The 144,179-nt window shown below is 38.1% G+C and overlaps 4 protein-coding genes, 1 long non-coding RNA gene, 1 other non-coding gene and 2 pseudogenes across 8 annotated transcripts; 3 read left to right on the top strand and 5 right to left on the bottom strand.

Moving 5' to 3' along the window:
* The first annotated feature begins 40,367 nt into the window (after positions 1-40,367).
* Positions 40,368-44,286, top strand: LOC121761130. Of its 3 annotated transcripts, XM_042156728.1 has the most exons (7): positions 40,368-40,522; positions 40,587-40,645; positions 40,752-40,942; positions 42,863-42,933; positions 43,696-43,795; positions 43,860-44,016; positions 44,091-44,286. In XM_042156728.1, exons 1-6 carry the CDS (start codon positions 40,441-40,443, stop codon positions 43,981-43,983), a joined length of 627 nt encoding a protein of 208 aa, XP_042012662.1. In that variant the 5' UTR covers positions 40,368-40,440; the 3' UTR covers positions 43,984-44,016; positions 44,091-44,286. The 3 variants fall into 3 exon arrangements, with proteins under 3 accessions (XP_042012662.1, XP_042012663.1, XP_042012661.1); XM_042156729.1 differs by having other exon boundaries at positions 43,726-43,795; positions 43,860-44,286; XM_042156727.1 differs by having other exon boundaries at positions 43,860-44,286.
* Positions 44,287-79,029: 34,743 nt separating this feature from the next.
* Positions 79,030-81,535, bottom strand: LOC121760094 (geraniol dehydrogenase 1-like). Its single transcript, XM_042155703.1, has 4 exons — positions 81,375-81,535; positions 81,050-81,163; positions 79,594-80,261; positions 79,030-79,443 (listed from the first exon to the last, which is right to left on the bottom strand). The coding sequence occupies exons 1-4, from the start codon at positions 81,533-81,535 to the stop codon at positions 79,241-79,243; spliced, it is 1,146 nt and encodes a 381-aa protein (XP_042011637.1). The 3' UTR covers positions 79,030-79,240.
* A 21,837-nt stretch (positions 81,536-103,372) lies between these two features.
* Positions 103,373-106,154, bottom strand: LOC121760558 (annotated as a pseudogene).
* Positions 106,155-107,940: 1,786 nt separating this feature from the next.
* On the bottom strand, positions 107,941-110,331 carry LOC121760557 (annotated as a pseudogene).
* A 118-nt stretch (positions 110,332-110,449) lies between these two features.
* On the top strand, positions 110,450-111,203 carry LOC121762485. The gene is made up of 3 exons (XM_042158369.1): positions 110,450-110,531; positions 110,616-110,702; positions 110,803-111,203. Exons 1-3 carry the CDS (start codon positions 110,472-110,474, stop codon positions 111,103-111,105), a joined length of 450 nt encoding a protein of 149 aa, XP_042014303.1. The 5' UTR covers positions 110,450-110,471; the 3' UTR covers positions 111,106-111,203.
* A 2,561-nt stretch (positions 111,204-113,764) lies between these two features.
* LOC121762486 lies at positions 113,765-116,167 on the bottom strand. The gene is made up of 4 exons (XR_006042226.1): positions 115,960-116,167; positions 115,181-115,866; positions 114,985-115,071; positions 113,765-113,952 (listed from the first exon to the last, which is right to left on the bottom strand). It is a non-coding gene; the product is annotated as an uncharacterized LOC121762486 (long non-coding RNA).
* A 5,591-nt stretch (positions 116,168-121,758) lies between these two features.
* On the top strand, positions 121,759-129,103 carry LOC121760556. Its single transcript, XM_042156203.1, has 15 exons — positions 121,759-122,906; positions 123,012-123,099; positions 123,198-123,306; positions 123,416-123,491; positions 123,654-123,740; positions 123,857-123,919; positions 124,104-124,586; positions 125,449-125,649; positions 125,811-125,885; positions 125,970-126,146; positions 126,207-126,257; positions 126,547-126,615; positions 126,687-126,752; positions 126,977-127,023; positions 128,247-129,103. The coding sequence occupies exons 1-15, from the start codon at positions 122,793-122,795 to the stop codon at positions 128,359-128,361; spliced, it is 1,821 nt and encodes a 606-aa protein (XP_042012137.1). The 5' UTR covers positions 121,759-122,792; the 3' UTR covers positions 128,362-129,103.
* Positions 127,977-128,106, bottom strand: LOC121763101. Its single transcript, XR_006042349.1, has one exon. It is a non-coding gene; the product is annotated as a U6atac minor spliceosomal RNA (small nuclear RNA).
* Positions 129,104-144,179: the final 15,076 nt, after the last annotated feature.

Genomic DNA, 144,179 nt, shown 5'->3' with positions numbered 1-144,179 from the left:
ATTATGCACTTCATACTGACCAGTAACCAAGGCCTAGAATACGACTTATCAAATCATAATAAAGAAGATTTGCTGCAAGAAGAGGACAAAGTGATATAGCAGCTCCATTAAATTCCCATGAGTACACCCTCACAACCAACAAAAGTGTCCCTGCAAGAGGATCAAGAGTTGCAGATTTGCAGCTATCAAATCACCTATAAAAACGCCTCCATACACCACAACACTTTCTTATCTCCATATTTGAAAATCCTCCAACAATTAAAGTAGAGAGCCGAGAGAGAAAGAGAGTATAAGAACTTGTTTCAAATCCCTACAAGTCACGAGAGTCAAGGAGCTGCCAAATCCCTCATTCAATACTCTTCCCAAACGTCCCTACCACCAAGTTTAGTTTCCAACAAGGTATACCCCTTTTCAGTCGATGAATTACTTTCATAAGCATAGCATATCAGTACATAACATATGCTGCCAAATTCAACTCCCTCACGTAACTCAATCAACAATTGAAACTCCGAATGGTATGAACAATAACACCAATTGAACATCACAAATTGAATACCCGCTGTAATCAATATTAAGTGCGAAAGAACATAATTTGATAAAAGAGAACTTAACTATTCGGGTTGGTTTCGGAGCTGTTCGGAGTTACTTCGGGTTGAAACGGAGTATTTTAGGGGCTTCCCGAACACGTTCGGGGTAGTACAACAATCAAGAGGTGACGGCGACGAACTGCTGCTGCGCGCTGCGTTTGTGCACAGCAGCGACAACCAGGCGGGGGTTATTAGAAATGGGTCACTCACCCCTTAAAAGGCCTTATAAGGGGAGGGTTGTCCACACTTATATAGATTAGATTGGATCTTTACCAAGTCGATGTGAGACAGAATTTAGAGAATTTAACACGCCCCCTCACGTGTGGGCCGGAAAGGACATCGGTCTTCCATCACGTGGGTAGGCAATGCAAGAGATAAGAGAACCATCATCGATGTGGGCCAGAAAGGACATCAGTCTTCCACTCGTGAGGTAGATAATAGATAAAGAGAAAACCATCATCGACTTGGGCCCGCTCTGATACCATATTATAAATGGGCCACTCACCCCTTAAAAGACCTTATAAGGGGGAGAGTTGTCCACACTTATATAGATTAGATTGGATCTTCACCAAATCGATGTGAGACAGAATTTAGAGAATTTAACAGGGGTGACTCCACAGTGGCGGTGGCAATCGGCGGCAGCGGCCGAGCGGCGACTGTCTTTCCCCTCGATGCATCGGCGGTTCCCGCGGAGGAGACGACGGTGATGGTGTTCAGGGATGGTGGCGAAACAGCGAAATGTCGCCGGCATGAGTGAATTAGATGGAGGCCGACGGAAATTTGTTTCTGGAATTGAAGATCTATGGAAATTTGGGGGAATTTATGTGAAGGAGAGCGAGGGAGGAGGAGGTGCCGAGATGGAAAAGGGGAGTATTTTGTTGACTCTTTTTTCTTAGACTTTTAGTTGGGCTTCATTATTTGAATTGGTTTGGGCTCTAAAAATTTAATTGGAGATATAAGGTGGAGAATTTGGGCCTTTTAATTAAATCTTTGGGCTCATAATTAATTTAACTGTGGAATTGCTTAATTAATTTTCGGAATACTTCCAAGGCCGAGATGAATATAATTATGACGGGTTGAAGGAAATGGGGATAGGATTTTGTGCTTAAGTATTAAATGTGGATGCTTCTTTTTTATTTAATGGGACCTATCACTACTCACTTTGGGCCATGAATTATAATTAGATTGGGCCCTCTCTTTTTTTTTTTAAAGTTGAATTTGGGCCACTACATTTAAGTTAATTTGGGCCGTGAATTTTAATTAATTTGAGGCCATGAAATTTATTTCCTTTGGGTCATGAAAAAAAAAATGTAAGCATTTTAATGCCTTGACCAATAAATAATTAAATTGGACTCTTGCCATTCTTTTTTCAATTAAGTATTTTAATCCAAGAGGATTAATTTATCTTGCACCATTGACAAGACAAAATGTGGAGGGGGCTACTAATTAAAATACTAGTATGACAAAAACATCGAATTTAATTTTAGGCCCTCCTAATGTTTTGCCAATTAAATGATGGGTAACCGCTATTTAATTTTGCGGCATTTAAAAATAAAATTTACGGAATTTAACTAATGCTCGAATAATTCGAAAAATTCCCAAAATAAATTAAATCGCTTGATTTAATGAATATTTAAGGATTTTATGGAGTTACAAAAAGAGAAAATAAAAATGATCACACGCTTAGGAATGCATGCACGCTAAATAAATAGTTTCTTAAGTCTAACTTAAGTACTTTATTTCCTCTAAAGGGATGTCGTTGCACGTCAAGTAAGACGAAATCGAGGAACCTTCTATTAAGGAATTGAGTGAACGAGGTGGGTTTTCTTTCGAAACGTGATTTTATGTCAAAATGTGAATATATTTTTAATATGTTGCCATGCCATGTTTTTTTTTATGACTACCTATCTGCTTGGCTATGCCAAACATGTTAAATCGAATTCGGGTCCCAGTATGGCCGCAAACCATACTCGGACTAGCGTACACATATGGGGGCTGTGTGCTAGCTTTCAAGTTGGCCGGTCCAGTGACCGTCGTGGAATGTGGCCACATTCCCAGTTCACATAAGTTCAGATATAATAATATGTTTATGTGATTGTGCAATCAAATCTACGAAATGAAATGAATTTAGTGACTCGGGCCTTATTTCAAATAAAAACCCGGCGTTTACTCAACTATGACTGACAATTAAATAGAACTGTTTTGGCACTAAGTCCACTGGGTATATCAAATACTCAGCCATGCATGTTTATTTTTCTAACGTGCATGTTGAACGTGATCGAGGTGATGAAGGTGCTGGGAAGAACTCGTTAATAGGTAGTTAGGTAGCTAAAATAGTATGTCTCCATACATGTTATTTTGTCTTGAAACCTTCCGCTACATTTAAATGTTGTTCTAGGAAAACTATGTAATTTGACTTCAACACTCTGATTTTGACTTGGTTGTACCCATCCGCCTTCAAGACTATTTCCTCGAGTTAAGTATTACTTTTATGATGAGTTTATGATTGATGAGTTTAATTTAGTTGCGAAATAGCTACGCTCACTAGCACTAGGGAGTTGTGGTCGTGACAAAAGCCAAGTATATGGCCGTTTCGGAGGCTGCAAAAGAGGCTGTATGGTTCAAGAACTTCCTTATGGACTTAGGTGTGGTTACGAATCTGCCCAAGAGCATCACCATTTATTGTGACAATTCTGGTGCTGTGGCAAACTCGAAAGAACCACGGGCTCACAAAGCGAGCAAACACATAGAGACGAAGTATCATATCATTAGAGATATAGTGCAGAGAGGAGACATACAAGTGGTCAAGATTGCGTCAGAGAACAACCCGGAATATCCTTTTACAAAGGCATTGGCGGTGAAACCGTTCGAACGCCATGTTGAAGGGATGAGAGTTCGACTCATTCAAGACCTCAACTCGCTTTCAGTATAAGTGGGAGAATTAGACGCGTGCACATTTATTTTGTATACTCGAAAGCTGTTTTGAGTATAAGTGCGAGATTGTTAGAGTTTGTATACTAGAAATCACCTTTCGAGTGATTGAATACTGTAAAACTCTATATTTTATTTTCCAAAGAATGTAACAGATTATATTTTTCATAATATTGTTATGTTTTACATTTAATGGATGTTTATTGCATATTTAAATGTATAAGCAACGTGACAAAGTCTGAGTCTTTGGTTTAGTATACCGGTTGTGGGCGTCGTCCACTTTAAGGTAACACGGTCAGTTCCGAACAAAGAAAAAATAAGAATTTCACAACCTAGATAGGCCTAAACTACCTATCGTGAAAGGTTGCAATGTCAGTCCGCATATTTCTAAGCCTTACAGAAATAAGATGACATTGGTGTAGTATAGCACTGAATTGGGTCTAACAGAAAGACGAGTCTTTATGTTATCTACTGAAAGACGAGGTCTTGATAATTAATTTCTTAATCAATATACGTTAGCATTGAGCACACGATATTTATTATGCGCTACTTTGACTTACCAATAGGTGCGGGTTTTTCGCAACCCAAGAATCCTGGTATATTAGGTCCTATCTACTTCACTGTATCAGGAGGAACATGGTTGTTTGAGCTTGCGCACGCCGAGAGTAAGATTTGGGGTGAAGAAAGGCTGGGGACATTTCAAAAATGATAATCGGCTAGTTCCGGGAGATGGATGCACTTTTCAGCCTGTGGATGTGGATGAAGTCCACTTCTATGTCCATTTTGAACACTGGCATAACATACATTTTCAATCTATAGAGGCTTGATTTTTAAAATATGGATCTTCATGGTGGACACAATTTATATCCGAGAGCATTGGCGGACACAGGCAGGGGTGATGAAGTCCACTTCTTTTTTTCCTATTGTTAAATACTTTGAAATTTGAAAAATACAGCTCTTGCTAAATTATATCCATTGAAGACGAAATTCATTAAGATTGATTCATGGAAGGGACTAAAATGAATTTCTGCATTGCAAATCGGCCTTTCAAAAGTAGATGCGTAGTAAATAGTACTCCCAAGTTTAATTTTAAATAGTGATAGTTTCAACTTTTAGGAATTTAGACTTTTTAATATTGATGTGTTCGGGTTGAAATAAATTGAAGTTGTCTTAAGTAATATTTGTCTTTTATCATATTTTGCACAGTATTAAAAAATATTTCATCCATCCATGATTCATTATTTTAATTACCTTACTTTTTTTTAACTTTGCTTGGGGTTTGAAGAATTGTACTATAAAAAACATCCATGATTCATTATTTTAATTACCTTACTTTTTTTTAACTTTGCCTGGGGTTTGAAGAATTGTACTATAAAAATAGATGAAAAAAAGTTAATAGAATTTTAGTCATACTTTATATATTTGTAATTTTTTAAAAATATAATAACGAGAATTAGTATAATATGAAATCCAATTACTAAAAGTAATAAAAGTGTAAATAAGATAATTATTATCAGACCTTACCATTAATGACGGATCCGGAATATATTGATTGTGGGGTTGGATGAATTAGTAATAAACCTTATAGTAACTTTTATCTACTGAGTGACAACCTTTCCGCTCAACACTTCAGATCTGTAAGGCAGACTTTTGTCCCTACTCTACATTGAAGATGTAAAATCGTTAAAGAAACAAGATTGTCGTCAGTATATTAATAATTTATAATGCAAGAATTAATACTTTAAGTTAAAGAGAGCATAAATTAGATAATTAGTGATAATTTTTCGTAAAATTGGTGAATGTACAGTTTGACCATTTGTGCTAAAATATGGTCTCCACTTGTAGTAACAGTGTACAATTCAATAATTAATGTTACCTGCAAATGATTTACAACAAAATTATATTAAAACACAACACATAAGGCTATATATAGCTTCTAGCTATCAATGATTCACAAAGTAAAATTACAAAAGAAATACAAATCAAATTCATAAAAAAGTTGACATGCACGGCATATCTAAAATTAAGTATTTGACGGAAATGGAGAAGAGAGGAGATCAAGCCATCAATCTCTCTCGGTCTCTCTCTCACAGTAACACACACCTGTTTGTAAATACACAAACGCAGACACCATATATGATTTCTCATTCACAAACACAGACACCATATATGATTTCTTGAGATACATTTGAATAAATTCATTACTACAAAGAGAGGGACTGTAGTTTTTGGGGCGGAGGGTCGTACGTGGGGTCGACCGCTGATCGAAAGCCCGAATTCAACAGAGATTTCTGGTATTCGTGGACCCACGGTGGGGCGCCCGACCCCGCAAGACCCCACCTCCGTTAGTCATTGCCTACCATAATTTTTTTCTGTGTCCGCTACTGCTCATGATTGATATAAGTGTTGATCGGTATCCGTTGTAACAAAATAGAATGAATTGTATGAATGAGACGTGATCAAGGAAAAAAAATAAACATAAATTAGTAGTCACTTTGAACCTATGTGGTAGGAGCTGATAAAAGGAAGAAATTTTCCTCTTTCTTTAATATGATTTACATCCTGATTTACACCCCTTTAAATAGGTTCAACAATAGCTAAACATGGTAAGGATCCTTTTCTAATTATTCTCCTAATCACACGGTAATTCCTTAATTACATGATTCTAATTGATTTCTTTCCAACACTCCCCCTCAAGTTAAGTAATGGGATCACCCATTCTTAACTTGCCCAATACTTCGCGGAAGCTTCTTGAATCCACAGCCTTAGTCAGAATATCGGCCAGTTGGTCTTCAGATCTCACAAACGGGAGCTCTACTATCTTGGCTTCTATGTTGTCTTTGATGAAGTGCCTATCCACCTCGACATGCTTTGTCCGATCGTGCTGAACAAGGTTTTCAGATATGCTGATTGCCGCTTTGTTATCACATAATAGCTTACACGACTTTTGTGACTTTAGGCTTAGCTCTGTCATTAGCTTCGTCAGCCATAAAATCTCAGTCAGACCACTCTTGATTCCTCGAAACTCAGCTTTTGCACTAGACAGGGCAACCACCTTTTGTTTCTTGCTCCGCCATGTAACAAGATTACCTCCAACAAAGGTGGAGTACCCTGCGGTTGACTTTCTGTCATTTGGGTTTCCTGCCCAGTCTGCATCTGTGAAACCATGGATCTCCAAGTGTCCATGATTTTTGAACATCACTCCATGTCCTGGCGTCCCCTTTAGGTATCTTACAATCCTAAGAGCCGCCTCCCAGTGAGCTGCTTGGGGTGCGTGCATGAACTGACTGACCACTTCAACAACATATGCAATGTTGGGTCTGGTGTGGGACAAGTAGATTAATTTCCCAACTAGACGCTGGTACCTTGTACGATGAGTAGACTCAGCTCCTTCAATTATATGCAAACCGTGATTCTGTATCAGCTGGTTTGCAGTCTAACATCCCGGTTTCTGCCAGCAGGTCAAGTGAATATTTCCGTTGGCTGATGAAGATTCCCTTCTTCGACCTTAGTACTTCAATTCCCAGAAAGTATTTAAGTAAGCCAAGGTCCTTCATTTGGAATTCTGCAAAGAGATTCTACTTCAACTGCTTGATCTCATCCTCATCATCACCTATGAGGATCATATCATCTACATAAATGATCAGGCACGTAATTTTCTCTTCTCTCCTTTTTAGGAACAGAGTGTGGTTTGAGCTGCTTTGCTTGTATCCATACTTCTTCATTACCTCAGTGAACCTCCCAAACTATGCCCTAGGGGATGGTTTCAGCCCATACAGTGTCTTCTTGAGTTTGCAAACCTTTCCTCCTTCAAACTCGCCAGAGAAACTAGGTGGTGCCTCTATGTATATTGGTTTGGACAGCTCCCCATGTAAAAAGGCATTTGTCACATCAAATTGGTGTAGTGGCCATTCCATGTTCGCCGCTATGGAGAATAGTACTCGAATAGTACTCATCCTTACCACTGGGGAGAAAGTCTCAGCATAGCCAACTCCATATGTCTGAGTATATCCCTTAGCTACCAATCTTGCCTTATACCGTTCGATCGATCCATCTGGTCTTCTCTTGATAATAAAGACCCATCTGCATCCTACAGTCTTGACCCCATCTGGTTTCAAGCACACTTCCCAAGTCTTGTTTTTGATCAGGGCCCTCATCTCCACCAACATTGCCTCCCTCCAGTGGGCAACTTTCATAGCTTCTTCTGCCGTTCTAGGGAGCTCTTCTTCCTCATAAAGAGCAGCTTCAAATGCCCTGGCCATTTCACTCAAGTTTGCTTTAGCCAGATTTGTCATAGGGTACCGACGCCTCGAATGGGTTCTTTCTTGACTGTATCATTTAGGAGGCACCCCATGTGGTAAGATATACCGCCCGTTGTCACCATCAATTGCTGCATTTTCTCCTTCTTCTGCATCAGGCTGGTTAGAGCCAATAACTGTATTCTCTGAGCTAGTTTCGGGAATTACCTCAGATATCACTGGAGGAGGATCTGGTTCAGGCAATGGCGACTGAGGAGGATCTGCTCGGCAATGACACTAGCTTGCTCTGTTGGCTCCACTTCAGAGTTGCCTAATTGTGGCACATCCCAATGAAGGGGTCGAACACTCTCCCCCTGGCTTGGAACACTCTCCCCCTGATCCCGAATTTGGGTGTGATAGAAATACTCACTTTCTAAGAAGTTACAGTTCATGGTTGTAATGATCTTCCTAGAAGTTGGATCATAACACCTATATCCTTTCTGATTTAATCCATAACCCATAAAAACGTATTTAATGGCACATGCAGAGAATTTACTTCTTTCATGCTTGGGAACATGGACATACACAAAACAACCAAAGATTTTGAGAGGGATAGTCAGAGGCTCAGGAATATTTGTTGAGGCTGAAAGAATTTGCAGATGAGTCTTCATACCTAAGATCTTTGTAGGTAGACGATTGATTAAATAGACTGCAGTGGCTACAGCTTCAGTCCAAAGAAATTTTGGAACATTTGAGTCAAAAAACAAAGCTCGAGTCATTTCCAAAATTAGTCTATTTTTCGTTCTGCTATTCCATTTTGTTCGGGAGTATAAGGACAAGTCGTTTGATGAAGAAGTCCTCTGCTCCTAAAAAAAGATGCCATCTCCTTATTAACAAATTCCCTACCATTATCAGACCTAAGAATTTTAATAGAGGTTTGAAATTGAGTTTGAATCATAGTAAAAAATACGGTAAATTTTTCGAAAACCTCAAATTTATTTTTCAAAAAATATACCCATGTTAATCTAGTGCAATCATCCACAAAGATTAAAAAATACTTTAAACCATGATCACCAGAAATTGGCGCTGGGCCCCACACATCAGCATGTACTAAGGAAAAAATATCCTTAACCCGAGTATCACTAGATTTAAAGGATTGTCAATGGCTTTTGGCCAAAACACACGATTCACAAGGAATATTCTTAAACTTAGAAAACTTAGGAAACAGAATTTTGAAATAACCCGAAGATGGATGCCCCATTCTACGGTGCCGCAACCAAGCTTCTCTCTCAGCAGATCTGTGAGCAAGCATCGCGGTGCCACCTTGTTGAGTAATCTCATCCACATAGTAGAGGCCTTGACGCTCAGTGCCACGCCCAATTATCCTCCTCGTCCTGATATCCTGTAATACACAAAAATTTGGGTGCATCAATGGAGTACAGTTTAGCTCTTTAGTAACATAGCTAATCGACATGAGTTTATGAGACAATTTGGGCACATAAAGACAATTGGAGAGTTTTAAGGTGAGAGAAATTTCAATGGTCCCACTTGTTAGGTTTAGTATACTGAAAAGCATGTTTCGAGCAAGTTCGCGCGAATAGAATCTTGCTTGTATACCGAAAAACTCTACAATCTACTTTTGACACGATTCAGTATTATTCGAGCATTTCGCACGAATAGAATCAGTATATTATTACATTGTGTTTGCTTGTGCGTTTATAAGATGTTTTATAAACATTTAAATGCATAAGAAGTAAACAAAGCCTAAGCCTTTTGCTTAGTAGACTGGTTGTGGGCCGCGTCCACTTTAAGGTAACTACAGTCGGTTCTATGCAATGCTTAGCAAAAGAAAAAGAAGAATTTCACAACCTAGATAGGCTTTGGCTACCTATCTCGAAAGGTTGCAATGTCAGTCCGATTATTTCTAAGCCTTATTGAAATAAGATGACGTTGGTGTGGTATAGCACTGAATGGATCTAACAGCAAGACGTGTCTTTATGCTATCTACTGAAAGACGAGGTCTTGTTAATTCATTTCTTAATCAATGTACGTTAGCATTGAGCATACGATATTGAGTATCTACTACTTTGACTTACCAAAGGTGCGGGTTTTTCGTCACCCAACGATCCAGGTATATTGGGTAGTGGTGATCATTATCTAGCGGTGCTAGGATTGCTATTATGTTAAATCGTGCGCGAGGTGAGTCTTGTTTGATAATTTCCTCAAGAGGAGCTTGAACAAGGTTTTATTATTCGGAAACTGGCCAATTAGAGTTTTATTACTCTATGAATAATAAATAAGTGTTTCTTGCTAAGTCCACTCTTGGAATTAATAAGATGTTAATTAATTAAGTCCATAGCAGACTTTAATTAATTAATGGACATTTATATCTTAAGCGCGGGAAATAAATAATAAATAAAATAGAAACCCGGATTACTTGTAATTTCGGATTTGGATTGGGAGTTCAATATTACTTCTGTAGTGGCTGCTCGTAATATTCCAATATAAACTTGTATTAAATTGCGGGTTCAATTTAATTAGTAAAAATTAATTGGGAGAGCTCATATCCAAAACCTTCCATAGATCCCTGACTGGGGCCCAATATGAAATTAATATAAATAGGAGAATAAAGGAGACAGAAAAGATAATTAATTTCACAAGAAAATTTCGTCCCTTCTCTCTACTGAAGGAGAGGGAAATTCTCTCTGCTCCTCCTCCATGGGAATGTTCTGTCTTCTTTATTCGAGTCCTAGTGTTTCGATAAGATCAGTCCACCCTGATTTCGGAATACAGTTCGGGACACCAGTCAGAAGATCCGTGGTCTAGTATTGAAGATCATCGTGGAGAAGGCGCAAGCAATCGACGATTCTTTGGAGAATCAAATCGGTAACTCTAAACCGTAGAATTCATGTTTTACGATTTATATTCTATGAGAATGAATTATTTACGTTCTAGCATGTAGTTCTGTGTTAACATGTGAATAGATTAATCTCATAATCGGTCAAATAGATCTTATGTCAGATTTATTTGTTTGTACAAGTCTTCCGCTGTGCAAGGGGCTCCAAAACCTCAATAATTGGTATCAGAGCCAGTTTTTTGCTCTGATTATGTGGATTAATTTCATGTTATGTGAATTGCTTGAATGCATGTTTTTCTTCGTTGCGTGGTTGTTAATTTTCGATTAAATTATCATAACGTAAGAACGAAGAAGTTTGAAGTCCTATTGCTGCTTGATTTCGTGACAATTGTTTTGGGTGAATTGATTCTCCTAATGCATGTAATCTTTGCAATAATATATGTTGTGATTACGACAATTGTTTTGGGTGAATTGATTCTCCTAATGCATGTAATCTTTGCAATAATATATGTTGTGATTACGTAGCTTTATTATATGATTGTATGGGTTATTACTCAAGAATCAATTAATGCATGTTACCTGTCATGGATTGAATTGCGACGATCACCCAAATCGAATTTAATTTGTTTGTGCTGTAAATTTTATGTCTCACATATACATATGTGACATGTGATAGAATCATAAATAGAATTAGATTTTTAATATAATACATTAACTTGGTATAAGACACATTTTTCCCTAATCAATTAGCTATCAATTGAATATATTGATTTAAATGGGACGTCTCCTAGTTGGTCATTAATTGTTGACTAATATTATATGTTTCCTAGTAGTATATTGCTATTAAGGAAATTGAGATATTTATATGTCTTGATTAGCATTAATTTAGTCAAGAATATATATGGTTTTGATTGTCATTAATTTGGCATTAATTATGTTATTGACTAACAAAATCAAATCAAATATTATGATCAATTATTTAATTTGATTTTGGTATTACTTGGTCAAAAAGAAATGTCCTAATTAAATAGCCACTTTGATGGAAAGGGCTTTAAGTTTTTAGCATTAGGATTTGTCCTCTCTCTGCCTATAAATACAAGTGTGGGATCCCATCAAATCACACACATTACAGAGAATACATAAAAGAGGGAAAGAGGGAGAAACAAATCCTTGGAGTTGCGCCACTACACCAAAGTCCGAGGAAGTTCTCTCCGTCTTCCCCAATCGCTTCCGCTATGGATCATAAAGGTAAGTTTCAGATCCATTATGTTTATGGTTAATACGTGAAATACATGATGTTCAAAGATCTTGCTTTATTCAAATTCAATTATGTATTCTTGAATATATTATGATAAATAATTTCCAACATGTGGTATTAGAGCATGGTTGAGAACTCATGTATTTTCGTATTATTGAAAAAACCATAATTGTTGAATTTTAATTTTAATAAATTATTGAGTAATTGAGAATTATGTATTCTCGTATGTTTGGTTTCGGTAAATCTCTTTCGGCATTTTAATGGATTGTGATTTCAAATAATGGTAATTCAATTGTGTTTTATGTATTTGTGATTGAATATATGCATATGACTAATTGAACAACTATATTTTGATTGGTTGTCTTTATGAATTCCGCATGAATCGAGACAGTAGGATGGAATTGGTAATTTAGTTTATTTAATTTTGTTCGCATAATATGTATGTGAATTGTACTGGTTAATTACTGTATCAATTAAAGATTGCTTATTTTGTAGTATGATTATATGTGAAAAATATGTATGGTGAATTGATACGATGATGAAGATTATTATTATTATTATTTAGTTAGTTAGTTAATTATAGATTTGCATATATTTTCCATATCTTTTGTCTTGCTCATTAAGTTAGTATCCACTATTATAAATAGTGGACATTGTTATTCAAATTATTCATTCAAGAAATATCAATTATCCTTCTATTTTATTTTCTCTTACTTTCTTTCCTTTCAAACGTGCAAAACGCACAAAACCCTAATTTTGACGCCGGATTGATCGACTGGCAAAAGCTCCCGCGACGTTCGACGCAAAATCTACGAGTTAAGGAACTTCATCCTTAACAATTGGTGCTTTCATTGAGAGCTCTTCCTCCGAATCGCTGTCTACATGTCGTACGGCTACACCGGATATCAACTCCGGCAGGCGGATTACCACCCATGGCAGTCCGTACCTCAACCCCTGCTCCATCCGATCAGAGCGTTAGATCAACAACCATCATATCCATATCCACAGGATGTGAGACTCCACCCACAACACCATCCCTACCAAGCCCGTCAACCCACTTCCTGGGACCCGCCATGGCTGCGCCAGGAAACTGCGTGTCAGCAACCATCGTCCTATGAGACAGATTGGTACTCGCCACCACCACCCTCTTGTTGGGACCCGCCAAGGTTGTGCACGCAGCAGGGATACTCTCAGCCTTATCAACCGCCTCAGCAGCCACACCACACCGCGCTCAGACAACCCACTAGTTGGGATCCACCTGCCTACTGGGAGACAACGGGACAACGCCCCTTCCACGAGGTCTCGGCATACGATCATCCGCTGCCCCCCAACCATAACTCAGGATGGAATCAACCCGCGCCGCAGCCACCTTGTCCAGCCACCACCACGGCACATCTGACTCTCGCACAACTTAAACAATTGTTGGAAGCTTGCTACAGGATGGAGTCTCACCTTGTTGCAGCCGACCGACGCATCGACAACATGCTTCCTCCCGAGCTGCCTGAACCTGCGCAGCCCTACGGCTCTCAAACTTTTGGGTTTGGGGACCTCGTTAAGCACCTTCCTCCATCAGGAAATAGCAAGGCTTCATCGGGGCCGTCAGATTTAGTCCCCTACGACTCATTGGCTCCACCGCAGCAGTCGAGTACAACACCACCACCCTTTGTGCTGCTTCCCGATACCGCCCTCGAGCCGCCGTATGCTCTGTCCAAGACTTCAGTTGGGAATGTTTTAGAGTGCAATAAGAAAGAGATTGTGATTCTTGACTACGATAGAGTCGAGGAAGGATTTGATGATTCTTCGGAGAAGATTCTACATTCTTTTTCTCGTTTTGGTGGGGTTGAAAAGGTTGAGAAGATAGAGAAGTCCAGTCCAGATTCCGCACGTAAAGAGAAACCGGTTCACGGTTGCATCGAGATTCAGTGCGCGCGACAATGGAATGCTTCTCGATTCAAGATTCCCCAAGTCCATATTGGTTTGGGTAGTTCCATTGTGGACAACGCATCGCTGAAATTATTGAATGATTCATCTCATGTCAAGGTTGTAGCAAGTATGAATCATCGATCAACATCGCTCGACGTCGATGCCCGGTTGATTCCTCCGCAAAATGACACTCTATGCTTGAGCATTCATGGACGCATTCACAAGATTTTAGAACTGAATTATCATGTCCATAAGGGTCATCCCTTTGTGATTTTTGATGGAGATGATGCAGGGAGACGCCCAACTATTCGGTGTATGTTTGATCCAGGAGGATTCCTCGACACTCATCGTTGCTTCATGGTTCCCACCTTGAGGACAAGGTGGATTTCAACCGTGGGGGAGTTGATACGATGATGAAGATTATTATTATTATTATTTAGTTAGTTAGTTAATTATAGATTTGCATATATTTTCCATATCTTTTGTCTTGCTCATTAAGTTAGTATCCACTATTATAAATAGTGGACATTGTTATTCATATTATTCATTCAAGAAATATCAATTATCCTTCTATTTTATTTTCTCTTACTTTCTTTCCTTTCAAACGTGCAAAACGCACAAAATCATAATTTTGACGCCGGATTGATCGACGGGCAAAAGCTCCCGCGACGTTCGACGCAAAATCTACGAGTTAAGGAACTTCATCCTTAACATGAATTCACGTGTGTTTGTATATAACATATTTACTGCTGTCGTTCTTCTGCTCAAGGAATTGATGAATTTACTGTGTATATACTATAAATTGAGTTTGTATATATGGATTGGCGAATTGAGATTTCAATTTAATGTTTCGTGATTATGAATCTATTGAGACGGTGGAATGAATGATTACATAATTCAATTTATGTTTTAATATATACAATCTTGATTATATTATGTTTATTTTGCAATCATCAAAAGTGAGGCAAAATAAGTAGAGTCTATTATCAAATTCATATGAAAATATGTTTAAGCAATTGATCATTATACGTTTTTTATTATATTATGTTTATTTTGCAATCACCAAAGTGAGGTAAAATAATAAGAGTTTATAATCAAATTAAGTGAAATCTGCTTAAACAATTAGTCACTATACATTCTTGATTATATTATGTTTATTTTGCAATCACCAAAGTGAGTAAAATAAGAAGAGTTTATAATCAAGTTAATATGAAAATCTATGTATGCAATTAATCATCATGCTTGTTGTGGATATTCATTATCTAAATAGTTTGTTTGTCATAAAAGGTCTAGATTCCCAAAGGAAATAGTCTTTGCGACATAATGAACACTAATGGAGTTAATAATTTATATTGGTGTCGATTATCCAAAGGTAACGCCAATTTATTATTACTCAATTGTTGAACTAAGATGTGGATATTAAAATCATGATTTTTATTATTGTATGAAGACTACCCAAAGGAGTTTTCATAATTGCCTCATGATATGGGTTTTCAAATTAATGTTCGTGTTACTATTCAAAGCTTTTATATGTGAGCATTCATCTCTTATTTGCTCCTATAATGTAAAAACATATTTTTTCTTTTCTACTAGTATGTTTGCCTCAAACGTTCCCCAACTTAACGGAACTAACTTCTTTGAATAAAAAGAGAAACTTAAGTTCACTCTTGAAGTAATGGACTTGGACCTAACACTGTTGAATGATAAGCTAATTATTTTATGATCAAAGTAGTTGGCAGATTACCCATAATTAGGGCTGGCAATTTTTGACACGACACGATAACACGACACGAACCGGCACGAAAATAATGGGTTTGGGTCAGAGCTTATTGGGTTCGTGTCCTTCTCGGGTCGACCCGTTAAGGACACGAAAATTTCGTGTCGTGTTCGTGTCGGGTTCGTGTTATCCGTTAACAATACGTGTTCGTGTCGTGTTCGTGTCGTGTTCGTGTTATCCGTTAACAAATAATATTTTAATATTATTAATTCTTATTATTTTCATTTTTAATAGGTTTAACCGTTATCAGGTCGTGTTGTTATCGAGTCGTTATCGTGTCATCTCGTGTACGAGTCGTTATCGTGTCGTGTTGACCCAAATTGGTTCGTGTCGTTAATGGGTTCGTGTCGTGTTCGTGTCGTGTTCGTGTCTGAGGGTTTCGTGTCGTGTTCGTGTTCGTGTTTGAGGTTTTCTTAACGGGTCGTGTTCGTGTTTGTTGTTATCGTGTCCGTGTCGTTATCGTGTCGACACGATAACGACCCGACACGCACGATTTGCCACCCCTACCCATAATGCTAGGGTAAAATCTAACAGGACTAAGTTTACAGTTCATTAGAATGTTCGTTGCAGATAAAGTCTCTCAACGACTGACATTGCAAAAGAATGTTTGCAGAATGTTGAGAATTGCTTCACAACTGCATATAAGTCTATTGCAGGAAAACTTATGAAGGATCTCATGAGCATGCAATATAATGGTTCTCGAACTATGTACGAGCATGTGATGGACATAAATGACATCTCTTCTAAGCTGAAATTAGAATTATGGGTGAATGATGATTTCCTTGTCCAATTCATCATAACTTCCTTACCTCCTCAATATGGACCATTCCAAATTGGTTCACTATAAAAGATAAGTGGACTCTTAAAGAATTGGGAAACGTATTGGTCTAGGAGGAGCATAAGATGAAGAAGTATGTAATGGGTGCATCTCATGCTCACATTGCAACCGAAGGAGCATCTAAAGGATAATATTCATTCGAATTTATCATTCTTATGGCATAAAGGAACGGGATCATATTTCTAGTGAAAAAATTAAGAGGCTTATAAAGGATAATATTCATTCGAATTTAGACTTTACAAGCATTACCGCTTGTGTGGATTGTATTAAAGGTAAACAAACCAAACACAATAAGAAAAATGCCACAAGAAGCACTGAGCTCCTTGAAATCATACATACAGATATTTGTGGACCTTTTGATGTCCCAACTTTTGGTGGAGAAAAGTATTTTATCACCTTTATTGACGATTATTCGCGTTATGGATATATTTATTTATTGCATGAAAAATCTCAAGCAGCAGAAACACTTGAACATTTTGTGACTGAGGTTGAAAGGCAATTAAATAGAAAGGTGAAAATTGTTCGATCTGATAGAGGTGGTGAATTTTATGGTCGTACCACTGAAATGGGTCAATTACCTGTACCGTTTGACAAATACTTAGAAAGCATTTGTGCTCAATACACAATGCCTGGTACGCCTCAGCAGAATGGTGTTGCTGAAAGACGTAACCGAACCCTCATGGAAATGGTTAGAAGTATGTTAAGCAATTCTACCTTACCCATAACGTTGTAAATTTTTGCTCTTAGAACCGCTATTTATGTATTAAACTAAGTTTATAGTAAGGTTGTACCAAATACTTCCTTATGAACTTTGGACAGGTAGAAAACCCAATTTGCAGCACCTTTATGTTTAAGGTTGTTCAGCGGAAACTAGAGTATACTTCTCGCAAGAAAAGAAATTAGATTTTAGACAGTTATTGTTTATTTTATGGGTTACCAGAAAAATCCAAAGGGTATAGGTTTTATTGTCTTAATAATAGCTTGAGAATTGTAGAAACTGAAATACATGATTCTTTGAGAATGGTGAGATCAGTGGGAGTTTTAACACTCATAATGCGGTCATTAGTGAAATAAGGGTAGATTTTCCTCTTCCCTCATTTCCTTAAGGATTAAGTATGCCAAATATTGTTGAACAGCCTAACAATATTTGAATGACCAACCACTTAATGATGATGCCTAAGTCATTGAACATAGGTATGGAAAAAGCATCTCCAGAAGTGCCATTAATGCTTTCTTAATGAGAACGAAGGTGGCCATTTCAAATGACTATGTGGCATATCTCGAAGAATCCGAATGTGATATATGAATACGTAATGATCCAGTTTCATATTCACTAGCCATTAAGTGTAATAATTCTAATAAATGGATCGATGCATGATAGAAGAGTTAAAGTCTATGGATTATAATAAAGTCTGAGACCTTGTCGAATTACCTAATAGACAAAAGTGTATTGGGTGTAAATGGGTCATCAAGACCAAATTCGACATAAATGGTTTAGTCTAACAATTTAAAGTCAGACTTGTTGCCAAAGGTTATACTCAGAAAGATAGCATTGATTATAAAAAAGACTTTCTCTAATGTATCAAAGAATGACTCACTTAGAATCATTTTGACACTTGTAGCCCATTTCGACTTGGAACTACATAAAATGGATGTGAAAACTGCTTTTCTAATTGACGATATGTAAGAAGAAGTCTATATGAAACAACCTGAAGACTTCATTAAGATATGGAATGAAAATTTAGTCTGCAAACTTACGACATCAATTTATGTACTGAAATAGGCTTCTCGACAATGGAATTTTAAATTCCATGACACTATTACTGCTTTTGGTTTTAAAGAAAACATCGTTGATCGGTGCATATACCTCAAGGTTAGTGGGAGCAAGTTCATATCTTTGGTTCTGTATGTTGATGATATATTGCTTGCTAGTAGTGACATTGGATTACTACATGACACTAAAATTATCTCTCTAGAAATTCTAACTAAAAGATATGTGTGAGACATCCTACGTCATAGGATAGAAATATCTTGTGATCAATCACGTGGACTTTTGGATTGTCTCATAAAAGCCACATAGATCGAATCATTTAGAGAGGTATGGGATGAGTGCATGTTCTCCAAGTGTTGTTCCAGTTCATAAAGGTGACAGATTCAGTTTGAATCAATGTCCAAAAACTGAATTAGAACATAAAGAGATGAAAAATATTTTTTATGCATCTATCGTGGGAAGTTTGATGTATGCTCAAGTCTGTACTACCAGACATTAGCTTTGCGCTCAAAATGCTAGGTTGTTACCAAAGTAACCCTGACATTGAACATTGGAGAGCTGCAAAGATGATAATGAGATACTTAAAGAGGCAAAAGATTATATGCTTACATTTAGGAAATCTGATCAATTAGAAGTGATTGGATATTCCGATTCAGATTATGTTTGATGTGTTGACTTTAGAAAATCAACTTTTGGTTACATTTTTCTTATGGCTAGAGGAGTCATATCATGAAAAAGTGTAAAGAAAAGTTCTAATTCAACATCTACCATTAAGACTGAATTTATGGCTTGCTTTGAAGCATTAATGATTGCAAAATTTTATTTCAGGCCTTGGTATTGTCCCCTCAATATCCATATACTTGAAATTGTATAGTGATAATAGTGCAATCGTATCTTTCTGTAAGTATGACAAGTATTCAAGGAGCTAAACACATGGAATTAAAGTTTCTTGTCGTGAAAGATGAAGTTTGGGAACAAATAATATCTATATAATATATAAGCACATAGCTTATGGTTGCTGATCCATTGACTAAGGCGTTACCGCCTACGACATTTATGGAATAAGTTAACATAATGAGTCTTGGGTATGGAAACGTCTAATCTTTATGTTTCCATGTTGGTTCAGGCACTTAAGTTATAGATATTTTGTATTCAATAAAGTTGTTTCTACTTTTCCTGCATATACTTATTATTTGATGTGCATATGTACGTTTTTAGTATTAATGCAGGAGGTCTTGAAATAAGACAATTACGGACGCGGTGTCACTTATAGATTATATTAGAGTGGATATAGGTGATGTGGTACATGGAAGGAACTATATCGATTGAATGCTATACGCCCGCCATGACCCGCCTTAGTAGTCTCTCTAATATAATACTTATGCTTACCAATGATGAAAGTATTTTTGTAAAGTCCAATATTATGCGCGCCTTATGTTTATTATGTCTATTTTACTGTGGCTCTGTCCAGTGTGACAAGTGTGAGAATCGAAAACTTTGTGTCCCACATGTTCGCCAAGTGGGAGAATGTAAGTTTTATGTCTCGCATATGTGACATGTGATAGAATCCTAAATAGAATTGAATTTTTAATATAATACATTAACTTGGTATAAGACACATTTTTCCCTAATCAATTAGCTATCAATTGAATATATTGATTTAAATGGGACGTCTCCTAGTTAGTCATTAATTGTTGACTAATATTATATGTTTCCTAGTAGTATATTGCTATTAAGGAAATTGAGATGTTTATATGTCTTGATTAGCATTAATTTAGTCAAGAATATATATGGTTTTGATTGTCATGAATTTGGCATTAATTATGTTATTGACTAACAAAATCAAATCAAATATTATGATCAATTATTTAATTTGATTTTGGTATTACTTGGTCAAAAAGAAACGTCCTAATTAAATAGTCACTTTGATGGAAAGGGCTTTAAGTTTTTAGCATTAGGGTTTGTCCTCTCTCTGCCTATAAATACAAGTGTGAGATCCCATCAAATCACACACATTACAGAGAACACATAAACGAGGGAAAGAGAGAGAAACAAATCCTTGGAGTTGCGCCACTACACCAAAGTCCGAGGAAGTTCTCTCCATCTTCCCCAATCGCTTCCGCTATGGATCATAAAGGTAAGTTTCAGATCCATTATGTTTATGGTTAATACGTGAAATACATGATGTTCAAAGATCTTGCTTTATTCATATTCAATTATGTATTCTTGAATATATTATGATAAATAATTTCCAACATGTGCGTGGTTCAAATCGCACATTGCGGCTGTTCGTCATCGCCGTCGGCCCAGGCACGGTACAATCGTCCGCAAGGAATCTTCGTTGCAGTCCGGTGGCCAAGGACGGCGGTTTGCCTTGAGCAGCGCCTGTGGTTGCCGGAGGCGCAGCAGCACCGTGCAGATAACGAGAGAGTTGGCGACGGACAGCAGATCCGGCAGCAACTGCTTCGTCTTCGGACAGCAGCGCCGGACAGCAGCTGTGTCGTCAACGGACAGCAACAGCAACTAGACAGCAGGTTTCCGGCGGCGACAGCTTTTCGAGTGGGTGCTTTTCTTGGGCAGTTTCCGGGCTCGAAGGAAGCTGTTGTCACAGCCGCTGTGAAGGCGACGTCGCGACAGCGACGACGCAGCAACAGCAGCGGCGCCGGAGAGGATGCAGCTGCAGCGCCGGTGAGGCACAGGATGCCGGAAACGTGGCAGCGGCGGTGGGCTCAGTGGGAGTGCATCGGTGCTGAATTAGGGTAATTTCCCTATGCGCGACGCTCGTGCGGGTGAAACCCGCGCGACGTCGCATCGTCTCGTTCCGTGACTTCGCTTTCCAAATTTGATTAGGGTTTCCAAATCCTTGGATTCAATTTTGGAAATAATTTAAGATAAACATGGAAATAAGTTTTGAATATATCTTGAGGATTTTATATATTATATAAGATTTGATTTGGTATCAAATCATGGATTAATTAGATTCTTTCCTTATTTAATGGATTTATATGGATTTTATTCGTAGATGAATCCTAGTCATATTTGGAAAATAATAATCTAATTTTTTTTATCTATATCCTATGGATTTATATGGATTTATTCCTAGAAAAATCCTAAATGGATTTAGATAATGATAATATTATTTTATTCTTATCCTATGAGTTTATATGAATTTATTCATAGATAAATTCTAGATGGATTTGGATAGTAATAATATAATATTTTATTCTTATCTTATAGATTTATATGGATTTGTTCCTAGATAAATCTTAGATAGATTTGAATAATTATAATATAATATTATCTTAATCTATGGATTTATGTGGATTTACTACAAGATAAAATACTAGATGAATAATGATAAATATTTATATTAATTTATTTTATCCTATGGATTTGAATAGATTAAATTCTATTAAGACTAATCCTAGATGGATTAAAATAAACATTAATCCAAGTTATCCTTATCTTTTGGATTTATATCCTAGATAGATTAGGATAAAGATAATATATAAGAAAATTCTTATTTAATTGGATTTAGATAAATTAATTTATCGAAGAAATCCAAAGTAATGTTTGATATATTCTAGATGTCTATTCTAAATAGAATAAGATTTGTACAAATCTTGGTTGATTGGATTTTATTTATCGCATGGATTATGATGGAATCGTTTCTATCTAGTAATATCCTAGAACGATTTAAGTAATGATAATCCTATATCAACGTTATCTTGAATTGAAGGATTTGATTTTATCGAAATAAAATCTAGAATGATCCTAAATGGATTTAGATAGTTATCACTATCTGGATAAATCCTAAATGAATAAGGATAATAATTATCCAATATAAAACATAATTATTTAATTGATTCTCCCTTGACTAGATTAAATAATTGTCGTTAATTATCCAGTGTGTTTAAATGCCATGCATTAAATGGATTTATCTGTTTATTTGGTGTTTATCTTTATAAATGGATTATCTGTCTTGTCTGCTTATGTGATAAATATGCAAAAACCATATAAAATATCTAAGCGATAATTGCAACAAGTGCGTTGTATATGGTCTCCATCAATTGGTCTGCAATTTATGAAGCTTTTTTCTAATATTATCGCCACCTGCTCTGTGGGGATAATAATCCTAAGAAATAGCGAGTTCATGAGGGCGGACTTCTAAAAAATAAATAGTATGAGTGGTTTCCAATACTATCGCCACCTGCTCTGTGGGGACAATAATCCTAAGAAACTGCGAGATTCAAAAGTTCACACAGGATTTATGAGATAGCTTGATCTTGTTAGCAGCACATGAGCATTGTTATGGGAGTGTGTTGTAGAAATGAGACTCTGTAATGCTAAATTTGGTGGTCTTGCTTAGGCAACATTAGGCGGCCATGCCATTTTGTGGTCTCTGGACTATTCGTCGGTGTTGTGACCAGTAAAATTGTAAGATTTTAATGCGTATTGACTTCCTCTGGAGGGTACAAAATTTTAATTTTACAGTTGCAAGATACATAATTGTTTTGTGGTTATTTGCGATTATGTATTGAGCATAAGTATGTGATAATAAGTTTCTTCGCCAAATCTTCATTATGGCATTCAATATCTTGTCTGCGATCCTTAAAGAAATAAACTCGAATGCCAAAATTCTTTAGACTGGAAACGTAAATGGATAAGATTCTGATCGCTAAAACTTGGAGTTTATACTCACTGATTCATGTCCTCTATTTCCTCGACATAATTCCACGAAGATTGTTCGAGGATGCATTTTGCATGTACTTGACAAGTTCTTTGAGGAATAAGGTCAAGCTATTTTCTTTTAAGTAGCACGACAAGTCTTGGTTAGTGATGATGAAAGAAGGATATCAATGGAATCTGTCAAGATGATTCGATTGCAATATCGTAGAGGGACAGAATGTTTTGAGGAATCTTTTGATAACTCAAATAGTTTTCTGACTCAAGTCATCGCCTAAAGTAATAAGAAATGACTAGAAGAAGGTTTAACTGAAAAGTAGAAAACCGTCAGAACATTAGTCGTTATATTACTGTTAGAGGAAAGTAACATGATAGATGACGAATTCATCAAGGCTGTAGTTTTCCTATGTCCTAGTTCATTTGAACAAAAAACTAGATATGGAAATGGAAGAGCCTTAATTGTCATCAAAGTTTGTTTAAAAGCGAGTGAAAATGCTTTGTAAGTTGGATTGACCTCTTTTAGAGAAGGACAATGACTTACATGACAATGCAATTTCTAAGTAAGAGATCTTGATCCAGTTAGGCTTTTGTTGCAGTGGGAGCTATTTTTGCTCAATCATTGTTTTATGGTTGATGTTTAAGGCATCATAGTATTGAAACAATATAAATGCAACAAGGTTGAGTATGAAACGACACATCAACTTCTTAAACAATGAATGATAAGGTATTTATGGCTCTTAGTCTTAAGGCCAAGAAAATACTTAGCTATTGTTCAAATTGATCCAGACTATCAAGATTTTAACAATTTGTTTGTTAAATAGCTTGAAAGTCGAAAATGTTTGTTTGATGCACTACGAGTTAGAATCATTTGGTTCAGAGTATTTATAGAAGTGCGACATAGAAAGACTAGCAAGTCTTGATGGTTTTCACCATAGGAGATGAGCAAAGTGTTATCATCAGTGGTGGGAGTCTAATCTCCATTGACGAATCCAAGCATTCTTCTAAAGAATGGGATAGTTATTCAAGAAGGAATCGAAGTCTTTCTAAGACATGTTTGATTAAGTGATGAGTTGTACTCATTAAAATCTTATCATTGATGGGATAAGCGTTCGATACAACGAGATACACCTTAAAGAAACTACCACCATCAGTACCTTCTACAAAACACGAGTTGTGGACGAGAGCGACTCTAGTCTAGCACATCTCAAGGTGTAATGTTGTTCCAATGCATGTTGGAAAGGTATCCAAGTAAATTGGAGTTGAGTACTGTGGTATGTTTTAAGGTTGTCCCAAATGATATAAGGTTATAAGTTCTGTAATCTTCAAAAATAGATTTCTTGTATGAAGACCAAGAGATGAACTAATAGCCTAACAACGTGATAACTCTCAAGATATAAAGAGAGATATCGGATTTTCCACATTACCAAGGAGTCATACCATTAGAAACTTTTGCACTAATAAAATCAACTTCAACACCTAAGATTGTAAGAACCATATCGTAGTGAGAGCGTTCCTAAGGAACATAACAAGTTCATGGGTCTAAGAGTGTCATAAGACTCAGTCTTAGATTAACTTGAACACTATCCCTTTAACTACAATGTAGAATTGGTTCATTTGGATATTCATCATTGAAAAGGTGATAGATTCCAAACTACAATCTTTGACAGACAACAAGTTTTACAAGACTTGCAATACTACCTACAGGCTGTGTCAGTCAGTGGGAGCTAGTATAATTGCACGTGTAAATGTGGATCTCAAATGGCTAGACAATGACAATGGATTATTCCCAAAGAGAACAATCTTCTTGCTTTCGTTGTGCCAGGTTTAATTCGATCATACTGTCTATCAGAACTTACATAATTAGAATGTATGTATCATGATTGTCAAGACAACTTTCTATTAATAGAAGTCTTGAGGAAATCATCTACATGAAACATCCTAATGGGTATGTAATAGAGGGCAAGAAACACATGATTAGAAGCTTATGAAGACCTTTGTGGTCTTAGGCATGCATCTAAATCAGAGTACATGTGTTTTGTCAAGATTGTCAAATGTTTGGAATTTGACATGTGCCCTTAAGCGTGTTGTAAGAACAAGGAAGTTGAAAGTGCATTGAATATGATATTATTGGTACTCTACGATAAAAGTTGCAAACAACTAAGATTGACATCTGGCGTAGGAAACTGGTTGTCTACCCAGTTTAAGATAAAGGATTTAAGAGAAACTAATTACATTTTAAGCATCTATGTCTTTAAAATTGCTAGAAAGAATGTTGAGATTCTCTTAGAAATCATATATCTATACATAGCTTGGAACATTTTAGCGTTAAAATTTCCATGCAAATGTTTTTATCTTTCAAGATGGAATTGCCTTGTCTCTAGTCAAGTGTCGTTAGACGCTTAGTGAGAACAAGAATTATGAGACTAGTTTTGGAGATAGATGTCTCATGTATGCTATGATGTGTACTAAGTTTGATATTAGTTATGCTTTTGCATAGCAAGTATATATCATATTAACCATGGCGAAGGACTTTGATTGAGGTAATGGATATACCATAGTAATTGAGAAAGACTAATCGCTATATTCTAGTTTACCAGTCATTCATGTAATGTCCTTGGGGTTACACTGACTAAGTCTTATGACTAATCAGTGATCGAGTAAGTCATCCTCATTATATGTGTTTACATTAGGAGTATACTCCTAGTAGCTTTGATCGTAAGTTTGAGTATGCCTATGAGTGTTTTTACTCTAGCAAAGGCTAACTCAAGGGACACACGAGATCATAAACTAAGAATTCACATAGAGAGATGAAATTAATTAAAGATCAAGTACGCAGCAAAGACATAGTAGTGGAAAAGATATTATCAGAGAACAACCAAGCAGATTTTTCACAGAAAATGCCTTTGTGGCAACATGTTTCAAACATGATGTGAAATGAATGGTAGTTCGATATATCTAGCTCCAAGACCTGCTTTGTGTATAAGTGGGAGAGTTTTTGGCAGTGGGTATACTCGAAAGCATGTTTTGAGTATAAGTGGGAGATTGTTAGGTTTAGTATACTGAAAAGCATGTTTCGAGCAAGTTCGCGCGAATAGAATCTTGCTTGTATATCGAAAAACTCTACAATCCACTTTTGACCCGATTCAGTATTATTCGAGCATTTCGCACGAATAGAATCAGTATATTATTACATTGTGTTTGCTTTTGCGTTTATAAGATGTTTTATAAACATTTAAATGCATAAGAAGTAAACAAAGCCTAATCCTTTTGCTTAGTAGACTGGTTGTGGGCCGCGTCCACTTTAAGGTAACTACAGTCCGTTCCATGCAATGCTTTGCAAAAGAAAAAAGAAGAATTTCACAACCTAGATAGGCTTTGGCTACCTATCGCGAAAGGTTGCAATGTCAGTCCGATTATTTCTAAGCCTTATTGAAATAAGATGACGTTGGTGTGGTATAGCACTGAATGGATCTAACAGCAAGACGTGTCTTTATGCTATCTACTGAAAGACGAGGTCTTGTTAATTAATTTCTTAATCAATGTACGTTAGCATTGAGCATACGATATTGAGTATCTACTACTTTGACTTACCAAAGGTGCGGGTTTTTCGTCACCCAACGATCCAGGTATATTGGGTAATGGTGATCATTATCTAGCGGTGCTAGGATTGCTATTACGTTAAATCGTGCGCGAGGTGAGTCTCATTTTATAATGTCCTCAAGAGGAGCTTGAACAAGGTTTTATTATTCGGAAACTGGCCAATTAGAGTTTTATTACTCTATGAATAATAAATAAGTGTTTCTTGCTAAGTCCACTCTTGGAATTAATAAGATGTTAATTAATTAAGTCCATAGAAGACTTTAATTAATTAATGGACATTTATATCTTAAGCGCGGGAAATAAATAATAAATAAAATAGAAACCCGGATTACTTGTAATTTCGGATTTGGATGGGGAGTTCAATATTACTTCTGTAGTGGCTGCTCGTAATATTCCAATATAAGCTTGTATTAAATTGTGGGTTCAATTTAATTAGTAAAATACTAATTGGGGGAGCCCATATCCAAAACCTTCCATAGATCCCTGACTGGGCCCAGTATGAACTTAATATAAATAGGAGAATAAAGGAGACAGAAAAGACAATTAATTTCACAAGAAAATTTCGTCCCTTCTCTCTACTGAAGGAGACGAAAATTCTCTCTGCTCCTCCTCCGTGGGAATGTTCTTTCTTCTTTATTCGAGTCCTAGTGTTTCGATAAGATCAGCTCACCCTGATTTCGGAATACAGTTCGGGACACCAGTCAGAAGATCCGAGGTCTAGTATTGAAGATCATCGTGGAGAAGGCGCAAGCAGTCGATGATTCTTTGGAGAATCAAATCGGTAACTCTAAACCGTAGAATTCATGTTTTAGGATTTATATTCTATGAGCATGAATTATTTGCGTTCTAGCGTGCAGTTCTGTGTTAACATGTGAATAGATTAATCTCATAATCGGTCAAATAGATCCTATGTCTGATTTATTTGTTTGTACAAGTCTTCCGCTGTGCAAGGGGCTCCAAAACCCCAACACCACTCCCACTAACAACAGTCAATTCCCCATCAGCAGTTTGTATCAAACTCTTTGTGGCCTCAGTAAATGCAGAAAAATCATGTTTATCATAAGATATTGTATCTGTGGCTCCACAATCAAATATTCATCCATTCTCCTTAGAATAAGTTTTACTTTGGGCCATGCATGCTATAGGGATTTTTTATAAAGGTGCAAACCGATTTGGGCTTAAAAAGTATTTTTCAGGCAATATAGGGGTAGTTTTTCTGATTTTTTGAGTCTGGGGACCTATTTACACAAGATTTATAATACAGGGACTGGGCTTATAAATATTCATAGAAGGGGGTCTTTTATATAACACTTCCAAACTTGAGGGGGCATGCAATAAAATTGATTTGTTAAATTTGGGGTTAGGGTTGTCACTCCCTAATCAACCGTTACCTCCGACAGAACTCCCCCTCCGTTCGGAAAATGCGGCCTCTCCGATTCGCTGATCCGGTACGCCTCGCCTGCCGCCGCCACCGCCCTGCTGTTGGGTGGCATCGCCAGTTCTCCCTCGGGCGTTGGCAGCTTCTCGGTTGCCCGCCGTTTCCTGGAACAATGCACCTCATTCTCCGACTTCGACTGTGAGTCGTGCTCTCGCCTTTTGGCTTTCATCCCACCATTCTGGGAACCCGACGAGGAGAAAACAATTTTCCTTGGTGTGTCTCGGTCGTTGACAGTGGGAGCACCACATTTTGGATTTGTCAGGTTCGAACCCTTCTCGGCGGTTTGGTGGTGGCGCGCGGTGGTTGGTTTGGTGTTGTGGTGTGTAGAAATTGTAAAACCAAACTTATATCAAATCAATTCTCAATAGAGAAGATAGAAATTCTCAATATAGAGAAGATAGAAAAGATAGAAAGATATTTTTATTGATTGAAAATATATGAAAGTTACAGAGAAAGAAAGCTAGCTAGTTATTTATACTAAGGCTCAATGAGCTAAGTTCTAGCTACGGTGCATGTAGGTGCATGAGGGTGATCACACGTGATAAACTCTCGTTTAACTAACTATCAACTAATTAACTAACTGCCAGCTCACAACTGAAAACCTTCTTCTTATTTCTTCGGATCATCTTCACTTCATTATCTTCATGCAACGGCTCTTTTCTTCTCTTCACTTTCAACACCCCCCTTCAATATGGACAATACAAACTCTTAAAGTTCATCTTGACCAATACTCCTTGAAATGCAGCAACTCCCAAAGGTTTGGTAAATATATCAGCAAGCTGCAAAGTATTCCGAATATGCATAGGCTTGATAATTCCGTCCAAGTACTTCTCTCTCACTGTATGGCAATCTATTTCAATGTGTTTCGTACGCTCGTGGAAGACTGGATTAGAACAAATATGAACTGCAGCTTGGTTATCACAATATAAAGGAATAGCCTTTTCTGGTCTTGTTCCAAAATCTGCCAAAATAGTTGAAGCCCATACAACTTCACAACATGCTTGAGCCATTGCCCTATATTCAGCCTCGGCTGAAGATCTTGATATAGTGTGTTGTTTCTTGGCTCTCCGTGATATCAAAGAAGTTCCCAAAAATAAACAATACCCTGTCATTGATCTTCTTGTATCTGGGCAAGCTGCCCAATCAGCATCCGAGAATATGCTCAAGGAAGGTTCTGATTTTCTGGAGTAAAACAAACCGTGTCCTGGTGTTCCTTTCACATATCTCAGTATTTTCTCAGCTGCTATCCAATGTTCTTCACAAGGTTTAGAGACATATTGACTAAGTTTATGGACAGCAAATGTTATATCTGGTCTTGTGATGCACAAATATAGAAGCCTCCCAATTAATCTTCTATATTTTGAAGACTCTTTCATTACTTCTCCTGCATCTTGTCCCAGCTGCTTTGAGGGATCCATAGGGAATGAAGATGGCTTGCAGCCTAGCAAACCAGCATCTCTCAATAGATCCATAGCGTATTTCCTCTGAGATACAAGAATGCCATCTTTGCTTCTGGCAATTTCCAATCCCAGAAAATATTTAGGGATGCCTAAGTCTTTGAACTTAAAATGCTAAGCCAAAAATTCCTTGAAGCTTTCAATCTTCTTTCTATCATTTGTGGCTACCAAAATATCATCTACATAGACCACTATGCCAAAGAAACCTGCATTGTCTTTCTTAAAGAAGAATGAATGGTCTGCGGCTGACTGTTGAAGCCCAAATCCACTCAAAACTTCAGATAGCTTTAGGTACCATTGTCTCGAGGCTTGTTTGAGACCATATAAATATTTCTTAAGTCTACAAACAAGTTTGGTCCCTGGTTCAGAGTCGACCCCCTCAACAGACAGCCCAGGAGGTATGTTCATGTAAATCTCCTCTTCTAAGTCTCCATATAGAAAGGCATTGTTTATATCAAGATGGCAGAGTTCCCAATTATGTATAGCTGCTAGTGCAAGCATAAACTTCACAGTAGTGAGTTTAGCTACAGGAGAAAAGGTGTCCAAAAAGTCTACACCTTCCAATTGTGTATAACCTTTGGCAACTAGCCTTGCCTTATATCTTTCTACTGATCTCAGCATGAAATTTTACCTTGAAAACCCATTTACAATCGATGGGTTCTTTCCCAGGTGGAAGAGTTGTGATATACCAAGTGCCTGTCTTATTTAGAGCACTCAACTCATCTTGAATAGCTATATGCCATTCTGGGATTGGAGCTGCCTGAGAATAGTTGGCTGGCTCAAATACTGCAGTCATCAGAATGACATATCGAAGGTAGGTTGGGGATAGTTTTGATAAGGTGAAGTAAGAGGAAATTGGGTAGGGAGTAGTTGAAGAAACTGAGTTACATAAGTAATCAGTTAGATGAGCTGGTGGTGTTGTTAGTCTGCCAACTCTGGTAGTGGTGGAAGAAGGAGGCTGCTGGTGAGATTCTGAAGAAGGTGTGAAGGGAGTATTTGATGAAGAAGGATCTTTATTTTGTGCGGCTGAAATATCTAGTGAGGCTGAGTTTGGAGAGTTTGGAAAATTGGATAAAGTGAGGTGAGAAAAAGGAAAGATGTTCTCATGAAAAACAACATTGCGAGTGATGATCTCTTGCATGCTGTCAATTTCAAGAAGTTTGTACCCTTTATATCCAGATGGATACCCCAGAAATATACACTTTGAGGCTCTTGGTGAAAACTTGGTTCTATCTCTATGAAGAGTTGATGCATAACACAAGCATCCAAACACTTTCAAATGAGAATAAGAAGGTTCTTTATTGTATAGGATATGGAAAGGAGTGGTGTTATGAGGGAGAACAGATGATGGGGTTCTATTTATCAAGTATGCTGCAGTAAGAATGCAATCTCCCCAGAAAGTATTAGGTAAATGAGATTGAAAAAGGAGACTTCTTGCAACATTTAGAAGGTGTTGGTGTTTCCTTTCCACTCGAGCATTTTGTTGTGGAGTTTCCACACAAGAATGTTGGCGAATTGTTCCAAAAGGAGCGTATATGGAGGGTATAAGGAATTCTGGGGCATTATCAGATCTGAGCATTTTAATCTTCTTATTGAACTGAGTATGAACAGTGTTAAAGAATTGGAGAAGGATATCTTTAACATCAGATTTGTGTTTCATGAGAAAAGTCCAAACAAATCTAGAGGCATCATCAACAATGGTGAGAAAATAGGTATAACCTTGTGATGTGCAAGGATTAAAAGGACCCCAAACGTCACAATGTATCAAACAGATAGGTTTTTATTAGGCAAATGCAAAGTATCAGAAATACATTTGAGTTTATTTATGGAAGGATGGCCTAGTTTCATACGCCAAATATCAACAGAGACAACTGCATTAACAGCAGATACAGAAACAGAAGGAATTGTACCAGCATCAACAATGAGAGTGTAAAGATTTCCAACTCTTTTACCCTTCCCAATCAAAGTCCCCTGTGAAGTTTCCTGGATTGTGAGTGAATCATGAGTAAAATTCACAACACAAGGCAAAGAAGATGTTAAGGAGCTGACTGAGATAGGATTGAAAGTGAAGGAAGGTACACAAAGGACAGAGGAAAGAGTTATTGAAGAAGTGAGATGAATTGTGCCTATGTGTGTCACAGTGGTTGTTTCACCATTAGGCAGATTCACAAAAGTCTCACTAACAGGTGAAGATGAATCAAACATGGATAGATTGCAACATACATGGTGTGTAGCACCAGTATCAATTAGCCAAGAATTAGGAGCAGCAATATTAGCAACAAAAGGAGAAAAAGAGAATGTACCAGCAAAGCGAGATGGTTGTGGAGAAGGAATTTGAGGTGAGGAGATAGGTGCGGCAGAGATAATATCTGGTGGAGCCGAAATGGTTTGAGGAGAGGAAGATGTGCCAAGCTGAGACTGCAGTAAAGCCATGAGTTGTTGACATTGCTCCATAGTTGAATGTATAGAACCTGCTGTAACAGATGAATTTGCAGCAGTGTTAGTAAACTGTTTTTCACTATAATCATTGATGTTATCCTCCACCAAATTCACTGATTTAGGTTGCATAGAGTCTCTGAACGTAGGCTTTCCTCTTCCTCTTCCAAAACTTGGTGGAAAACCATGTAGAACAAAACAACGATCAATAGTGTGATTGGTTTTGCCACAATGAGTGCATAATCTTCCTCTGCCATAGGAGGAAGAAGCTGCATTTGAAGCAAACAATTGCTCACTTGAAGAATGAGAAGGAGAAATGTAGGCTTGATCAATATTCCTTTGCCTCTCCTCCTGCACAACCATAGAAAACACCTTCGACAGAGATGGCAAAGGCACCATAGAGAGGATAGCAGATCTGATTTGAGAGAATGATGAATTGAGACCAATGAGGAATTGCATTGTGCAATCTTCCTCTTGAGCAGTTTGCCATCGCCGAGCACTATTGCATCGGCAAGACGAGTATGTACACCAAGCGATCGGTTGAAATGCTTAAATTCATCCCAAACTATTCTTAGATTGGTAAAATATGAGCTAACATCGTTCTGACCTTGAGTGAGGTTCCTGATCTGCTGGAGAAGTTGATAGGATCTAGCTGAATCAGATTGAGAGAATCGATCATGTAGATCTAGCCAGATTTCATAAGCATTCTCCAGATACATTATGCATGAGCAGATCTGTGGTAAAATAGAGTTTCGAAGCCATGAAACTATCATACTGTTACATCGAATCCAAGCCGGAAGGAGAAGGTGATCATCATCCGGTCGGAGAAGAGTACCGTTGACAAAAGGCAGTTTATTCTTAGCTAGAAGAGCTGTAGTCACCGATCTACTCCAGTTGATGTAGTTTGATCCGGTTAAAACTTGAGATACCAATTGCAAATTAGGATTGTCGCTTGGATGTAGATAGTATGGACTTGAACTGTCCTCCAAAGTAGAGTGATTGGATGATCCGCTGCTTCCGGCATTGCCGGAGTTGCCGGTGTTGCCGCCATTGCCGCGAGCCATCACAGAAAACCAGAGATATAATGCGGAAGCTAAAAAGTATTCACTGATACCATATAGAAATTGTAAAACCAAACTTATATCAAATCAATTCTCAATAGAGAAGATAGAAATTCTCAATATAGAGAAGATAGAAAAGATAGAAAGATATTTTTATTGATTGAAAATATATGAAAGTTACAGAGAAAGAAAGCTAGCTAGTTATTTATACTAAGGCTCAATGAGCTAAGTTCTAGCTACGGTGCATGTAGGTGCATGAGGGTGATCACACGTGATCAACTCTCGTTTAACTAACTATCAACTAATTAACTAACTGCCAGCTCACAACTGAAAACCTTCTTCTTATTTCTTCGGATCTTCTTCACTTCATTATCTTCATGCAACGGCTCTTTTCTTCTCTTCACTTTCAACATGGTGTTTGATTTCGGGCTGCGAATCCTAACCCTATTCCGCCCGATGATGAGCCATCGCTGGTTGCACCGGCTGGGAGTTCCGAGTTTGCTACCGGCGCGTTGATCTTGAGTCGGGTAGCTTCTCGTTTCACCCATCCGTATGCAGCCTCGGCTGAGGGCAGTGGGCATTCTTTTAGAATGTCCCATCGAATCCCATCATACCGTTCGTTCAGTCCCGTTAGGAACTTGAACAAACGCTTCGTCCCTCCATACTTTCTGAACTGGCCGACGCCCTTATCGCAGCAATCGATTGGACATTTTTGGCATCGATCAATCTCGATCCAGAGCCCATGTAGATGGTGCCAGTAAGTCTCGAGCCCCTGTTCTCCTTGAATCATTTTTCCCACTTTTTCTTCTAGGTCGTAGAGCAGGTACGGATCCGAGACGCTCTCGAAGGTGACAGATAAGCTCTCCCAAAGAGCCTGTGCAGTGTGGTGGTGAGCAAAATCCACGACAATATCCGTATCAATATTGTCGAGGATCCATGAAAAAACAATCATGTCGGATTCCTCCCATTCGGTGTAGCCTTTTTCCCCTGGTTCCGGTGGTGTTGGCACACCCGTGATATACCAGTTCGCCCGTCTGCCGACAATCGCGATTCTCATTAGTTTCTTCCAAAGTGGGTAGTTTGTCCCGTTGAGTCTGACTGCTAAAGTAACCTTTTTACTCATCTTTAACCTTGAGTCGTCGAGGTTTGGTTTTTCTCCGTCGTGTGACATTCTGTGATGTAGGTTGAAGCCTTTTGGCCGAGATTTTGGTATTTTAGGCTATGATGAATTTTTTCTGAACCTTGCTCTGATACCATGATATAAGGAAGAAATTTTCTTCATTCACTAATATGATTTACAGCCTGATTTACACCCCTTTAAATAGGTTAAACAATAGCTAAACATGGTAAGGATCCTTTTCCAATTACTCTCCTAATCACACTGTAATTCCTTAATTACACGATTCTGATTGATTTCTTTCCAACAGGAGCAAAGAATGAAATTGGTAGTCTACATTGACCGATTAGTACTAGATTTGATTCAGTACGTAGTGGATCAAAAGCTTCCATAAAATCAACAATTGCATATACAGTAGTGGCAAGTTCAAAATAGCATCAACAATGTATGGGAAATCCTAAGGAAAAAATGAAAACAAGTTCCAAACAAATATAGTTTCATCAACAAACTATGAATTGAAATCAAGCCATATACGAGTTTTCTTGTGGCGAGACAAAACACATAAGAAATTGCTACTTGTTCTTCAACGGTGATGGACTTCTTATCCACAAGACCACTGACATCCTTCAATAAACGGTATAGACGACCGAATGTGTTCCTATCCATGTGTAGATTATCCAAGCAGGACCGATCAGCTACACCAACCGATCTATTGATGTGGTGCACATTGGCAGGAATGAGCTCAAGAAGTGAAAACCTATGCCTCCAAAACCTTATGGTTTTTTTGGTCTTCTTGGATATGATAATGGAGATTAACATCCAAGTAACCAACATATTCAACCGATGGCTCGTAATTATCTCCTCTAGCACTAGCATGAAGTACGATAGTTCTTTCCGCCTATGGGCAACCTATGAATGATGCAAAAAGGAGAATTACTAATTTCAATAGCTAAAAATGGTTGGCACAAAAATCTGTAATTTGTTTCTTCATTCATTTGGAAACCAAAACAAGATACTACCATTAATCTAGTCTGTCGGATGCTCAATCCAAATCACAGGAATATTAAGATTTGAACTTATTCAAATTCAAGACATGTTTCTACTGTAAAGTATACGCAACATACAGAGTAAATTCTAGACCTCATTCACTGGAGCTAGACTTCACTGAAACAAACTATCAACTGAATGAATCCCTTAATCCAAATTCATGGAACAAATGGTCAACACACCTTATTCCGGGTTAATTGCTCTGTCATGGCACTGGAAATACCTCACTCCTTCAACCTAGAAGGTCGTTTGATGGATTGGCCTCTAAATGATTCTGAATATTACAGCGACGGATGTGAACTCAGCCTTCTCAATCGGCCTTCATCTTTTGAAAGCCACTTGAGAAACTCAGTTTACGCAGCTGTAACTTGAATTTAAGGTGAGGACACAACATAGAAGAATGGGAATTGAGGGGCAAAATGGTATGCAGAGTGGCCTTTATTGAATTGGGATTTTTGGGTTACACACTATCGGAGGGGTGGAGATGGTATTGTGTAATCTATGAAATGGTAGATTAGTAGATATGAAACTAAATTTCAGCGGGTCAACAGAACTAAATTTCTAGCTTCTAGCTAGAAAGCATCACAAATCACTTAGCATAACATATTACACAAAAACCTTGTAGCATGAACGGAAATCGCTTGAGTAAGAAACTTGTAAACTTGAAGATTTGAGAATGTGCGCTTGAAAACGCAGAGAAAGCTGTAGAGTTAACTAAGAAAGCAAGTAACGAAAGCTTGCAAATTTAATTGAGAAAGCATGATAAATTTTGAAATCTAGAACTAAAGCTACTAAATTTAACTAAGGAAAATGATAAAAAGTCTTCTTCTAAGAGCACACGTCGCTCTTATACAGTTTTCAGCCAAGAGGTAAGGAGCCCTGATAAGGATCTATGTGATTAGATCCTTGTGATTTACCCAACGATTTGTCAAAAAGTGTTGATCTATCAATTTAACACAAAATCAAACAAAGATAAGGTGGATCCATCCACAAAAACTAGATCCTAAATAGAATTCCATGGAAGGTAAGTAATGATAGAATGTGTAAAGATGAATAATTAGGATTACAACCATTGGACCGTGACCAAAACAATGGAAACAACCCTAGACAACTTTCATCAATCCTAATCACCCTTTGACTACACTATTCAATGAATACTCCCATTGATCCATACCTATACTTGTATCAATCTACAGAAAGAAAGAAGCAATCTTCAATGAAGGAATTGGATAAAGTCCTCAAAGAGGAAAACTCATAAGGTAGATATCTTAATTCCACAAAAAGCCTCAAATGAAATGACATCAAAGGGTATTTATACTTAGGGTCCGAAACCCAAGAAATGGGCCCACAAAATCTAGCCAGTGGCACTGTACATAATTGGGTGGACTGTGCACCCTCGAGTCACCCGACCGGGTGTTATTCCCTGACTCTTCGTTCCCTTCAGCTTATCACGAGGTCGAGTGGCCTTGTAGGCGAGAAGCCACCCATCCGGGTGGGGATCACTGACTCGCCGACGCCTTCGGAAGTGTCACCCGGCGGGGTGGATGCTCCTACCCTTCATTTTTCAGTGTGATCTGCATCGTCGGCTCCTCAGCCTTCATCAACTCCTCCTGCATTGCCTTTTGGATGAAATTGGAGATCCCTAGTTGGCTCGTCATGGGTCCTCCATGCAGGGTCATATCAAGCCTGGATCACGTATGTCTTACGTTCCATAGAGAGCACAGTCTTCGAGAAGTCCACCCTTTTAGTATGCAGCTGGAACCGTTTTCTATATTGAGTTCATGTCCCAAGTCGGCCAAAATTCTTGGCCTAAGTATTTGGAACCACTTGATCATCGTTTATCAGCATGCATAACCCTTCAATCTTCTTCTCTATTCCAGATTGCTTTCTCTCCAAGGCGCCTTCACGTATCATTCCTATTTCGCACCAAAACCTTGCATCTAAACATGCAAAAAATATCATTATAGTGCAAAAGTGAACTAGGATTCGTAACACAATTCATCCTATCAGGGGTCATACGAGGCCCGTATCTATGAATGCATCCTTGCTCAAATCGCGTGTAGCTCACCCCCAACGACGGGTACTTGGCACCAGAGGAAACTGACCCTAAGAATGTGTCGAAGAAGGTTGACGTATACAACTTTAGAATATTTTAGTTGGAGTTAGTGACTGGGGGAGGTGCCGGATATTGTCAAACGTGACATTGATCTATTTGGGTGGGTGCAGTCTGAGCTAGACCAGGACTGGAGGTCTATGGTATTGTACACCAAGCTACTTAGGTATGTCTATGAGATCGAGGATGTGGAGGATATGGTTGAGCTGCTACAGATTGGGCTTCCTTGCATGGCTCATAACCCGGATAACCATCCCTTCATGTCCAAGGTCGTGGCCAAAATTCACCATATTTGCCCTCACAATGTCGTTGTTGATCACCACTAAATCGGTGATCTTACTTTACAACTGTTCTTGTGTGCAAATATTTTCATTTTTCGCATTTCTAACTTTCATTATCTCTTTTTATATTCTTGGCCTTTTTACATTTAGATCCGATAGGAAATTGGCACATTTTATTCCTTTGTACTGCTCCTATTATAACGTAACTGGTCTAGTAAGGACACTCCGTATATTATACAAACAGATAGACATTCCTCAAAATAAAACATGGCATGACATAACTTCCGTAACCTCATTTTCTTATAAACTCTACTTTGAACATAACTCATATTTATCGGCCAAAGTTGAGTAGTCAATAAGCATTCCATAAAACAACGGATTGTATCACATAACATAGATAACATCCTTTTGACATCAAAACATACTTGAACATAGATCATTCTTTAGGGAGGATGGCCCAAAATAACACATTGAATAGAAAAGCTCACAATAATACTTTTCATAAAATTATACTTTTAATACAAAACCCTTCTCGTTCGCTTAATTTCTTTAATTTGGATTTCTTACTTCGATCTTAATTTGATCTTGGAGATAGCCTTTTCGAAAACATAAACATAATAACGTACTAATCAAACTCAAGACATATATATCACTAGAATGTATGCCTCCTAATTACTCTATCTTATATTCTTTCACGCATCTATAGGGAAATTCTAGAAAGTCACAATATTTGTTATATCAAGAGATTTAATTAATTTCGTTGTTTTATTAGAACTTTGTTTCCTTTGAATTAATTATTTCGGGAAGGATTAATTAATATTCATAAACCTTGGACGTCGTCTTTATCTCTCTTTTTCTTTCTTTTTTCAAGGCCGCTCGGGGCGTCACGAGTGACGCCAGCGAACCGTTCGCGTCCCCAAAATCCTATTTCGTGTCTTCAATATTCAGCTACCGATCTTTAACTATACTATTCCTACCTTGTTAACGCACTTTCTAATTAAGATCATTGAATGTTTCTAATATTAGCACTAAAACATGCAAGTATACTAGATCTATAACTAAAGGTCAGTACCGGGATATCGAACATGGGGAATATAATTGCAGCTGGCTATCATGTACTAAGCATCATATACTATCTAGAGAAACAAGAGATTTGGTTTAACTAAGTAAAAAAAAATTAAAATAAAACAATAAAAGCAAAGAAGATATAATTATGTAAATAGACGAATTTCAAGGATAATAATTTCACTAACTCTTTAGTTATTCTAATTAGTTCTACGTTCATCCGACTCAAGTTTTACCATGATTTCTCCATATCATGCATCAATACTCATGTCACTATTATTGTATGAACATATAAGATAAACCAATCAAAGCTATCATCAATCAAAGAATGACAATAATCAAGGTAACGGCAAATTAGTCGAACAAAAGTTCAAGAAAAATCAAGTGGAACGAGTTCTGAACATTAAATATAAAAAGAACAACATAAAAATTAATTACTATCAAACCTCAAAATTATATTGTTTAGTAATCCATAGACAGATGAACTAAAACAATAATTAAAGTACGAGACATGAAATAAACAAACAAAACCCAAGGTTGAATCTTGAAGTCTTCATGCTCCTCTTGCCTTGCTTCAATCTCCAAGAATGATGGAAGGATTAGGTTAAGGAGTGGAGAGGGAGGAGCCTTGGAGGCTCCCCTTTTGGGAGCTATAGAAGGGTGAATATTAATGTTATGGGGTATTTATAGGCTTGAAAAGGATTTAAACTTGGTAAAAAGTCTCTTCCAAGCAATACTAAATATAGAATTTTCGTGCCCCATAGGTTAAGGAAAAGATTTGGTTTCACAAGGTAATGTCTTCTTTCCTTCCTTGAATTTCCGCCTAAAATTCTGCACTTTCTCCACTAAAGTTCGATTCAGATGATCAAAGTACTAACGTGAAGCTCTTTCAAAGACGAAGAGAATGATATATAGCACGCCCTGATAGGAGTTCAGAATCGCAGGCAAATTGAGTTTGAACAAAGGCTGTCGTGCGCGAACATGCCCATCGGGCGCTGGAGAGAGTCAGAAAGTTCTGGAGTGATTTTCAGCGACCGTGGGCGTGCGCCAGCGGTCCGCTGGGTTGCCTTCTGCTCCAGCTTCCGAACTTTGATGTTTTTATGCCATTTTTAGCTCTATTTTGTACATTTCTCACAAACACGTCAAAATACCAAAATAAATAAAATATGCAAATAATGGACATGTAATGCAACTTTGACATTCAAAACAGACCAAAAAATGACCTTAAAATAGTACAAAATCCGAGCGTATCACTTGTACACTTACAAGTAGTTCATATAGTGCTAATAAATAGTAAATCAGTATACAATTAACGTTTAGCATGCAAATCAATTAATCTCATAATTGGCCAAATAGAAAAGTGTGGGTAACATGGGACGGCAATAGTATTACTCCGTCCGTTCGTCCGCCATTTATAGTCTCATTTTGACTAGGTATGGGTTTTAAGAAATTGTTGAATTTTGTGAAGAAAAATGGAAGAATGAGTTAGGAGAATGTTTGCCCCATTTTTAAATATTTATTTTATAGTAGAATATGAGTGTTATTAGTTATTTGAATGATGTGTCCATTTACCTAAAATGAATAAAAGCAAATGGAACTTTAAATCTCGAAAATTGTGAAATAATAAAATGAGACTTGAAAGCGTAGATATAGGGAGTATAACTTTGATTCACCTTAATAGCAATATTACTATAAATGTACTATTACTAGCTGCAGAGAAAGATATGGACTTGACACTTTGAGATAAATGTTGCAAGGTTTTACGTGCAATTTATGTGGTGCATATCCATATCATATTCATTCATGTCAGCACGTGTTTTTCACTTTGTTTAACGCTAGCCATTCATTGGCTGTAGACTAGCCACCACACCCACCCTAAAATATCAATTATTAACATTTGTATGTCTTTCTAGTTATATGCTTTAACACCTTCAATATTCTTTCCAAAATTTCAAAATCATGGAGATAGATTTTCTCGGCCTGAATTCCTCCAACTACAAATTGGAGCAAGGAAATCTCAAGTATCCATTCTTAGATCCAGGTACGTTTTAAATGTGCGAGAATTATATTCATTTGATGAAAATTAACATTTTCTTGACTAGCAGCTGGAGGAGTTGAGACATCTTTGTCTCTCAGCACAAGTTCTTCCTTCAATTTCTCTGATGTATGCTTTCCCAATTCATTTATTTTTGTTATTCTCTTTGTGAAATGCAAAATTTTTTTTATTGAGATTTGAGACTTACGTGGTGATGTTTTTATTGTATTTACAGAAGAAGAAATGGGAATTTGCAAGTAATGAAGATGAGATGCAATCTTCTTATGATACAATTTGTGGTTTGGATAAATCTCACGTGACGGAACAACCTAGCCTACTTCTGGTGGCGCGGCCGGCTTTCCTCCAAGCCTCCGGCGGCGGGGGGTTTCGATATGACGTCAACGATGCTGCAACCCCCAATTTAAGGTATTCAATCTTATCCCATTTTTTGGGAGTATATTTTTAGAGATTTAGAGACTTTTGTCGGTTCGGGTAGGAGCAATCGCCTCAACTATTTTTAATATGTAGGTTATGCTTATAGGGGAGCCTTAGGTGCCACCATAGTTAGAGTGCCAACGTATCACCAATCTTGTGTTGGCCACATGACACACTATCCAGCAATATTAGGGGCCTATCTAGCAATATCATAATAAGCGTTTTAGATGGATTTCTACATATTGTATGATAGTACTAAGTGGATTGCAGTGTAGAGTGCCGAGTATTGCATTGTCTATAATGCAAAAGAACGGTATAAAAAAGCAATCTGTTTATATATATACAGCAGCTGAAACATTCTATGCTTATACTGTAATACTCAACAATCTACACTGCAATCCACCAATTAGTATCATGCAATCTGTAAACGCATATGAAATGAATATTGCTGGATACACCTCTAATATTGTTGGATAACGTGCCATGTGGCAGCACGAGATTGATGGTACATTGTCACTTTAAGAAGGGTTGTCATCTTAACATAATCCTCTGCTTATATCCAAAATGAATCCCTTAAATATATCTTAATTGAATCTTACTTCACTATTTATCTTAACTTTTCCTTAAAGTAATACTCCCTCCATCCCCCAAATTTTGTCACAGTTTGACCGGGCATGAATTTTAAGAAATATAATGGAAAATGAGTTGAAAAAGTTGGTAGGATGCGTGTCCTACTTTTAAAGTATTAATTTTATAATGATGTGGGTGAGAATAAGTTAGTGGAATGTGGGGTCCACTATAAAAAATGGTAAAAAGTGAAATGTGACAAATTTTGTAGGACATACGGAAATGGGAAAATGTGACAAAATTTCGGGGACGGAGAGAGTATCCATAATTTGTTACTCCTCCCATCCGTTCCACAAAAATTGGGATACTTTCTTTTTCTATTTATCCCTTGAAAATAGTCTATCTATTTATGAAAAGGTCACCCCAACTCATTACTTATATATTTTAACTTATTTACAACTTATACTATTAGGGTCTACCATTAAACATTAATAATAATGGATTCCACTATCCACTTATACTATTAGGGCCTACCATTAAACATCGTTTTATGGCATGGGGCCCACCCCCCAACCCACTCACCGGAACGTGTCGCGGATGCTGTTATATTTCAATGTCGGATCTTTTTAATTGAGAAAAACAAGTTTTGCGAGTGCATGTCAAAAGTGTTAACAATGAAGAATTGAAATTGGATGGAGAAACCTCCATTGAAGAGTATGAAGGAATGCAGAAACCGTCGATCATGGAGAGAGAAGATAGAAGGAGAAAATATCTTTTATTGACTACATTTTGGTAAAAGTTGACTACAATTTACAATAATATGCCATATATAGGTTGAATTAATGCTTAATTAACTAATTAAAAGCTACTAATTATATTTTTATTCTTCTATTTCAACAAAAAGTAAAGGTTATGATCCTTTTGAGATGTGTATGATGAATATTTTCCAATCAAATTAAACGTAATTAAGTTGATGTACAAACAATAACCTCTGCAGTTTGTCCACATTAACCTATAAAATAAAGTACGGCACATGTTAGTCAAGCACCTATCATTATCTACATTGAAAGTTCTATCAATATATTTCATGTTAATCATCAATTTTTAAATAAAAATATATGATGAATCACGAAAGTGTCGTCTTTGATTACATTGATATAATTGTTTTATACGATATGTCACTTATCGTGCATAAATGTTTATTTGAAAGAATTAACTTGGTCAAACAATCAAATGTCTTTTGCTATTTTATCCATAAAAGATTGAATGTCATTTTTTAGCGTGAAGGGTTGCTGCCCCTTTTTTGTGAGTGTTCTAGATTATGCAAAATATTACTTGATGTAGGAACTTGTCTCTATCCGCTGAAACTAATGGATATAATACTGGAAATGCATCCAACGGCATCTCTACCGGAGGTACGTCATATTGTATTACTCCCTACGTCTACAATTAAAAGAAACATTTTGCTATTTTAGTATATCCTTAAATAAATGTCTCATTTCATTTTTTTTCATTTATATAAGTGGACCTTATATTTAACTAAATCATTATTCTCATATTTTATTATAAAATTATATTTCCATCGTCCATAACAAATAATCTCATTTATGAACGGTAGTGAACGGCATGAGTTTTAATGAGAAATTGGTAAAGCTAGAGAGATGAGAAGAAAAAGTGGGTAAAATAAGAAAGATGAGGAGACAAAAAGGGTAAAAGTATGACAGAAAGGAGAAAAAGTGGAAAAATATAAGAGTGAAATTTTCCATTTTTCGAAATGAAACTATTTTGTGTACATCCCAAAATAACAAAATGAGACTACTTTTTATGGACAGATGAAGTATATAAAATGGATCTCACATTCCACTATTTTTATACATCCATTTTCTTTCGCATAATCAAATAATTTTTAAAATTCGTGTCAAACTGGTCTTTAACGCGCAGAACACTTTATTATTATAAGATAATAACAAGAGTTCATTATAATTATATTTGTAGTTCATTATAGAGAATTCAGATTTTTAAAATGTGATCTGCGTAATTTAAGAACCCAAGTCTCTACAATGAACTAAGAATAGACATATGAACTCTGGGTTATTTTATAATGGTTCGTTTGTCGTTTAGCATTTAACGTTTAAGACTAGTTTGATACTGATCACACTCCTATGCACATATTTCAGTATCTGATCCCTACATTTTAACGGAAATAGGTCATACTCCAACCGTGGCGATGGCCAGACGAGCAACCTTAGCCAGATTCTTGGAGAAGCGATTGCACAGGTATAACTCGATTAAAAATCTAAGGATCAATGAGGAAATCCACTGATTCCCTTCAATTTAACAGAATGAATCAAGCAAGGACATCTCATATGATGGGGAAATCACTGGGTGCAACCAACACTGAAGCTTGTGAGACAACGATTACCAGAAACAACAACAACAAGACCAATGACCCGAGACGAAGATGATGATGATGATGATGATAATGAAGAACATTTCAGGTATAAAACCTTACAAAATGTCAGAAACGATAACTACGATATGCCAAAGAATAATCAAGCGACGCTTGCAACAGGTTATCGGACACAATGCGGAAATAATAATACGACAATTTATAGCTATCTATATCTTTATTCACATCGATGGTTTGCATATGGAGTAGAATAAGTAATACTACCAATTATAGCAAGGAATTATTAAAGACTGCCAATATTTGATTCCTATTTATTGATGTATAATATATTGTTTATATATTCATTATCATTCATATACTTACACTTGCTACCAATAATTTGTACACATTGCAATTCTTGTTTCAATGTATGGGTTTCGAACAATCTGCTGTGATGTTTCCTGCAAAGTATTAAAATAAAAAAATGAGCAAATGATAAACTATAATATGCTGCATGTATATATAAAACTCAATAGAAATGAGAGAACACATTGATACGATATTGATCATATCGGAAGCTTGGTTGGCGGTAAGAGAACTCGGCGACAAGAGCAGACTGCGTGCGGAGAGGTCCTTCGTCAAGCAGTAGATTTGAGTTTGATAAAAGAAAGAACCAACAATTTTGGAGTAAACTTCTCATTAATTATAGATAGTTGAAAAGTTCTCCTTTTTATATCTAAGACCATAGGGCGGTTCGACCTCCTATCTCCCGGGAAATAACCGCAAAGTAAACCCGAGATAGAGCTTATAATACGCTCGGCGACTTAATATATTACATTAGACAAAATAACTGAAATAATTACAACTAACTAACGACCAACGTAGTCTTGGAAACGGGTTGGTGGCCTTCTTATGCGACAAGGTGGAACCTCTAACGTTAAGTCTGGGAGAACCTCATTTGTGGAGTCTTCTGTTGCATCCTGTTCATGTGCCGACGGATCCCCCCGCCCATAGGAGTATCCTCTGTCCTCAAGGAAAAGAGAAGGAAAACGACAGGAGAAAGAACTGACTGGTTCCCAAGTGAAAGCTTTATTGTTATGCTCTATAAATGAAAACAGAGATAGAGACAAATATTATCAGAAGAGATATTTCATTGCTTAATTTGTTCAACGATACATTTGGGATTTATACAAGATGAAAGAAGGATCTAGGAAGTGAGAGCAATGCTAATCGTCCATGAAGGACCACAAGAGATTCCCAATTCTGTTAGGATCTCTTCACAGATACTCCCTCCGTCCCGTGCTACTCGCACGTTTGCTTTTCGGCTCGTCACAAAGTCCTTACACTATTTATAATTTAAGTTAGAATTAATGCATTTAATTAATATGTTAGTTTAAGTTAAGAGCTCTTTTATTAAGTGATGTCTCATTACACCTAAAATTCTTTTTTAATTACACAAAAAAATCAATCCCAAATTTATGGCCTAAAATGAAAAGTGCGAGTAGCATGGGACGGAGGGAGTACAATGCAACGTTGCCACGTTGTGCCTCCTATCCTTAGCAAGAAGAAGATATAGGGTTGAGCGAGGGCATGAGTTCACTGGGTGCATCAAGTACTCAGCCCCTGCATATGTTTTCCCTATGTGCAGGTTGAGCGAGGTCGGGAGGCGGAGGAATGTTGAGCGACGAATCAAGATCTATATTCAATAACTGTTCCAGTTACTATTATGTCTTCATACATAGTAGTAGCTAAACTCTCAATTGCTTCCGCTACTCAATGTTTTAAGAATTTCTGTTATTTTTCTTGAATTGTTGAACTCTGTCATTTTCGTTATGTACTTTCGGGTTTGACCTTTGGTTTGAATAAATGGAATTTCATCGTCGATTGTTAAGTTGCAACGCCTTGAATTGTATTCCCCCCCTTCTTCCCCGCTTCTTATTTCCCCCACGAGTCACGATTTCCCGTGCCTCCTATCCTTAGGAAGTGCGGTCGTGACAGAATGGTGGACTGCCTCTTATTTGATATGAATTTTATGTGTTTTTCCCGAAAAGGTGGTTCGCACGCACGTTAACAGTCGGAACGAAGAAGTTTTTACAGAAATCCGAAGCGTTTGAGGTGGGCTTTACTAAAGCTCAACGTTGCCACGTTGCATATGTGTATTCTCTTCTTTAATCCTAACTCTATCACGCCCCCGCAATTCGAGCGTAGATAGTGAACAAATGCCGAGTTGTTTCATTATATAGTGAAGAATTGGAGACTGAGAGGCTTTGTGAGTATGTCTGCCACTTAGTCGATTGAAGGAACATTCCATAAGTCAAGTTGCTTAGCTAGGACCTTGTCTCGGAAGAAATGCACATCCAATTCGATGTGTTTGGTGCATGCATGAAGGACAGAATCAGATGCCAACGAAATAGCACTCAAATTGTCGACCCAGATGGTGGGTGGCTTGGGTGGCAGCATGTTAATTTCAGAAAGCAGAGACATGTTCCAAATGACCTCAGATGCCGCGTGAGCAAGGCTGCAATATTCAGCTTACGTGCTCGAGCAAGAGTTGAAAGATTGTTTCTTTGAGCACCAAGAGATAAGATTAGACCCAAGAAATGTGCAATATCCAGTTACTGACTTCTTGTCATCGAAATCACTAACCATGTTATTTGACCGGTGAATACGAAGACCATAGTCAATTGTGCCAGCCAGATAGAGGAGAATGCGTTTCACAGCCTTCAAATGAGTCTCAAGAGGAGAGGACATGTATTGGCTCACTTTGTTGACATAATAACTTATTTCAGGATGAAAAATTGTGGCATATTGCAGGGCGCCTACTGTGCTTCTGTAGAGTTTGCCGTCGGGAGTAGGATTGCCATTTGATTTGCTGAGATGAGGAGATGAAAGCATGGGAGTGAATATTCCTTTGGCATCCTGCATGTTGAGTTTGGACAAGAGCTCTTTAATATATGTTGACTGATTAAGTTGAATCCCCTTATCAGTTTTGCTGACTTCAATCCCCAAGAATGTTTGCCCCTCACCTAGATTCTCCAAAGAAAAATGAGAGCTCATTTTGTCAATGACATCTTTTATGCATGGAGAATTCCTAGTGATTAAGATATCATCAACATAGATTAAAAGGTCACTTTGCCATTTAAAGACATGTGAAAGAAGGAGGCATTGGCCTTAGATTGTGAGAAGCCATGAGAGATGAAAACTGAGTGTACTGTAAAGAACCAAGCTAATGAAGCTTGTTTCAAACCATAGAGTGACTTGCTTAGTTTGCAAACAAGGTTGGGAGATCCTTGATCGAATCCCGGAGGCTGCTTCAAGTAAATTTCTGGCTCGAGATCACCATGAAGGAAAACATTATTAACATCAAGGTGTGTGATGATCCAATTGGCAGAAGTGGCTAAGCTTAAGATAATTCTGATGGTGTTTGGTTTGATGATGGGGCTAAAAGTCTCGAAGTAGTGCAACCCCGGCTGTTGGGAGAACCTTTGAGCAACCAATTGAGCCTTGTGCCGAGCTATAGTACCATCAGAAAACCTTTTTATTCTGAAAATCCATGTGCATCCAATGAGATTTTTGTCGGGTGGCAGCTCAGTCAAAGTCCATGTATGATTTTTAAGCAAAGCTAGGAACTCATCTAGTATTGCTTACTTCCAAGCAGGAATGAGTAAAGCAATATAGACAGATTTTGGAAGTAGAGATGAGGGTATGACAACAATCAGGAGCTTGGTCTTGAAAACACCAGCCTTTGCCCTGGTAATCATTGGATGAGAGGAATATGTGCCTTGAGTTGAGGGGGAATCAGTGGGAGGTATGTGAGTGGAGGGTGGATCAGAATGGTGATCATGATGCTCAGTAGGATCAGATATGAGAGCAATTTGTCGGTGATTATCAGTAGATAAGTTCTGAGCTGAGAGTGTATGATCATTAGATGAATTTTGAGTTGAAGATTGAGGTGTGAGAGGATTTTGATGTGGAAAGCTAGCAGCTGGAGAGGTAGAGTGTGGAGCAGCTGGAGGGTTGTACGAGGGAGAAAGAGTGACTAAAGGAGAAGGAGAATAGTGAAAAAGAGAGTTTATCAGTGATAGGAGGAGATGAATGGGTTCTATGAGGGTATTGCATCTCATCAAAGGCAATATCTCTTGTAACAACAACTTTTCCACTTGGCAATAATGCTTTGTAGCTTTTATGTGAGCTGCTATATCCCAAAAAAGTTGCAGCAATGGGTCTATATTGCAACTTGTTATCATTGTAAGGTCTAAGGAAGGGGTGACAAAGACATCCAAAGACTTTTAGAATGTGATAATCTGGCTTCACATTAAAAAGTTTATCGATAGGGAGTGACAAATTGCAGTACCTTTGAGGGTATCTGTTGATGAGAAACACAATAGTGACAAAAGCATCGTCCCAAAAGTGTGAAGGAAGAGCTGCTTGACTGAGCATAGCAAGTCCCATTTCAATAATGTGCATGTGCTTTCTGTTGTGCACTGTAGGGACATGATTATCTATGATGAATACCATTCTCATTGAGAAAACCAGTAAGTGACTGAAACTCCCACCCCAATCTGATTGCAGAACCTTAATTGGTTGAGATAATTGTTTTTCAGCAATAGCTTTGAATTGAGGGAAGATGTGCTTTACCTCAGCCTTTGATTTCAGTAAATAAAACCAAGTGAATCTGTTGTACTCATCAATAAAAGTCACATAGTAGGAGAAACCATTTCTTGATTTGGTGGGGGAAGGACCTAGAGGTAGGTCACTGTGAACAAATAGAGAGGGGTGCAGTTTAGGTGGAAGAGGATGAAGTGTAAGGAAGTCTATGTGATTTAGCCATGCAAAAAGGATGACATAAAAGACTTGAATTCATTACTTGAAAGGAGATGTTACAGTTTTGGAGTGCCTTTTTCACAACATCATAAGCACAATGGCCTAGCCTTCTATGCCATAACTCTAAACTAGTAAGAGACATGTTGGAAATATAGGAAACTATAGCAGAACACACAGTGGGTAAGCCACTGGAGTGATTATTGAAAGCTGGAAAGACAACATGCTTTTAGTGGGAGTTGAGATGCTTGGGTGGCTTGTAAAGGTAGAAGCGGTAGAGTCCTTGGTCAAGAGAACCCTTGAGGATGACTTGGTTGGTGGACAGATCCTTCACAAAAAAAAGAGGATGGGTGAAATTCAAAAAATAATCCATTGTCCTTAGCAAATTGGGGATACAAACAGAAGATTTATAGTGATGGAAGGAACATGTAATAGATCCTTAAGAATGAGAGATCTAGATAGAGAGGTAGACTAAGAGGAATTAAGAACAGTATGACCAATATAAGTAATATTAACTTTGGAGCCATTACCAAGATGAAGTTGCTTACCACCATGGTATTTTGAGCTTGAGTGCAAGTTAGAGAGATCATGAGAAACGTGGTTTGTCGCCCTTGAGTCCGAGTACCATGAAGAGGCTGATTGAGAATCCAGACTGTAGTTATATGGAGGAGAATACGTGAGAGGGCCACGAACTTGAGCAAGATGAGCAGCTGGGTTGGAGTTGAAATTGGAGTGAGAATGAGCAGCATATTGTTGATATTGTCTTAGAGGATGAGATTGTTAAGGTGTGGTGAAATTTTGGTCGAACCTATACCAGCATTTCTTGGCCATGTTGCCAGGCTTGTGATAAAGTTGACAAGAGAGGCGATTAGAGTAGTAACTCCTTCCACCACGACCTCTTCTACCACCTCGGAAACCACCTGTGCCACTATCAGCTCTTCCCGGATGCTACTGACTTTGCTGACTATGCTGGAAGGTGGATTTGTCCCTTTGATTGGAGATGTGAGCAAGATTCAGCGATGCTGAGATCCCTCCAGGCTCTCTGCACCAGGCATTACAGATTCCTCTAGTGTAGATTCGAAGCTCAATAGCAGAGCATGTGTGTCTTCAATAGAGTACGCATCAGTTTTTGAGCAATTTGTTACAATGACATGATTATAATCTCGCCCAAGACCAATGTGGATATAAAGGATATGATCTTCCTAGTAATTTTGCATCCAACAGCATTGAGAAAATCATAACATGCTTTGATTTTGTTGAGGTAGTCGAGCATTGGCATCAATTCTTTCTTCGTCGAATGCAGGTATGTATTGCATAATCTTAGCTCTAGATTGGCTTGCAAAACTCTTTTCGAGCACATTCCATGCATCTTTGGCTGACTTGAGCCCAACGACTAGAGCCATGATACTTATTGATAGGGATGATTGAATCCAGGCCGAGAGAAGCTGATCCTGCTGACGCCATTCCGAGAATTTAGGATTTATAATTTCAGATCCAAATTCTGGATCTGTGATCAATCATTGAGGTGTTTCTTCTTCACCAGTGAGAAAACCTTCAAGACCATGACCCTCCACAATAGCAAGGATCTGTTGCTGCCAGACTAGAAAATTGGAATATGCCAGCTTGATTCCGAGATGATGGTTGTAGTTGGTGGGATAAGGAGATGGGGAAAAAGATGGTAGACTGGGGGTGAAAGTTGGCTGATTATCAGCCATTGCTATCTAGAGAGAAACGATAGAAAAAATAGGTATGGAGCCAGGTTAGGAAACCTGCTCGATACCATGAAAGCTTTATTGACAGGCTCCATAAATGGAAACAGAGAAATACCAATATATTATCAGAAGAGATATTTCATTACTTAATTTGTTCAATGATACATTTGGGATTTATACAAGATGATAGAAGGATCTAGAAAGTGACAACAATGCTAATAGTCCATGAAGGACCACAAGAGATTCCCAATTCTGTTAGGATCTCTTCACAGATGCTATGCAATGTTGCCATGTCGCATATGTGTATTCTCTTCTTTAATCTTAACTCTATCACCAAGTAGTTGGAGGCGATATGCCACTGGCCTAATACGTTGGATGACCTTAAAGGTCCATAGAAATGACGAGCCAACTTATGCGGATTGTGGTCGAGCAACTGAGTGCTGACGATATTGTTAAAGCTTGAGTAGAACCATTTCACCCACCGCAAAGTGAACATCACATCTGTCTTTGTTTGCGGTGTCACGCATTTGTTGTTGAGCACGCTACAGGATCGACTTTAATTTTACCAACAAATCATCTCTTTGGCGAATAAGATCTGCTACCGCTAATGGAGTAGAGTCGGATGGTGGTGTGACAACAATGGTGGCTCACGGCCATAGAGGGCATGGAAGGGAGACGTACCAAGACCGGAGTGATGAAAACAATTGAGTGTCAATCCTGCCCAAGGAAGGAAATTTGTCCATTTGGACGGCTTGTCTGCTATAAAAGCATGCAAATATTGCTTAAGAAATCTATTGCAGACCTCCATCTGACCATCTGATTTAGGATGATAAGCGGGTGAAAAATGGAGTTTTATCTTGCTCAAATGGAGCATGTGCTCCCACGTTGCACTCATGAAAATAGAGTCTTTGTCCGAAATAAGAGTCTTGGGAAAACCATGGTACTTAACCACCATGTCAATAAAATATCAGGCAACCCTTAGAGCATCAAACTTTTTCGATAATGGCGCGAAATGAGCATACTTAGTTAAACGGTCGACGACAAACATGGTCGACGACAAACATAATAAATGTGTAACCCTGCGAATGAGGGAGACCGGTGATAAAATCCATTGAAACGTCCTCTCACACCTGCGACGGAATAGGCAAAGGTTGAAGCAATCCGACTGGACGTTCGGTCTAATATTTGGTAGTTTGACAGTCAACACATGACGTGACAAACTTCCGGACCTCTTTACGCATCCACGGCCTAAAGGTGCGTTCTACACCAGGTACTCAACAGTCAGAGTGTTGTGGTGCAAAAAGCAGACGGGCACAGTTTGGTGAAGCGGGATCAACATACACATGTCGCTTAAAATAGACCAATCCATCACAAAAAGAGAGATGCGGCGGTGTCGTCCTTCGCAATAGCTGTGATAATTGCCGTGAGGTGGTCCGAAGCAGCAGTTTCGGTATGCAAGGACGACAACAAGTCAGGCAGCGAATGAGCCGCAAGGGGTCAGTAGCAGTAGCAGTCAGGCAGTGTCCTGGTCGGCGTTGGGGTCTCCGCGTGACAGTGCATCAGCACGCGATTTGAAGAATCTGTTTTGTACTCTATATGAAACTTTTAGCCCATTAATTTCCTCACATGTAAATGTTGATCCAGCGTTTGAATAACTTGTTGGCGAAGGTCCTTGAGACTCTTTTGATCACTGTGGATAACAAATTCGCGACCCAACAAATATTGTCACCATTTTAGGACAACCTCCACAATGGCGTAGAGCTCTTTGTGATAAGTAGAGGCAATAACGAGGCCCTAGTTTCTTGCCTAAATAAGACAAGTGATGGCCATCATGAAGTAAAACAGCCAAATGCTGAAATCCGAGGCGTCGGTTTCCACATAGAAAATATCATCAAAATTTGGCTAAAAGGGTACATTGTTAAATTCAAGGCATCAAAGTTATCATTTGTTGCTCCAGGCCAATTGAACGAATCCTTCGTGATCAAGTCTGTGTGAGTGGGGCAGCAATCATTGCCTAATGAATGACAGTAATAACCCATCAAACCCAAGAAGCCATGCAATTGCTTGATTATGGATGGAGTCGGCCATGCCATCATTGCGTCGATCTTGGCTGGATCAACCTTAAAGCGACCATCTGTGATAAAATGATCCAAGTAATCGACTGTGGTACTGCAGAAAGTACACTTAGAGAGCTTCACAAAGAAGAGATTAAAAGCCAAAGTCGACAAAACTTTCTCTAGATGAGCACAATGTGCCTCCATAGTGGGACTATATACCAAAATATCATCAAAAAATACAATAACAAATCGAAAGATGGAATTCATCGCCGCTTGAAAAGTCGACGGAGAATTCGTCAAACCAAAGAGCATTACAAGAAATTTGAAATGGCAATCATGGTTTAGAAAAGTCGTCTTGAAAATATTATAATGGTACATGCGAATCTGGTGATAATCTGAACGTAAGTCCAACTTGGTGAAGAACTTAGCCGTGACCAATTCATGAAACAGTTCATCCACCGTGGGAATAGGGAAGTGGTCAGGAACCGTTGATCGATTCAAAGCATGATAAGCGATGCAGAATCGAAATGGATTTCCCTTCTTTCGAACCAATAACACCGGCGAAGAAAAATGCCATTGGCTAGATTTTATAATCCTTGTTTTTCGATCTCCTGTTTTTGAAAATAAGGGTGCTAGTATGGTCGAACATGTTAGAGTTTTGTATACTAGAAATCACCTTTCGAGTGATTGGATACCGTAATAACTTTTATTTTATTTTCCAAGGAATAAAACAGATTATTTTTATCATAATGTTGTTATGTTTTACATTTAATGGTTGTGTTACTACATGTTTAAATGTATAAGAAACTTAACAAAGTCTAGGTCTTTGTTTTAGTAGACCAGTTGTGGGAGTCGTCCACTTTATGGTAACAGGGTCAGTTTTGAACAAAGAAAAAGAAGAATTTCACAACCTAGATAGGCTTTGACTACCTATCGAGAAAGGTTGCAATGTCAGTCCGCATATTTCGAAGCCTTACTGAAATAAGATGGCATTGGTGTGGTATAGCACTGAACTGGTCTATCAGCAAGAAATGTCTTTATGCTATCTACTGAAAGAAGAGCTCTTGATAAATAACTATTTCTTAATCTACATATGTTAGCATTGTATATACGATATTGATTATGCACTACATTGACTTCTCAAATGGTGCGGGTTTTTCGTAACCCAATAATCCTGATATGTTGGGTAGTGGTGATTAATTTCTAGCGGTGCTAGGATTGCTATTATGTTGAAATACATGCGAGGTGAGTCCCGTTTCTTAATGTCCTCAAGAGGAGCGTGAAAAAAGGTTTTATTATTCGTAACCTAGCTAGTTGGAGTTTGATTACTCTATAAATAATAAATAAGTGTTTCGTGCTAAGTCCACTCTTGGAGTTAATAAGAAGTTAATTAATTACATCTATAGCAGACAATAATTAATTAATGGACATTTCTGTCTTAAGTGCGGGAAATAAACATTTAAATAAAATGGAAACTCGGATTACTTGTAATTTCTTATTTGGATGGGCATTGCAATATTATTTCTGTAGTGGCTGCAAATAATATACCAATATAACCTTGTATTAAATTGTGGGTTCAATTTAATTAGTAAAAAGCTAATTGGGGGAGGCCATCCATAGATCCCTAACAAAATATACATTAATTTTACACTAAAATTTTCGTCAAACCAATATACTGAAAGGGACGATTTCTTCAGCTCTCCTCCGTGAGATTTTTCCGTCTTCTTTATTCGAAATACGGTTCGGGATCCAGTTAGAAGATCCGCGGTCGAGTATTGAAGATTGACATGTGGAGAAGAAGTAACAAGCCATCTGTGATTCTTTGGAGAATCAAGAAGGTATAACTTATGTTCCGTAGAAAAGCATGTTTTAGGTTTCAATTAATCAAAAGCATGTTTTAATTAGAGTTATAAGCATGATAGATGTGATAATTGCGCGAATAGAGTTAGTCTGAATAATCTGCTAAATAGATCTAATTCTCTGATTTATTTGTGCTTCCGCTGCGAACCCCATCAGAACATTGATAGGCTTAGAGTCAGGTTACAAATGAATGCAATGATCGAATTGCCGAGGCGATGCATGCCAACTGGAAGATGGAAAATAGCAGTAAATCTCGACAGCACTTGCCAAATTTATTAAGGCAGATCTGGTGAATAATCAGGCAGCTGCTCTAACGGAGTTGAAACTGACCCCACTGGACAGTCGACAATTTTGAATAATTCCAGTCCATCACTGTGTGTCATTAGAGTCGACAAAGCTTGGGAAGAAATAGGCTTTGGCAGCACCGACAGGCCATGAAGAACAACCAAGGTATCATTTCTGAAAAATTCCATAGTACGCATAGAATAATCATGTGTGACACGACCCAATGACTCCAACCACTCCATTCCCAAGATAATACTCGGCCCATGAAAAGTTAGAATATGTAAGTCGACGAGAAAATATGTTGCCTTGGAGATCGATTGAAAATTTTTTTCTAACATGAGATCAAATTAGTGATTCACCATTAACCGCTTTGTTGTGGATGGTACCTTATAAATGGATAGATTTAGACTTGGTACGTCCGGCCACAGTGTTCAAGTGGACATTGTTTTCTGGTAGAGCACTGTCGGAATTGATCTCATCAGAATAGTCCGGATCGTCACCCATGTAAGCCAAGAAATTATGTCTGCAAACATGACCGGAGGCCCATTTATCATCACAATACCAACATAAACCCCTGCGGGAACGGTCCGAATTTTTAGACGAGGAGAGGTGGACGACCAACAATTTTCCCAACTCTTTCCCCCGAATACGACTGCCAGATGGACATGCTGAGTGTGTGGACGTAGCTGCTTGTGGAGGAGTTGCGGTTGTCGGGTTGTACTGATTCATGGGGTCCTGAGGAAACCAAGGCCTCTTGTAAGAAGTGGAAGTAGTCGGTTGGTAGGATCTGCAAGTCGACAGCTCCTTTGCCAAAACAAATGATGCTGATAATGTAGAAGGACGGTGTAACTTCACCTCTTATTGTAACGGTTGTTTGAGGCCGGCAATATAAATCGGTAGGAGGATATAATCTGGAACTCTGGAAAGCTTTTTCTGCAATCGCTCAAACTCTACCTGATAATCCAAGACGGAACCCGCCTGATACAAACCGACATAACTTTCATAACAGTCGGGGCCGAACCTGTACCTCACCTCATTTAAGAAATCCTGCCTAGTGACGAAATCATTGTTGGAGCAGTAATGCTTAATTCTTTCGACGACGGTGGGTCAAATAAAGGCACCACATAGTGAAGTCGATTGAAATCCGACATCATCATATGATCAAAATAATATTGGATTTTGAAAATCCAATTAGTCGTGTATTTTTCGTCAGAATGGGAAGGATCCAAGCGGAGATCCCGTTGATTATCTTGGGAAGGGTGACCATGAGTTGGACGATCGGCCGATGGATACCAACACGACGTTAGCCATGGACCCAATAAAGGAGAATAATGCTGACCTTGATGTGGTAGAAATTGCTGAGCTTGTTGATAGTCCCCGGATGAAAACGAGATTGTTCAAACGAATCAGTCGCATACCTAGGCGGAAGGCTATAAGGATTTGTAGTTGTTGTGTGAGAGATGGCGGTTGTTGGTGACGATTATTAGAAATACCCTCTTGGTAGTGGGGAATTCGGTGGTTGTTGATGATAGTTATCAAAAACGGCCACATTGATCTGTTGTGGTGGAAGTTGACCGTTGCGAACCACTGTAGGAAGAAGCAGTGCGTATGGCGGATCAGAAATTGGACGTGGTGGAACCCGGTGGTAGAACGTTCAACGATCTGTACAGACCAGACGAGACTCCAAATTGGCGATTGTGGACATAATCCGATCCAATTGACTAGGGTGCACGACTGCCAGAGGCCAACGTCGAAAGTTCGTGGTTGTGTTGGACATCACCGTTGACGGTGGCGTTGACGGTAAACCAAGTTGTTCCCGATGGGACATGGTATGTTGTTTTGATTTGTAGCCATGAAAACATCAATGAAAGCACCAGATGATACGGTATTTATCGTATCGGAAGCTTGGTGACATACTTAGATTTTACATGGTTTTAGAGGGTGGTTTTGTATGAATTTGATCATATTTTGTCTATTATTGGGCGTGTTTGTATCTACTTCACTATAATGTTGGTATGTTGGCCATTTTGATAAGAATGTGTAGAAAAAGGTACAAAATATGTGGATGTGCAGCAGCTTGATTTGAGACAATTTTTACTGGAGATTTTGAACTCCAGTCAGCCCATAATGCATATTAGTCTCTTTGTCTTTGAAATAGCTTCGCGTGGGTATCTTACACGCCTCAATCGGAGTCCCGTAGAAGAAGTTATGACCATTTTACGAACACTGCGCTGTCCAGAAAATTTCACGCGGCCGGGTGAATTAACCACCCGTCCGGTTACGGTGTTTCTGCGCTGAAAGGGTCAGAAACTGGTCGAAAATCATCACCCAGCCGGGTACGTTGTTTTGGCGTATTCCTTTGCCAAAAATGCGATTTTTGATGGGGGATTAAAGGGAAAAAGGTCTAAGGTTCACAGCATTCTACACTCTACCGTCTACCACACAGTACACATTTCCCAAGAACACTTTGAAGAGAGATTTGAAGATTGAAGACTACAAATCGAGAGGTTGAAGTTTCCATTCCATAGAATCGTTCCACAGGAGTATCTATTTGCTTTATTATGTATTTGATTGAATCCTTTGTTTTGGTTTTCATGAAGAAGATGAGTAGCTAAATTTATTGTAGAGTTTTGGTGAAGACTACAATGGATGTTTGTGATTAATTCAATGACTTCTCTAGATTGCTTAGCTCTTGTGGTTTCTTTGTGCACTCTTGTGCTTTTTCAATTCAATTGTTTAGCTACCAATTGAGTTTGTTACCTAGACAGTAGTAATCGAGAGATACCTAACTAGGGATGATAAGAGAGTGAACAACACTTTGATAATCTACACTCGAGAGAGGAAACCTTTGTGAGGGCCTGGGTCTTTTGTGCCTTGGAGTTAATCTAGACATATTGGAAGGAGACTTCAATATTAAAGGTTAATCAACGGGGTGAGTACACTCGAGAGAGGGCTCAATCTAGACCAGTGACTTTCCTAGTAGCCCTAGAGACATAAAATGGGCAATCGAAGTTGTTGAATCAATTGTACGACAATTCCATTGTAGTTGGATCCAAAACTCTACTCTCCGCTTTGTGGTATCTTTTCTCTTGTGTTCACTTCTTCTTGTTACTTTTAATTCAATTTTCTTGTTATATGCTTATAGTAGTGTTAGAACAAAACCAATTCCTTTTCGATTGTCTAGATAGTAGTTGAAGTTTGTTCGTGGTACTTGAGTTGATATAATCTTGTCTCTGTGGGATATGATACTCTTATTTATTTTATGCAACACTAGCCCTGTACACTTGTGGGTATTTCTCGTGTTAAAATAATTCGAGTCACTTGGTTGGCGGTAAGAGATCTCGGCGACAAGAGCAAACTGCAATCAGTAGATTTGAGTTTGATAAAAGAAGGAAAGGAAACGACAATTTTGGAGTAAACTTCCCATTCATTATAGATAGTTGAAAAGTTCTCTTTTTTATATCTAAGACCCTAGGGCGGTTCGACCTCCTATCTCCTGGGAAATAACCGCAATGAATACCCGAGATAGATCTTATAATATGCTCGACGACTTAATCTATTATATTAGATAAAATAACTGAAATAACTACAACTAACTAACGACCAACGTAGTCTTGGAAACGGGTTGGTGGCCATCTTATGCGATGAGGTGGAACCTCCAACGTTAAGTCTGGGAGAACCTCATCTATGGAGTCTTCTGCTGCATCCTGTTCATGTGCCGTTGGCTCTGGTGGTGTGGAGGTCGTATTACATATTGACTATGATTATTATTATGATGGAATATAAATAAAGGATATATCTATGATGCACTTTAACCATGAGCATTCAACTGAAACCGAATCAATGCAATAGTAGATGATTTCATGGAAGAGCACAAACAAAAAACAAGATGAAAATATTCTACAATTAACCATGTGACACTCCTCGTGCAGCACTTAAAACCTAGTATGAACATTTTTACTCTTGCGTGTGTTTAGCAAGTTGATCAGTAGTAGCCTTGCCTTGGTAAAAACCTTTTCTCATTATTTGTGCGAGCAAATTTATTTATCACATAGTTTATCAATTATTATTATTTTTATCGATTACATTCATATAACATAATGAAGCAAACAAGTCCTTCTTCAACATTGTAGTCTAATCGTTAGACACGGCTATAGAATATCTTTTAGTCGGTACTGATAGGGCTCGTTACAAGCATGGTTTTATAGGGGTTTATTACACTAACAAGGTTGATAATGTGCGAAAAAGTGGTGAATTGAGTGTGCAGGAGCTAAAAAGTGCAGAGTGCAGGAACAACTTGATCAACTCGGGAAAAAAGTGAAAAAAATGGCCAGAATCGAAGACAAGTTGATTAGTTGCTGACAAGCAATGGAGCCTGCCGAGCTAGCAAGTTGATAAGAGGAGTTCACCACATGAGATGATGCAATATCAAGGGCATTAATGTAAAGAAAAGACAAGCAGTAATGTCAAGACAAGACGAGCTTACCCTAGGGATTTGGGCCCAATGTCATCCTATAAATAGCGGAGAGAATGCACACAGAAGAGAGTTCGACTTCATCATCTTCAATCACCTCAATTTCACACTTTACACTTTTATTCGTAGCATGGAGCTATGAAATTAGCAGCCACCCGAGTCGTCGTTCTACCTCTACTTTCCTCTCTTCTTCCTCACCGAGGAAGGAAGGACCTGGATCTGTAAGAATTTTTTTCATCGTTTGTGTTTTCCTTACACCCCGAGGGGTCAAAACAATTGCTATTCTGTTTTTAGTTTATCTTTTCCGATGTTTAGTTGTTTTTGATGTTTTTCTTTTAGTTGCTACTCTAGTTACTTTCCGTTGGTTGATCGATCTTTAATTCCGAGCTGTGAATTCTGTTTTGTTTTGGTTATTGAAGATCGTTTATGAAATGGAGTTTTTAATGCATGTTTTATTGGATCTGATGTTCTCTGATTTCATTGCTTTTGTTTAGTTGTAGTTCTGTTATGAGTTGAAGTTTGATCTGCATTATTTAGTTGTTTAAGTATAGATCTGAGTCTAGATGGAGTTTGCGATGCATGTTGGATTGGATTTATTGATTTCTGATTTAGATTCTGTTTTGATGATTGCTCGTTATTCTGTTTTCATTTTCTCGTAGTAAGATCTAAGTTTTAGTTCGTCAACCTGCATGAGTTTAGGATAGATACCATAGATCTGTTTACTTTACATTCAATTTGCATGGATCTGTGCTTTAATTTGTCTGTTTTCTGTTTTCATGATGGTTGCTCTGTTTAGATCTGTTTTAGGTGTTTAATTTAGTTGCTTAGCGAAGAAGAAGGTCATAGTTTGTTAGAGTAACAGTCCTTGTCACCTTTTCGTTGTTTACAGCTTTTTAGCCGTGCGATTAATTATGTTAGTGGTCCCGAGCTTAGTAAGTTGATCAGTCTAGTTACTTAGTCCAAAACTAATCCTACTGGAAAGCATGGCCGCAACCAAACCTCCCAAATGTCCCAAACACAACTCAACCCTTCTCTGTCCTTGAGGGATTTGACCCTTACTTCCCTTTACTTGTCTATTGTATTGTGGTTAAGGTCTTGAAAGCCCTAAGTCTCTCCGTTTGCATAACCAACGACCAGATAGTAGCCTGCTTGATCCATTGACTGTTTAGCTTGATCAAGTGCGTGAACTCTATGTGTTTTATTTAATCTGCATGTGAACTTTGAGTCTTAGTTGCATTGGCTTTCAAATGGCGCCGTTGGGGACGGATGGCGTTATATGTGCATGTGTTTGAGATACTTGGTGTATATATTTTTAATTCTTTTATTTTTTTTTCAGTTTATGAACCGAGGCCTGAACTTTGGATGCTGGAATAACGCAGTTAATTGGAGAGATACAGAATCCAATTGGAGGATCAGAGAAGTAGCCAACCCAGCCATCACAAGATCTGGATTGAACACAGGGGCGGCATCAAATACAAGCTCAGAAGGAGATGAAAATTAGAACCCATTTGCTGAGCCGAAGGAGGAGACTGTTATAGAGGAAAGACCAGTCAGAATGGCCGCACTAGTAGATGACGATCTTGAGATCGGTACCCTCAACGCTCACTTGCCTGGTGAGCCAGCTCAGGCAATAGTGGTGACTCGAGGGCAAGCGAACATAGAGGTAAAAAAAACATACTAGTCGTCATGCCCCACTACTATGGAAGGAAAATCGAGAGCCCATATGAATTCCTACACGATTTCTGCAAAATCTGTGGAATTCAGAAACGTCTAGCTGGATCAACTGAGGACGACTAGAGACTCATGGTAATCCCCTTTGCTTTAAAAGGAGAAGCCTGTACTTGGTTCATGAGGCTACCTCCCAACTCCATCAGAACTTGGACTGATTTCATATCCCAGTTTTTAGATTATTTTTTCCCTTCCACAAGGACCAATGCTCTGAAAAAAGAGATTGAAGGAGCCCATCAAGATTGCAATGAGACTCTAAGTCAGTACTGGAGTAGGTTTAAGGGGATGTTGGATGCCTGCTCAAAAAACCACATGGTGGAGGCCGAAATTTTCAACAATTTTTATGAAGGGATGACACCCGAGAGCAGGGATCTGATGAATTCCTCAAGTGGCGGCGATTTCTCGAAATTAAAGGTGAGTGAAGTGAAGAGGGTGTTGGATAGGCTGGTCAACGCCAAGAAGGCTTATGACTCTCCCAGGCCCTGGTAATGAGACGAGTAGCAGCAAATACAACGGTGGAAACTATTGAAGACAGGATGGAAACTTGAATAGATAGGTTGGAGTAGGCGATATTGACAGCCATGGAGAGAAACAACCCACATGCTCCTGCGGAGAAAGTGAAGACTGTAGCAAGTCAGGAAGAGGTGTATCCTAGTTATAGTCCTCCAGGAGAACAGGATTTGCAAACACAGGTGTATGCGGTGGGGAATTGGAATCAGAACAGTAATTGGAATCCTTGGAAAATTAAGGATGCTCCATGGAAGGATCACCCAAATTTCAGGTGGTCGGATCCGAACACAGCTCAACAACCGCCACCGGTTATTACCTACCAACAACCTCCAGCGGTGAGTTATCAGCAGCCACCAGCCATCAGTTATCCACCACAATCAGAAGGGAAACCCCAGTGGCAAAACAGTAATCCCGATGGGCAGAACAACTGGAACAACAACAGGGGACAGGGGAACCAGCAGAATTGGCCAAGAAGAAATCAAAATAATCAGATGGTTTCCTACGTTCCACCGCATCAGAGAAGATACCAGAACAGAAATCAGAACACTCAGTCACAACAGCATGACAATCAAGGGCCGCATGGAAACTTCTACCAAGGACAGGGGTCCGCATCGAATCACCCTCCGGGAATAAATCCAAGCCAGCCAAATTTCAAATTGCCTAATTTGATGAATTCTCAACAGCACATTCAAGGAAATATGCAAGCCAATAACGATCTGGTGCACAGGATACATGATGCCCAACAAGAGCAGAAGGAGACTATGGATATGCTTACCAAACAGCTCTCCCAGATGGCCACTACGTTGAATGAGATATGTGGACATGATGGTCGGATCCCTGCTACCGTCAAGATGCCCGATAGAGCTAATATCAGAAAAATTACTCTAAGGTCTGGTAAAGATTATGTTGAACCCCTTAAGAAGAACAGAGGAAGGGGACGGTAGAGAGAACAGTGAGGATACTCTGTCAAAGGTGGCGAGAAGGCCATTTCCTCAGATGGCTGACCCAGTACCTCTTGATCAAGAACCAAAGGTGTTGAGCGGGGAAATAAAGAAACATAAGAGGGCTGACCCAGATTAAGGGTCAAGCAATGCAGTCAAGAAATTGAAGCCTTACCCATACAGGGGAGAACCCAAGAGACATAAAGAGGACCTGACTGATTTTATGGAGATTTTTGGCAAGCTTGAGATCAATCTGCCTTTTCTATAAGCACTGAAGCTACCCCCATTCAGCAGGTTTGTCAAAGACTTCATAGGCCGATGGGAAAATTGTGATTGGAGAAAGTGTGTCTGCTGTAATCCAGAAGAAAAGACTTCCTTCCAAGAGGACTGATCCCAGGATGTTTACTCTACCCATCATTATCCAGAAGAAAAGACTTTCTTCCAAGAGCATGCTATGTGTGATTTGGGGGCTTCTATTAATGTGCTACCCTTCTCAGTTTACAAGAGATTAACCGGAGTCAGCCTGGTAGATACAAAGGTTGTCATTCAGCTGGCGGACAGATCATGCATTAGTCCTGAAGGAGTACTGGAAAATGTAATAGTGAGGTGCATGACTTCCTCTACCCGGCAGATTTCCATGTGATTCGAATGAATGAGTCTGAAGTTGGTGAGTCCAGTGGAGTATTATTGGGGAGGCCATTCCTGCGAACGACCAAAACTGATGTGAGCGATGGTACAATCTGCTTGGATTACCATGGGGAGAAATTCACATTTAATATTGATGAGGTAATGAGGAAACCTCTTGACACTGAAAACTTACATTCCTTAGATGTGATTTACTCATTAGACCAAAAATATCTTGAGGCTGAACTTTTGCATGAGCAAATGGCAGCTGTTGAACTGAACGATTCGATTAAAGAAGAGATTTCCGGATGGTGTGAAATGTTTTTAACATAGAACTTGACCGATGAAGAAATTAATGATGCAATCATGGGGTTCTGTCAGAAGCCGATTTCTACTGGATCAATTGATTTCGCTCAACTAAGTAGTCTGGAAAAGGTGCCTGATTTTGGGGAGCTCGCAACAAAGAACATGGAGAAAAACCCATTACCCGAGGAGGCGATTTCTCATAAGGAGTTGAAGACTTTACCCCCATGATTAAAGTACTCTTATCTGGGAGACTAAGAAACATTTCCAGTAATCATCAACAGCCAGTTGACTGAGAAGCAAGAAGAAGAGTTGTTGGAAGTATTGAGGAGAAACCAAAAGGCCATCGGGTGGACCTTGTCGGACACGGTCAGCATCAGTCCTGACCTTCGCATGCATCACATCCGCCTTGAAGATGGTGTGAAGTCCCACCGAGAGCAATAAAGAAAGCTGAACCCCAATATGAGAGAAGATGTTCTGAAAGAAGTGCTGAAGCTACTAGCCTTGGGAATTATTTACTCCATTCCTGACAGCAAATGGGTCAGTCCAGTACATATGGTACCAAAGAAGTCTGGAATTGAAGTAGTTAAAAATGACAAGAATGAGCTGGTGCCCACGAGGTTGGTTACAGGGTGGAGGATGTGTATTGATTATCGGAAATTGAATGAGGCTATGAGGAAAGATCATTTTCCACTGTCTTTCATTGACCAGATCAAGAGATTAGCCGGTAAGCAGTATTTTTGCTTTTTAGATGGCTACAGCGGGTATTTTCAGATTTATGTGGACCTAGAAGATCAAGAGAAGACAACCTTTACATGCCCTTTTGGGACATATGCGTATAGGAGAATGCTTTTTGACCTCTGTAATGCACCAGGGACGTTTCAAAAGTGCATGATGAGTATCTTATCTGACCTACTCGAAGACTGCATTGAGATCTTCACGGATGATTTCACAGTCTATAGAAATTCTTTTGTATCGTGCCTTGGTAATCTGGTTCGGGTATTAAGAAGATGTCAGGAGAAGAATTTGATATTAAATTTTGAGAAGTGCCACTTTATGGTCCCCGAAGGGATTGTCTTGACCATGTTGTCTCATAAAAAGGTATACAAATTGACAAGACTTAGGTGGATGTGATTAACAAACTGCCTTTTTCCAATAATCAAAAAGAGATACGGGTTCTGGGACATGCTGGGTTTTATAGGAGGTTTATCAGAGACTTCGCAAAAATCGGTCAACCATTAACCCATTTTCTCAAAAATGATGTGGAATTCGTTTTTGACGAACCATGCCAAAAGGATTTCCAGCTTTTGAAGGATCGACTTGTCTCAGCCAAAATCATCAGAGCTCTCGACTGGAATCAACCGTTTGAGGGGATGTGCGACGCCAACGACTTAACAGTGGGGGTAGTTCTTCGTCAGAAAATAGATGGGAAAAGTATGTCATCTTCTATGCCTCTAAAACTCTTAAACAAGATCAAAAAATTACGATACAACGGAGAAGGAGATGCTGGCCATAGTGTATTCTTTTAAAAAAATTTGCCCTTATTTGCTCGGGTCCAAAGTTATTGTTTATTCATACGGTCGGATTTTGCACGGATTTAAGGTCATTATATGGTCCGTTTTGAATGTAAAAATTGCATTACATGTCCATTATTTGCATATTTTATACATTTTGGTACTTTGAGATGTTTTGTGATAAATGTGCATATTTGAGCTTAAAAAGGGAGTAAAAACGTGAAGTAGGAAATCTAGAGTTTCAGGTAGCTTTCAGCGACCGCCGGCGCTCAGTGGCCGCCACTTCTGTAGCGGTCCGTTTTGGGAAATCTGTGCATGGAATGAAGACACGCCCGGCGACCGCCGGGTAAGGCGTGGCGACCGCCACCCAAGAGTCAGAAGCCTCAGATCGATACATAGCGACCGCTGGCCAAGGTGCGGCGGTCCGCACAAAAGAGCGGCAAGCAGATTTGCCCTGATTTCTCTTACTATATTTTGCAACTTTTCCATATTTGAGAAGGGGCGATTTCTCCCCTATAAATTAACCCTCAAGCTTCATCAAAATGATCCTCTTTTTGCAACATATTTTCTGGAGATTAAAAGTTAGAGTGCTTCATTGTGCAAGGAGTTGAAGAAGGATTTAAGAACATCAAAGCTACAAGGATTCAACCTTTGGGTTTTATTTGCTTTAGTTTTATGTTCCAATTGTTTTCCCTTAAATCTATGTCTTTAGATTATTCTATCATATGTAACTAAATTCATAGGATTCTAGGGATGTGTTAGTAACGACTTTGGTTATACAATTCCTTTTCTATTTAATATATGTTTTGTTCTTACTTTGTTTCTTCTTTAAGTTATTGGATAATGCTTCACGTTTGAGTGACACATTCTGTGATGTAACTTGGTACATAATCGTAAGAGGAGGTTGGCGAGTTAGATCCACTTAATAGACACTACAATTAGTTTTCTTTAAAACGACACTGTTAATTGAGAGTGAGGACTTTTCAAGGGTCTTAGGAGCTTTTAGGAGTTATCTATTTAGGATTTACAACCCTAATGTTTGTAACCAACGTTTGCATCGCATGAGCATAAACTAGGTTACTCGTTCTATCAAAGTAAGAACTGTGCTAGGTATTGTAGTTGGAACTTGTATAACCATAACTGTGAACGCACATCCCTGGAATTCCCTTATCTCTCTATTTTTATCTTCGTGATTTATATGCAATCAGTTGTTTATTGCTTTCAAAAGTTCTTTGTTTTCAAAAATTCTCAAAATCTTTTGCAATCAGTCGATCAAGTACCTATTGGCGAAGAAAGAATCGAAACCAAGGCTGATTCGTTGGGTGCTACAACTACAAGAATTCCATTGGGAGGCAAAGGATAAAGCAGGGACAGAGAATAGAGTGACTGACCATCTGAGCTGAATAAATCAAGGGGAAGATAAAGAAGATGTACCCGACGGTTTTCCGGAAGAACATTTGTCTTATGCCCAAGGATCGACTGTCTTGATCAGTTTAAAGGATGTGCTCTACTCAATTGATCCAGAGGCATTTTTGAATGAAATAAACAAGAGGCAAGTTGAGTCGTGGTTCGTTGATCTGGCGAATTATTTGGTAACTGGAGAACTGCCTTCTACACCAGAGGTGACTAGAGCTCAGAGGTTGAAGATCAAGAGTCAAGCCAAGTACTACTTTTGGAATGACCCTTATTTGTGGAAAATGGGAGTTGATCAAGTCATCAGGAGGTGCATCACTGCGGCGGTCACTTCGGTCCAAAGAAGACAGCTAGGAAAGTCCTGGATAGTGGTTTCTATTGGCCGGACTTACATAAGGACACCTATAATTCTGCAGGAGGTGTAGTCGATGTCAGCTGACAGGGAGAATTTCTGCTAAAGATGAGATACCGTAGGTACCCATCGTGGTTTGCGAGATATTTGAAGTCTGGGGATGGATTTTATGGGCCATTTTCCTTCTTCCTATAAGAATTCTTACGTTCTAGTATCCAAGTGGGTGGAGGCTAAGGCAACTGCAACCTGCGAGGCTAAAGAGGTCTCAAAGTTTTTGAAATCAAACATTTTCAGCAGGTATGGGATTCCCAGAGCCATAATCTCAGATCAAGGTACTCACTTTTGCAATCGCACAATTGAAGCTCTCATGAAGAAATATGGGGTTAACCACCGTCTGTCCACCCCGTATCATCTGCAAAGCAATGGCTAATTTCAAATAGAGAGATCAAGAGTATCCTAGAGAAACAGTAAGCCCTTCGAGGAAGGACTGGAGCAAAAGGTTAGACGATGCGTTGTGGGCTTATCGCATCGCTTACAAAACTCCGATCGACATGTCACCATACAGATTGGTTTTCGGTAAAATGTGCCATCTTCCTGTGGGTATTGACCATAAAGCTTACTGGGCAGTCAAGGAAGTGAACATGCAGCCTCAAGTTTGTGTTGAGGAAAGAAAGCTCCAACTGCAAGAATTTGAAGAACTTAGACTGGAATCCTACCATGCAGCCATGTGGTATAAGGAGAAAACTAAGTTGTGGCAAGTGTGGAACCTAAGGGTGAAGGAGCTGCAAGTTGGGAGAAATTTCTTTTGTTCCAGTCAAGACTCAAACTGATGCCTGGGAAGTTGAAATCAAAGTGGACGGGACCATACACCATTGTTGCCCTTAGAGCGAATGGAGCAGTGGAACTTCAGGGAAAGAGATTTTTGGAAGGAAACCGAAAGGTCTCGAATAGAATAGTATTATTTGAACCTCCCGTACTCCACTCCCCCAACTACTCCCCAAATATCTCACCATGATTTTCTTTGCAGTTTCCGGCGATAGCAAACCCTTGTTTTTGAATCCACCACAATCAACTTAGGAAAATGGAAGGAAAGTCACATAACGCTTTAGGAAGTGCCTCTGCACCCAAATCCGCCTGTAGTTCAAAACTCCTGCAGAGAGGAGTCGAAAGGTCGGGTACAATTCCGACCAATACAGCACCCAAGTCGCTGAGAGTAGCCGCCAATCCACCGTCACACTTTCCCTGGAATTGTTGGAAAGGTTTGTCCTGACGCTGAAGCCCGACGCCGAAGCTACTCTGTTGCTAGCTCAAATTGGAGTCATACTTACCCCACCACCGACCGGCGATGCCCAAATGTCAGAAACTTGTAGTGAGGGAACAATGGAGTTAAACGAAGCCGAGAGGGAGGGGAAAATGAGAATGGTTGAAGCAGTGGAGCAGGGAGAAGAGGTTGACCAGCATCGTGTAACCGCTGATAGAGAGTTAGAGGAAACTGTGACTAACACTGAGGAACGGGAAGAGAAGAGGTGGAACAACAGTTACCAAACATCGAGAAAAGCGCAGATGAGCCCACCGTCCAGAAAGATGAAATTTTGGATATTGTTAGACAAATAGACACGGAGGTGTAGCCAAGCTTGATAGCTGAAATACCGAAGGAGTCTCAAGCGGAGTCAATTCCCACGGAAAAGCAACGGTGAATGAACCTGTAGAGGTAGACGAGCAACCACTACTCACTGGTGAGGAAGTCGCAGCAAACTTGGTGGCAAGGAATTCTGAGGCTATTAAGATGGATATGGAAGTGGATAAAAACCGGACTGCTGGATGCAACTTTACTGAAAGTGATGATTGTAACCGACGAAGTTGATGAGATTGGAAAGGTGCCTTACAGTGATGAGGCTGTTGAAGCAAGAGCTGCTGCCGTCCGTTCTTATTAGCGGAGGCCAGCTAGAGAAGAGACCTCAGGAAAGAGGTCTGAAGAAAAACAACTAAGGGAAGCCCCTAGACAGAGAGCAGAGGAGAATGTCGATAGTCCAGTGATGAGACTCGTTTCATGCATGTACTCTGTAGTAAAACTACATCAAATTCTGTAACTAACAACCAATTTTAAGCCAGGTGTGTGTGAAAAACCGCCATATTCAGAAAAAGAGCAAATCAGTTGGGAGGAAGAACGGATCAAGAAAAAATGGCAAAAACAGTGGCGTTGAGTTGATCAAGTCAAGAATCAGATGGAGCCGACAGGAGTTCTGCATAGGAGATAGAGCTGTAGAACCCAGCACAACATTTGAAGGCCAGGAATGACGTTACAGAGAGTATGGTACCCTAGGGATCAGATCCCTATGCCTCTCAATATAAAGGAAACACAACACAAGAAGAAAAGGGTGTCCTAGCCAGTGGTGAAAGGGGGTCTCACGGGATTTCTTAGAATATCTTTAGGAATTCAACCCTCTTCTAGGGTTGAAATCGGAGCTCTTTTACTTCATTTTCTTGATTCCGGTTGCACACACACACTTGGTCCTAGTTCAGTTTAGTTTGGTTGGCGTTTGGTGTTGGTTTTAAGTTTTAGCTTTCGGTTCTGTCATTCCACTCCGAGAAGGGGTGATCAAACAATTTACTACTTTCATAGTTTATTTTCAGTTTACTTTCGGTGTTGTTGCCTATTTGATGTTTTGATTTACTAAATTTGAAGCTATGTTTCCGTTTCCAACTGATGTGTTCTGTTTCATGCATGATGTTTCTGATTTGCTTTCGGTTTCCTTTTTATGCTGCATGTCTTAGCTCAGAAATATCTTGTTTTGTTTTGATTTGGTCAGATCGGATGTTTTATGTTTGAGAGTTCTTAGGATGTCTAGATATAGTAGTTTATGTTTTGTTTTTGCATGATTATGGGTTAGTTTCTTGTTTACGTAGTCGTAGCTTAGATCTTAGGAGTAGATTTAATTTTACGTGTTGTTATGATGTTTCATCTTCCTAGCTTTTCAGATCTGTTCTTTGTTCTGTTATCCATGTTGATTTGGTGAAAAAGATGAAGTTGTTAAAATTTTTTTACTTTATCATACACTTTGCAGGGGACTGGCAGTCCCCCGTTTATGTTGTTTGTCCATTTATGGAAAGTTTAGTTAAGTTGATCAAGTAGATTACTTACGCTTTCATAAGTTGATCAGTTTAGTTAGTTTAGTTTCTCAAGTCAAGTAATTTAACTTAACCCACTCCCTAGAAAGTGTGGCCGCAGTCATCCACAAGTCGTGTCAAGCAAATAAATGTCAAATGCCTCATCTCTGTGGTTAAGGTTAAGGTTTTGAGAGAACACTTTTAGCTTTTCTACTCATCTCACTCAAGTTGAATCTAATTCGAGTTGATCAGCCTGAGTTTCCACTGGATCCACTCCCCAACATTTTGCAGGTAGCTGGCGTATATAGGTTGGCTGGATCAGTTTGATAATTTAACTTGAGTAAGCCACAACGAATAAACTAAGAAGATGAAGAGAGAAGAGTTGAAAGGACAAGATAAATGAGAAAGTCTCTCTCATCCAGCAAGGAGTGCGGTTGGAGTCTCGAGTCGCATAAGGAGGCTCCTACTTGATGAAGAACCTGAAGAACAAGATGTTTTCTTCATGCCAATAGACGCACAGCCTAGTTCTGGGCAGCCCGACCCACCTGCTGAGGTGGAAGACAGAGAAAGAGAAAAAAGGGAGCGAAAAAAGAGGGGGAAAGCCATCGCTATCCCATTGAAAAAGAAGCCAAGGCAGGCCTCAACAACCTTGGTAATTCAAGAAGGAAGACAGAGGGTCGAGGAAAGAGATGATGAGGAAGATGAGGTGCTGAGGATGGAGCGTCGTTCTAAGCGAAGAAATGATGGGCGATGAGTGCATCCGAGCAGAGGCTGGAGATGGCCAGGATACAATTTGAGAAGATGCATGTCTGTCTGGATAACGAGTTGCTAGGGCGAATGATCACATTCGACGACCCCCAAACAAAGGACGAATGTGCAGCAAGGGTGGGGTCGAGTAAAACAGCAAGATCTGGAAGGCGGCTGGACAAACTCGCCTTGGAAAAGCTCGAAGGAGTAGAAGAGTTCATGGAGTGCATTACGGGAATAGGATTCGATTGGCTTTTGGATCTGCGCACGCCAAGAATGCCAATAGAATTGGCCCAAGACATCTCCACTTAGTTCCGTTTAACGTACACGACTGATGTAGGGGCTGAATCTATCAGTTTCAGGTTGTTCACGAGAGAAATGAGGTGAGCATCAGGGAGTGATCGGTAAGACTTGGCCTGTACACTGTGGACCAAGAAGTCGAATGGTTTGAGAGAGACATCGGTGCCGCAAAAGAAATCCCAGATTTCAACAAGCAAGTCGCTTGGGAAGAAAAGGTTCCAAGGGGCGCTGAAGCTTATCAACCAACAACCTCTAGGGCTGACTGCATTAAATATATCATCCTCTGTTTAGCCCAGTCTTTGTAGGCGCAAATCTATTTGCCCAGGCCAACACCGTCAGCACCATTACAGAAGCAGAGTTATACTTCATGTGGTGTATGATGAAAATGATGAAGGTTCAATTGGGATATTGGATCGCTCGGACCTGTCAGTCTATCTCCAGCCGCGCTTCCCGCAATCTGAATTGTTGTCATGTGCTAGGGGCTATCTTCAAGAACTGTGTGGATATGACTGTAGTAGAAAGGATACCCAAGATGTCATACTAAACCAGAGCTATTTGGTGTTAAATTCTTCACGAATGTGGGCATCCTGGTACAGAAAGATGGCATCACCCGTTTTTTGAGGTAACCCAGCCGAGGTTGTAGCTGGAGGGGGCTGTTGAGGTTAGAAAGAGGACAAAGAAGAAGCAGTTGAAGATAGTCAAGGGTGAGAAGAGAAAGGAGACGGAGACATAGAACGAAGCTGATGCACCTGCCACGTGTGCTATGCCTGCGGTAGCAAACGAAGATGTTATCCACCCACACGCACCTGCTGACGGCCCAGACAGAAATGCAAGTAAACCAGCAAAGGGATATGAGGGCAGCAGTAGGCGCCCTGCAACAGATGGTGGCCATGATGAGTAGGGCATTCCATCCGCAGAGATAAGGCGCACCCTCATCCTCAGCACAAGGCGCAGGTAGCAGAAGACTAGCAGCGAGAGATGAACAAGACCCCAGGGCAGCTGACTCCAGGAAGGATCAACCAAGGAAATGGCCACCACTCCCCCCCTCCCCACGAGCAAGTAATTTTAGTTTATGTTTTTGTATATATGTGTCTGTTTTATCTTCCTCACACTTATCCTGGTGCCCAGTCTAAGTATGAGAAGTTCGTACCTTGTCTATATGTTTTCTCTATTTTGTGTGTTATCTTCTCCCAATTAGCCCAATGCTCGGTCTAAGTGTGAGAAGTTTTTATTTGATAATATGGTTTTCATGTTTTTAGAGTGTTTGATGTTGCAACACTTACTACTCTTTTCCACTTTAGCATTCTAGCTTGAGGGCTAGCTAAGATAAAGTGAGAGGGGGGAGTAGTGTTGAGTATTTGGACATAAACATGACTTGAATTATCTATGTTTACCTTTTGAACTTGTTAATCATTTGAATCAACTAAGCGAAGCATGTCGAACCATAACTTGATCAGTTGATAGGTCAGTTGGTAGGATTATAAGTCATTTGAGCAAAGCATGTCGAATCAGTCTATGTGTTTGTCCAAATTGTGTTAGAAAAACATGAATGAACTGGAAATAACGGAAGGCATAAAACCCTTAGTGAGAGTGAATGAAGAAGAAAATGCATGTTGAATTGTGAGACCCCTCTTTCTAAAAGTAAGTTGAAGTTAGTCTGGATGAGGTGAGGACGATGGAAAAGCCTAGATTTTAGCCAACTGTGAAGCCCTCCAAATGTGAGTTATAAGCCAGAGTAGAACACTTTCTACTGAAATGAAAAAAATTAGAGAGGCTGCCACGTGATGTTGAGAGGGAAATGACATAGGCTAGTAAGGACTAAAGACAATAGGAAATAACTAGTTGGGCCTTTTTTTTCTTTCGAACCAGATGAACCTGCCTCATTGTAAGGGCACCCCTTAGTTACCCCATCTTAAGCCTACATTTCGAATTCATCCTCCTTTGAAACCATGAGTCTCCATGCCATGTGAGTTAGGGGATAGAATGGAGCAGCTAACCAATTGGGGGTAGAAAGGGATAGAAAGAAAAAGAGAAAAAGAAAAGGGCTGGAATTTATAACCTAACCTAGAAAAAAAAAGAGAAATAGTTGAATGAAGGACAGGAAAATAATGTAACCTGACCCTGTGAAAAAGGTTAGATGAATAAGGCCAAAATGGCCAAGTGATATTGTCTGCATTGAGGAAGTTTGAAGATGTAATATTGAGGTTGCTCCAATTTTATTCCCAAGTTCACATGTCTTCGTTGTTTTCAAAATTCTTATGAACTTAGGACCCATAGGATCCTCACCTATTTACATCATAACCCCTGACCCCGTTACAACCTTAAGAAAGACCTTAAGGAACTAGTCTATGCCTATGAAACTCAAGCATCAGTGGCATGGCAAAATGAATGAGTGAATGGTCCTAATATCTCTAGTGAAAAATGAGTGACCGAGTGAATCCAATAGTTGGCTAGAATAGGGGCTATCTTGACGAACTGATAGACTGATCAGGCTGAACAAAAAGGGAGGGTGGAATTTTAGACTGCAAAATATTTGGAATGACCTTAAGCTTGTGGGAAACATTGCCAGAAGTTGAGCCAGTTTCAAACATGGAGATGTAAATATTTGCTTGAATGTTTCTTTTGTGTGTCAGTCTGTGTTGATCTCTGTCGAGTCAGTTTGGTTTGTTTTTTGGTCGTTTAGGGACCCATGCATGTAACTTGTCATTTTCTTGTTGTTCTTTCATACTTGATATCTGTAAAAGTGTTGAAGCGGCAGAGTACAGGAACAACTTGATCAACTCGGGAAAGAAGCGAAAAAATGGCCAGAATCGAAGACAAGTTGATCAGTTGCGGGCAAGCAATGTAGCCTGCCGAGCCAGCAAGTTGATCAAGTGGAGTTCACCACATGAGATGATGAGTCAGAGGAGAGAGAAAAGAAGATGTTATCTCAAGGGCATTAATGTCAAGACATGATGAGCTTACCCTAGGGATTTGGGCCCAATGTCATCCTATAAATAGCAGATTGAATGCACACAGAAGAGAGTTCGACTTCATCATCTTCAATCACCTCAATTTCACACATTACACTTTTATTCGTAGCATGGATCTAGGAAGTTAGCAGCCACCGGAGTCGTCGTTCCACCTCTACTTTCATCTCTTCTTCCTCACCAAGGAAGGATGGACCTAGATCTGCAAGAAGTTTTTCATCATTTGTGTTTTCCTTACACCCCGAGGGGTCAAAACAATTGCTATTTTGTTTTTAGTTTATCTTTTTCGACGTTTAGTTGTTTTTGATGTTTTTCTTTTAGTTGCTACTCTAGTTACTTTCCGTTGGTTGATCGATCTTTAATTGCGAGTTGTGAATTCTGTTTTGTTTTGGTTACTGAAGATCATTTATGAAATGGAGTTTTTAATGCAAGTTTTCTTGGATCTAATGTTCTCTGATTTCACAGCTTTCGTTTAGTTTTAGTTCTGTTCTGAGTTGAAGTTTGATCTGCATTATTTAGTTGTTTAAGTTTAGATCTGAGTCTAGATGGAGTTTGCGATGCATGTTGGGTTGGATTTATTGATTTCTGATTTAGATTATGCTATGATGATTGCTCGTTGTTCTGTTTTTGATTTCTCGTAGTTAGATCTGAGTTTTAGTTTGTCAACCTGCATGAGTTTAAGATACATACCATAGATCTGTTTACTTTACGTTCAATTTGCATGGATTTGTGCTTTAATTTGTCTATTTTCTGTTTTCATGATAGTTGCTCTGTTTAGATCTGTTGTAGGTGTTTAATTTAGTTGCTTAGCGAAGAAGAAGGTCATAGTTTGTTAAAGTCACAGTCCTTGTCACCTTTTCGTTGTTTACAGTTTTTTAGCAGTGAGATTAATTATGTCAGTGGCCCCGATTTACTTTTACAGAAGTACATTTCCATCCTTAGTTTAGTTGATCAAGCCAGCATGTTTCTTAGTTTGGAGTTTGTCTAGTTTAGTTGATTCGTCTAGCTTAGTAAGTTGATCAGTCTAGTTACTTAGTCCCAAACTTAACCCACTGGAAAGCATGGCCGCAGCCAAACCTCCCAAATGTCCCAAACACAACTCAACCCGCCTCTGTCCCTGAGGGATTCGACTCTTACTTCCCTTTACTAGTCTATAGTATTGTGGGTTAAGGTCTTGAAAGCCCTAAGTCTCTCCGTTTGCATAACCAACGACCTGATAGTAGCCTGCTTGATCCATTCACTGTTTAGCTTGATCAAGTGCGTGAACTCTATGTGTTTTATTTAATCTACATGTGAACTTTGAGTCTTAGTTGCACTGGCTTTCAGGTACCTAATCAAACTCAGTATTTGATATTCTCTACCTAGATAGATAAGGAAATCTATCACAAACGGTTGTCATTTTTAATTCAAAGTTAATTTCTATCTTGGATGACTGATGACAGTGTAATGTGGTATAGCACTAAATGAATTGTGGTAAGATAAGTACTTCTTGCTGATTAAACTAAGTACGAGGTCTCCTTGATTAATTATTTCTTAATCAACTATCAAATAGCTCAAAGAAAAATCTTTAGTAAATTTCATTTATTGAGTAGTCTTTACTCCCTTTCGTTTACGAGCAACATTGAAAATATGGTTTTGGTTATACCCTACTTTGAGTCGTCAATATCTTTTGAGCTTTTCGCAACCCAAAATTATGGAATTTCTGGTAGCGTTGATTAGCATACGACAAGGTCTAGCGTAGTTATTTACAGAATCGTGTCTCATCTTTTGTAAAAGTTAATATTTTCTCCAAAAGATGTTATGATCAAGTTTATATTGTACAGAAACATAACAAGTTGAAATTTATTCCTAACATAATATATATAGTCAACCAGAACTTTTAGCACTCTTTAAAAAAATATTAATTGCATTGAGCTAGCAACAAACTAAATTAATTAATGGACTTAGAATATCTTAAATATAATAAATAAATTAAGTTAAAAACGATCTCAGATTATGCAATTTGTATTTAGATGATCAATCAATAATAGTAGGATAATGAAATTGATTAATATTCCTTAAAGACTTTAATTCAATTGAGCTGAATTTAACTTATTTGTAGTCTATTTAACAAATGCTCTATAAATATAGGAAGAGAATCAGATCACAAGTACTACTCACCGTATTCATAATTTTCAGAAATTTCATAAATACTTCCTCCGTCACCAAAGAGTATGAATTTTGAGTTCAGCGCGAGTTTTAATAAATAAGGGGAAAAGTAAGAGAGAGAGAAAGGGTAGTGGAGATAATGTTAGTGGAGAGTGGGGTCCACATTATTATCATGGTATAAGTGCTAATGTTGATGGTATAAGTTTTAAATAAAATTATGTGTAGGGGTAGTATGTTGTTTGAATTTTTAAAAATTAGAAAGTTCATACTCTTTAGGGATGGACGAAAAAGGAAATTGTTCATACTCTTTGGAGACGGAGGGAGTAATAAGGAGAGAATTTTATTTTTCCTTTTTTCATAGTTTTTCTTTCCTACATTTATATGTTTGATAGCTTATTTTTCACACAATATTTGAACATCTGAGTAAGGATAATTACCTAGAAGATTTTACATCGAATCTAACTGGTGGAGTGACAGGAGTTGCAAGCCCTCATATACAAAATGAACTCATGCATAAAAGGTGATTCTTGATCCGTATGACTATGCCTAGATTATTTTATTTGGTCACTTGTGTGTCTAATTGCATTCCAGATAAGACACTAATTTTGCGAATTAATTTATAATTTTTCAGAAAATCAGTAGTGTTGTCTCAACATAATAGATATAGATAAAATAAGTAATCAAAAGAAGATACAGAGTCAACTACTCTCAAACCCTATAATTCTATAGGTTAGTTATTAATAGACAAATAATAAAAACAATATTCATTAAGCACGACATAAATAAAGAACTAGATTAAATTCCTTGTGTGAATTTTGAAGTCTCCAGTCTTCTTCGTGTATGCTTTTCTTGATTGGATCATAGCACCATAATTAAGAATTTGTATCGAAGTGATGTTTGGTGAGTAATTCGGGGATTGGGGAACAACGTTCGAGAAGTGAGCTTATCCTAAAACTTCTCATTTTGTTTTTGTGTGTGATGAGATTTTGCTAACTACAATTAGACTAGTTCATAATACTTGTTTGCTTCTTGTGCAGGCACACCATTATTGTTCTAAAAGTGACACCATTAAATTTGACAAAGTAACCTTGGCCCAAATGGTCACATAAAAACACTTAAACATTAGACTAAGGTCTATTTTTATCCTTTAACATATGAGCATTTTATAATTTTGATTAAAACCATTTTTTTGTTATCTTCGTGTCCTATACACATCTTTCACCAAAAATTGGCCAAGCCTTTAAGTTATTAATCGGTCAAATTTAAAAATATTGCAAGTTTTTGGTAAAAAAATGAGCTTATATTCAGAACAAAATGAACTTTAAGAATATTAAAATTTTAAAATGAAGTCGGAATTCTATTGGATCATGCATATATGTCTTCACCGGCCCATTTGTTTTCTTCAGACAAGTATTGAAATTACTAATCATGATAGCAATACGACACCAAATGTTGGAAAAGTATAGCTCTATAATTACTTCCTTAAAGTGACCTTGACCCAATTGATCATATAAAAACACTTAAAAATTTGTAAGGTCTATTTTTATCCTTGTATTTTATGATTTTGATTAAAAATGTTTTGTTTGTTAGCTTCGGTTCTATATAGTACTCCATGTCCCATTAAAGACTATCTACTTTCCTTTTTAGTTCGTCCCAACACTCATTACTAAAAATGGAAACACTTTTCTTTTTACTTTATTTCCTCTTTTACTTTATTCTCTCCGCTCTTAATACACAAAAAAAACTGCATAAAATCGCGTGTCGCCCAAGGAATGGGTCATCTTCCTTTAGGGAGGGAGTACTATTAAAAGAAGGAATTCTACTGGAGCATGCACATATGTCTTCGCCGGCGCATTTGATTTCTTAAGATAAATATTGAAATTGTACTGTTAACCACTCATTATACAATAGCAATACGACACCATACGACACCAAATGTCAGAAAGTATAGCTCATTATTACTTCCTTAAAGTGACCTTGATCCAATTGGTCATATAAAAACACTTAAAAATTGGTAAGGTCTATTTTATCCTTGTATTTTACGATTTTGATTAAAAATGTTTTGTTTGCTAGCTTCGGTTCTATATAGTACTCCATGTCCCATTAAAGACTATCTACTTTCCTTTTTAGTTCGTCCCAACACTCATTACTAAAAATGGAAACACTTTTCTTTTTACTTTATTTCCTCTTTTACTTTATTCTCTCCGCTTAATACACAAAAAAAAACTGCATAAAATCTCGTGTCGCCCAAGGAATGGGTCATCTTCCTTGATAGGGAGGGAGTACTATTAAAAGAAGGAATTCTACTGGAGCATGCATATATGTCTTCGCCGGCGCATTTGATTTCTTAAGATAAATATTGAAATTCGTACTATTAACCACTTATTATACAATAGCAATACGACACCATACGACACCAAATGTCAGAAAAGTATAGCTCTATTATTACTTCCTTAAAGTGATCTTGACCCAATTGGTCATATAAAAACACTTAAAAATTAGTAAGGTCTATTTTTATCCTTGTATTTTATGATTTTGATTAAAATGTTTTGTTTGTTAGCTTCGGTTCTATATAGTACTCCATGTCCCATTAAAGACTATCTACTTTCCTTTTTAGTTCGTCCCAACACTCATTACTAAAAATGGAAACACTTTTCTTTTTACTTTATTTCCTCTTTTACTTTATTCTCTCCGCTTAATACACAAAAAAAAACTGCATAAAATCTCGTGTCGCCCAAGGAATGGGTCATCTTCCTTGATAGGGAGGGAGTACTATTAAAAGAAGGAATTCTACTGGAGCATGCATATATGTCTTCGCCGGCGCATTTGATTTCTTAAGATAAATATTGAAATTCGTACTATTAACCACTTATTATACAATAGCAATACGACACCATACGACACCAAATGTCAGAAAAGTATAGCTCTATTATTACTTCCTTAAAGTGATCTTGACCCAATTGGTCATATAAAAACACTTAAAAATTAGTAAGGTCTATTTTTATCCTTGTATTTTATGATTTTGATTAAAAATGTTTTGTTTGTTAGCTTCGGTTCTATATAGTACTCCATGTCCCATTAAAGACTATCTACTTTCCTTTTTAGTTCGTCCCAACACTCATTACTAAAAATGGAAACACTTTTCTTTTTACTTTATTTCCTCTTTTACTTTATTCTCTCCGCTTAATACACAAAAAAAAACTGCATAAAATCTCGTGTCACCCAAGAAATGAGTCATCTTCCTTGATAGGGAGGGTTACTATTAAAAGAAGGAATTCTATTGGAGCATGCATATATGTCTTCGCCGGCGCATATGATTTCTTAAGACAAATATTGAAATTAGTACTGTTAACCACTCAGTATACAATAGCAATACGACAACAAATGTCGGAAAAGTGTAGCTCTATTATTACTTCCTTAACAGTCTCCTTATTTGGTAGCGAAATATTGATAGCAAATGGCCTCCTTTAGTTGGATTTCAAGGAACCGGCAACGTCAATGACAAAGCGGTACTTGACATCCGACTTCAAGAGACGCTCCATAGCAGTGTTGACATAGTCTATAGGGATTATCTCTACATCTGGCAATATATTGTGCTTCGCCGCAAAATCCACCATCTCCTGCGTCTCTTTCAGCCCTCCGATCCCACTTCCCGATATTGACTTCCTCCCTGTCAATTAATTCAAATCAAATCTCTCTACAAAAAATAGTCTCATGCTTCCATTTAGTCTCATGTCAAAAATCGAAAGTTTCTTCTAATTTATCACCCTTTTTTATATTTTTTCTAATTCTCTCTCATACTTTATGCACTTTAACTTACCAGAAAGTAGAGGAAACACCGGGAGCTCGAGCGGCTTCTCGGGAGCCCCAACCGCGATAAGCCTGCCGTGAGGCTTCAGTAAGGCTAACAACGGCAGCAGGGGATGCGTCGCCGACACAGTATCGATGATGCCGTCCAGCGTCCCCGCTGCCGTGTTCATCTGCTCGTCATCGCGGCTGACCAAGAAATCATCCGCGCCGAGATTTTCGAGAGCTTCCTTCTTCTTGCTCAAGGAAGTGCTGATGACCGTGACTCGAGTCCCGAAGGCCTTGGCGAACTTGACAGCGACGTGTCCAAGGCCACCGAGGCCAACGACCCCGACGTTGAGGCCGGGCTTGTCGAGGCCGAAGTACCGGAGGGGGCTGTAGGTGGTGATGCCTGCACAGAGGAGAGGGGCACCCTTGTCCATGGGTAGATTCTCGGGCCATTGGATGATGAAGTGCTCGTCGGCGACCATGAGATCGGAGTAGCCGCCGTAGGTGATGGTGCCGTCCAAGTAAGGCATGCTGTAGGTGAGGATCTGTTTGGAGCAATAGTTTTCGAGATCGTTGGAGCATTGGTCGCATTGGCGGCACGATCCCACCAAGCATCCCACGCCTACTTTGTCTCCTACCTTCACTTTCTCGACCTTGCTGCCTACCTCCGTTACTATTCCCACAATCTCATGCCTGTGCATCAAATGTGAACAGAATTCTTTCTCAAAACAAGATTTTGTGGTACTCAACACAAAATCCAGCGTCTATTTATGGTACTCAACACATCAAAATCAACTAATTACTCCATTCGTCCGTGGAAAAATGTCTCACTTTCGTCATTTTTGGATATCCATGATTTAAAGTCCATTTTACTTTCTTCCATTTTAGGTAAATAGACCTCTCATTCAACTAAATCATTACATTCCCATTGTATTATAAAATCAATATTCCCTCAATCCATCAACAAACTTCATATTTTCCCATTTTTGTTCATCCACCAATAAACATTTCATTTTTTTAGTACTTGATAATGGACCTTACATTCACATTTCATTATAAAACTAATATATATAAGTAGGACACATCTTCTACTAACATTTTTAACCCACTTTATACTACATTTTTTAAAACTCGTACCCGATCAAATGTTCCCTTCTATTGATGAATGAAGTAGTATATAAAAGTAGAACTCATATTCAATTAATTTATTTCTCCATTTTTTTTTATAAAATCAAATAATTTCTTGTGTCATGGAACATAAAATGGCACACAGAGAGTATACTATTGAACAAGATTCTTTCTGAAAACAGGTTTTACGAAAAGTCAAAGATATCTTATTGATCTAGATCTGCTTTGGTACCATGTAAAAATAGACTAGTCACTCTCTCTAAAGGTCTAACGAGGAATGAGATTTTCAACATAATGTTCTAACAAAACCTTGAACATATCAACAAATATTAAGAGAAAGATTGAAAAATTACCCCGGAACAATAGGGTAGTGTGTGAAGCCCCACTCATTCTTGATCATGTGAAGATCAGAATGGCAGACGCCGCAATACAGAACCTTGAACTGCACATCACGCTCGCCAGTTGCCCTGCAAGTCCAAGTGATGGAGTATAACTATTCGGTTAACAAGACTATATCCCGGGATTAAATATGTAACGTGTTTAGTTCATAAGATCAAATCTCATATAAAGAATCATGTGATAATTAGTCATAGCTAACTCCCTCTAGCTAAAATAATATAACAATTCAATCTCAGATTATATATTCGTATTAGGGAAGCAAATATCCAAATAACTCACCTTCTTGAGAAATTGAAAGGGGACATAACTCCAGATGTGTCTCTCGAAGCCCACCCAACAGCCTTAACTGGGTGCTCTGTTTCTGGTGATTTCGCCATCTCCAAACACTTCTTTTTCTTCCAAAGCAAATGCAAATGCTTTCTCGATCTACAAACTAACATCAAAGGACTGGTATTTATAGGCCATTAAAGTTTTCTTTTTACTAAAAAATTAAAAACCAATGTTGCCCTCCCCTCGTAAGCACTGACGCAGTCTGCCAAAATAAGAAAATTTAAGTAAAATCAAAATCTACTACTCCCTCCGTTCCAAGGAAGATGACCCTTTACTTACGTGGCACGGAATTTTATATGTTGAGTGGAGAGAGTAAAGTAAGAGAGATGGAATAAAGTAAAGATAAAAGTATTTTCATTTTAACTAAGAGGTAATTTTAGATGGGACCAACTAAAAAGGAAAGTGAGTCATTTCTTCGTTGGGACGGGGGAGTACTAATTTATTGTTTACTATTTCAATAATATATTTAAAATTTCATTGATATTTTAAAGAACTACTCCAATTAATCCAATTACTCATTTAGCATGGGGCTTTCAATATTTGGATTAATCTGTCCACAAGCGAGTTATATACATTCAGGATTTCTAGTTTGAAACTTTTGTTTAGTGTTTAATTTTGTTTTTTTTTTAGAAAAATGTAAAATTTGGGTATTCATTCTTCAATATTTCATCGAATAAACATTGCAGACTTCACTGATTCCCAAATACAAAAGTCGAGGGAATCAGTCAGAATAGTTTTTTTTAGCATTATAATATACTCCACTACTTTAACACGAATTGAGACAAAATGCCATAATTTTTTATTTGAGTCGTGTGTGAGCCCCCACACACGACTGCTCCTCTTAACTTTAAATGGAAAATAAAAGAAATAGCGTAGATAGTGACTTTATTTCTACCCTAAAAAGGATAGTGCAATTCTTATCTAAGAGCATCTCCAATGGCGGACGTCCGGTCGGACATCCGGTCGGACGTCGCGACGGGCGACCGGGACGTCCGCCATTGTGGCGTTTAGGGTCGGATACGGACGTCCCGTGAGGACGTCGGGTGTCCTCGGACGTCGGCGCGACGGGCGGGCGGACGTCCGCCATTGTGGCGTCCAGTCGGACGTCCGGTCGGACGTCCCGTTTTTTAATTTTTTTTTTTTAAACTCTATATATACGGCTCGTCGAATTTTATTTCATTCGCACCACTTGTGTTAACAAGTTACTCTCTCTACATCTCTAATTTGGACAAAAGAAGACATACTTTGCGAGCCGTCAGGAAGCAGCGCGCAAGGATGTGGAGCGGGCATTTGGTGTGCTCCAGAGTCGGTGGGCGGTTGTGAAGGGTCCTGCACGGCAGTGGTATATTCCCAAAATCGGCGATATCATGTACGCATGTATCATAATGCACAACATGATTGTCGAAAATGAAGCTGCGGAACTGACTCAGTGGACCAACGAAGATGATACGGGTGCAGGTCCAAGTCACGGCGTGGCCACCGCGAATGTGAATATGGGGGTACCTCATGGAGAGGTCGCGCGGCTGCGTGCATTTGCCGACATGCGGCAAACAGATGCCCATGTTCGACTTCAGCAGGATATCATCGAAGAGGTTTGGACTCGGAGGGGTTGACGTGATAATGTATGAATTTTTTTTTTATTAGTATGCAATTTTTTTTTTCGAATCATGTATGTTTTTTTCGATGAAGTTGTTAATTTTTCCGATAAAGTTGTTAATTTTTCCCGTAATTTTTTCGAATAATGTATGAGGTTTGGACTCGGAGGGGTTGACGTCAAATTTTATTTCCGTAAATGTAAATTGTTTTATTTGTAAATGTATGATTTTTTTTTTATTGCGGGATGTCCTAGTGGGAAGGGCGGACATAGGAGGGGATGTCCTAGTGACGTGGCAGTGGGATGGGAAGTCCTAGTGACGTGGCAGGAGGTGTTTTTGGGATGTCCTAGTGGGATGTCCGCCCACTCGAGATGCTCTAACCCACCCAGAATTTCACTTGGATATGACTATGAATATTTTTGAAGTAGCCAAAGAAACTGAAATAAAAATAAATAAATAAAATAAAATATGAAGCCTGCATGGGCAGGGAAGTTGACAACGGAGTGGGAGATCTTGTTGCAATGAGTCTGGGTTCAAATCTCACTGCTGGCGTGTAGTTGTTTTTATCGCTCAGACACAAGTGTGAGCCCTTAGGAGATGGGCTTTTGGCATCCAATGGGCTAAGGCCTCATCTTAACGGGCTACTGCGTATTCTTATTGAACTCCCTCACTTGATGTCGGACGGAGTGTGAGGGCGTCAAGCCGACCGAATCGGCTTTTTATGTCTCAATAATATGAGAAAATATTTAAAACTTCGCTATTGCACGACAGAGGAGTACTTTGTGGAGTATAATTATATCTCAACAAAATGAGTGCATTTCCCATTAACAGTTGGCTAGACATCTACTTTTGTGATGATTGAGCGAAAAATTAGTCTAAAGACCACCATTAGATTAATTAATTAGGAGAAAGGATATCAATGAGTAAAAAAATGAACGGAAAGAAATTTCTCAATTTCTTAATTTACTAGGTTTGATGCCATAAAGGGAATCGGCATCTCTCATTTGTTCAACAAACAAAAATAAACATGTTCCTAAATAATTTTTTGCTCCATAAAAGTAGAGAATTAGGAAAAAAATACATGTTTTAATACAAAATTAATAAAATATAACACTTAATATAAAGAAAAATTAATAAATTTATTACTAATAGAGAATGAAGCCTATGAGATAGAAAGAAAATTTTTTATCAAAAATGAAAATGGATTAATATTGAAATATAAAATTAAATAGTAAAAGTTGACAAAACAAGGGAGAGTAATTAATAGTGATGGTGCTTGCCACTCGTTGCTAGCGCGACGTAACACGCCTACACCGCTAAGTAGGGTGACAGAAATGAGGGTGTGAAGTTTTATTTTCTTTAATTAAAAAATGAATGATGGATATCTAGGATTTTTGGCAAGCATTAGTTTACTGTGATTAGGGCATTAGGGTTTAAAATAGTCTAGATTGATAATTTTATTGTGCATACATATAATTCGAAAATACACAGATTTTATTGGTTTTACATACATTGCATTCAGGGCATCACATGCACTGTACTTAGGGCGTTACATATATTGCACTTTGGCTTTAAATACAATTGCTTGCAAATTTAAAAATTTATTTAAATAGCATTACGATTTTATGAACATTATGTACATTGAACTTAGGACTTTACATACCTTGCATACTTAGGCGCTTACAAATGCTCGCAAATTTGAAAACATACTTAAACAACAGTACAATTTTTTGGCATTATGTACAGTGAACTTAGGAAATTATGTACATTCACTTAGGGCACCATAACAATGCAATGAAGAAGAGTATTAATCTATAAGTTATCATAGATACAAATTACAATTTCGTCGAAACGTATGCAATTGAAATTTTACTAGAATCCTTGTAAAATTACCTTTAATTGATCCCTCTGTTTCTTAAAATATAAACTTTTGGAATAAAACGAGTTTTAATGCAAAATTGGTATAGTAAAAAGAGATAGAAAGTGTGTTAGTAGAAAATGGGACTCACTCTCACCACATTGAGAGAAAGAACTTTTCAAAAATGAAGTGTTCCTATTTATAAGAAAACGATCCAAAAAGGAAAAAGCTTATATCATTAGGAATGAGTATACGGTATGTAAAAAAAATTAATTTAAATTGATAAAGTTTTGAATTTTTTTTTAGATTTTAACGATTCACATTGATCCATATGACACAATCTACGTGGTTAATTATCTTAATCTAATGTATCTAGTTTAATTTTTATATATGAATGAATTTTGATACTACCTCTGTCCCTTAAAAGTAGAAATATTGAGTTTTAATGCAAAAAATTTGTAAAGTATGAAAGAGATAGAGAGAAAAGTGAGTTAGTAGAAAATGAGTCCATCTTATTAAACAGAAAGAAATTTTCTAAAAATGAAAGATTTTATTTTAAGAGACAAACCTGAAAGGAAAAATTTCTATTTTTAGTGAACGGAGGGGGTATGATTTATTCCTCTCCCATATATATACAATATATATAGATTCAAATGAAAATATTTCTTATTATAAGAACTACTACCTCCGTCCACAGCAAATAGACAAATTTATAAGTGACGCGAGTTTTAATGAGCAATTAATAAGGTAAGAGAGAGAGGGAAAAAGATAGTGAAAGTAATGTTAGTGGATTGTGGAGTCCATATCTAAAAAAATGAGTGTAAGATTAACAGGAGATAATAATAATAATAATAATAATAATAATAATAATAATAATAATAATAATAATAATAATAATAATAATAATAATAATAATATAAAAAATTGGCACAACTGATTCATTTATGTTTGCGTATATCCAGATGAAATAGTATTAAAAGAAGTTTGACTAGCCAACTGTATCATTTATTGCAGCAAACTGTATCATTTATTAATACTCCCTCTATCCCGGACTACTTGCACTTATTTCATTTTTGGGCGTCGCAAGTTATTTGCACTCTTTCCATTTTTAGTAAAAATTTTCACCTACAGCCGTAATATTTGACTTTGCTATACACTTATTCCTTAATCTCCGTGCCGAAAAGGAAACGTGCGAGTAGTGCGGGACGGAGGGAGTATAAATTTGGTTGTATGTGAATAGATCTGACAATAGTGATATTTAGTAAACGATGTTAATATTATACTAGTACTTTGCTTGGGTGTATTAATGCCGTTAAATTGTACTCCGATCCTTGTTAAATTTTAAAAAATATAAAAAAAAGTGTGAGTATAATATACGGAGTATATTTTATTGTTTATATATTAGATCGATAGTCCGTATATTTTATTGTTTATATATTAGATCGATAGTAATAAATCATTGATATAATGAGTTAATAGAATATAAAATTAATTTATAAAAAATAGAAAATAAAATCATATATTTTAATATGGACATTCAATGTTTGAGATAGAGGGTAACATGCAAACATGAGTGTTCTATTAGAAGATAGATAGTTTGAGACAAAAGTTCACACGACGTGGGATGGTTTATGACTTTACGTCAACAATAATTTAATATTCATCATAATTGCATTTATGTTAAGTGGCCGATTCTTATTTTATTACAGATATTTAAATTTTATATTTAAGCTGTAGTCTTATAGAAAAACAAAATGCTTCAAACTAGTAGTATAATACAAATGAGTAATGACTTAATTTTGAGCAGTTAGCAGTTCACTAGAAGCCTAAATTCATCAATAACTACATAAAAGGTCAACGGTCAACAATTATAATTGTATCCCAACATGCAATCCAACTATAATGTACGATCCCTTTAAAACAAATTCTAAGTCAGTGGCGCAGTTTAAGGGTGTCCACAATAGGAGAGCCCGTGACCCTGTTCAAGCCACAAAAACTTGGTATAGGCCACGAAACTTGGCCAGACCATCAAAAAACTTGTCCACCATAAAAGTGGACATGCACAAGCCACCAATTAATAATTTTTTTGAGGTATTTTAATTTAAGCAGAATAAAAATTATCGGAACTCATTTTTTGAAAGTAGAATTGAGATAAATTGAAAAGAGTGTAGATTGGAATGAGGTAAAAAAAATGAAGAAAAGTGGGTATATTTATAGAAATAAGAAAATAAAAAAAAATCGAAATGGGTTGAGCCGCGGCTCTCGGCCGCCACAATAGGGAGCCGCGGCTCTCGCCCAAGCGCCCCCGGCCGAGCCGCCGTCGTGACTCTCCCATGCCCCCCCCGCCACGGCCCTGCGTGGCTCTCGTAATAGGGAGCCGCGGCCGAGCCAAGCACTGCCTGGGAGCCACAGCTCCCCTATTGGAGACACTCTAATAAACACTGATTTTTGTATATTTTCGCAGCTTAATAAACACTGATTATTAAAGTCTACATTTGACTTGTTTTGAATAATATGCATGTGATTTATATTGCCAAAATATATTTCCTCTGTTCTATACATTATTCTCTCTCTTATTTTACTCTTTCCCACTTTGAGTATTTATTGTAATTTTTTCAAAACAGTGCACAAAAAAATGTGTCAGCATTAATGAAATGGAGGGAGTATTTATAGTGCATTTTGATATTTAGATGAGTGTTTCGTAATAAATGTCAGAAATAGACTAAATAAAAGGTACAAAGTGGTTGAAACTAAAGTGACTGCCCCAGTGGACCATATCAACGGTCCGCTAACACCAAGTTAGCAGGCGCCGAAGGTCCAATAGCCGGTTGTAGAAACCGCCTGAGTAAGACCCCTCGCGCAGTAGTCCACTGAGACAGCGTCAGCGATTCGACAAGCCAACCACAAACATGTTAGAATTTGTATACTAGAAATTACCTTTCGAGTGATTGAATACTGTAAAAACTCTTATTTTATTTTCCAAGTAATAAAACATATTATTTTTGTCATAATATTGTTATGTTTTATATTAAATGGATGTTTATTGCATGTTTAAATGTATAAGTAATTTAACAAAGTCTAAGTCTTTGTTTTAGTAGACTGGTTGTGGGCGTCGTCCACTTTAAGGTAGCACAGTCAGTTTTGAACAAAGAAAAATAAGAATTTCACAACCCAGATAGGCTTAGACTATCTATCATGAAAGGTTGCAATGTCAGTCCGCAGGACAGAGGTATGTTTTCTTATTCTTTTTCCCAAGTTCGAAAGCTTATGAATTCTATAGTCTTTGAGACAAGTAAGTTATCGTGAATACTCACGTGACATTCTTAGAGGAAGACTTTGTAATGAATCATAAACCTGGCAGTGAAGTGGCTCTTGACGAGCTAACTTCTGTCACAAGTTCCATTAACCAAGAACAAGCACCTAGTGTACAAACAATTCCTGAAATTTCAACTTCTACTCCTAGTGTTGTAGTGTCTCGTCGCAGTGGGAGGGCTCTCATGAGCCCGATATATACATTGGTTTGGGAAAATCTATGGATCACTCTTCGGACAGTAATGTGTTACATCTCTGGAATTTTGCAGAAGCGCAGACGGATGTCGATCATTGCGAATGGGTAAAAATAATGGATTCAAAACTACAATCAATGATAGACAAAGACGTCTACGATCTGTCTTTCCTACCCGAAGGCTGCACTACCATTGAGAGCAAGTGGATATACAAACGTAAACGTGGACCCGATGGACGTGTTAAAGTCTTTAAGTCAAGACTAGTGGCTAAGGGTATACCCAAAAGGAAGGTATCGATTACGATAAGACCTTCTCCCCGGTGGCCATGCTCAAATCGATCCGGTTACTTCTGTCTATTGCAGCTTACATGGATTGGGATGTATGGCAGATGGACTTTAAGACTGCGTTCTTGAATGGTAGTCTTAAAGAGACCATCTACATGGAACAACCCGAAGGATATGCCGTGAAGGGCAAGGAACACATGGTATGGAAGCTTAAGAAGGCCATTCATGGCCTCAAGCAAACATCTAGATCATGGAACCAATGTTTCGATCAAACTGTTCACAAGTTTGGATTCGAAAAGTGCCCAAATGAAAGCTGCGTGTATAAGAAGGTTGAAAAGGGAAATGTTGTGTTCTTAGTTTTATATGTAGTTGACATTATTCTAATTGGAAACAATAAAAAGATGTTGTCATCAGTACGAATGTGGTTGTCAAACCAGTTCGAGATGAAAGATATGAGAGACGCGGGCACATTCTCGGTATCAAGGTTCTTCGGAATCGTGAGAAGCGAACGTTGTGCATATCTCAAGAACCTTACATTGACACTGTACTTAGTTTAAAGCATGCAAGATGCCAAGAAAAGGTTTCTTACCTTTTAGAGATGACATCCATCTGTCTCAAGAGATGTGTCTGAGATAGAAGAGATGAGAAGAATACCATATACTTCGGCAGTTGGTAGTCTCATGTATGCTATGCTTTGTACAAGACCTGATATTTGCTTTGCTGTTGGCATAGTGGCAGGATATCAGTCGAATCCGGGCCAAGGACATTGGACTGCCATGAAGAACATACTCAAGTACCTTAAACGGACTAAGGACTATGTTATAGTTTATAATGCAGTCGAGCTCTATCATTTGGAATATACTGATTCAAATTTTCATGCGGATTAGGACTCGAGAAAATCTACTTCTGGATATGTGTTTACCTTAGGAGGTGGTGTCGTAATTTGGAAGAGTGTAAAGCAGAAATGCATTGCGGACTCTACCATGGAAGCCAAATATGTGGCCGCTTCAGAGGCTGCAAAGGAGGCTATATGGCTTAAAAAACTTCCTTTTGCACTTAGTTGTCATTACGAATCTGCCCATGAGTATCACCATTTATTGTGAAAATTCTGGTGCTGTGGAAAACTCGAAAGAACCACGGGCTCACCAAGCGAGCAAACACATAGAGAGGAAGTATCATATCATTATAGATGTAATGCAGAGAGGAGACATACAAGTGGTCAAGATTGGGTAAGAGAATAACCTGGCAGATCCCTTTACAAAGGCATTGGCGGTGATACCGTTCGAGTGCCATATTAAAGGGATATGAGTTTGACTCGCTCAAGACCTCAACTCGCTTTCTGTATAAGTGGAAGAATTAGACGTAGTGCACATTTTTTGTATACTCGAAAGCTGTTTTGAATATAAGTGGGAGATAGTTAGAGTTTGTATACTAGAAATCACCTTTCGAGTGATTGAATACTGTAAAAACTCTTATTTTATTTTCCAAGTAATAAAACATATTATTTTTGTCATAATATTGTTATGTTTTACATTTAATGGATGTTTATTGCATGTTTAAATCTATAAGTAATTTAACAAAGTCTAAGTCTTTGTTTTAGTAGACCGGTTGTGGGCGTCGTCAACTTTAAGGTAACACAGTCAGTTCTGAACAAAGAAAAATAAGAATTTCACAACCCAGATAGGCTTAGACTACCTATCATGAAAGGTTGCAATGTCAGTCCGCATATTTCTAAGCCTTACTGAAATAAAATGACATTGGTGTGGTCAGCGCTAGAAGTCTTTATGCTATCTACTGAAATACGAGGTATTGACAATTATTTATTTCTTAATCAATGTACGTTAGCATTGAGTATACAATATTGATTATGCACTACTTTGACTTACCAAATAGTGTGGGTTTTTAGCAACCCAATAATCTTGATATATTGTGTAGTGGTGATTAATATCTAGCGGTGCTAGGATTGCTATTATGTTGAATATTGCGTGAGGTGAGTCTTGTTTGATAACGTCTTCAAGAGGAGCTCGAAATAACGCTTTATTATTCGGAACCTAGCTAGGTGGAGTTTGATTACTCTATGAATAATAAATACACATTTCTTGCTGAGTCCACTCTTGGAATTAATAAGAAGTTAATTAATTAAGTATATAGCAGACACTAATTAATTAATGGATGTTTCTATCTTTAGCACGGGAAATAAATGACAAACAATGGAAACCCGGATTACTTGTAATTTCAAATTTGGATGGGGTGATCAATATTACCTCTGCACTGGCTGCTTGTAATATTCCAATTAAAGCTTATATTAAATTGTGAGTTCAATTTAATTAATAAAAAGCTAATTGGGGGAGCCCATATCCAAAACCATCCATAGATCCCTGTCTGGGGCCAAAACGTGACTTAATATAAATAGGAGAATAAAGGAGACAGAAAATACACTTAATTTTCTTCATAAAATTTCATCTCCCTCTCCTTCTTTGAAGAGGACGAAAATTTCCTCTCAGCTCTCCTTCGTGAGATCAGTTTATGTCTTCTTTATTTAAGTTCTAGTATTCTGGTGAGATCAACCCACATTGATATCAGTTTACAGTCTGGGAACCAGTCAGAAGATCCGTGGTTTAGTACTCAAGATCTTCACGTGGAGAAGACTCTAGCTATCTTCGATTATTTGGAGAATCATCAAGGTAAAATGGCTAATCCGTAGAAAAACATTTTTTAGGTTTCAATTATTCTTAAAGCATGATTTATTTGAGTTATGAGCATGATACATGTGATAATTGCGCGAATAGAATTTGTCAAAATAATCTGCTAAATAGATCGCTTTCATTATCTGATTTATTTGAACACACGCTTCCGCTGCCAACCCCTTCAAAATAATCCCAAGAGTAGTCGGAGACCCACTGGCACCAAGTCAACGGTCCATTTTGTTTGTGCGGTGAATGAGCTTTTCCATTCTTTGAGCCAAATCTTACGTAGTCAGAGAAAGAGTCTTCAAGTCCATAAATACTTCGCATTATGCATCATTGAAGAGGTCCAGAATTTTAGAAATCTTGGGATAAATTTCCCAAGCTATTTATAGGCTGTACACTAACTATTACAATCAAAGGAAAAATAATAACAATAAATGGAATGGGTAATATAACGGTAATAATAAAACAACCAACAATAAGTCGAGTCGAGGAAAGCCCTTTTTCAGCACGCCAAATTATGCCTCGACTAGTGCTCACGGATTAGCTTATTGTCCCCAAATATAAAACAACTTTCTCCTAGCATGTAGAAGCACCTCAAACCCTCTAAGCACCGGTAAACTTGATGGAGTTCCAAGATTCGAGCTAGACAATGCTCCAAAAATGCATTATGATGTAAAGAGCTAGAGAGTAGAGAATGTTTGTTTTGTTGTTGTATACTTCTACCCTAAACTCCTCACCTATTTATAGGCTAGGAAATACCAAATGAAAGATCATGTAATCAAGACGCCCCATAAAATTATTTAGGGATTACTCAAGGTGAAAGACCAATGGACTTGGTCACATGAAAGGCCAAAAGTCTTGCCTTTATCTCCAAATAACTCACGTTTCCAACAATCTCTCACATTGGTTAGAGCACTGCAAGCTCATACCAACACAACACATGTATGCATGCATGCAAACTCTTTTTGCTCAATTCTCGAGATATAATATTGCATTTGGAACAGTAGCATGGGGCTTTGAACCTTCCATAATCAACATTATATGGCATACCAGTGGTTTGGTGGACGTGATGCCTTGAACCAATTCTCTTTGGTGTATACTGAGACAATAATATTGACACGATATTATTTACAACTCATCTATTCTCATGTTGACACCACTTGGGCACACTTCTTCACTTATATAGGTGATTCTTTTTCAAGTATCTTGTCATACCCACCTCCTGGAGATTTCTAAGAATTAGTAAAAGTCAAAACTTAGTCTCTTACCACGTATATGTTACAACACTCAATTCTTTGTAAAGAATGACGGAAGATAAAATCTTCCGAGTGTTATAGTTGGATTCATATAGATTCGTTTTCCCATTAAACCAATTTCATAGGTACTCCAATCGTATGGTTGGGTTACCACTATAATAATCTTTTTAGACGTGGTTTTCAAGCCCATTCCTTCTAGCAACTTAAACATTTGATCATGACTTAACCATTTGGTTAATGGATCCGCCAAGTTATCTATTGACTTTACGTGGTCAACTAAGATAACACCACTCGTGATCAATTGTCCATGGTATTAGGTCGCTGAATATGTTGAGACTTACCATTATATAAGCCACTATGTGCTCTCCTTATAGCCGCTTAGCTATAACAGTGTATTACTAATGTCAGCGCTGACTTCTTCCAGCATGGAATATCTTCTAGGAACTTTCTAAACCACTCAGCTTTTCCCCTGTATTGTCTAAAGCGATGAACTAGATTCCATGGTGGATCGAGCTATACACGCCTGTTTCTAGAAAGTTTCTAAGTCATTCAGCTTCTAAGCCACTCGACTTATAATTGGTATCATTCTCTTCATATTCGAAAGAGCATTGTGTTGGTATCTCACATGCCTAAATCAGAGTTTTGTAGAGAATGTTATGACCGATATATGATGATTGTGCAAATCTAAGTAATATGTCAGTGGGTCGTGGCGGTAACAACATGTTTGCATGATTTTAGCATGTTATATTGTCTTTTGTAACCCATTCTTTTTCCTATACAAGATATACCTTATAACCCAATATCCAAACCTAAAAATTGGATAGTCGGATACCTGTTACCTGATTTTTTTAGGTTTCGGGATCGGCATCGGGTTTGGCCAGTCAATTTTTGGATTTTCGAGTATAGGGTTACCCGATACCCGATTGAGTATACCTGAATTTCCCCATTTTATAATTTTTTAGTTCTATAAATTATGTATTTAATTTAAAAATATTAAATGACTTCTTCAGATCCTCAAAATCTGAATTAAGGCAATTCATTCCACTACCTCTAGGCTCTAACTTTAATATCACATCGCCTCCACAAAATCCAAATCACCAATTCCAAAAGAAATTGATAATCTGCCAGGTAGTTGATTTAAATTTGTTGGCGCCGGTGACCGGAGTCGGAACATGGTCATAGAACCCACCATTTTCATCATAAATAATCACAAATAGCATCTCATTCCACATAGGATTATACCTCAATGCCTCATAAACCTCCTTCACAAATTTGTTTCCTTCGTAGACATCGTGAGAGGGATGATCATCCCAGAAGTGCTGCTCCACCACCACATAATTTGGCAGCATCCCTGATACGGGCAATATTATCCCCACTGGAGATGACCCTCCGGCGTGTGAAGATACAAATGTACAAGATGATGGAGCTATGTACGAGACGGTGGAAAGGGAAAGATCGAACTCAAGGATTCCGATCAAGAAGAGCAGGCCGAGAAGGTCTATGCATCCGCCCGATAGGTTCAGGGACTAAGTCCGACGCTAAAGAATTAATTCTGCTACAACATTTTTATTTCCTTATTTACTTATTATTTTTATGGCATTATTTTAAGCATTGTATTAATTGGGTGAGCATATCTATACGCTCTTTTTCAGGTTTTCTTTGTTCTTTTCCAAATCATAGAAGAACCCTAGGGTCCATAGTCTTACAAATATGCTTCATTATTATTCTCACAATCTATTGAATAACAAATTTGCCTTATTATCTTTTCCTTTATCGCAATTCACAATCAGGCTGCTCGACGGGACTTCAACTTTCCCGCGACTCCTAAAGTAACCTAATTACCATCCGTTAGGGGAGCAATCCCTTAACAACGGGCCATATTATCCCTACGGCAGATGACCCACCGGCATGTTGATAGGCTAGTTTTCGTCACTCGGAATTGGTCACTATTTGCACTATATGTTGAATATTGCATGAAAAGGGTGCTTTTTGGCAGGGAATGGATCGTTAAGTTCGGAAGCTGCTTAATGAAGGCACAAAGAGGAATACATGCAAGAAATAAGGCAAAATGACAAAAAATGGAAGAAAGTGAAGGAAGAAGGCAAAGAAGACCCAAACTGACCAAGCTGTTGGACTGGCCAGTTTGAACCTGCCGGAAAATGACTAAAGCCACTTCCACACACTTATCAAGGATATGTCCCACTTGCTACACACGCCCATATTAGCCCTTGGAGAGTAAAAAAGAAGGAAAATATCTTTTATTGGATATATGTATTAAAAATATTTTAACTTTCCACCAACAACTTTATCACTTTCTTTAGTTTAGTTTAGTTAATTCACTCTCTAGGAAACTTTTCTCTCTTCCTTAAGAAGAGAGATTTCAAACTCAAGGCTGCCAAGATCATTGTTCACCATGGGTTGAAGTAGTAGTAATTTAGTTGTAGTGTTTATTTTCTCTAGTTGCTTGTTCTTAACTTTTGGAGTTCTTTTGCATCAATCTCACTCTTAGTAATTGTTGTTATTCTTGTTTTAAAAGCTCATTTCAAGTAGTAATTTCTCTAAGTGTTTGTGTATTTAACGTGCTTTAAATTTAGCTCTTGTTTAATTTCAAGTTTTAGCTTGTTGTTTAGTTCTAGTGTTGGTCATGTTCTTGTTTAGTTAAAACTTCTTTCAAGCTTTTAAAATCAGTTTCTCAAACATTTTATTAGTTAGTTTATGGTTAAAAAAACGTGGAGAAGGAGTTAGAAAAGTCTCAAAAAATCAGCCATGTGTTGTGTGTTTTCGGCACCTCGTCGGGTGTGATTTTCATATGATTTTGCATGAGTTTGATGATCTCGGTTCTTGAGTGTTCTTTCACCATGTTTATGTGTTATGAAGCTTTCTTTATCTTCTTCAATGAGTCTTTAACTTTCAGCTTTTAATTTGGTGTTTCAATGCAAGTTTAGGTAGTTTAATTGATGATTTGGTGTTTCTCTTGCTTGGTTAGTCGTGTAGCAGCCATTTAGTCTTTTATTTAATCTTATTTTCGTACCTTTAGTGTAGAATTAGGAGCCATGATCATCTTTTAGGAGTCAAGTTGAAGGACCATTAGTTGTAGGCTTTTATCCATTGGTTTTACACTTTGGGTAATAGGGTTTAGGAGACAACTAGTACATGCTTTCTTTCACTTTTGGCAGCCATTTTAGCTTAGTTAATCTCTGCACTCAACCTCCATTTACATGTGATTTAGTTTAGCTTTTAGGAGTTAATTGGTTTGGCCACTTTAAGGGTCACAATCCTAATTTCTAGATTTCTTTAGTAGCTAACACTTAGTTTATTTTCCTTAGCCTTTTACCTTAGTCTCTTCTGCTCTCTAATCTTAGGAATACTCATGCATGTTGTAGCTCTGTTTTTATTTCCGAATGTTCTTATTTTCGCTAAGTGTTGTAATTTTCTCTCCACTGTTTTTATTTTCCTGCTAAATTGCCCAGTTTGTCAACTTGCCAAGTCTGCGTTCCAGTTTAATTGCTTTCTTCTTATTGTATTTTATTTGCATGTTTAGTTCCCAATCTTAGCTTAAGTGTTATTTATATTTCATAGTTTAGTTCCCACCCCCAATTTATAGCGTGGCGACATTGGCAAAACCTTTCTAAGTGTGGAAATACATAACGGATGCAACCGTTCCTCGTGGGTTTGACACCGTAACTTACCATATGCTAATTAATAGTATTTTGGAAAGTGGGAACTTATAAATCTTGTTGAATAGGAAGGGACACGCGCCTACGGCACGCGTGCGAAATTCCCTCCCTTTCAAATGGCGCCGTTGCCGGGGAAATGGTGTTGTGTTCTTGTTATGTTTTTCTACACTTATTGTATATAGTTTTTTACTTGTTTTTTTTTGTTGTTGTTTTTCTTATTTATCTTTATTTTATTTTTAGTGTATGAGCAGGTCCTCTTCTCCAAGGCTGCTGTTCGATATTGAAATTAAGAAGACGACGAAGAGGATGCGTGAGGAGGCCGGTTTGAGAAGATAAGCAGGGCAGTTCTTCGAATTGTCCAGTTCCACAGAATGGACAGTTTGAAGAGTCAGAAGGTTAGAAGTGAACTGATGAGGAAACCTATTCAAGAGGCAATGATGCGAGTGGTGCGCCATTAAAGGGAATCATGGATCATTTCATAGATCCATACGATCATGGATGGGGTGATTACTCCAATTTTGAATGGACCAATCCGAACCAACAATATCAAGGTCCACCACAAGTACATCACCAAGCTTTCCAAGAGTCAGATGGAAGTCATGTTTATTGGCCTCCGGATCAAAGTGATTTCTCTTCGTATTTCCAGCTACAAGAATTCAGCCAATATGATGAAGGATCTAATCACATCCCAACAACTCATGCAAAACAATTTACAAGTCAATTACAATGTGGTGCATGAGATGCAAGCGGAACAATATGAGCAAATGATTAGTCTTGATCTTCTTGCACGCCAAATGACACTCTCCCCGTTAGCAACAATAGTGATTTGGAAAAAGGCCAAGGTGAGAAGTTGATCAAAGAGTTGAAAGGTCCCAACTTTCTTGAAGCCTAATTTTTTCAAGATATGTATGCATTGCCCTCTATTGAAGAACAAGTTGAGCTCGAAGAACTTAGGGAATGCAAATTGTTTAACACTCAAGGGCTTAGTAGTGAGGAAATAGAGGCTGAAATAATGACTTGGTGCAAGAAGATGAATCAAACAAACCCACCTGAGAGATGTAAACTTTCTGATCCTAAGGAGCTGCCTAGTCAGAATGAGCTGCCCAGTCAGGATGGGCTACCCAACTCGAAAGTGGAGGAAGAGTTGCTACATTTGGAGATTCATCTACCTAAATTGGAGCTGAATGCATTTCCTTCCAACCTCAAATATTTGGAAGAAAATGTGATCATTCCCGTGATCAGCAATAGTAGCCTGGACAAGAGTCGAGAGGACAAGCCAATCAAAGCTTTGAAGAGGCATAAGGAGGTGTCAGGTTGGACCTCGGTCGATAATATGTTGTGTATAAGCCCCAATGTTTCTATGATTTACATGAGTTCAGAGAAGGGTTCCAAACTCTATAGGGATCCTAAAAGAAAGTTGAATGCATCTACTTGGAAGGATTGGAAATCAAGATTCGACGATGCTTTTTCGGAAGAACACATGTATCTTGCCCAGTTTGTTGAGCTGGGCAGTCTGGATGCCAAAGTGGATAAAGCAGTTGAATCTGAAGGAGCCGCCAAGCTAGCACATGAGGCTGGGATTGAAACCATAGAAGCCAACTGCACCAGCTTCACCGCCACATGTCGCATCAGCCCGTACCCCCCGCTTTGTGCGGGGGAGGTGATTTCTATCCTACCCTCTCTTTTATTTGTTGTATATATATGTTGTATGTGTGATGTATGGGTTTAGTTAAAGTTTTTTGCTGTTGTGGCCTTGTCGGCCTTGTTTTGCATGTTTTGTGGCCTTGCCGACTGATACTCTATAGTGCAGGTTCTCGGTGTCGTGTTAAGCAAGGATGTATCCTCCTGATCAGGATAGAAATCCCAGCCAACCTGAACCTGTTATCAAGAAAATTCCTCAACCCACTTCTACTGGTTAGTATAGTGGAGGTGAGGGTCGAATCCCACAAAGATGGACGCGCTTGGGTAATTGTGGTGATAATCTGGAGGGGTTTGGTTAGCCACCACACTTGGGTTGAGATTCTACCTAGACAAGAATTAAAGGCGGTACTCTACTGACTAGGTGGTGTGAAAGTGATTGACATGCAGCTGTATACGTGAGAGTGGGGAACACGGTGTTTCAGGAACATGTGGAAAGTAGTTTATCCTTGGGAGTTTCAAAAATCCCCTACTTAAAAATAAGAGGATAAATTATTTTCTTTGATTTAATTGGTGCTTTGTTGACTTCTTTCTTTTGAATTAAATCCAATTAAATAATGCCACATTTTATTTCTTCACCCAAGTTAAATGAAGAGTTGAAATAATTCCTTGGTTATTTAAGCCTAATCATTTTCGGCCCCTTCACTAATTTTTTGGAGGATAATATATTTGTTTCCCTATTTTGTGGAATCCCTTTTTAATCAATTAAATACCATACTAATACCTATGCCAAATTAATTGGGGATGTGAATATTTCCTTATGTTGTATCCTTCATGTCACAAGCCCTACACTAGTATTTTTCCTTGTGGGAATTTATTTATTTGTTACCTATTTTATGGGAGCCTTTTTCCCATAAAGAAATTACCAAATTTAAATCCTATTCTATTTAATTGAGGATTTAAATAATTCCCTTGTGCAATTCCCCTTAAATTTTCGGCCCTTACTTCATTTTTCCTACTTGGAGATTTAATATATTTTGTTCCCTTGTTTATGGAATATTCATTGTTTTATTTCCTAAATTGTGAATTTATTTCTCTCCAAGTAAATATAAAAACAAAAAATTCCTTGTTTAATTGCAGCCCTAATTTTCAAAAATTAGGCTTCTTATAATTGTGGAATTTTTATTCATTAGCCTATATTTTAATCCTCCACAATTTATTTATTTAATTTACTCATGGACTTAAACCTAGAATATAAATACCACTTAAACAAACCCTAGCTCCCATTCTCCCTCACCAAAATCGTCCACCCCTCTCCCTCACACGTTTTTCCCTCCTCTCCCACTCTTTCTCTCCAAAAATCCTCCATTCAAGCCTTGTTCTTGCAACCATTGAAGTATATTTTCAAGAGTCGCCGACGAATCGCATCGTTCATTGTTTCTACCGATTCATTTTTGTCAAAGAAGGTATATTTGCTCACTTTTCCTAATTCCTTTTATTTGAACCATATTCTTGAATCCTACATGCATGTAGTGGGTGTAGGAATCATAGATCGCAAAATTAATCGGTGGTAAAGTAGGTTTACTTGAGAGCTTTGATAGTTATGCGATTTTTTGATTGAATTGTGTGAAGTTTGATTTGAATCTTTGGTGAATGATCTAAGTTTATGTGCAAACATGTTTAAGAGAGTCTTATCAAGCATGATTGTGTATTATAAGCATGAGAATTTGTGTTTGGATGATTGAGAAAGAAACCCTAATTTCGAAATTGTGAGTCTGAAATCTGTGACGTTCGAACAGTAGCTTCTGATGTGTAATTGACCTATCAAACGGTCGAATTTTGATATGAAAATTTTACTGAGTAAATTTAAAGGTGTTTTCTGTGTCTCGTATAAATTTCAGCCCGTTTTGTTGGAAAATGAATATTTTGAAAAATGTTTGAAGTTGACTGCGCAATTCTCCCAGAAATATGTGTTCTCGACCAGAAAGTTTCGTATTCTGTTTGACTGACTAAATGACCTCCGTTTGATGTGATTCTTGAACTATGTGAATATTTGAAGTGTCTTTTGAGTCGTGTAAAAAGTTTAGCCTCATTGGACGTTGTATGAATTTATGGTGATTTTTCCAAATGAATTGCGCAATGCTGCCAAAATTTTTATGTTCCGACCAGAGTATTGTATTAATGTTTTGACTTATCAAATGACACGATTTGAGTGTGAAATTTTAACTGAATGAACTTGAATGTGTCTACTGTGTTGTGACCAAAGTTTAGCTTCATATGAGGTCTGGTGAATGTTTGGTGATTTTTACAAATCAACCGCGCAGTTCTATCAGTTTTGCTGTTATGCGAAAATATCATTTGTACTAAGTTTTGATTAACTATATGATGCATGTGTGATTTGAGAAAGTATCCAATATATGCTTATAATAAATTAGGGGTTCAATTTTATTAGTAAAAAGCTAATTGGGGGAGGCCATATCCAAATTCTTCTATAGATCCCTGTCTGGGCCCAAAAGGAACATAATATAAATAGGAGAATAAATGATACAGAAAATACAATTAATTTTTACTCAAAATTTTCATCCCCCTCTCCTACACTGTGAGTGGCGATTTTTCTCCTTCAGCTCTCCTCCGTGAGCTTGAATTTTTCTGTCCAATTTATTCAAGTCCTAGTATCCCGATGAGATCAGCCCACACTGATAAAAGAATACAGTTCGGGAACCAGCCAGAAGATCCATAGTTTAGTACCCCACATCTTCACAAGGAGAAGTAGCAAGCAATCTTTGATTCTTTGGAGAATCATCAAGGTATTATTCCCACTCCATAGAAAAGCATGTTTTAGATTTCAATTATACTTAAATCATGATTAATTCAAGTTATGAGCATGTTACATTTGAAAATTACACGAATAGATTTTGTCTAAATAATCTCCTAAATAGATCGTAATTTTATCTGATTTATTTGATGCACGCTTCCGCTGCCAACCCCTTCATTAAGAGAGTCATCTTTGATAATTTTAATTATATTTTGTCTTTGTTTGACATGATTATGGATACATTTCTATATTTTGGTATTTTAACATGTTTGTTGAAATATGATAGAAAAAGATTAGAAAAAGGTACAAAATATATGGATGTGCAACAGCCTTAGTTCGAGGCAATTCTTCTAGCGATTTTGAAGTCCAATCAGCCTGTAATGCATATCATTATCTTTGTCTATGAAAGAGTTTCACGTGGGTATCTCGTATGCCTCAATCGGAGTTCGGTAGAAGAAGTTATGGTCGTTATACAGACACTGCACTGTCAAGAAAATTGCACCAGGGCGGATGACTTTGGCAACATGCCACTCGGGCAGGTGTTAAACTTAAAGTGTGAGAATTCCAAAAACTTTCACCAGGGCGGGTGAAAAACACGTGAATTTGTGCAGTTTTGGGCAGAAACGAAACATGAGAAGGAAAGAGGGGATCTAGGTTTCATCATTCTACAACCTACCGCTACCACACTCCCATACACCCCCAAGAACACTTTTGAAGAGAGATTTGAAGATTGAAGACTACAAATTGAAAGATTGAAGTTTCCATTCCATAAAATCATTCCACAAGAGTATCTAGTTTGCTTTTATTTATGTATTTGATTGAATCCTGTGTCTTGGTTTTCATGAAGAACATGAGCAGCTAAACTTATGTGGAGTTTTGGTGAAGACTACCAGTGACGAAGCCATAAACTTTGCTTTGGGGGGGCCGAAGCTTAGGTATTTTTTAGTGTTGGCATCGCCGAAAATTTTTGTAGCATCGGCAATGGGGAATCGCAAAAGATATAGTAGTAGATGAATAATGAGAGGAAAAAAATGAGAGAATGCATAATAGAAACTAGGAATATACTATATACTTATTATCGTTATAAAACCAGGTGCAAGTAAATTATAATATAAAATTAAAAGTTGGATATATGCAAATAAAATAGCAGTGAGAGTAAAACTATTAGACATAAAAGTGTAAGAAAATAAAATAATAAAAAAAAATTTGATTTATAGGTTGAAGGATTTGAATTTGGAAACATAAAAATATACTATAAGAAAATAAAACAAATTCTTGGAAATAAAAAGTGTTAAAAAATTGTTTGTGACAAAATGAATTGAATTTGGGAACATAAAACGAACTCCTAGACATAAGAGTGTAAGAAAATAAAGCAAGAAAAAAAATTGATTTTTAAACTCAAGGAGAGTCGAACTTGGGAGCATAAAAATGTAGAACTTGGGAGCATAAAAATGCAAGAAAATTATGCAAAGGGTAAAAAAAATTGACATCCTGTGGGAACCGATCTCGGGTAAACTAGGACACTGATTTGAACTGAAACCAACTGTGCTACTCACAATCTTTATGTTTTTAATAGCATATATATATATATATATATATATATATATATATATATATATATATATATATATTAATAATTGTGTAAGCTGGGGGGCCCAGTGCCCCAGGCCCCATAGTGCCTTCGTAACTGAAGACTACAATGGATGTTTGTGATTAATTCACTAACTTCTTTAGATTGTTTAGCTCTTGTGTTTCTTTGTTCATTCTTGTTCTTTATTAATTCAAATGCTTACCTACTAATTGGGTTTGTTTACCTAGATAGTAATAATCGAGAGATACCTAACCAGTGGTGATAAAAGAATGAACAACACTTAGATAATCTGCACTCGAGAGAAGAGATCCTTTGTGAGGGCTTGGGTCTTTTGTTCCTTGGAGTTAATCTAAACATATTTGAAGGAAACTTCAATATTAAGGGTTAAACAACTGGTGAGTGCACTCGAGAGAGGGCTCAACGAAGACTAGCCACTTTCCTAGTAATCCTAGAGACATAAAATGGGTAATCGATGTTGTTGAATTAATTGCATGACGTTCCATTGTAGTTGGATCCAAAACTTTACAATTCTCTTTGTGATACTTTTCTCTTGTGTGAAAATTTATAGTATTTGTTACTTTTAATTCTCTTAGCTTATTATATGCTCTTAGTAGTGTTAACAAAATCAAATCCTTTTCAATTGTCTAGATAGTAGTCAACATTTATTCGTGCTACTTAAGTTGATATAATTTTGTCTTTGTAGGATACAATACTCTTGCTTACTAATTGCTACACTAGCCTTGTACACTTGCAGGTATTTCTTGTGTTAAAATAAGTTGAGTCAGTCCCATAATAAGAGTCATATTTTGCCATTTCAGTATGTCCTACAATAAGAGTCCTATTTCACTTCTACCATAAATAGTTTGTAGGTCCGACATTCCACTAACTCACTTAACTCACATGAGCTCATATTCCACTAACTTTTCCAACGCACTACGCTTTACATTTTGTTAAAACTCGTGTAAAAATTATGAGACAGAGAGAATAGTAAATTGTGCGTCACAAGCACCACCAGGTGATGAAGCACCTCCTCAACATCAAACAAAGAGAAGTGTCATTCCCAGTCGGATCGATATCATTTCCAACAAGTTGTCCAAAAGATCAGAATCACGAATACAAAATAAACTCCAAACGATTAGAGTTAGCGAGATGTCTGCCCTAGGTATAGAAAACAACCATTGCCACACAATTACACCCATTGCCGAAACACAATTGATGGTGAAATGGCTTGGAGCATGAGAAAAAGTTGTCGAAGGGAAGTTCACCACCCTGAAGAGTGTCGAGAAGAAAACTGTTGAGGTGGTTGAGAGTGTCCATAATCGGGGCGAGGAATTGCTCATTTTGTTAATTGTGTCAGTATATCTGTTCCACAAACCATATTGCCTATACCTGCCCAGATGCAAGAATAATTCAATATATGCTACAAATTGACAAGTTGAAAATCACAAGTTATAAGGAGTACTTTCAGTATGGTTAACATATAACCGGTTTACTAGGTGAGGGGTTGGATCAGGAACGTAGAACTCAGCTGCTGTTCGATCAGAGATTCCTATTTCCCACATAGTCGGACCATTTCTTGGAGGATCATACACAATATCTCACATTACAACTTGGCTACCTAATATGATAAAAATATGGTAGACAAATTAGTCTAGTTGTCAAAAAACACAAGGCGAATCCAAAAATAGACCTGGTCGGATCGTAATGTTAGCATGGTGTTTGTAGTCTCCGATGACACCTGGCACCCAAGCGTACAAATTGTAAGTGCCTGCTCTAACACCTTTGATGCTGAAGTTGCCCCTCTCATCACTTTGGGTCCAAAATTGATAGCCCTGAGAAAATTTAATGTTAGAACGATTGATTTGGACTTATCAAATGTGTATATAACCTTAGTGTTCTCTTGCCAGGATCCAACATCACCAGGTTGAGCCAATCCTAGATATGTTGAATTTACTAGTGTGATTGCACCGTCGTTTACAAATAGTCGGCCACTGATAGCACCACGTTGGTTCGAATGAGGAAAATCTGGTGACAATGGGAAATCGTAAGGCCATTTCTTGGTCTCTTGTGCAGCCTGGTACATAATGAAAAAATGTTAGTAAAGATGTGTATGTTTGTAATATTATTTGTGGAGGAAAAATTACCTGACTCTTAGCGTCTGCCCAAATTGCATTCGGGTTATTGGTAGAGTCCGAGTTGAGGTACATGAAAACAAGGCCGAAGACCTTCTTCCACCGCTCTCCATTGCGCAATCTAACTCCAAAGTCTCCTCCAGCGTAATGTGCGCTAAAGAATATCTGTCGATGATAAATGAATTAGTCTGAATAAAATGAGACATTAGTAATGAAACCGAATTGAAAGAGACAGACAGCAAGGGAAGTAGAGGTAGCATGTGAAGTAAGATCTTGTTTGATAGGCCCACCAACTCGGAACTCATCACTAGGCGTTATCACCCAAAACCCAATGTGAGGATTCGAACTAATCCATCCGTGAACATGATTGTCTTTGTTGTCGCACGAGTACTGATACTTATCATCCACCGGTGGATGGATTCAAGTACAAAATCTTGCATATCACCACACTTTCTTTTGTAAACAAAGATTTTACTAAATTTTATTTAAATACCTCTCCTCTAAGTAGAGGATTGCTAGAATTTGTTAACAAAACAGCCTCCTTGTAATCAAGATTGTAGCATCCTTTCCTATCCATTGATGTTGGCATGAATCGTTGCTTATCGTCAGATATTACCATGTAATGCAACCTAAATTCACAAAATTATCAGTCTAAATACAAAGATGATAGGCATATATGATAGAATCGAATAAAGTCTTACATGTCTTGTCTAAGCTTGAATACGATTCTTGCTTCGCCTATGTTTAGATCGGGCCATCCTGCCCTATGCTTTAAAATTGCATACGAGTAGAAACCAGAAGATCCACGCAAGACAATATACCTTGATATATGTATGAATTAGGTTGACATGATTAATGTTAAAAATCATAATACATGAGTAATGACACACCTCTTATCAATATTGAGAAGTACTTCGCCATCAAGGAAGTGATGCCATGTCTTTGTAAATGAAACTTCAACCTGATCATCGGTTGCTGCTACAACTCTAAAGCTCGTACAGTCGAGCCTGTCATCAGCAGCTTCAGTTTCACTAATTTATACTTCAGTTCAGTTATACAACATTGTTGAATCGCAAATAGAGATCTTACGTATCCAAGTTACTTTCGTTGTGATCTGGCCTCCTCCACATGATGTCATATTAACTGTTGTACAATTTTTTTTTTTAAAAGCTTTCATATCTCTCAAATACTCCAAAATTTAGACCAATTGTAGTATTGTACTCACCCTCTTCGCCCTTCTTCGAGGCGATATTCAAGTACATTGTTTACGTTTTCGTAACCGAGGCCTGTGATCATACCACCCGGATTTGACAACGTGATTTTAACAATGCTGTTATCTATCTCCACCTGCAATGAAATTCAACATCAATGCATATAGTTTTCCATACTCAGTTAATTTTGTGATTTATGTATTTTTAGCTTCCAACATAAATTGTAAATTTCTTGATAGACACTTACATGTTGGTCAGTTATGTGGAGTTTGACTGGAGGCGATGACCGGCGAATAATTTTGATATTAACAGCCAGCAAATAGGAGTTCACTATATGTGTGACATTACCTACACAGTTACAGTATCTTTTCTAATTTTACTTCCAGCAATCACAATTATAATATTTATGACACATGTACATGGCTTCAAGGTAGCGGTTTGATTAATTTAAAATTAAAAAAAAAACCTGTGTGCATGATTCTTGGTAATTAGAAGGAAAAAGAAAGACAGTATAATAAGAAGGCAGCATGGAGTTGATTTTCGTCGACCCTTCTTCTCCATGGTGTCGTGTCGCCACAAACCTATACATCCAATCCAATTCAAACCAACTTGTACAAACAAATCGCTTTTGCATGTCGTTTAAGCCGACAATGATCTTCACACCAAACGAAACACTATATATCTTGTTTGACGACAAACAAAACCAGTACTTATGTACGCAGCATAACATAATTATTGACGAAAAGAATCAAAGAGCTCGTACCCCGTCACTCAAATTATGCGTATCAATTTGGTTGCCTCAACTTACACATTGATATTCATGAATAGAAGTTTATTTTTCAAGAGATTAAGATGGATGCATGCTTAAACTTTATACCTATACTATGTACAGTATATATTTGTATACAACATCAAGGGGTTGATGATGTAGTAAAAGAACTCTAAGGGAATACCAACTACTTGACTTTGCATTCCATTGGTGCATTTCAGTAAAATTGGACATAACTCAGGCCATATACACAATTCCCCTACAAATTTTCTTCCCTCACTATTTTTCCTCCCGCAAACTTTGATAGAATTTGTCCACACAAAATATAGCACTTAGCAATTTGATTTTGAATGCATAAACATTCTCTGTAACATCTTAGATGATTCTTACTATCACAATTTTTATTCACTAAGCTTCAACTAATACATCAATTTTGTTGTGATAAAAAATGGCCCAACAATATATAAGCTTCAATATGTGTAAATATGGAGGGTTGGTCCAATTCAATTAGCAAAAAGTCCAACCTTTTCCAAATTTTGAGAAAGGATGTTGCAATCAATATCTTTCATAAATTGTTACAGAATCTTATACAAAAACAACCCACGCTAATTTTTAATTTATTTACTATTTTCTTTTAATATGGGTGAGTCTTTGGGAATGAATTTTGGTCTCCTACCGATGTATATATGAGAAATACTATAATAGTTTAACTATACAAGTTTTCTAATCACGCAAAAATTTCAAAATGAGAACAAATTCAGTTTTCAAATAGAAAATATTGAATTATTCCAAATAAAATTCTCAAAATGCTGTCGAATTAGCTCTGAAGAGAATTTGTATGTGGCCCAAAATATTCAGCTTGACCCAAATTTTGTACAATACAATAAATTACTGCTTCATTCGTCTCATAAAAATAGATTATTTAGGTTTGACACGTGTTTTAATGCACAATTGGTAAGTAAAAGAGAAGTAGAAAAAATAGTTGAAATTGTGTAGTGAATGGGAAGAGCATATAAATGATAAAGTAAAAAAGAAAGAGAAAAAGATAACCATAAATGGATATAAATTTTTATGGGATAGACGAAAAAGGAAATATGACATATTTCTATGGGACGGAGTGAGTATAAGTTAGCAATATAAAATAATTGTATTCAATTTCTATACTTAATTCATAGCTACCAATCATGGGAATAAAGTAAATAAGAAATCACAATTCCATCCTTTTTGTATTTCTTGTTCACACCAAGATTATGAATCACCCACCAAGCATATTTATATTTCTGATCCTTTTTCTTTTCCATTTTCTTTCCCCTTAATCCATTAAACTACACAATTTTGGCGTGACAGAGACTTGTTTGAAAATACTAAATCGGAAAAAGAGAGCAAAAAGCCTATAAAGATACTTTGATTAAAAAAATATATAACCTCATCCCTGTATGGAATAATACATAAAAAACTCTGTTATATGAATCAAAAAAATGTAAGAAGCTAAATAGAGAAAAAATTATAAGCACCAAAAAATATATGAATATAAGGATATGGCTGTGTAATCCTAGTAGTGAAGGTTCAAGGCAGCGGCGGGGCTTCGAGGCGAATGTAATCGTAGAGGACGCCGAAAAACGGATTTCCACCACGCAACTGCCTGAGATATACCGTGTTTGTTCCTTCCACCAACAGAGATCCTAATATCTTCACACTGAACAATCTGTAGAGCCCATGAATCCCGTGCCTCGCAATCACGTTCTCTTTCCCGATCTTCCCCGTGGTGAAATAAGGCCGGTCGTTCACCCCTACTTGTATCTCTGCATAGCTCGCAGATGCCAACGCTAGCTGAAGCGTGTACGTTCCTCTGCTCATCACGTTTTTAACGTTGAACACGATTTTCCATGTCGTTGCTAAGTATTGTCCGTTCGCATTCCTGGTTACATGTGCGAAAAACCAGTCCTTGCGATAGTCGCTTACTCCAACGGTGTAAACGAGGTCGTTACGAGGATATAAGTCCGTGTATCTGCTCCACAGCCCGTATTGCCTGTACTTTTCTGTGTGGTTGATGAATAGTTTGTTTACGAGGTTAGGGTATGGGTCGGGAATGTAGAACTCTGCTGCAGTGCGGTCAGGGATCCCGATTTCCCAGAGCGTTGGACAGTTTCTTGGAGCGCTGTACACGGCTTCGCCTATCGCAACTTGTTTTCCTGGAAGGATGGTTATGTCGGAGGGGTGTTTGTAGTCCCCGATGACGCCTGGCACCTACGCGTACAAATTGTATGTGCCTGGCCTAACCCCATCGATGCTCAAGTAGCCGTTTTTGTCAGTTCATGTCCAAAATTGATAGCCCTGGGAAATGAAACATGATTTTAGCAGGAAAGGCCTATGAGACTTATATAGTGATTTCAGTTCTCTTAGCACTGATGTGGGATAATAATATTTATATATTTAGTTTCAACTGCTAACGCATACTAACATAATAACTGACCTTAGTGTCCTCTTGCCAAGATCCTACAACTCCGGGAGGATCCAATCCTACGTAGGCTGATTTTGCTGGTGCCGTTACAATATCATGTACCAAAAGGCGGCCGGTGATTGCACCGCGTTGATTGGCATCAGGGAAATCTGGTGATTGTGGGAAATCATATGGCCATTTCCTCATCTCTTCTGCTGTCTGATATTAACAAAATTAAAACTGTAAATGAAGAGTATTAAGATAAGCTTAGTGAAGACAAAGGTACGGACCTGACCTGTCTCTTGGCATCGCCCCATATGGCACTAGTGCTGGGACCCGAGTTGAGGTACATGTTGTGCAAGCTAACGCCAAAGGTGTCACCGGCATAGTGATTACTGAAAAACGTAGCTAAGGAAGTTGGGCCGGCATGTGATGTGAGGTCTTGTTTGATATGGCCGCCTGCTCGAAATTCATCACCAGGCATCACCACCCAGAATCCGATGCGCGGATTAGTGGAGCTGATCCAGCCGTGCACGTGGTTATCTTCGTTGTTGCACGAGTACTCATACTTGTCATCCACCTCTCCTTTTAGTTGTGGGTTGCTAGGATGTGATATGATAACAGCTTCCGGATAAGCAAGCGGATTGCCTGCTTGTCTGTCCTTGTCTGTTGGCATGACCCTCTGCTTGTCGTCCGATATTACCATGTAATTAAACCTACACCAACCCACAAGAGGAAAGACTTTGGGGGGTGACACGGGTTTTAAATGTAAGAGAATGAGAAGAGTTAATTTAAGCAGTGTTACTGAATGAATGGTGGGACCCACCTTATTAGTAGTCTAGTGTGGTGAAAAGTACCAAAAATAGAAAGTGAACTAATTTCGTGTGACAAACTAAAATGGCAAGAGGAAAGAGTATATATGTTTGCTTACATATCTTGGTGGAGCTTGAAGGCGATTCTTGCTTCATCTATGTTGAGAGCAGGCCATCCTTGCAGATGCTCGAATATGGAGTAAGAGTAGAAACCCGAAGATCCACGCAACAGAATGTACCTTTTATCGACATTGAGAGGCACTTCTTTATCGAGGGATGGACTCCATGTCTTTGTGAATGAAACATCAACCTGATCAGCAGTTGCTACTATAACTCTGAGTCTTGTACAAAACAGCCTGATGCTTTGCACCCATGGCTGAATTGCTCCTTCCTCTTACTATGAACTCTTTCCTTTGTGTGTGTATGTTTGTGTTGGATTTGGCAAATGAATTTGATTAACCTTTTGAATTAATCCTTTCACCGAACTAGTTGTATTCATCAGAAAGTGCTCCATGTGGGTTCGAAGGGTTTGTTGTTGTTGGTTGTGTAGAATAATGCAGAATAAGGTTTAGAAAACATCACTGTCCAATCAGGCTGAGATTTTAGTTGAGGATCACTAACTTTGCACCCATGGCTGGAATTGCTCTTCCCTCTTACTGCGAACTCTTTCTTTTGTGTGTGTTTGTGTTTGATGAGATGAACATATGAGATATGGGTGTACTACAATATCTTGAAATGTGATTAATTTCTTGTTAATTCAGGTTCCTCACACATGACATGGAAACAGAAAAAGGACTTGGAGAATAAGAAGGTAGTGTCACTCGGTGGAAAGGTGTGTTCATTTACGCCATTACTATTGCTGCACATATTAAGCTCTCAAGTACCATGTATGAACTTTGTGTTTCTTGTTAAACAGCCTCCAAAGAAACAGAGGTTACCCCTTAGTGTTGCTAGAGTTTCAATGAAGAATCAAAAGGATAGAGAAGAGAAACTGCTTCAAGAGGTTACTTAACATTCTCAGCGTCATCATTTCATTCAGTCACTCTAAAGCTGTATGTCGATTAAGATTAGGATTGATGTGTAAATAATTGGTCTCTATACAGAGAGCTATACTTGGAAGGTTTGGAGCCTACAGTAGCAGTAGTTCCAAGAAGGTGCCAGAGAGGAAACCAGCAGAAGACAGAATTCTGAAGTCGATGCAAGGCGATTTCAGAAAGGGGGTTCTCAACGTCGGGCATCTGTTGAAGCCCTCAGCCCCTGAAGCCTCTAACTACGAGGGCAGGCACCCTACAGGTAAAGGGAAGAAGAAGAAAGATGGCAAGAAAAGTCATGGCAAGAGAAAGGGTGGTGGTGGTGGTGGTGGTGGTGGTGGTAAGAGGCGTCACTGGGAATATATCTCAAAGTGACTACTCTTCTTTTAAATTTCTTCGCCTTTCTGAACCCGGCTATGACTGTAACTGCAGAACCAAGCTTGTAGAACATATATACATTCATGCCTTGTATCTGTTGGCATGCTCAGATTTGTTTTGTTGTTTAATGTAGAATGAAATTTTGTGTTGCTAATTTCTGATGCATTAGGCCCAAAGAATTAAATAAATAAGGCCCAAATCTTTAAATCCACGTCTTCCCCATCGTAACTCCCTCTTCTCCAAAACTTCACATTTGAGAATTTCCTAATTGGGGACAAAACCCAGCGGCGCCTCCCTCCGTCTCCCATCTCTCTCAAATTCTGGTCACCCGCGTCGAATCTATGCCACCGGGGAGTCTTCCAGAAACGTCGCCTTCGACCTTCCTGTGCTGTCAATTCTGCCATTGAAGTCGTCGCTGCTGTTTCTGTGCTGAGCAGCCATCATCGTCGCCATCGCTGTTCGATCCGAGAAGTTTTCTCCTCCGTCAATAATTGCCGCTGAACTGACGTTGCTGCTCCGCCATCGCTCCCTCTATCTGTCGCCGTCCAGCTGGCGGTCTTCCTCCGGCCGCCGCTGCCTCGAGCTCTGAATTGCAGCGCCGTTGCCGACGCTTTAGTATTCTCGCCGCTGCGCTGTCGCTCGCCTTTCTTCTTTTCTCTCTTGCATTGTAGCGGTGTCATGAGTCGCAGTTGCTGTTGCCGACAGCCCGTCGCCGCTGCACTGTCGGAGCTTCTTCAGCCCGATCACCAATCTCTTCCCAATTGATCTTTCTCTCCCAAACTTCGTTTCTCTTCTCCCTCACGTTTTGTTCCTTTTTGTTTTGAGAGAATGGTTTAAATTGTGGAATTGATGGAATATATATATTAATATATATATATATATAGTTGTATTCAAATCCTTTTCCCCTTATTAATCATTTCTTCTTCTTAATCACCAGCGTCCATTTAATCAAATCGTAGGGGTTAGATTATTTGCTGAATCCATTAAGTATATTCCTTTTTTTAATTCGGAAAGGGAAGAAAAGAGATTCACTAATGTTGGTTGTTATGGAAAGATCCATAATTTCCTCCCTCCAGGATCTGTGCGATTATTTGCAAAAATTTCATTAGGATTCATTATCTTCTTTCTCCATCACCGCACGATTCTGTCGTTCCTGTCGCCCAGCGACAAATTAAATTTCATACTATCAATTTACCACTCGATGAGTTTATAGAATGTGAGCTCGAATAAGGTGATGAGAGAGTAGAGCACCCAATACGATCAGCCATTGCTGATCGTCTATGCACGATTTAGTCTCGATGGCATTCACCGAACAATACCTGCCAAATATTTCTAGGGTTCAGGGCCAAAATTGAAAAATAAACACCTATTTTGATATTTTTGTAGCGATATTTTTTCTAATTCAATGATTTAAAAAGTAAAGTGTGTTTTCACGGGAAATGTGAGTTACAGAGGATAAACGAGAGAAACCAGAGGCCTGATGAGAACGCATTACACTACATAATGTATATATTATGTAGTGTAATGCGTAGTTTTAGCTTCTGTAATGCATTATTTGTGATATGTAATGCACATTTATCTTGCCCCGTTTCATTTAAGTTGTACCGTGTTTCGATGTTTGGTGCACGTTTCTTGTTTTCCCTAAGGGTTTAACAAGCCTAGGGGCTAGGGTGTAGTATGGTCTAAATCTAAAAAACGTTGTCCAAATACACGAGCTGCAGTAATTCGTCTGGGGTTGTACATGCATAGCGCGTAGGTATTTTTTAAAACAGATATACATAATGTACATATTATGTAGTGTAATGCGTAGTTTTAGCTTCTGTAATGCATTATTTGTGATATGTAATGAACATTTATCTTGCCCCGTTTAATTTAAGTTGTGCCGTGTTTCGATGTTTGGCGCACGTTTCTTATTTTCCCTAAGGGTTTAACAAGCCTAGGGGCTAGGGTCTAGTATGTACGACAGCAACCACGTGATGCATAAAACAGGATAAATAATGCATTCAAATAGCCAAATAATGTACATAATCACTCAAGTAATGAACATTCAAATATTGCATTCATTCTTAGACTCATGTACAACAGCAGTCTAATGATGCATAAAACAGGATAAATAATGCATAGAAATAGCTAAATAATGTACATATTATGTAGTGTAATACGTAGTTTTAGTAATCATCTCGGCTAGGGAGTAGTTTTTACCTATACACATAATGTACATATATTACTCTGTAATGGCTTTTTTATTTTCAGTAATGGACGATTTATGATCTGTACTGTAAATGGTTGCTGAGCACGTTTCATGTATTCCTCAAGGGTTTAGCAATCGTTGGGGCTAGGGTGTAGTATGTATTAAGTTACAAAGCCGCCGCCAAAGTCCACGTGTTTCAGTCATTCATCTAGGGTTTATATATCATCTCGGGTAGGGAAGTAGTTTTTACTGATACATATAATGTACATATATTAATTTATAATGGTTATTTTTGTTTCTGTAATGGACCATTTATGATATATAATGTAAATGTTGGCTGAGACTTTTTTTGGTGATTTTAAACAGTGGTGGTTGTACTCATGTACACACACAGTCAATTAATGCATAATACTTGGTAAATAATGTGTAATACTTGATAAATAGTGCACAGAAGCAATGAAATAATGCACAAAGAAATATGACTTTCACCCATTCACCTATGTACACAACGGTCAAATAATGCATAATATTTGATACATAATGTATACTACTAGTTTAACAATGTACAGATTCATCTACGTCCATCTGCTTTCACAGTATTTATCTGGGACTTTTTTTCACTTCATTGTTCCTGAATCTCAGCTGCTTCGCTGCTGTCCAACATACAACATCAGAACATTATTTAAATGGGAAGCTATCAATATTTGTGTCGCATTGTCATTATATAATGCACCATTCACACATGTACACAAACAGTCAATTAATGCATAATACTTGGTAAATAATGTATTATACTTGATAAATAGTGTACAGAAGCAATCAAATAATGCACAAAGGAATATGACTTTCACCCATTCACATATGTACACAAGCAGTCAAATAATGCATAATATTTGATATATAATGTATACTATTAGTTAAATAATGTACAAATTCAATCAGATATGCACAAAGGAATATTATACAAGCAAATTTGGGAATTCTGGTTTTCACTCATGCACCTATGCACACAAGCAGTCACATAATGCCTATTACTTGATAAATAATGTAAACTAGCTATATAATGTACAGTTTCAATCAAATAATGCACATAGGAATATGCTATTCACCCATTCACCCACGTCCCTCAGCAAGCAGTTAAATAATGCCTAATAATTGATAAATAATGTATACTACTACATAAATAATGGACAGATTCAATCCAATAATGCGCACAAGAATATTGCATTCATCCAATCACCCATGTACACAAGCAGTCAAATAATGCCTAATACATGATGAATAATGTATAATACTAGATAAATGATGCACATATTCAATCAAATAATGTGCACATGAATATTGCATTCACCCAATCACCCATGTACACAAGCAGTCAAATAATGGATAATACATGATAAATAATGTGTAATCATTAATTAATAATGTACCCAAACAATCAAATAATGCACACAAGAATTTTACATTCACCCATCCACCCATTTACAAAAATTGTCGACGAATGCACAAAGGAAGACTACTTGATGTAGATCCTAGCCAATGCCATAAGCGAAGGCTCAATGATACCTCCCCTAAGCATCAATACCAAATGCAGAGTCGGCTCTACAGAATTATTCATCACTCCGCTAATCAGAATACAGAGCATAACAGCATAACTAAATCTAGAAATGGAGAGAGAGAATTACCTTTCTGTATGTTGTAATCAGCAATTGTTAGGCCATCTTCACGCTGCTTTCCGACGAAAATCAATCGCTTCTGATCCGGTGGGATTCCTATACATAATTTCAAAAGTAAATCACATCAATTTACCATCAACAATTCATCACACCCCATTTTCTTCAAATTAACATCGAACACCATAGAAACCTTTTGCAACCCTACCTTGTCGACGCCTTCAACAATTTGTTCACGCGCTACCGGGGTGCGAGTTGGAGAGTGAAACCGACGAAAACGATCACTTTCTGGAGATACCCGACAAAAAACAGTGGCGGCTAGGGTTTGAAGAGTGGTGGAAAATGGGAAGACGAATTGCAGAGACCTGGAGAGAGGGATAGACGTTTGGAGTGAGAGAGAGAGTGTCACGACCGCCCATACTAGGGGTACTACAAACGCGACGATCGTGACCAAGGGACGACAATCACGACAACATACAAGGATAACACTTTAAGAGAAAACTCAATTAGTTTAGAGGAGAAAAAAAGTTTTAGCTTAAAGAAATTTAAGGTTATAACTTTACTATTAATTAGAGACGACTTATGATAAATATCTTTCAAAAGAAGCGGCGGAGAAAAAGAGTATTAAAACCCAATAAACTTCTAAAAGAAAACATTTGGTTGAGTTCACGGAAAATCCATTTTAGAGTAACAAGATAAACACAAGGTTTAAGCCTAACACAGTTAAACATGCTCAAACACAATACGAAATAGAATAAAGTCTTGTGGCATAGTTCAAAATATAGCAGCGGAATTAAGGTTTAAAGAGAGTCAAGGATGACGCCTATGTATGAAGACACAACGCATCCAAAGTTCCTAGGCCAACTCAACATCCACCGCAACATCCCGCTCAACCTGCACATAAAGAAAACATATGCAGGGCTGAGTACTTGTTGTACTCAATGGGCTCATGCCGAAAACATTTTAATATAGTTATGTCATCCATACCAGTGATCTCGAGTTTTATAAGTAGTTAAGAAAATATCACGAGAACACAAAAATATTTCAAGTCTGGCCAGGCAGTTTATCTCCCCACTCTTCTCATCAATCCATCAATCCTCAATCATCATATCACAGTGCGACGAAAGTGTGGCCACACTATTCGCCCACGAGACCGGCCGACTAGCAAGGACGGCTCACGATCCCACCAGTGTACACAGCCTGATAGGGTTTGCGGCCCTACTCAGACCCGAATTCGTTTCACAACACAGCCATATAGCCTAACGGAGCAAGCTCAGATGAACTAGGCATCAAGCAACAATCTCACAAACAAAAACAACATGGTATGACATAACAAGTTAAACCACCCTTATAACACCACATCGTATTTTCAAAAAATAAAGAGATTTGAAAAGAAAGCCCACCTCGATTGTCTAAACAACACAATATCCAACTTATGGCAACCCTTGTTCCTTGTGCTCACGTACACACAATAACCCTTGCCAACGACAACACAAATCAGCCTTCCAACAATTCAAATTATCATGCATGTCCTATCGTTCCTTTTATCATTCTCTTAAATTACCCATCCCAACATTCCTCATCAATAAGGAAAACATGCCATAATATTTCTCAACGTGTCACACATAGTCACGTCATAGGATACATTCCTAAATCTTACATGCATCATATAATTCACTAAAACTTGGCAACGAGTGATATATTTCCACATAACAACAAATCTGGCAGAACTGCGAAATCGTTTTGTAAAAATCACCAAAAATCCATCCGACCTCATATGAAGCTAAAATTTGGTCACATCACAGTAGACACATTCAAGGTCATCCAGTTAAAATTTCACACTCAAATCATGTCATTTGTTCAGTCAAAACAGTAATGCAACTCTCTGGTCGGAACACAAAATTTTCTGGCAGCACTGCGCAGTTCAATTGAAAAATTCACCAAAAATTAATCCGATGTCCAATGAGTCTGAAACTTTCACACAACTCAGAAGACACTTCAAATTTCATTTAGTTCAAAATTTACATCAAAAGGAGTCCATTTGGTCGGTCAAATAGAAAACGAAACTTTCTGGGCGAGAATACAGGTTTCTGGCAGAATTGCGCAGTCAACTTCAAAAATTTATTAAAAATTCATCTTTCGTCAAAAAGGGCTGAAATTCACAAAAAACACATAAAACACCTTGAAGTTTACTCAGTTAAAATATTATGTCAAAATTCGATCGTTTGATTGGTCAAATATGCGTCGGAATCCACTGTCCGAACGCCACAATTTTCAGGCTTCACAATTTCGAAATTAGGGTTTCTTCCTCGTTCATCCAAATACAATTTTTCATGCTTACAACACACTATCATGCTTAAAAAGTTTCTCAAAATCATGTTCTCACATAACTCACATCATTCACCAAAGATTCAATCAACTTCACACATATTCATTTAAAATCGCTTATCCACCAAAGTTCTCATACAAACACAAATTCCCACCGATTAATTTTTGCGATCTATGATTCCTATACTCACTATATGCATGAAGGGTTCAAGAACAAAGATTAAATGGAAAGGATGAGAGAAAGATTTTAAATATACCTTCTTGAACCAAAATCAAACGGTAGAAGTAAGAATTGATGCGATTCGTCGGAAACTCTTGAAATTCTAACTCCAATGGATGCAAGAACAAGGATTGGAGGAGAATTTTTGGAGAGAATGTAGAGAGGGGGAGAGAGACGTGTGAGAGTGAGGGAGAGAGAGATGGACGGCTAGGGTAGGGGAAAAAATGGGGGCTAGGGTTAGTTTTAGGTGATTTTATAATCCTAGGTTTAATCCCAAAATTTAATTAATTGTGGAGGAATAAAATAGAGGCCAATAATTAAAATCCCACAATTAAGAAGAAGGCAAAATTTTCGAAAATATGGCTGGGGAATTAATAAGGAATTTATTTGGTATTTACTTGGAGAGAAATAGATTCATAATTTAGGGAATAAAACAATGACTATTCCATAAGCGAGGGAACAAAATAATTTAAATCTCCAAGTAGGAAATAATGAGGGTGGCCGAAAATTACAAGGGTGTGCATAGGAAAATTATTTAAATCCTCAATTAAATAGAATAGGATTTAAATTTGATAATTTCTTTATAGGAAAAGTCTCCCATAAAATAGGTAACAATTTAATAGATTCCCACAAGGCAAAATAATGAGCATGTAGGCGTGTGGGGGATGGAAACACAATAGAAGGAAGATATTCACATCCCCAATTAATTAGATATAGGTATTAAATTGGGTATTTATTTGAATAAAGAGGGTTCCACAAAATAGAAAACAATTATATTCTCCTCTACAAAAATAGAGGGGGCCGAAAATTGGCTTACTTAGCCACAAGGAATAATTCAACTCTTAATTTAATTAGGGTGAGGAAATAAAATGTGGCACGATTTAATTGTATTTAAAATAAATAAAGGGAATCAACAAGGTACCAACTAAATCAAGGAAAATAATTTATTCTCCTAATTAAAATAGAGAATATTCGAAACTCACAAAATAATAGGCTAGAGTTAGAATTTCATGTAGCACAATTTAGATATAATTTGATTTGGATTTAATTTGGATGAAAATCCCAAAGCAATTAATTAAATCCAAGAAGAAGAAAAAATATATATATATATATATATATATATATATATATATATATATATATATATATATATATATATATTCCAATAACTGAAGGGGCCGAAAATTCTCAATTATTTTGGCTAGGACAAGAATGCATGATCTCACTTAGTTAAGTTGATCCCCCACGTAAAAATATAAATAGCACTTCATTCTAAATCACTCATAACCATTTATTCCACATAGTCAAACTTACTCACATAGCAACAATTTAATTTCATAAATGAAATTTCCAATCAACATATTAAATAAAAGTCACAAAATTTTGGGATGGTACAGAGAGTGAGTAGATGGAAGGTTGTATCAAAATCCCGCTGAAAATTCGCTCCTTCCGTTTTGGGCGTTTTCCAATTTAGTTGTTTTACTAGTTTACCCTTATAATGCACAAAATCCACCCTATAATGCAACACAGGATTAAAAAATGGGATTTCATCCGGTCCCTCCATCCACCAAATCCAACGACCCAAATGAAGAAGGAACTTAAATCTAAGAGAGGAAAAGGAGATTAACACTACCCTATATATATATATATATATATATATATATATATATATATATATATGTATATATTGGATTTGGTTGTTGGAGATTTTTCAGGTGGGTGGAGATAGGGAGAAACTGGTGATAGAATTAGGAGAATTATATATATAGGCAAAACTGATAGATATTGATGGATTTGGTGGTTGAAGAAATTTGAAATAACTACCGTAGATTTGATATTGAAGAGTGATAGATATTCTTATATTAGAATTAAGTAATTTGATTTTTTTTTTCTCCTTTATTTTTCGGGTGTTACACTATCCATCACCGTGGTTTTAAAATTTCAATACATATAAAATATATGATTCATTTGATAATGCTCTTATAATTATTGTACTCCCTTTATTATTAGTTAAATCATCCCCTCTCTAGAACAAATAGAATGACATAAAAACGCAAACCTATTTGAATATTGAATAAAACCTCAATTTTATTAAAATGTTATTTATAGCTAGTCATACTATGACTACATATCTTTATTCATTTACCAAAGTCTAAAACAAAATTAATAATTTCATACAAATATAAAGCAAATATAAAGTCATTAGGTAGGTAGGGTCCCTCCGTCCTATCCGGTTTATGCATCATAAATTTATTCAAGGAGTTGTAAACCAAGTCCAAATTAGAACAAGAAAAAAAACTACTAAAGCTAGTTTCCCTCTCCACCTCTCATTTTTATGAATTACTACTACGATTGTACACAACCAACAACAAACTCTAGAACCCTCATGGGGCAATTTCTGATGAATACAACTAGTCGGGTGAACGGATTCATTCAAAAAGATAATCGGATTCATTTGCCTATCCAATACAAATATACACACACACAAAGGAATGAGTTCACAGTAAGAGGGAGGAGTAATTCCAGTCAGAGGTGCAAAGTATCAAGAAAAGATTACATTTTAGTGATCTTCAACTAAAATCTAAACCTATTATGATAGTGATGTTCTCCAAACCTTATTTTGCATTATTCAACACATTCAACAACAAACCCTTGAACTGTCATGGAGCAATTTCTAATGAATACAACTAGTCCTATGAACGGATTCATTTAAAAAGATATTGAATTCATTTGCCTTCATTGTTCATAGAAAATTTTAAAGAATTGATGTATTTCATCACTAGAAAGATATTCCAGCAAACAATAAGTAAAATATCCAAAGGTAATATCAAAAACTCTCTTGTATACAGAACCATCAGATGCTTCCATACAACAATAGATATGAATCACATTGTCAACGTTTTTTTTCCTATAACAACAGCTCCAAGAAATTTGCATGCTTAATGGTTAATAGCAAAGATCGAATAAAATGGATTGTAAAGTAGTAGTAAATGTAAAGAGACTTAATCTTACCCAAAAATTCAATATCTTTGAGGATGGACTTAATGTCCATTCTGGGTTCCTGGGAATCCAATTTATAGGATGAAGATTCCCTATTCGGTCCTTTCCCCTTCATAGTCACACCTTTTTCCTGACTGCAAAACAAATATTGTACAAGCAAGATCTTCAATCCTAAAAAGAATGAAATAAACTCTACCAAATCAATTGAATTTCACAGTGAAGAAACAAACGATATCGTCCTCTTATGATAAAAAAATTTCAAAAAACTATAAAAAGAAGGGGAATAACTAGGTTATAATGTTTCCACAGTTAGCATTGGAAAATTTGGAAAAGTAAAAAAGGCAAAGTTTAATTAGAGTAAAGGATTACCAGGTTGTTGCAACAAGCTGTGGATGGCAACTGCGAAATCTGCTTTACATTCACTTATTCAGTATTTCTGCGCAGGAATCAGGAGATGATGACCTGAAGACGCCGGCGGCAAGCAGAAGAAAATTGATTTTGTTTAAATACTTTTATTAGTATAAGGAGTATTGTGTAAACTGTTAGAAAAATCATAAAATTTGGTTCAAATATTTTTCTATGTCGTAAAATTAATCAATAAATTATAATAAAAAATTTATAAATTTATTTACAATGGAATTATATAAATTAGAATAAATTTATTTACAATGAAACTATTTAAATTAGGAAGCTTAAATTTTTTTTTTTGCAATAAAATTACATGTGAGTAGTTAGAGTCATCATTAACAATCAAATCAAATTAAAAGAAATTGAAGAATATATCAATAAGTCAGACTATAAAATCAGAATAAATTTTATTATTTATGAACGAATTTTTTAAGTCAATATGCAATATAAGCAATTGGTGAAAATTATAAATTTTACATGCAAATTGGCAGAAATTTTGAAATTTTATGATTTGTTATTCAAAATTTAAAATGAATGAAATAAATCTAAAAGTGATTATTTTTGTGATTTAAAAGACAATGAACTATTTAATCAACCATATATTGATTGTACCATGTTGGGGTGTATTGTACCATGTTGGGGTGTATTGTACCATGTTGGGGTGTGTTTTACAGTAGAGAGATATGAGTAGTGATTAAGAATTTGCATCAAAATTTAAAACTAAAAATATTGAATCTCACCTCTATTGTCCTCCCCAATTTTGCATACTAGTTTAATTTTGATTTCGAAATCTGTTTCATTCAGAATTTTAATGACACATAAATTAAGTGTGGTTATTGTTACCATTTTACAATAATTATAATGTTAATGATAGTAATTAATGTAATCAAGAATGAAGCAAAAATACAATGTCAATGGAAACTCAGCAACAAAACTCAGCATCTATATTGTATTGTATCAGAAGAAATAAAACAAAATTGAAGAACACTCAGTACGTCAATGAAGTGATTACCCATCGTTTTCGGCAGTAGAAGCAGAAGACGATGGCGGAGAACTGAAGTAACGGCGGAGCTGCTTCGTCAGAATTGCATCCGCAGGACTGCAAAACCACAGCCATGGCTCCGGCTTCATCGGCGCCGGAGTTGAAGAAGACGGCCGAGAATTGAAATTGCCAAAATAAGTGCGGAGCTGCTTAATCACCACTGCATCCGCTGGACTGCAAAACCACATCCACGGCTCCGGATTACCTGTTGAAAACGAGCTTTTTTTCGGTGATACTTCCATGGCTTTATCGCTCTCAAATTTCTGTCAATGAAGTTATATCGAAATTCTGTCAATTGCAGCTTCTCCCAAAATTCTGTCAATTGCAGCTTCTCCCAAAATTCTGTCGATTGCAATATTTATAGAGTAAAAATCAGGTGTTGGCGATGGAAATTTTTTTCGCGTTTGATTAGGATTTGGCAATTAGGTTAGAATTAGGAGTAGAAATTGAACAGTTTATTTATGGATATTGTTGCTATGTGCCCTACTTTTAAGCATCAATATCTTCAACCGTATCTCATTATTTCCTTACCGATTCAAGGTTTAAAGTTTCCTTTTATTCAATTAATCAATATTAGTATTTATTTAATTTAATTTATTGTAAATTAAAGTTAATTATGTTGTAGGTTGCTGCAGATTACTCGCAGTAGCAGAAATCGACTCGGCTCGGCACCACAGCAAAGAGAGAAAGTCAAAATCAGTTCTTTTCTTATTCTTTTTTTTTTGCCGCCATTGCGAAGCTTACATATTTATTGCGAGCAGCGAATCGATTGTTCAGTTTAACCGAAAAAAGAAGAACGATTATTCAATTTTCTGATGTGCTATGTCCTGCTTCCAATCAGCCGTCGTCGCATTGCAGACTGATTACCCCAAGGCCGTCGTCTGGTCGGAAGAGAATTTGGTGGCGGTGGCGTGTGGCGCAGCTGTTATAATTCTGGTAAAGTTGTGTACTTTCCAACTTATGTGCTGCTGTTTGAATTTGATGTTGCATAGTTCAGTTGGTTGGTTAATAGTTGAGCAATTGCATTGTTTTTTTGTTTAGAATCCTCATACTCCTAAAGTTCGAGGTGTGATTACCGTTCCATCTAGCAATCGCTTTCCCACTGGGAAGATTGATGTTGATGGCGGAGGTATGCTTTGTAATTAAGCTTAGCCTAATCATATTGATAGATGTAGGATGGATTGTGTTTCTAGTTGTCTCAGCCTTTTTTTGTTGATTTGAACATAGGTGCGGATTTGCTAAATGGGTGCTTGCTTCCATATCATTTATCAAGGGAAACTCGTCCTTGTGTTCGGTTGATTTCTTGGTCTCCTGCAGGTCTCGCCAAAGATGTTGGGTACTAATATGAACTTTTTCAGCTTTGAGTAATTTTGTGCTTGTAACATCATAACTGCATCCATAGAGCTAATCACCCTCTCCCTACCCCCAAATAAATGAGGCGGTTGTTTGCTTGCTCTTTGCACCACCAGTGGGCATGTGAAGCTTTACCGCCGTCCACATTGTTCTCCGGAGTGGATAGAGGTATGTATATAGTGAAGCTTCAATTTGCAATCTCTTAATCAGCATGATTTGAGGGATCCTTAACTCTATAATCTTATTTTCTGAAGCTCATGCAATGAAACTAAGATTAGATTCTATAAAATGTTGACTGATTTTAGTTTTCTCCTGTTTTGGTCTCTGAAGGTTGTGAATATATCTGAAGTGTTATATAATTACTACAAGAGCACCAATTTTGGGGAGTGTCAAATTGTACCCTTGGAAGGTTCTGACGTGAGTCGTTGCTATTGGTTTCATATGTGGCATATGCTACAGATTATTCATTCTTCATGGCATACTATGCATTCACCCTCACTCATTTGTAATTATTTTTGCTTTTTCTTGTACAGGTTATACCAAGACAAGATACTGCAAATAAGGGTACACATTTGAGAAGACAAAAAACAGCTAATGTAATGTGCCCTCTTCATCGACTTTCTAATTCCCTATAGACAACTATCCAGTAATCATTATCCACATTGAACCAGTGATTTTGTGCTGCTGGATTAATTTCTAATTGGGCATTCTCAATATCTCTTTGTCCATTACTCTTAAAGTTCATTAAACACTAATGTTTCTCTTGATATCATTTATCAGGTAGTATCAGAAGACCATGAAAATTTGGGTGAGAAGAACAATTGGCAAATTGTTTCCTCCTCTTTCTATGAAGGGGACCCTCTGGAGGAAGTGACGGAAGACTGTCTTCCATTAATATCTGCACAGCAGTATGCTTCTCGCAATGAAATGCTAATGTCACTTATTATTGCTTGGTCTCCAATTCTGGAGACATTTGGAAACGATGTGGCTTTCAGTGTTGTTAAAATCGCGCCCCGAGAGCGCTTGGGTCGCGGGTCGCAAGGGTCGAGACCGACGTCGCCCCATTGTGGGTGGGTGGGTCGAGATTCAGGGGTCGCCGTCGGGGCGGCTGAGGCGGCTGGGGCGAGCGGCTGGGTCGAGCGGCTGGGGCGAGCGGCTGGAAGAAGAAGATCCTCGGCCATGGCTGCTCAGAAATGGGTCTGTGACTCTGTGAGAATGAAGAGAGAAGAAGGGATGGGAATGAAGAAGAGAAGAAGGGGGGTTTACCGAGACAGGAAATTTTAAAAGTAAAGTAGGCAGAAGCTATAGCTAGGGCTTCTAGGACCTATAAAAGTTAATAATCATTTTCTTCCACCTTCATTTTTTAATATTAGTATTAATATTGGTTGTCAAGATTCTCTATTCTTTAAATAGAATTAGTTCCAATTTAAATAAAAAAATACCTTTAATTACCAATCAAAATTACATTCAAATCTAATTAAATATATTGTGATGTTCTAATTAAATTAAATATATGTTCATTTTTATTTAACTATATAACTAATTTCTTAGAGAATTGCAGCTGCGCTTTATCTATTTGTTTAATTTAAAATTGCATTTTATAAATTACTATATTAATTTGAGAATTATAATTAAATTTATTAATTTTGCATCTAAATAGTTATAAATTTAGGTTTTAATTTGTAATTTATGATTTTTTTAATATGAGTGGAGATTTATTGATTTTCATTATTTATTATTATTATTATTATTATTATTATTATTGTTATCTAAAGTCTCTAAAAGATATTAATTTAAGACAATTGTTTCAATTATTTATTGTGTTATGACTTATGAATTGTTTTGATATTTTGATCATTTCTATTTTCCATTTTATCTATATTCACATGAATTGCATCTACATTTATATTATTTGATATATTATAAACATTAGAGCAATATATTTATTTTATTTAATATTAAAAGGCAAAAAAATTAACCTAGCTTTGTGGGTCTCTCGACCCCGTCGACCCGCGACCCGAATTTTCACCTCATCGACCCGATGCGCCCCGCGACCCTAACAACACTGGTGGCTTTTCCTTCTAGCTCTTCTAACTGCTGCTCAATTCTTGCTGTTGGTGGAAAGTGCGGTAAAATTTCATTGTGGAGAGTTCGTGCACCTGATTGCTATTCTACTGATAATGCTGGGCACGCGAGTGAGGTTCGACTTTTTGGCCTTGAGAAGGCACATGATAGCTGGATTACAGCAATTAGTTGGGTTAGATATGGGTCTAATGATTCAATGACCCAGTTTGCATTGGCTACTGGGAGTTCTGATGGTAGGTGCGTAATTTTATATTACCTTCCGGCTGACCTCTAAAATTAGTAGAATTTTGATTGCTCTTAAATAATCACCACGTGAGTAACTACCATATTAAGGTTATTAACAATGCACATGAGTAATTACTAACATGATTATTTTTCCCCACTTTATGCTATAATGTGAAGATCTGGCTGGTAAATGGTGAAAAATTACTCAAGGCGTCTGAAGTTATCAATGATTCATTATCATTGTTGAGGGAGGTCAGAATTGCTTCTCAGTGTCTTGGTTTTATACGTGATTCATTTTGGTCTTATCTTAAAATTAGCAATTTATCATCAAATTAGGCTGCGACTGTTGATTCTTCTATGATATCTGTACTTTCACTTACTGTGCCCGCTCGATCACCAACGAAATTGTTCTTGGCTATTGGCAAAAGTTCCGGATCCTTTGAATTGTGTACCCTTGACACATCTACTGGCAAATTTGACAATATTGGCTGTTATAATGCACATGACAGCACGGTACTGTTTTTTGGCCACTTGAATATTTATGAGTAATTTTTTTTTTGAAATAAACATCAGGTTTCTGGTTTAGCTTGGGCGTTTGATGGACGTTTGTACAGCTGTAGTCAGGTACAATATTCGATAGTAAATGTATTATGTCACTTATGTCAGGTGATGGTCCGATAAAACGTTCCACGCTTGAAAATTATGTGACTTATGTCATAGTACATCATGTTTTATTACCACTGGCAATTGGGTTGCTTACCAAATCTTTCTGATAATTGTCATTGTTGCTTTGTCTTATGATGCTAAAAGTCTTAAAAGTTAACAAAAAAGAGAGTGATTCTATAGGCAATTAACTTAACTGTTTTACATAAATTCTCATTAATTCTAGAATAACTCCTTGAAGAGCTGAATTTTCGTTGGAGAATCTCTGTCTGAAGTGCCACTTCCCCGAAGCAGTCCTGGTTTGAAGAGCTCCACAGAGGTATGAGATCACCTTTCCTGGTTTGAAGAGATTGTCTTTGTTTGTGAACTAATACTAAACAAAAAATACAGTTCGCTCATGCATTAGACTCTTGCTTTGGTCTATCGGTATCTCCTGGAAATTTGGCAGTTACTGTGGTATGATATTTTTGTCCTCTCCTTATTTATTATAGCCAGAAGTATCATGAAAAGCCAACATCTACAATTAAGGCAGTGAATGTAAAGAGCAGTTTTGGGAATGAAAGGAATGCTTATAAATAGTAATATGCTAATGAGATAGATAAAATACAGACATCATGCTTTCCTATATAACAGCCTTAGGCAGAATGGATGGCTGAAAAGTGTATGCCCTCTCGTTGCAGGTTCGCAGATATGACAGTGATCTACTAGATCCGATGTATGAAGGAAGGTGAGTTTTTAGACTTCTTTTTTTTTGTAGCCTGTTGTTAATATATACCTACACTTGTGCATATTTATGCGCCAAGAGATACATGGTGGTATATTCACCTAATATTTGCATTTGTCAATATAATTTCCATATCCACTGTGGTAAATATCTTTGGTATTCTGCAAAAATGTCAAAACTAACTGCCTAGGATTTTAGTCTGCACATAGTAATCATTAACTCACCCTTAGAGAAACCAATAGAATGATATTAGAAATATTTTTGAAGTGTGAGAAAGCAGAGCATCCTCTTTCATACCATTAATTATTGTAGAAATATTCATTAAAAAAACCGAAATAATATTACAAATTACAAATAAAATAAAAATTACATAATTAAAATCCTAAAAAATAAAAATTACATAATTAAAATCCTAAAAATTAAAAATTACATAATTAGAATCCTAAAAATTAAAAATTACATAATTAAATCATAAGTGACTGAATTTCGTCCAAATGGATGATGAATGTGTGTATTTATAGATGGTTTTGGGATTAAATTTTTTTTAAAAAATTTCAAAAAAAGGGTAATAAAACTGCTATATTTTTGGGAATCTGAAAATATTTTTTTTAAATTTTTGGTATTATTTTCGATTAAAAAAAAAAGAAATGCCAACGGCCAATAGAAACACGTCACGTCGCTCTGCTCGCTGGCACGGACGTGCTCTATGCATAGAGCACGTCCGTGCCAACGGCAAGGCGCAGCGGCGGGCAAGCGTTTCATTGTCATCGGCAAGGACGGACGGTGAGCTTGTGCTCACCGTTGCATATGCTCTAAATAACATCAACAAACTAGAACAACCACCGCCTACAAAGTTGAATGAACCACAACTCACCAAGAATACGAGCCAAAAAGCCATCTTTATATTAATCAACAAGAAGAGAATTGTCACTTCAATTGTATCCTGATCATTTTCTATGTTATGTGGGTTATAAGATCCACCGAAGTGGAAAGTCTTAACCGGATGTGTTGGTAACAGATAAAGCCCGAAGGCTGTTCCCGTCCCTGTCGGGGGAGATGCCAACCATCTCTCCTTTCTACGAACACATTTTCTATGTTATGTGAGTTCTTGCATAATTGCCCGAATGAATAAGAAAAATATCGATACTACCCTTTAATCCATAAACCAAGCTTCTACTGAATAACTTTTTTTATCGACATTCTAATATAGTTTTATCTTTTCAAAGATTACTTTATTCTGAGTCACAAGATGGACCAAGAGATAACATAGAAGAGAGAGCTCCAAATTTTCTCATCAAGTCTCTTGGATGGTGCGTCTATCCATATGATAAAGCAAGATAATGGATCATTGGGCAAGCAAAAGACGAGATTCTACCACAGGCATCCAAAATGCTGGATTTGCATCAAAAAATAATGTGGTGGATTGCTTCGAGTTTCTCCTTACACAAAATGCAAAACTCATCTTCGACTTATGTTAAGTTAAATCTAAAGAGTCTCTCCTCCGTGTTTAATTTGACAAGACAAGCCAAACTAAAATTATTTAATACTAGTATTATAAAGTACAAGAGCATTATTTGGACAACTTATATACACTAAGCTTAGACCGCCATCAAAGATTTCATTGTTATATATCAACTTGTCTAAATAAGACATTGAAAACATGGAATATAACCGTGTTCCCTTTAACTAAATTTAATATGGTGTGACTCATTCTCTACGAACAAGACTTTAAAAACATTTTTTTCTATTTCTCTCTTACTTTACCAATTATGCATTAAAACTCGTTTCGAGCTAGATGTTCATACTTTTCATGATCAGATGGAATATTAGTCTTATAATGAAACATGAGTGAAATAAAGTTAGTACAATATCAGGCTCATTACCAAAAATAATATAAAAGGTAAATGGAACATTTATTGGTGGACAAACGAAAATGGTTAAATGGGACGTTTATTGGTAGATGGAGGTAGGCATGCACAAACCGGCCCGGCCAGCCGGTTAACCGGCGGTTCGGAACCGCCGGTTCATGAACCGGAACCGGTGGGTTGAACCGGCAGAAGGGTCGGCGGGTCGTAAGGACCGGTTCAGGTTCGGCAATATCTTGAACCGTGAACCGGCGGTTCGGCGGTTCGAACCGCCGGTTCAAAGGGTCGCACAATGTAAAGTAGGCTAGGGGTTCGTAGGGGTTCAGGTAGGGTTTGGGTAAACCGGCGGTTTTCGATGGGAACCGGGGGTTTTCCGGGAAACCGGCGGTTTTCGTCAGAAACCGCCGGTTTTCGGTCAGAAACCGCCGGTTTGGCAGCCGGTTTCCGCCGGTTCCGGTGACTTTTCAGAGGCTATGTCGTAGGTGCAGTGTTTAGGCCTGCAAAACCGGTCATAAACCGCCAGTTTTCTGACGCAAACCGTGGACGAACCGCCGGTTCCGGCGGTAAACCGGCGGTTCGGCCGAATTCAAATTTCAAATTTTTTTTTTATATCCAATTTTACTCCTATAAATACCTCACTTCTCCTTCATATTTCCTTACCCCATTCTTGTGTTAACAAGGATTTCATTCTCAATCTTCATTTCTCTATTCTCTCCTCATTCTCTCTAATTGCGCAAGTTTACGTTTCAATTCTACACTTTCTACTCACTACTAATCTACTATATTTGTTGTTGTGCTCATAATTTACCACTTCTTTTATACTTCATACATATTTCATTCCAAGTCCATACTACTTTCATTTATCAATATGTCTTCTTCTCGTGGTGGATCGGGACGTGGTGATCGGGGCAAGGGAATAGCCCAAGATCAAAGTACTACGCGTCCCTCAAAATCTCGACGACCTAGTCGTCGAGATGTTATGGAAGAGGTTTCCCGATTGGCAGCCGAACGCATGCAAGTAAATAATGAAAAATTTGTTTTCCAATTCATATTTTGAAATTTCATTAAATTTTTTTTTTTGCGTTCATACTTTTAACTTCTACGTACATAATATTTGTAGATGGAAGAAGTTCATAGGACCGCCATGCTACTTGCTGAAATGCAACAAGGTGGGGGTAGGGGAGGTCGTTCCCAACAAGATGAGGAGTTCGACGTTACTATATCGTCGGACTCGGACAACAATGAGGATAGATCGCATTCTCTTATTCCTTCTAGCACCGGCGGAAATGAGGAGATGCCTCCCCCTCCTCCACCCGCTACTAACCCGACAAAATCTTTGAAATCGGACATTTTTGTCGAACACTACAAGAGGGTCCCGGTGGTGATTCCAAATCCTCACGATCCGAACTCTCAAGAAGAGACTTCGGAGTTTCATGTTTACTGCAACTATTGCGATAAAGTGTACAAATGGTCCGCCGGTGGTGGATATGGCACCCTCCGTCGCCATTTGGTGACAAAGCATCCGGTAGAATGCGGCACTACCTCTACCCAAAGCCAACTAAACTTCCAACCCGTCGGCTCGGGTTCGTCAGGTACGCCTCTATTTAAATATGAGAAAAAAATTTTGATGATACAATGACTAGATGGGCGGCTATGAAGCATTTGCCCTTTAATGTTTTTGATGACAAAAGTTTTGAGGTTACTATGCAAAGTGGTTTGAATGTAGCAATCAAAAGAATAGGTAGAATGACCGTGCAACGATCTACCGTTCGGCAATGCTTGGAGAAAAGGGTAGAATTATCACGTTATTTAGTTAACTTGGGCCACAGAGTGAACATTTGCTCAGATGTTTGGACGGATTGTTTTAACCGTCATTCATACATGGGTATTACGGTTCACTTTGTGGACAATAGTTGGACTTTGAACAATCGTTTAATTGGTTTTAGAGAATTTGAAACTCCACACAATGCACCCGAAATTGCTTCTTTGATTATACAAGTGTTGAATGAGTTTCAGTTATGCAACAAGATATTTTCTATTGGTTTTGATAATGCAACTGCCAACACCGCAAGTATCGCCGATTTGATTGCGGCTTGTACACCGGTAATTGGAGGTAAGTATTTTCATCAAAGATGCATTTGCCATATTTTAAATTTATGTGTACAAGATGCGCTTGAATTATGGCAAAAACATGTTTCTCCTATTAGAAATGCAGTTAGATTAATACATCAAAAGCCAACTATTGGCAAAGCATGGAAGAAATATTGCCATCAAAAGAATGTCAGGTACACGAATTTTACTATGGATGTGTCTCATAGATGGAATTCGACATATGATTGTCTGAATTCTACTTTGACACATAAAGATGCTTTATGTGATTTTTAGAACTAATCCCTACCGTGATTTATATCTTTCGCATAGTTGTTGGGATAACAGTTTAACTTTATTTAAATTGTTCAAATATTTTAAAAATGCTACTGTTGAATTGTCGGGTGTTTATTATTGCACTGCTGTTCGTGTTCTGGAGCATTGCATGTACATATCCCTTGGTTTTAAAACTGCAATGAAAATTGCTTCCTCTTCTCCCGAGTTAATGTGCGTTTTGTATTATATGATTGAAAAATGGCTCAAGTATTTCAGTGAGATTCCTAACGTGTTTTTTATTGCAAAGGTATTGGATCCAAAATGGAAATTAGCAGGTACCTCTAGAATTTTAGATTTTTATTATAACAATTTGAGTTCAATTGATCTTGGTCCCCTTCAAGCAATCCAATCCGATACCAGTGACGAATTTGGAGTCGACCTCTCAGAAACCTTTCAAATAAACCTCTCGGACCGGTCAGTTGTGCAACAAAACCTCGAGTTTAACTTGCGCTCTCTCTACACCGAATATGAAACCAAGTATAACACCACTCACCAAGTCAGAAGACCCCCTCCTCCACAACATAACTATTGCTTTGCATTTCAAACCGATTATGATGACCCCGACGCGCAATCCCAACTAGCCGACCTATACAACTACAGCACCGGCGGAAGGTCCTCAGGTATGGTCAGTGAATTAGATTTATATTTTGATTCACTCTTTTCCTTTGGTGATGAAGGTCCTACTCCTCCCGCCCAAATCGACGTCCTCGATTGGTGGGGAACACACGAGAAAGATTTTCCCATCCTTGCTTCAATGGCCGAGGAGATTTTTTCTGTTCCGACTTCCACCGTAGCCGTCGAGTCCGCTTTTAGTGTTGGCTCGCGCGTGTTGGATGAATCAAGAAGTAAGCTCTCGACGAAAAATATGGAAGCCGTGATGTTACTTGATGATTGGGTCAAAGCTGACGTCCGAGAACAAGAAAATGATTGGGATGATCGTCAAGAGGGATCACAAGATGAATTCACCGGGGATGAAGCTTAGGCCAACCGTCAACCGCCGCAGGCCAAGCCAAATAGGTAAGTAAGATAAGAGAACTACGTGGACTTTGATTCCCTAATGCAAATGAGCAATTGGGATACGTAGGCACCTCAACTTAAATTTTAAATTTAAGTTGAGCTCAAGTCCTTTTTCTTTTATTTCTTTTTTTTCCAATTAATTCCTACTTTAAAAATATGCAAATACAATTACATAATTGTATTTGTATATACTCTAGTCGATGAAGTATATTTCTCTATACGGCTAAATGAGGGAAACTTTTGACAATTCTACTATAATTGTTGATTGTTAGACGAAACTCAACATTTAAAGTTGAATTGCTAAAGGTGTCCTTAATTTAGTTATGTAGAAATATCTTCTTCGCCGGTTAAGAGTATATATATAATACACTTATACGTTTAAGAACTTCAACGTCGTTCTTGTCATTTGTAATTAGTTGTTGACTAGTAGTCTCATTTGTATTTAAATTTTGTTTAAGACTTCAAGACCGGCATATGTTTTAGATTTGTAATTGTTGTAACTTGTAAACATGCAATTTCAATAAAATTGCAACTGTAGTCATATTTTTTTTTCAATTTTATTTACTCACATTTCATACATAAACAACTTTGAAAGTGTAATGTAATTTGATTAAAAATTGAATAGTTGAAAAATGCAAAAAAAAAAAAGTCGACGAACCGTCGAACTTGCCCTGAACCGGCGGTTCGTGACCCTTGTGCACACCTAGATGGAGGGTATATCTTAAATACAATTTGAGAATTAAACTAAATTCTGTAAATTTGGTCGACAAATCATAATGATCTAAATATTAGCGTCAATTAACTGAACTTACTCTCGACAAAAGGTTTGTTAGCCGTTCTTTTAGCACAAAGTATCACAAAAGTAGTGAATTCGACATGCATCTAAACTTGCTTGCTTTTTTACCAAACCTTCCAAATTAAAGTTTTGCTCCACATTCATTGAATAATCTTATTGAGTAATATTGGATGAACTTTCATAATGTACTACGTATTTTATAAGCACAGAATTTATTTACAGCGGTAATTTCAAATTATGAAATTTCGATAACAAAATACTCCAATATAAATACTCCCTCAGTCCCACTATGCACTATTTTCTTTTTAGTCCGTCTCACTAGAATATACACTTTCTAATTTTAGAAACTCTTTTTTATCTAATGAGGTGATACTCATTCTCCATTAATAATACTTTAATTACTTTTTCTCTCTTCCTTTTTCTTACTTTACCAATTTTACATTAAAACTCATGCTGAACCTAAAGTTCATATTCTCCAGGAACGAAGGGAGTATCATCGTAAGCCCAGAGTGTTGTGTTGAAATGGGAAAGTCAGAACCAGATCATGAAAAGGTTAAAAACTAAGTATATAGCTTCAAATTACTTTATATAGCATAACATTTGCCAAAAACTAATAACATACTCCACTGAGTCTTTTTATCATAAAAATAATGAAAACTAAGCTAGTTGAAGATTTGTAAGTCTATATAATTCCTCCGTCCCACTTAAGATGTCTACATTCTTGAGTGACACGAAATTTTTGGAGGAGTTGTTATATGGAGTAAGTAGAAAAAAAAAAGATGAGTGGTTGATTATTTTAATGATGAGAGATAAATTTATTTCTAAATATAGAAAGTGTACATCTTGAATTAGACAACTTAAAAAAGAAAGGTTGAGTGGAACATGGAGTATAAAGTTAGTGTTTCTTATGTGATGTGTCTAATTAATTTATAAGAAAAAGAGAGAGAAAAAATGGGAGGAAAGAAAATATTTTTACAATTATGATTAACTAAATTCGACACACCACATAATACTATATTCCTATCACTAAATTTCTACTCATCCACAACAACATAAAAATAAAAATAAAAAACAATTATTGTGACATTGCGCCAAAAAACCCAAGTATTTTACAATATTAGAATCCAATACTAACTTTTAAGGATGTATAAATTTTTGGACCAAAGTGAAAACCAATTAATTCTTGATTGCAAGACTTAGTTGCTTTTAATAAACGCGTTATATACGGCGATGAACATAATCCTCGTACACGCAATATGGAAGGGCTTTACTATATTTATTAAAATTTTGGTGTCACATCGTCCAATATTTATCGGTGACAATCACGTTTCTGGTTTTATGATTATGATTTAATAAATTCAGAACATCCACTGCAAAAGGTTGAAAAAAAAGTTTAATGCAACTTGATTACTTGAAGCACCGCCGAAAGCCTAATCATGTTATATGGGACTACTCAACATAGCAAGGACAAATCACAAAAATGATTTTTCTTGAATAAATTATCAAATTTATCTAAAAATGAAAAAAAAAAGCCGTGAATAGAAATAATGTTGATTTTGATATGCAAACCAAAATGAAAAAATAAATAAGAGACTTTTTTAATGTTTTAATCGATCGTATATTTCATCTTTTAAACGTATCAATTCAATATATCGCTAAAAATCAATTACAGCAATTGCTTTTAAAAAAAATAAATTGTAGGCGTTGATAAATTGGAGCTTTGAAGTAAACTTGGATCGCAACAGTTAAAATAATCAAGATAATGATATACTAGTAATTAACAACTTTTAAGATCCTGACATGAAATATTGGATATCGATCTATTTTCTTGTTCTAAAATAATAGAGTCCAACACAATAGATATAAAAATAAGAAAATTATTGTCCATTTCTTTTTGAAGTAGAGTCGAGCCCACCCGACCCGATTCAATCATGAAAACCGTTACTAATAAACGTATGATTTTGGCCATACATATAATTATGGATTTTATGGGTTGGATTAATCTATCTGGTTAAATCCATTGTCTATGATGTGATCAGTGACTCTATATCCAATGTCCATCTACTACAATATTGTCTAAATAATTAATGATGTGGCATATTAGAATTCACATGTACTTCCTTCGTCCCAAGATAGACGAAACTGATGGAGTACGTACTAAACAAGCCCAACAGCAGTAAAGCCCATCAGCCTAAAGCCCAAGAAAGAGTATCAGTTCGGCGTTACCAAAGAGTTCGGCCCCAGCCTATAGCTCGGTAAAAGCCGACCAATCAAGCTCTACAAAGCTGCTCGGCAATAGTTCAGCAGTTCGGTCTCAGCATCGGCAAAAGCTGCTCGGCAATACCGAACTGGGAGCCACGACCTCCACTACACGATCTATCTAGTGGTGGACCCATGCAGGCTCTCATGACCTCCACGACATCCACGACATAATTACTGATGATGTAAGCCACTGCCTAGTTAGTGGCCATGCAGGATCTCATGACCTCCATGACCTCCACGACTTAGGGTGGTGATGCAAGCCACGATCTCAGTTCAATATATAAATAGAACTTAGATCTGATAGACCAGGATTTACTAACTCTAGAGATAAAAGATCATATAGCAAGTCTGTGTTGTAAGCTGTAATCCCAGATCAAGCAATACAATCTTGCCCTCCCTTCTTCCCGTGGACGTAGATTTACTTCAGTAAATCGAACCACGTAAATTCTTTGTGTCGTAGTCTTTATCTTCTACCAGCATTTACAAACATCAGAAATTCGCGGATTCGCCACTGGCGCCGTCTGTGGGAAACCAGAGAACCAAATCTGTGATAAAGCGAATTTTTGATCCTTTTTCCACCACTAAAAAAAAAAAAAAAAAAAATGCATACCAGATCACATAACACCCGTGCCTCCGTCCGTGATAACCATGAGGAAGCTAATCCAGCAGCCCATAGGCCTGGAAAGCAGCCTCGTGAGAAATCTGTCTCCAGTTCTCACGAAGAAGGAACAAGCCACTCCAGGAGAGATCGCATCGAGTCTTCCCAGCAGCCCGATTTAAATGAAGCTGTCAAGCTGTTCTTGGCCGAGAAGCAGGAGGAGTTCTTAACCTTCCTGCAGAAGAGCCAACAGCCGGAGAAGACAACGGCGGATTCTCCCTCCTCATCCAGACATGAAAGTCACTACCGCAGTAGTGACGTGTCTTCCAGGAGAAAGAATCCTCAACCCCGACATGTTCCTGTTCCTCCTCGGTACCGGAACCACAGGAGAACTCCATCTCCTCCGTACCGAAGAGATGTCGGGTTCGCCATGTACGGAGCATTAAAGACTCCGTTCTCGGACGATATCACCCGAACTCCTTTGCCGCGGAACTACCGGACACCGTCAATGACTTATGACGGGCTAGTGGATCCTCATGATTTCTTGGGATGCTATCAATATAATATGGCGAACCAGGGTCTCAATGAGGTCCATATGTGCAAGCTGTTCCCCGAGCTGCTCATCGGGAACGCCAGAAGGTGGTTCGACAGCCTTCCTCAAGGCAGCATTAGATCCTACCGAGATCTAATGGATGCTTTCCATAGGAGGTTCTTTCAGAAAGCGGAAGCCCGAATTACTTCGGCTCAGCTGCTTTCTATACGTCAAGGTCGCGACGAAAAGATCAGCGACTTCCTGACGAGATTCCATAAGGAATCCCTACAAGTAGATAATCTCAATGATCTACTTGTCATTTCGGCATTCCAAAATGGAATCCTGCCCGGAGCTCTCTACAGAAAGCTCGTGGAGTGCGGTCCGCAAACAGCTCAAGAAATGTGGGACATTGCGGACCAGTTTTCCCGTGCGGATGAGGCAGACCGTCGAAAACGGTCTTTAGACAGCTCATCCCGAGAAGAGAAAAAGAAGCCCGATCAAAGCGGCCAGGTGCTTCCTCGCCGAACTCCTTTTGAAAGAATTCAAAGGGCACCGGTACAAGGCAGATTGGGGCCACGTCTCAATCCTGAGAAGCCGCCCGCTCAGTTCGTACCATTAAACAAGTCAAGAACGGAAATTTTCGAACTACATTCCGATATGTTCGAAAAACCAAAGCGGATGATGAAATCAGCCGCGCGGCGACCTCAGGATCAATATTGCTCCTTCCATCAAGCCCACGGTCACGATACCGAGGAGTGCCGAAATTTGGCTGCAGGTATTGATGTTCTTGTGAAAACAGGAACGTTAAAAAAATACCAAAGCAAGCAGCCGAAAAAGAACAAAAAGCAGAGAGGTGCGAACTGCAATCCTCAGGATCCGAAAAGGCATGAAGATCCCGAAGACGACGACGAGCCGCAATATGATGGAGTAATCCAGACTATTGATGCTCTCCCTGCCGGGAAGACTAAGTCGTCCCTAAAAGCAGAACGCAGAGGTTCCAATCAAGAGGAGCCGACACATAAAAGGCTGAAGAAAGACGAAGTGATTACATTTTCAGATGCCGATCCCGTCCCAGCCATCTCTCCTCACCAAGACGCTATTGTCATTCAAGCCGGAGTGGCAAACAAACTGATCCACAGAGTATTTGTGGATACAGGAGCGTCAGTCAGCGTTCTTTTTAAAGAATGTTTCGATAAAATGGAAGTGGATCCAGCTCGGCTCAGTCCGGCTCCACTTCCTCTGAAAAGTTTCGCCCAGGAGGACACCCGCCCTGAAGGTATTATCAGCCTTCCGATCACGGTGGGAAAAGCGCCTACAAGCTCCAATACGATGATCGAGTTCTTTGTGGTGAAAGCTCGGTCCCCGTACAACATCATCCTGGGGAGAGACTGGCTCAACACAGTTCGGGCCGTTTGCTCTACTTATCACCTCACCATCAAGATCCCCACTAAAGGTGGGATAGCGGTCATCCGAGGTGATCAAAAGAGAGCAAAAGAATGTCTGCAGATTGCGCTTAAAAGTGCCGAGCAATCAGTTCGGCACCATCAAGCATAGCAATCACAGCAACCGGAGTCAGAGGCAAGCGAGATGACCGAAGTCACTTCAGAGCCGAACTCAATGACCGTTCAGTTATACGAAGATGATCCATCCAGAACGGTCAAGATCGGCTTCACAGGAACGCCTCTACTCCGGGAAAAGACCATTCAGCTCCTCAAGGAGTACAAAGATGTCTTTGCATGGTCTTCGTTGGACATGACCGGAGTGCCCCCCGAGGTAATCACTCATCGGTTAAATATTGATCCTTCAATCCGGCCGGTAAAACAGAAGCAAAGACTCTTTGCGGCAGAAAGAAGCCAAGTCATCCATGACGAAGTCCGCCAATTACTAAAAGCGGATGTACTATTCGAGGTGAAATATCCTTCTTGGGTGGCCAATCCTGTGATGATCAAGAAAAAAGGAGGAGGATGGCGGATGTGCATAGATTTTACCGATCTAAACAAGCACTGTCCTAAAGATTGCTATCCCCTTCCGAATATAGATAAAAAAGTAGAAGCTTTGATCGGCTTCGAAATTTTCTGTTTTCTTGATTTATACAAAGGATATCACCAAGTGTTGATGGATGAGAGTGACGCTCCGAAAACAGCTTTCATTACCGATTTCGGCATTTTCGCTTATAAAAAGATGCCATTCGGTTTAAAGAATGCCGGAGCCACTTATCAAAGGATGGTAGACAAGCTTTTTCGGCACCTAATCGGAAAACAGGTTGAAGTGTATGTCGACGACATAGTTGTCAAAAGCAAAAGCACTTCGGAGTACGAAGACAACCTCAAATCCACTCTCGACGTGCTCCGAAAAGCCAACCTCAAACTCAACCCCCAAAAATGTACCTTTTTGGTAGATTCGGGAAAATTTCTGGGTTGTTGGGTTTCAAAGGACGGACTCAAGGCAAATCCCTCAAAAGTTCAGGTTATTCAGAACATGGCGATGCCGAAGTCCATACACGATGTGCAAAGACTAACTGGATGTCTAGCCGCATTGAATAGATTCCTTTCCCAAGCAGCCGAAAAGCAACTGCCGTTCTTCAAAGTGTTAAAAAAGGCACCAAAGTTTGAGTGGGGAGCCGAGCAGAAAAAGGCTTTTGACGAGCTCAAAAGTTATTTAGCCGAGCTTCCAATTCTCTCTGCTCCAACAGATGCCGAAGTGATTTTCTTATACTTAGCGGCATCCGATCAAACCATTAGCGCGGTGCTTGTACGAGAAGAAGGCCTAAAGCAGTTTCCCATCTACTTTACAAGCCGAGCATTAAGAGGTCCAGAAACAAGGTATCAACCTCTGGAAAAAATTGCTCTGGCGTTAGTAAATGCAGCAAGGAGACTGCGGCCATACTTCTATGCTCACAAGGTATGCGTCTTAACCGATCTGCCTCTTCGGCAAATTTTGACCAAGCCAGAAGCATCAGGCAGAATCGCCAAATGGGCCATAGAGCTGGGAGAACACTCAATCGAGTACCTACCTCGGAAAGCCATCAAGGGACAAGCCTTGGCAGATTTTCTTGCAGAGGCCAAGTTCGATCAAGCAATCCCTGTCATTGCCGAACAGAAAAATTCTGCCAATGCCGAACTAGCACAGCCCTTGGAATCCGAAGAGGAGCCGCCGGACTGCTGGAGCGGATTCGTAGATGGAGCTTCGAATAAAACGGGAAGTGGAGCTGGTATTCTGCTTATCGCTCCCGATGGACACGAGGTAACCTATTCACTTCGGTTCTCATTCCCAACCACTAATAACGAAGCCGAATACGAAGCCCTCCTTGCCGGACTCCAGCTAGCGCAAAGTCTATGTATCAAGTCTCTCAAAATCCATTGTGATTCACAAGTCATAGTGAATCACATGTTGGGTACAAGTGAAGCCCGTGATGAGAGGATGAGAAAATATTTAGACAAAGCGCAAAGCATTAGCCGAAGTTTCTCTTATTTTCGGATAATCCGCATTCCCAGAGCAGAAAACAGCCGAGCAGATACTTTAAGTAAGTTAGCCGCATGTCCAAGCTCAAAGATGGAGGAATTGATGCATCGAAGCATTGATGAAGCTGAGGTACATTCAGTAACCAGCTCGCCGAACTGGATGACGCCGATCTTACAGTATCTAGATCAAGGACAACTGCCCGAGGATAAGAGAGAAGCTCGGAAAATCACATGCCGAGCACTTCGGTACGAACTTCATGAAGGAGTCTTATACAGAAAGTCCTACCTTCAGCCGTTATTACGATGTATAGGGCCAGAAGAGACGGACTACATCCTCAGAGAAGTTCATGAAGGATCGTGCGGCAGCCACATCGGAGCTAGAGCTTTAGCTAAAAAAGTTCTAAGATGGGGATATTATTGGCCAACCTTGGTACAAGAAGCAGTGCAGCTCGTCAAGACATGCCCGAAGTGCCAAGTCCATGCAAATATCCCAAGGATGCCGCAGACCGATTTATCCACTATGCAAAGCCCTTGGCCTTTTATGCAATGGGGTATAGACATAGTAGGACCACTACCACAAGCTCCTCGGCAAATAAAATTCCTAATCGTTGCCGTGGACTACTTTACGAAGTGGGTGGAAGCTGAACCATTAGCTACGATAACGAGCTCGAAGGCATTGGATTTCGTCTGGAAGAACATAGTGTGCCGATTTGGCATACCCCACATCCTCATCTCGGATAACGGGACTCAATTCACCGACAAGACGTTCAAGAATTGGTGCCGAGAGCTGAATATTCAACAGCGGTTCACTTCGGTCTCTCATCCACAAGCAAACGGACAAACGGAGGTAACAAATCGTATCCTGGTGAAAGGGTTAAAAGCTCGGTTAGAACAAGCCAAAGGACAATGGGTAGAAAATCTCCCTCAAGTCCTATGGTCCTACCGAACTACACCCACAACCTCCAACGGTGAAACTCCGTACAGTCTGGTGTACGGCACTGAAGCCGTGATTCCTGTGGAGATCGGCATACCCAGTCCCCGAACTCTAAATTTCTCAGCAGAAATGAATGACGACGGACTGAGAGCCGAGCTAGATCTTGCCGAAGAAAGAAGAGAATTGGCATGCATAAAAGCAGCCAAGTACAAGGAGCAAGTAGCCCGGTATTATAACCAAAGGGTGAAGAAGCTGCAATTTCAAGTGGGAGATCTCGTCTTGAGAAACAACGAAGTAAGCCGAGCAGAAAAGCTGGGCAAGCTCGAACCCACATGGGAAGGTCCGTATCGGGTGTCAGAAGTCCTCGGCAAAGGGTCTTACAAATTGGCTTACATGTCAGGAGAACAGGTACCCCGAACATGGCACATTTCCAACCTCAAGAAGTTCCATTTGTAAGAGACAGTCCGGTCAGTCAGTCTTGAGTCCTGTTCGGTCAATGTGCTTTCTTTGGTTTGCTTGGTCTTTTTGTCTATGTGCGTTTTGTCTATGTGCGTTTTGTCTGTCTATGTGCGTGTCGTCTCTTACAAATGTTGCTGAGGTATCTTGTTCTTCGAAGGCTGATCCCCTTTTTAGAACATATATAAGCTAACGATTGTGAGTCAAAGCTTCTAAAGAGGATACAAGACCACAATTCAGCTTAAACAAGCAGTTCGTCTGAAACGAACTGCAATAAGCCAACGATTGTGAAGTCCAAGCTTCTAAAGAGGATACAAGACCGCAATTCAGCTTAAGAATCAAGCACTTCGTCTGAAACGAACTGCAACGAAAGTCCGATTCTCGCGATAAAACTTGCCTGAATTAGGACAAGGGAAAGTCCGATCCACGCGATAAAAACTCGCCGAATTAGGACAAGGGAAAGTCCGATCCCCAAATTAGGACAACGGAAAGTCCGATCCGAGCGATAAAACTCGCCAAATTAGGACACAAGACGAGTCCGGTCAAAGATGTTTATTTCATCAGACCAAAGACGAGTCCGGTCAAAGATGTTTATTTCATCAGACCAAAGACGAGTCCGGTCAAAGATGTTTATTTCATCAGACCAAAGACGAGTCCGGTCAAAGATGTTTATTTCATCAGACCAAAGACGAGTCCGGTCAAAGATGTTTATTTCATCAGACCAAAGACGAGTCCGGTCAAAGAAGAGTTCACTTCATAAGACCGAGGACAAACATCAACTTACCCCGTACCTTTATCCAGAATGCCGAAGTAATTCACTTCGCTTTTCGGGGGGGGTAGTGATGGAGTACGTACTAAACAAGCCCAACAGCAGTAAAGCCCATCAGCCTAAAGCCCAAGAAAGAGTATCAGTTCGGCGTTACCAAAGAGTTCGGCCCCAGCCTATAGCTCGGTAAAAGCCGACCAATCAAGCTCTACAAAGCTGCTCGGCAATAGTTCAGCAGTTCGGTCTCAGCATCGGCAAAAGCTGCTCGGCAATACCGAACTGGGAGCCACGACCTCCACTACACGATCTATCTAGTGGTGGACCCATGCAGGCTCTCATGACCTCCACGACATCCACGACATAATTACTGATGATGTAAGCCACTGCCTAGTTAGTGGCCATGCAGGATCTCATGACCTCCATGACCTCCACGACTTAGGGTGGTGATGCAAGCCACGATCTCAGTTCAATATATAAATAGAACTTAGATCTGATAGACCAGGATTTACTAACTCTAGAGATAAAAGATCATATAGCAAGTCTGTGTTGTAAGCTGTAATCCCAGATCAAGCAATACAATCTTGCCCTCCCTTCTTCCCGTGGACGTAGATTTACTTCAGTAAATCGAACCACGTAAATTCTTTGTGTCGTAGTCTTTATCTTCTACCAGCATTTACAAACATCAGAAATTCGCGGATTCGCCAGAAACATTTCTTTTGAACATAGGATTTAAGAAATTAATATTTAAAGAGTTAAAGTAAAGAGAGAAAAGTAGAGAAGTAAAGAGAGAATAAAGTAGGTGGAGAATAAAGTAAGAGACATGAGTTTTTGCTAAAAAGGAAAATGACTCACTTATAGTAAAACATCCCAAAATAGAATATGACTCGCTTATATTGGGACGGATGGAATAGTATTTTATACTCCCTCCGTCCAGCCACTGGAGGACGCAGAAAATGATATTAATATGGGATATATTTTTAAAATTTTCTCTAAAAGTTTATTTTTGAGTAATTTAAATTATTAATAGGGGCTTTTATAAAATAATTTGTATAAACTTTGGATAAATTTTTAAAATAGTTAATAGAAAAATATTAAAGTATTCGATTCATTAGGGGCTTAAGCCCTTTGTAGATTGTATGTACTTCCGCCATTGGTCTCAGCCTAAGTGAGACGTATTCCTTTTTGGTACGTCCCAACCTATGTGAGACGGTTCCTTGTTTTTGGCACCAATCACCTCACTCCTCTCACCTACTTTATCCTCTCATATCTCATACTTTATCATCTCTCTTACTTTATTACCTCTTTCTCTTTCTTACTTTATCATCTCTTTTACCTTTTCCTCTCTTTCTCTTTCTTACTTTACTTTCTCTCTCCCTTAATTACCAATAATTTAATTCCCTAAACACCATTACCTAAATTCTTGTGCCAAATAGAAACGTCTCGCTTAGGCCGGGACGGAGGGAGTACATGTCTATAGTCTATGTTGTAATCATTAATCATACTCTTGATTAAGCATAAATGTGGAGTATTTTCAAGCTATTTTGTTTTTTTCGTCGAAGAACTCTACAGACACATAAGAAATATCACATGAAATTTTCATGTTCTACAACACATATAATATTGAAATATTTTTGTTGGGAGACAAACATAAATTTTATGAATTGTTTTGGATATTTTGTTGTAATAATGCTTCTTATATTAGGACATATTTGGTGTCTGTGTAATACGTTGAGAAAGTAACTTGTCTCTACCCCTCTTGTACAATTATGTAGGAGTAGTATTTATTTTGGAAACATCCCAAGTAAAGTAAGATGATTTTCTTTTTTCTACATTTAACTGACTAAACATAAAAAAATTTCAAATTTTGTGTTGGAAAAAATTACAAAGTACAGAAGTAACAATATTTATATTGGACTATCACAAGTCTAAATAGTAGTATTATTTTTCAAAGTTTATTAGCAGAAGCATAGACTTCGTCTGATATGCGACGTCTACATCAGCGGTATAAAATTCTGCCCACAAATGCCTAATTTGTCATTGTTGATTTC

The sequence above is a fragment of the Salvia splendens genome, chromosome 13 (genome assembly GCF_004379255.2).
Source record: "Salvia splendens isolate huo1 chromosome 13, SspV2, whole genome shotgun sequence".
Taxonomy (NCBI): Eukaryota; Viridiplantae; Streptophyta; class Magnoliopsida; order Lamiales; family Lamiaceae; genus Salvia; species Salvia splendens.
This window is presented reverse-complemented; position numbering and strand designations above follow the sequence as displayed.

What these genes read in the sequence shown, in the direction of transcription:
- LOC121762485 (XM_042158369.1), top strand. Translation starts at nt 110,472, where the DNA reads ATGACATGGAAACAGAAAAAGGACTTGGAGAATAAGAAGGTAGTGTCA. An exon ending in TAGTGTCACTCGGTGGAAAG is followed by an intron (nt 110,532 to 110,615) that starts GTGTGTTCATTT and finishes CTTGTTAAACAG; the next exon opens with CCTCCAAAGAAACAGAGGTT. An exon ending in AAGAGAAACTGCTTCAAGAG is followed by an intron (nt 110,703 to 110,802) that starts GTTACTTAACAT and finishes GTCTCTATACAG; the next exon opens with AGAGCTATACTTGGAAGGTT.
- LOC121760556 (XM_042156203.1), top strand. Translation starts at nt 122,793, where the DNA reads ATGTCCTGCTTCCAATCAGCCGTCGTCGCATTGCAGACTGATTACCCC. An exon ending in CATTATCATTGTTGAGGGAG is followed by an intron (nt 125,886 to 125,969) that starts GTCAGAATTGCT and finishes TCATCAAATTAG; the next exon opens with GCTGCGACTGTTGATTCTTC. An exon ending in GTTTGTACAGCTGTAGTCAG is followed by an intron (nt 126,258 to 126,546) that starts GTACAATATTCG and finishes AAGAGCTGAATT; the next exon opens with TTCGTTGGAGAATCTCTGTC.
- LOC121760094 (XM_042155703.1), bottom strand. Translation starts at nt 81,535, where the DNA reads ATGTTAGTTTGTAGATCGAGAAAGCATTTGCATTTGCTTTGGAAGAAA. An exon ending in CCTTTCAATTTCTCAAGAAG is followed by an intron (nt 81,164 to 81,374) that starts GTGAGTTATTTG and finishes TTGGACTTGCAG; the next exon opens with GGCAACTGGCGAGCGTGATG. An exon ending in GGTGTTTCCTCTACTTTCTG is followed by an intron (nt 79,444 to 79,593) that starts GTAAGTTAAAGT and finishes ATTAATTGACAG; the next exon opens with GGAGGAAGTCAATATCGGGA.
- LOC121761130 (XM_042156728.1), top strand. Translation starts at nt 40,441, where the DNA reads ATGGAGATAGATTTTCTCGGCCTGAATTCCTCCAACTACAAATTGGAG. An exon ending in GTATCCATTCTTAGATCCAG is followed by an intron (nt 40,523 to 40,586) that starts GTACGTTTTAAA and finishes CTTGACTAGCAG; the next exon opens with CTGGAGGAGTTGAGACATCT. An exon ending in CAACGGCATCTCTACCGGAG is followed by an intron (nt 42,934 to 43,695) that starts GTACGTCATATT and finishes CACATATTTCAG; the next exon opens with TATCTGATCCCTACATTTTA.